Below are 144,179 nucleotides of genomic sequence, written 5' to 3'. Positions count from 1 at the left end.
TTCCATCAGGTTGCAGTCTAGCAGATATGTACCACTTGCAAGGCTTCACACTAACGTCAAATCATCTGCACCTTGCATAAAACTTCTTTCTATCAGTCCAAACAGTCTTGGCATCAAACTCATGTTTCACTACATAAGTCTTGAAACACATCCTAAACTCCTTCATGCTTGGGAACAACCTGCCTACTTCAATGACAGGGTTTTCTTTATCATACACATGCACCAACTCATCATCATGTGCATCATCTACTTCATCTGCAGCTTGTTCCATCAACTGTCCATCTACTTCTTCATCAGCATTAGCAGGCAAACTAGATTCACCCCTCTCCTGCTTATCTCTATCATCGACTGGAATGCCAAAAAGTTTGGCCATCTCAATGTCAGGCATTGGTGCAATGACCAAATCAGTAGGCTCATCTAATTCAACTACATTCCAATCAACAGTTGCTGCAGTTTCAGTTTCAGTTCCAGTCACCTGTCCCTCTTCGGCTATTACTGTAAGTTCAGTACACATGGGAATCAATGGCCTCTGTGTAGCCCAATCATCATCTACCATCTGCGCAGCCAATTGTGATGGCACATATCCAACCTTCGAAAAAATGTTCAGATCAACGAGCTCAGCAAAAAAATTAGCCCGTTTGCTTGTCCAGTCGTTTTGCCGATCGATTTCTTCAACAATCTGTTCACCATCTTCTATTCTCACATACTCTCCTTTCCAATCATCAAACCTCAACAGTGATACTTCTTGCTCTGGACCCCAAACAACATTCTCCCCAATTTTTTCCACCCATTTCTTCACTGCCGTCTCTCCCATGTTCTGTAGAATCAATCTCTGTAAACTCAACCTCCCATTTAACAATTGTGTCTCTCTCAATGTTCTGTATGCTACCATCAACTAATTTTGCCTTTGATGGAAAGAAATTAACTGTCAATTCGAAGGTCTGAGCGGCAGCATCCCCTCTGTCAGTGGCGGACAGTGTGAGCCCGTGAGAAAAAGGGGGAAAAGCAGACGAGGCCACCCCCTAATTGCATGCAAAATTGGATCGGGGAGAGGCGCATAACCTATTCGAAGTTGAATCTGGCGGCTCCATCTCAATATGCCCACGGGCTCCCCTCACAACCTATCGATTCCGCAAGCGAAAATAGAGGAAACGAGCTGAGATCTACAGGTCCGAGAGAGGAACGGGAGGGCGACTAGGTTTTGAATTCACTCACCATTTTCTGAGGACGAAGGCTCCGCCGCCGTTGAGAACGAGGGCTCCGCCGTCGCCACCGAGAATGCAAGATCCGCCGCCACCGGAGAAGAAGGGGGGCAGAGTGGCGGGCCCAGCACGGTCGGGCGGCAGGGCACGGTCAGCTGTTTTGACGAACAATTAAGTTGGACCCACATGTCCTAACATAAACGGGCGGGCTTGGTTGACGACCAATTTAACCACATTTAACAGCCATGTCGTGTGTGGGCTATTTACCTGCTCAAAATTGTCGCACCACAACCATTCCCTCGAACAACGTCACACTCTTGCCAATTCACCTCAAATGTGTCGCACAAGAGCTATTGGCCCAAACATCATAAATAAACGAGGGGCCGGGAGTGAGGCTGGACTGCAGCTGTTCACATGCATGCATGCATGCATGCATAACTTTCTTCTGAAATCAATTAATTTGGAAGCTGGCTACTATTTAATTCGGCTGTGGATTTCTAAAAGCAGCTGTGAAAAATCTACTGTGGAAAAACAGCTATGAAAAATTTGATGTGAATAAGATGTAGGTCATTTGGCAAACCAGCTGATACAGCTTTTTTAGATTTTGGCCCGCGGCAGAATCAGATTTTGGAAAGCACGTCATGGTCTGCTTCTGCTTTTGGTTCAGATTTTGACAACGGATTTCTAGAATCGGATTCTTCTGGGTTCGCCATTAGTTCAGATTCTGCTGCGCGGCAGTGGAATCCGTCGATAAAAACTGAACCAAACAGGGCCATGTGCTCGGGTCAACGTGCTAGCGTGTCTTGTAGAGCTATTTTCCCTTTTTTTTAGATCGTGTGACCAAATTACAAGTCCAGTGTATCTATGATTGAGCTGCGTCTTCGTAGGATAAGGTTGAACTGGCTCGTCGCCAGACTGGATCTGGTCAAGTCAGACATGGGTTTACCCGGGCGGCGACCAATGTTGATTTATTGATTATTTGTGGTGGAACTGGCGCGTGCATGCATTTATGTTGCCGCGGGAAACCAGTGTTGGTTGGAAAACTTGCTTGGCAGGTCAGAGCAGATACATACGCAAGTCGGACTTCGCTGCCCGGATGGATTTAAAGGCGAGAGGGAGATAGGCATCGGCTCCCATCGGTCAGGACATATGTCTGATGTATGCATGAGTTCTCTACCATGCAACATGGATTAGTGTATTTTAAGTGTGTTTCAAATAATTGCTTCCACGTCATCATCTATTATATCTAAATAGGAGACCCCACTACTTGATTTCTCTGCGTTCTCATGCATCCACGTCATCATAATTATTTTTGGCCATTTGATTCATCACGGATGGCTCAGATCTGCAGCTCAAATTGATCCCGATGCTTCACGCGGTTACGCCCCTTGGGTTGACTCCTCCTTCATCGACCCCAGCTAAGCGGAAGCGCGCAGAAGTGAACCGTCGTCCTCGAGTGCAAACGTCCGTGCAGAATGAATCCCTCGCCGTCTCCCATTCCCCATCCCTTTCTCTCCCTAACGACACAAAACCCCATGCGGGGATGGACGCAGAAGAACGCAGCTTCATCTAGGGTTAGCGGCCACCGTCAGGAGTAGAACCGACAGCTACGGCGGCAATGGCGCGGCAAGATTGCAAGGCGATCGATCTAGAGGATGGGTGGAGCCGCAGTTCAGCCGCATCAACAAGCTCATCAACATCCTTGAGGGCGGAGCCGCAGTTCAGCTCCGAGTACTCGAGATTCTCTACAGGCAAGTCGCCTCTCTCCCCCCTCCCTCCGGCCATGCCTAGGCTGGCCCGATTGGATCTGATCTAGGGTTTGCAGACGCCCCCTGTTTGTCTTTTTTTGTGGCGCAACATGACATACAAACAGCACCACGAGCTCTTCATTTTCTTCCTTAAATTTGACAAGCCAAAGAGAGGCCACCCTTCGATTCTATCTTTTGGGCCACCCGCTTTTGTTTATTTAGCAACGGAGGGAGTATCTGATTACCAATTAGGAAAGCCTCTGCTGCTGCTATGATATATGTATGGGGATTATCTGTATGCTATGATCGCCCAAGTTTCAATTAGTTTTTTCGCAGTGCCTTCAAACATCAAAGTTTCCCATCTGGAGGCTGCATTGAGTGGCAGCGATCTGAATGACTCCCAGCCCACGAAGCTGCATGGTTGCTAAGTTTGACATGACTGAATGCCCGATGGTTTCTTTTCTGCATATGTTTTTCTTGATATATTATTGTTGGCGCATAATTTATAGATTTTTTTGATCTTGCGGCAAATACTCAATGTTCGATATGTAGATTATTGGAACGTCTAGGAACTGCTCGATATGACAGCTTACATAAGAAGGTACGTAATGAATTTTTGTAGGATGAACAATTCTTGATGGTTTAAGCAGCGACAGTGTCCAATAACATGTTGTTGGACCAACTATGATTTTGAGGTTTGTGCCAAGATAATATGATTTCTGTTCTCTATCAATTTGTTAGTGATATTATCTCATGAAAACTCTTGCCTATTAGGCCTAATACACAATTTTGTCATTTGTTACACTGTTAAAGGAGAACGAAACTTCTTGCATAAGAATCATTTTTCCATGTGCTATCTTCTGAATACACTACTAAGCGAGTTGAATCTAAGTTTTCCCCTCCTAATTTTGTGGTTGTATCTCTTCTCTCCTATACCCATCTCTCAATTTTTATCCATTCCCTTTTTGTTCCATTTTTATCTGACATTTTTATTTGATAATTTTCACTTCTAGAGAAAAACCTTGAAGCAAGGGTGCATGTATACCTGAGCGTGTATGTTAACCAAGATCTACATATAATCTTTCGAGCTAGCAAAAAATTCATATGTTTCTTTGTTTTATAGAGTTATATCTGATGTTATATTGATATGAAGATGCCAAATTATGAATTTAGTTCGCCATGTTTACCAGACATGAAAAAACTACGGGGTTTGAATTTCAGTTACTAAAAATTACCAGCTGTTAATTTGTGTTTCATCTAACATTTCATGCAAACGTGTTTAGAAAAAGTAATGCTATCCCACAATGTCCCGCAGCAACGCGCGGGGCATCATCTAGTTCATAAGAAAAGGCTCACCACAACATGCAAATATGCATAGGGTAAAAATCACTTCAACATGCAAACATACACTAGAATTTCCATTCTACTATGCTACATATTTTACAACTATACAATAATAAAACAGAATAAATTATATATATTTCAGTTTTAATTCTTTTATTTTACTTCAAATATTCATGTTCCATATAATAAATCACAATGAAATGTATTGCTAAACATTCCGCAATAACGTGCAAGGTATCACCTAGCTAGTTTTTTACAAGAGGCATCCCATGTCCCTCCACCCTTTCCTCCTTCCGCCACTGAGGGCGACCTTTCTTGCCGAGAAGAAAGATTTATTTTTCCATTTTTCCTTTGACACAGAGGGGGGAAAGTTGCCTTATCCGTTACGACATCTGTCTAGGTTTACTAGTCCCTATTGTTGGATTCATATTGGAATGTAGTCTCCAGTGATACCATTATTTTGCAGCATATGACTTATATTTTATTAGTGAAAATCATATTCAAAATATAACCCAAAATGCAATAGGACTATAAACTAAGATGCAGGTAATAATTAAGAAGAAAATAATTTGTTCACTTGATTAAAAAACTGGACAAACTTTTTCTCCAGCAAGAAGAATACTTCCCGTCCATAATGGCAGACTTGCTTGTCTATGGGTCACAATTATCAACTTGTTGACGGACCACATGATACTGGCTTATTAATTAGTTGTGCCTTAATGTGCAACTTGCCGAGGTAGTTAGGTAGTACTCCCCGTCTGAAAATACTTCTCAGAAAAATTGATATATATATATATATATATATATATATATATATATATATATATATATATATATAATATATATATAGTATGTATTTTAGTTCTAGATATATTTATTTTAATTCATTTCTGCAGTAAGTAATTTTGGACGGAGGGAATACTAGTCGTTAATTAATCTGATATCTTTCTTCTGCGGGGATTTTTCTGTATGAATTAAAATGCACATGGAACAAGTGGGCCTCATGATAGCAAAAAGAAAAGAGAAAAACGTGTCAGTTACTCTCCCTTGTCGAGTACTAAGTGTTGACGTTATTTTTGTCATACCCAAAAAGGAAGGGGCTCGCACCCACTATTTCATGTCACGAAACAACATATGTCCTGTTGGAAGTATAAGCACTTCAGCGATTGATTTAATCCCTAACCAAATCATGAGCAAGGCAAATACGGTAAGAGGCTCATTTTTTTTGAAAGGGAAATCCATTAATATCAAGTAGATATCAATTACACCCAGTCTCTGCAACAATAAGATGCCTAAAAACATTCATGATGCACACAACGGACAAAGAAAAAATATATGGAAAAAGATCCCGCCATGGTGATCAATCACCCACAGTAGCAGCACTCTAACCACCACCAAAGCCAGCACCCGGACAATGAATGAGGTTCTTCAAAAGCAATGCCTTCAGAAAGGAAACGAAGCACAAGCGTTGTCGTTGCCCGTTCAAAGATTTTAGATTTTCACCCTGAAGAAAGATCGGATCCCAAAACAATGCCTTCAACAAGGCCACTGCCAAGCACAACCAGTAAAGGACAGACCTTGGGTTTTCACCCTGAAAATTCCGACTCGGTACTCAAAGGAGCACCACTAACAAATAAGTCCTCCAATGCTGCCAACCCCACTTACGGAGGCTACTACTGCAAGTCACTTACCACCAGGCCCACTGGAACTCGTGTCGTGTCTAGACGGGAACATACCCTGCAAGGCAAGTCTGAACAACTGCCTGTAAAGTAAAGTCTTCATCGCATCCAAGACCACGCCTTCGCCACTTGCAAGTCCTTCAATCACGCCATGGTATTCTCCGCATGTGTTGATCTCTTGAAAATCTTGATGCAGACATGTTCCAAGGTGTCAACAAACACAGAGCTTCGCGACACCCTGGTGAAGCTGGTTATGCTGATATTATACGGGTGTGCACGACCGGCCCCTATCCAATTGAGGTGTTCAAAGAGCGCCATATGTGTCAGTCCTTGTTTTCCTTCGAAGGAGAAGTCTGAAACTCGCCGATGGCCAGATTGAAGATCCTAGGTTCTCAATTGCACAAGCTTGTAAGCAACGAGACCGAGCAAGACTGAACAAGCACTACTAGGGAAAAGGCTAGCAGCAGCGCGGGTTTTAGGTGTATCAGTAGCGCGGGGACCGGCGCTATTAATAAGGCGCTACAGCTAACACGTAGCAGTAGCGCGTGCTCACCGGCGCTACTGCTACACAAGTGTAGCAGCAGCATGCTTAATGGAAGCTCGCTACTGCTAATAGCTATAGCGCGCTTCTCCTGTGCGCGCTACTGCTACTACCGTGCTGCTGCTAACTTTTCTCCACTCGCTACTGCTAATTTTAGTAGTTTTTTTGTTTTTTCGGCATATTTGTTTTGTATTTGAACAGGCTTTATAGAAAAATCTTTAGCACATACAAATGTCATCATGATACACATACAAATGTCTGCGAGACCACAAATGTAATCATAGCATATACATATAAATAGTCTCGTCATAATCATCATCCAACACAAAGTGGTATCTTGTCATCATCTCGAAAATAGCGATACATGCAAGTCTCGAATACTTGCAACTACAATGTCATCCATCTAAACAAAGGTATACGTGAGAAGAGCTATCCCTATGACTGAGAGTGGAACTATGCAGTACATGAGGTGGCGGTTACGAGTCCTCTCTCGCGCTAGCGTGAACCTCAAGTAACTAGCTTCTCCTTCTTGTCTGCTTTTGAAGTCTTTATGGCTGGAACCCGAGAACCCATTCACTTGCGCCTGACACTAATGCCTCTCGTTGTACACCCCAGGAACCTTCCCTTTGTACACGACATAGCACTTCCATCTCGCCATCAAGAAACTAGGTACCTGTTAGAGATGCATGTTCATGAAGAGGATGTACAATCATATATATGCAACAAAAAATATTAGAGCAACACCGAAAAAGAAAGGGTTAGCAACTAGATGCAACATACAGTATGCAAATTAATTAACTAGAGGTACGCACGTCATCGTACGCAAACTAACAAAGTAGCGTTACACAAGTTCGGCAGGGACCGTGGACATCACAAAGTTTCATCGCTACAAAAAGTATACAAGTTCAACCGACACATATCATCATCATCGGCATCATAAATCACTAGAAGTTCCATCCTTCCATATCATCGAGGATGGACCCTAGCTTCTTGAACGGCGTGAGGTCTAGACGTTGCATGCCTATGCGAGTTCGAACGTCAGCTCACGATATAGGGCCGTGGTGGAACATCCCCTTCTCATCGACGACTTATTCATGATGATCGTCGCAATGTCGCTTTGGATGCGAAAGAAGTCATGTCTAAATTTATAATCCTCTTCTCCATGATATTCTAGCCACTTGTGGATATGATCATCATTTCTGCTTTTCATGCGAAGCTTTTGGTGATCCGTGTTGAACTAAATCATGAGATGGATGATGTAGAATCCATCCTTCTTGCTTGGTTTTGGGACATGGATCCAGCAGAAGTTAGTTTTATGCGCGAAACTCATCTTCTTGTTCCTTTGTTTCCTGATCTGCATGTGGCCACCTCTAATGTTGAGGCCTTGTAGAGCATCATCTAGAATATTCATTATGTGGGTGTAGTCTTTTTTCTCGTAGTCTCTGGAAGGGTCAAAATACATGGCGTGGGAGACTTACGGGTAAAGAACGATAAGGACGACGCGCCCGTTGCTGCGGGGAAAAGACACCTCAAATTATTTCCCATATGAGAGAGAAGGAACAATTGAAATGTACGAAAGGGTTGTCCGGAACTGACTTACTTTGGATGATAAGGCACGAGGACAATTTCCCGGTCCTTATTCTATACAATGAAGTTTTGGAGGTACTCCCTAGCAGTTTCACACTCAAAGTCGCCGAGACTCAAGAAAGACTCATGCATGTAGTACGGATCCGCCACACAGATTTGCGAGACTTCTTCACTCTTCATGACGGAGCTCATATGTAGCGCAAAAAGGCGGACGATTGTAAAATCGAGCCACCTTGTCAGAAACATCTCAAAGATATGCATGGTCAAACCACAGGAAGAACACCTCCTCGGGCCGTGTGTCGACGTAGCACTTCCCCTCAGGCACACGAGCCACGTATGTCGGATATCCTGGATCCTTTGAGGCTAGTAGGCTTTTCTCAGTCGACAACACATGATCGTGCAGTCTCCTAAGATCCCCTGATAGTGTCTCCAGCGGTTTCGGAGGTAGCATCGGCTCGCCCGTGAGATGGAACATGGCCGCACCTTTCACGGGGACACGCTCTTCAGAACATCGTCTGGCTGCTTTGTGCTCTGGCTTGTTTGGAGGCAGTTATCTTCCCCGATCTCTTCCTCTCCTTTTTCTTGGGCACACCTTCCAGACCCTTCCTTAACCCCTGCCCCAGGGTTCCCGGGCTAAGCACTGTACGACCCCCAGATTGTTGAGCCTGTGTTGAGGCGACATCTTCAGGTGTGTCCTATGAGGAATTCATGAAGAGAGACTTTTTGCAATCCTTTCAATGACCTTCCTGCCCGGGCATATCATCCATATCCTCATTAGCATGCTGATAGCCCGATTCGTCATATGGTTGACTCATCAGATCTATGTCACAGTCATACGTGTTTGTATTGAGAAAACCCATAGGGTCAACCTACGTCTCATCATCCATCTGTTCTACAGGACTGATTACATCAGCCAGTACTATTGCACCCCCTTCATCACGTCGTCCGCCGCTCTCACTCGGCACTACAGGAGCGGGTAATTGCGTAGGCGGGGTGGTGGTCTCCGCACATGCTTGTTGATGTGTGGTTATTGGTGTGATCTCGGCCGGCTCCAGAAGAATAAGATTCTTCGGCCATAGCAGCACCCAACCCTTGCAGTTTCCAATCCGTGGAGGGGTCTCATCGTCCTCTCCCACGGGATATGCCGGAGGAGGCAAATGCTCGTGCCCCGATTTCACACTGGACAAGTTAACCCTAAAGTGTCCAGCGGGGATCGGCTGGTTGTGGAACGTGGGTTGCATGGGGTTCATTATCATCCCCTTTCCCACGTCCACCTTCTGGCCTTTGATCAAGTAGAGTATGGTGCACGGGGTTTCTTCGCCCTGCAAACACATATGTCTGTGGCGTAAAACATCCGAAAGGCAACAAAAATGGAATTATATTTATATATATATATATATATATATATGTGTGTGTGTGTGTGTGTGTGTGTGTGTGTGTGTGTGTGTGTTGGTGCGACATGTAATTACCGTGACGGCGTCGAGCTCAGCCAAAGACTAAGGCCCACCTAGCGTGCCAGAGACTGAGGACGGGCTGCTATGAGCGGGAGCGGCCGCGAGAGGAGGCCCGGTTGCGTGAGAAAGTGATGGTGCGGTGTTGTTGTTGTTCATGGAGTTGCTCCCGTAGAAACTGGGCATCAGGAAATCATGTACCGTCTTGTCTGGATTTTCCTTCGTCTAGTTGATGATAGCTGGAACCAAGTTAGTAGCAAAATCATTTCTGCAGGCAGTTACAACTGCATTGACTGCCTGCTATAGCAACTCATTTTTCTCCTCGACTGTTTTTTCCGCGTCCTCAGCTGCATTTTTCTCGACCGCAAGCTTCACCTTTGCGTCGGTGTTCGCCTGACTAAACTTATTTTTCTGCTTCTTGGCTTCCGGGCCCTCGTTGTAAAACACCTTTCACGTGGCGCTGTCTCCAGCGCTGTGCACACAACCATATTGCGGCCGCTGGCCCAAAGGGAGTCCCTTAAGTTCGTTCAAGGCCCGGTTGAGAGGGGTGTCCCACTTGGGCCTCATCGGAGAAGTAAGGCTTTCGGCTGCAAGCTGGTGATGCTTCTCCAGTAGTCTAATCAATTTCCTCGTGATCTGGTCTGTGTAAAAATTTTCTCCTTGTCCCACTTGTAGCGGGCCCTGATGAAGTCACGCTCCAAGGGGTTGGTGAACCACAGCTTCACGTTCCGCGTCCTCCTTATCCCATATGGGCCTTTTACCGAGGTAGCCACGGCTTCCGAGGCGATGCTTCCCCGTGTTCCTTTGCTGAAGGCTCTTGAATTTCGCAGCCTTAGCCTTGGCTGCCTCGGTAGCGCAAGTGTCCTTGAACTTTTCGAACTCCTCTTCCGTAAGTGTCGGATTTTCCTCCAGAATCTTGGACAGGGGTTCGTCAGCCTCAATAGCTCGTTTCCCCTCCCTTTCCAGGAGGCCAAATCATTGCTAAACATCCCCATGGCGTGATTGTTAATCTTTTTCATCTTCGGATCATCCCACGGTTGTTCTATGTTATCATCCCGGTCGGGGAACTTGAATCTCTTGTGCAACTTCGTTAGGAGCAACTGCGTCAAATGTTCTTTACTCCTTAAGTCATCGTCGTTGATGCTCGCGCATTCCCGTAGGATGCATCCTAATTGGTTCCCATAGCACTTGCGAGGTTCTTCCGGCTCTAATGGCTCAAACTTGCCAGGTGCCATCTTTGTGATCACAAGTCGTCCAATCCCTAGTTTGTTAGGTTTTCGTATCCTCTACTTCTTATGCTTCCTCTTTTCGGTAGCGGCATCGGCGCCGGTACCTTCCACGCCAGTATCTTCCCCGCCGGTACCTTCCCCGCCGGTCTCGGCGCCACCATCGGTGCCGGCACTGTCGGTGTCGATGTCGGCGTCAGTACCATCATCGAGGCCGACCTGCAAACCTTGCTTAGCAGTCAAATAGTCGAGGTACTCTTGTTCACCCTCATAATCCATCTCGTCTGCATCTTGGTCAAAAGGCTCAGTTTCTTCGTTGTTCGACATGTTTCCTATGATTAAGTGTCCTTGTTTATTTCTAAAATTATGAATAAACGAGAAATGACATAAAAAAGAAATCTATGTACCAGCACTCGATATGCCAACTATGTAGCACAAGTCATGCCTTTATTCACGGCAAATTTTGGCATGACCTTTGCTAAAAAAATGACATATCGAGCGCCTAAAATTCACCGGAAAGGAAATGAATCAACCTTCCGGCGTAACATAGGCCACTCGGATCATTTACCAAAATTGAACCAAAAGATCACATGTCCAAATGACATGTTCAAATTCCAAACATGGCATGTCCAAAACATGACATATCCACATATCACATGTCCAGTTCAAATTTGCATATAAATTTAGCCTACCTAAATTTGCTTTAACAAGGGATGTTGATTTGGACAATTTCTAAATTCATAACTAAATAGATAACCTAATTAACGTACTGCCCTAACTAAAACCTAAGTAAATTAACCGAAGAACCCTAGCTAGCAGAGAGAGGGGGGGCTTACAGAGGGTGCAGGGGCGAGGAGGCAGGCCCGACGACGGCCAAGGTTGGGAGGGGAGGAAGCAGAGGAGAGAGGCGAGGGCCTACGGGTCGGGGGCGAGCGCGCCGGGGTCGGGGGCGAGCGCCGGCTCGGGGGCGAGGGCCGGGTCGGGGGCGAGCGCCGGGGCGCAGCGGTGCGACGGGGGAGAGAGTGGGGATTTGGGGGGAAAAGAGGCAGGATGAAGTAGGGAGAGTGAGAATTTTGGGTTAAGTGGACGTAGCAGTAGCACGTTTAGACAAAACGCGCTACTACTACCTTCACTAGCTGTAGCGCGTTTAGACAAAACGCGTTGCTACTACCTTCACTAGCTGTAGCGGTTTAGATAAAACGCGCTGCTACTACCTTCACTAGTTGTAGCGGTTTTATAAGGAAATCGCTACTACTAGTTTGATTGTAGCTGTTTTACAAGGAAATCGCTACTGCCAGTCTTCCTTTTTCTTTTCCTTTATTTTCTCCCACTTTTATATCCCGAGAGCAGTGAACGAAGGGAAGGCGATATATATTGCATCATTTGACGGTTAAATATGTATACAAAATAGGAACATATATATTATATCATTGGACCCATGCATAATAATGGCTAAGTGTGTATACAAAATAGGAACATATATATATATATATTACATCATTTGACCGATAACATACAAAATAGGAACATATATTCCTCAGCGCTGACGTTTTTGTTTTTTAGTCAGCTTCTTTCCCTTCTTGTTCGTCAAAGAATAATTGAGCCCCTCATTATGACTTTGCCTTTTCCATGGAGTATGATTTTTCTTAGGTAATGTAGTATTGATTCTTCTTTTGACGTATACTTCATCATCATCATCATCATCTTCCCTCATTGGGTTGTCGTACTGATCATAGTCTTCCTTGTTGGCGACTCCATCCATTCCAATGATGTTCCTTTTGCCTCTCCTCATGACAACACGACTGGGATTGCATGGGTCGGTTATGAAGAAGCATTGTGTCACGTGCTTAGCGTGTACCCATGGCTCGTTTTTGGCGATAGTGTTCATGGTAGAGCTTTTGGCGTCGGGTATAGTCATGGTAGTGAAAATTCGATTTTCTCTTTCGACATTCTTAGCCCATCTGACATAGAACATCGTCATGTTGTGCAGTCCAGAGTAGTCAAGCTCCCAGATCTCCTCGACCCTTCCATAAAATCGTTCAGTTGCGCCATACTCGCTGCCGATCATGCATTCCATCATCACCCCTGAGTTCTGATCATCACTGTCCATATCTTTGGCCTCCGTGTAGAGCGTGTATCCGTTGATATCATATGCCTGATAGGTTACGAGGTTGGGCAAAGGGGCCATGTGCTAAGGCGTATATGAGCAATCCGTCCTTAGAGCCCTCCTCCGGGGGGTTAGCAATAATATGCTCTTTGAACCAATGCAGGAAAGTGGAGTTGTGCTCTCTTGTAACTTCGGCGTCCGTCCTGCATACCCCCCCCCCCGCCCGGTCACGATACTTCTTTGCGATAATTTCTTTGTGCAGTGCCACAAAAGGATCTACCTCGTCTAGGTGTTGTAGCACTACCAAGTTTGCTCTGTCAAAGTCGTTGCGTCGATCTGAGTATGCCACGTGCAGTTCCCTGCGACCGTTGCAGTGACCTTCTCCTTCGAGCCTCCCATCGTGCTTGTTAACGGGCAAACCAACACTAACACTAGGCGGCTGGTCTGCGCCATATAGAAAATTCTCACATAAAGATATGCACTCTTGTGTCACATAGCCCTGGACGATGCTTCCATCCGTACGGGACATGTTATGAACGAATCCTTTGATGATCCCATTCATCCTCTCAAAAGGCATCATGTTGTGCAGGAATGACGGCCCCAGGTCTATTATGTCATCCATAATATGGATACACAGATGCACCATCACGTCAAAGAACGCGAGCGGGAAGTATATCTCAAGCTCATTCAGTATCACAACGATCTCTTCCTGTAGCCTTCGGAGCTGCTTCACACTGATCGACTTTCGAGAGATGACGTTGAAAAAGTTGCAGAGACCAATAAGCGTGTCATGGACGTGCTTGTCCATTATCCCTCTAAGGGCAACAGGTAGTATCTGCGTCATCATCACATGACAGTCATGGGACTTCATCCCGCTGAACCTTTTCTTGTCCGTGTCTAGATATATGTTTATCTTGCCACAGTAACCGGAATTAACTTTGACTCCGGTAAGGCACTTAAAGAATTGATGGATCTCAGCCTCACTTAAGGTGAAGCAAGATGGGGGGCAATAATCCTCTTTCTTTATTTTCTTGCCCTTCTTCTCCCGTGCCTCTGTCTCCGTCTCTGTCTCGTCTGACATTTTACGGGGCGACATGTGCAGATCTTCCCTGATTTTCAAATCTTGCAAGTCTTTTCTTGCCTTCGGCCCATCCTTGGTCTTATCTGGAATGTTCATCAGTGTTGCGAGCAAGTTCTCAAGGACATTCTTATAGATATGCATTTGATCAAGGCAATGAGGTGTATCGAGTTTGTGCCAGTACTCCAAGTCCCAGAACACAGACCTCGTCTTCCATACCTTCAGTAGCGGCTCCGGCGCCTTTCTCATCGTCTTTCCCGGCGCGGCGCACTCCTTCCAGTTTTTCAACAGCTCATCGATTTCGGCACCGCTCCTCTTACGTGGAGGTCCTCGATGCTCAGCGTGACCATTGAATAGATCTCCACGGTTTCTCCACGGGTCGTCTTGTTCGAGCCATCTTTGATGCCCCATGTACACGATTTTCCCAGACCCACCATCTTTCCTTGACGTTAGCTGCTGAGACGTCGTATCATCCATGCACCGCGTGCATCCGCAATATCCATGGCACACTTGGCCTGCCACATATCGGTAACCGAGATAGTCCTGCACTGTCGTGATCAGCGCGGCTCTCATGTTGAAATACTCGCCTTTGCTGGCGTCCCATGTCTTAGCCGGTGTTTTCCATAACGTGTCTAACTCCTCTTGAAGTAGCCCCAGATACAAATTAATATTATTTCCTGGATGTCTCGGCCCTTGAATAAGCATGCTCATGTGAATGTACTTCGATTTCATGCACAACTAGGGGGGAGGTTGTACATCCATACAAACACGTGCCATGTGATATGGTTGGTTTTCTGGTTGCCAAACGGGTTCATTCCATTGGTACACGCGCCGAGCACGATGTTCCTTGCATCACATTCAAAATATCGATAGAAGCTGTTCAACGCTCTCCACTGGCTTCCATCCGTGACGTGTCTCAGCTTCAGATCATCTCCATCGTCGGGCTTCTTCCTCTCCGCGTGCCAGTGCATTAGCTTTGCTTCCTTGGGACCTACAAAATACCTCTGGAGATGGGGAGTAATCGGTAAGTACCATACCACTTTCTGGGACATTTCTTCCCGGCTTTCTTGTATCGAGAAGCATTGCACACCGGACAGCTTGTTTTTTCCACGTGCTCCTTCCGATAAATTATGCAATCGTTCATGCATGCATGGTATCTAACGTGTGGCAGATCAAGAGGGCACACGATCTTCTTGGCCTCATCAACACTACTAGGACATAGATTACCTGCGGGAAGAACATCCTTTAGGTACTTGAGATGCTCATCGAGGCTAGTGTCGGACCATTTGTTTTTAGCCTTCGTCTTCAGGATTTGGAGCGTGAAACTCAAGCGGGTCACCTCAGGATTGCAACCATCATACAATGGAGTGTTCGAGTCTACCACCAGTTGCTCCAGCTTAGCCTCCTCTCTAGAAGCAGCTCTCTCAGTACTCGTCTCCTTGCGACGCAATGCTTGAACTGTTGGGGAACGTAGTAATTTCAAAATTTTCCTACGCACACGCAAGATCATGGTGATGCATAGCAACAAGAGGGGAGAGTGTTGTCTACGTACCCTCGTAGACCGGAAGTGGAAGCGTTAGCACAACGCGGTTGATGTAGTCGTACGTCTTCACGGCCTGACCGATCAAGCACCAAAACTACAACACCTCCGAGTTCTAGCACACGTTCATCTCGATGACGATCCCCGGACTCTGATCCAGCAGAATGTCGGGGAAGAGTTCCCTCAGCACGATGGCGTGGTGACGATCTTGATGTTCTACCGTCGCAGGGCTTCGCCTAAGCACCGCTACCATATTATCGAGGATTATGGTGGAGGAGGGCACCGCACATGGCTAATAGATCTCAAGGATCAATTGTTGTGTCTTTGTGGTGCCCCCCTGCACCCGTATATAAAGGAGCAAGTGTAATACCCCGAGAATCATGCTACAGTAATCTCCCCCTAATGGTGGCCATGTCATCTTGGTTATTATGCAAATGGCCACTTGTCCAGAATCAAAGTCAAATTCAAATTTGAATTACAAGTGAAATAATTATTTCTTCGAACGGTAAAAATAAAGTGTTCAAAATATTCTATAAATTCCCCTGATCTTTGTCATGTTGAACCAAACATTATTTGACCAACCAATTGGTCCCTAGGGATTTATAAAGTGGTTCAACAACAAATAAAACTAGCCTTTCAAAATAAACAAATATTTATACTTTTCCTCTTGACCTCAAACTTTTGAGGCCTCTTCAATATATTTCCTAATAGTTGTGTACGCCCTTCCACATTTAACCGAATTCATCTGCTAGCTAATGTTAAAAGAAAACAGTAGAGAAAAATAAAAACAGAAAATGAAAATAGAAAATTTCCTAAAACTACTAGGCCACTGGGCCATAAGTGGCCACAATGCCTCCGGCCCAGCCCACCTCCACCTCCACCTCCTCCCCTCCTCTGTACAGGGAGGCAGGAGACGTGCGTGTCGCACATCCATGGTCGCCATGGCCATGGATGGCCTCCACGTCGATCTCCTTGGCTTATAACCGCGCCATAGCGAACCCTAGCCCGCTCTCCTCCGTTCCCCTCTCATTCCCCATCGAGCCGCCTCCTCTTTTGCTCGGCGCGAGCTCGAAAGGTCCCGCAGTGCCCGTGCTAGTAAGACACTGCCTCGCGCCATTGCCGCGGCCGCTGACATCCCCAAGCAGTAGGAAGACGCCCAGGAGCCTCCCCGCCGTCATCTCCTTCGACTATGCTACCGGATCGAGCGGTGCAACTCCCGTGCGCTCGCCATCGCCGTCGTCTTTGTTGGGTACATCGCCGGCATCCGCCGTCGTTGCCCACCGCTCTGGTTCGTCCCCGGCCACACCAACCACGTCCCCGAGTTTGTTGTGAGCTCCTCTCCCGTTATCCCTCTTTTCCTCGACTCAATTCGTGCCGTAGCCGTTGTCCACGAGCTCGTCTTCGCCGCGTCCGCGTGCGCGCCTGCATGCTGCTCTTGCCCCGCTCCCGTGCGCCCCTGGCCGCCCTTTCCCGCACCGGGCGCGCCCCAGGCCGCGCCCTCGCGCGCGTATGTCCGCCCGGGCCGTGCCCTGCTCCCGTAGCTGCTGCTCCTGCTGCCGCTGCTCGCGCTTGCCGCCGCTAGCTCCGGCACCGCCGCCCAGCCGTGCCCCAACTGCCTCTCCCCTGCTGCGCTGGGCCATGCCCCGACCCCACGGCCGCACGCCCACGCGCCGGCCTCGCTGGCCTCACCCGCCTCGCGCGCCCTGCCTCCTCCCACCTGCGCTCCTCCTTGCTGCCGTGGCCGCCGGTGCCCCGGGCCACCGTCGTTGCCTGCGGGGGCAACGAGCGCTGCTTGGTGGTCGTGGCTGGCTTGGGCCACTACCCCATGGGCCCGACCCCAATTAGTTTAGGGGATAACCCCCAATCAGTGCTAATTCCCCCTCCTAATTAATCTATGACATATGGGCCCGAGCGCCCTAAAAATAATAATAAGATTAATTAATTGGTAATTTAATTAATTAACTTAGTTAATTGCCTAATTAACTAACTAATTAGTTAGTAAATTAATTAAACTCTCAATGACAGGGGGGGCCACCCCCTGTTGACAACTGGGTCCCCCTGGCCCACATGTCAGCCTCTGTGTACACTGTTGTGTACACAGGGTTGGGTCCATTTAGCATTTAATATTTAATTTCGAATTAAATTAATTTCAGAAATGAATTAAAACTTTGAAAATTAATATAAAATCATTCGCAAGTCGGATGAAAATACTTTATATATGAAAGTTGCTCAGAACGATGAGAGGAATCCGGATACGCAGCCCGTTCGTCCGCCACGCATCCCTAGCATAGGGAACACGCAACTCTCCCCCCTCCGTTTCATGTGTCACAAAGTGCGAAACACCGGGGATACTTTCCCGGATGTTTCCCCCCTTTGCCGGTATCACCTCATACCGCGTTAGGGCACCCTAGCACCGATACTTGTCATGTCATGCATCGCTATGCATCTGTTTGCTTAAATATTTATTGTTTCTTCCCCCTCTTCTCTCGCTAGACACCGAGACCGACGCCGCTGCTACCCGGTACGACTACGGTGTTGACGACCCCTCTCTCTTGCCAGAGCAACCAGGCAAGCCCCCCCCCCTTGATCACCAGATATCGCCTACTCTCCTCTATACTGCTTGCATTAGAGTAGTGTAGCATGTTACTGCTTTCCGTTAATCCTATCCTGATGCATAGCCTGTCATTGTTGCTACAACTGTTGATACCTTACCTGCAATCCTAAATGCTTAGTATAGGATGCTAGTTTATCATCAGTGGCCATACATTCTTGTCCGTCTGCCATGCTTTACTATCGGGCCGTGATCACTCGGGAGTTGATCACGGGTATATACCTATACTTTATACATGATACATGTGATGACTAAAGTCGGGTTGGCTCGAGGAGTACCCGCGAGTGATTCACGGATTGGGGGCTGAAAGGACCTTTGTCTCGACGGCCCTCTGGGTGGATCTTTGTGGCGGAGCGACAGGGCAGGTTGAGACCACCTAGGAGAGAGGTGGGTCTGGCCCTAGTCGGCGTTCGCGGTGTCTTCAAGATAACACGTTTAACGAGATCTTGGTATTTGATCTGAGTCTGGCTACTGGCCTATACGCACTAACCATCTACACGCGGACAGTTATGGGCACTCGACGGCATGGTATCAGCCGAAGCCTTCGTGACGTCAGCGACTGAGTGGCGCGGGCCGGATTGGACTGGAACGCCTGCTAGGCTAGGTCTGCTTCCGGCCGCGTTCGTGACGTGCAGGTGTGCAAAGGGCAATGGGCCCAGACCCCTGCGCCATAGGATTTAGACCGGCGTGCTGACCTCTCTGTTGTGCCTAGGTAGGGCTGCGACGTGTTGATCTTTCGAGGCCGGGTATGACCCAGAAAAGTGTGTCCGGCCAAATGGGATCGAGCGTGTTGGGTTATGTGGTGCACCCCTGCAGGGAAGTTAATCTATTCGAATAGCCGTGATCTTCGGTAACAGGACGACTTGGAGTTGTACCTTAACCTTATGACAAGTAGAACCGGATACTTAATAAAACACACCCTTCTAAGTGCCAGATACAACCGGTGGTCGCTCTCTCACAGGGCGACGAGGGAAGGATCATCGGTTAGGATTATGCTATGCGATGTTACTTGGTGAACTTACCATCTATTCTCTTCTCCTGCTGCAAGATGGAGGTTACCAGAAGCGTAGTCTTCGAAAGGACTAGCTATCCCCCTCTTATTCCGGCATTCTGCAGTTCAGTCCACATATGATAGCCTTATTCCAGTTGATACCAATGCATACATATATAGTGTAGCTCCTTGCTTGCGAGTACTTTGGATGAGTACTCACGGTTGCTTTTCTTCCCCTTATCCCCTTCCCTATATCCGATTGCTGCAACCAGACGATGGAGCCCAGGAGCCAGATGGCACTGTCGATGACGACTACTACTACTCGGGAGGTGCCTATTACTATGTGCATCCCGCTGACGGTGACCAGGAGTAGTTTAGGAGGATCCCAGGCAGGACGCCTGCGCCTCTTTCGATCTGTATCCCAGTTTGTGCTAGCCTTCTTAAGGCAAACTTGTTTAACTTATGTCTATACTCAGATATTGTTGTTTCCGCTGACTCGTCTATGATCGAGCTCTTGTATTCGAGCCCTCGAGGCCCCTGGCTTGTAATATGATGCTTGTATGACTTATTTTATTTGTAGAGTTGTATTGTGATATCTTCCCGTGAGTCCCTGATCTTAATCGTACACATTTGCGTGTATGATTAGTGTACGATTCAATCGGGGGCGTCACAACAAGGGAGGAGGAGGCCGGCCCTAGGAGGGGGCGCGCCAAGTGTGGAGTCCTACTAGGACTCCCTAGTCCTAGTAGGATTCCACCTCCCATATGGAATAGGAAAAGAGGAAGGGAAAAGGAGAAGGAAGGAAGGGGGCGCCCCCCTTCCCTAGTCCAATTCGGACCAGACCAAGGGGAGGGGTGCGGCCACCCTTGAGGCCATTTTCCTTCTTTCCCGTATGGCCCAATAAGGCCCAATACGTATTCCCGTAACTCTCCGGTATTCCGAAAAATACCCGAATCACTCGGAACCTTTCCGATGTCCGAATATAGTCGTCCAATATATCGATCTTTACGTCTCGACCATTTCGAAAGTCCTCGTCATGTCCCCGATCTCATCCGGGACACCGAACTCCTTCGGTACATCAAAACTCATAAACTCATAATATAACTATCATCGAAACCTTAAGCGTGCGGACCCTACGGGTTCAAGAATAATGTAGACATGACCGAGACACGTCTCCGGTCAATAACCAATAGCGGAACCTGAATGCTCATATTGGCTCCCACATATTCTACGAAAATCTTTATCGGTCAGACCGTATAACAACATACGTTGTTCCCTTTGTCATCGGTATGTTACTTGCCCGAGATTCGATCGTCGGTATCTCAATACCTAGTTCAATCTCGTTACCGGCAAGTCTCTTTACTCGTTCCGTAATACATCATCCTGCAACTAACTCATTAGTTGCAATGCTTGCAAGGCTTAAGTGATGTGCATTACCGAGAGGGCCCAGAGATACCTCTCCGACAACCGGAGTGACAAATCCAAATCTCGAAATACGCCAACCCAACAAGTACCTTTGGAGACACCTGTAGAGCAACTTTATAATCACCCAGTTACATTGTGACGTTTGGTGGCACACAAAGTGTTCCTCCGGTAAACGGGAGTTGCATAATCTCATAGTCATAGTAACATGTATAAGTCATGAAGAAAGCAATAGCAACAAACTAAACGATCAAGTGCTAAGCTAACGGAATGGGTCAAGTCAATCACATCATTCTCCTAATGATGTGATCCCGTTAATCAAATGACAACTCATGTCTATGGTTAGGAAACATAACCATCTTTGATCAACGAGCTAGTGAAGTAGAGGCATACTAGTGACACTCTGTTTGTCTATGTATTCACACATGTATTATGTTTCCGGTTAATACAGTTCTAGCATGAATAATAAACATTTATCATGATATAAGGAAATAAATAATAACTTTATTATTGCCTCTAGGGCATATTTCCTTCAGTCTCCCACTTGCACTAGAGTCAATAATCTAGTTCAAATCGCCATGTGATTTAATACCAATAGTTCACATCATCATGTGATTAACACCCATAGTTCACATCGACATGTGACCAACACCCAAAGGGTTTACTAGAGTCAATAATCTAGTTGACATCGCTATGTGATTAACACCCAAAGGGTACTAAGGTGTGATCATGTTTTGCTTGTGAGAGAAGTTTAGTCAACGGGTCTGCCACATTCAGATCCGTAAGTATTTTGCAAATTTCTATGTCAACAATGCTCTGCACGGAGCTACTCTAGCTAATTTCTCCCACTTTCAATATGTATCCAGATTGAGATTTAGAGTCATCTGGATCAGTGTCAAAATTTGCATCGACGTAACCCTTTACGACGAACCTTTTGTCACCTCCATAATTGAGAAACATATCCTTATTCCACTAAGGATAATTTTGACCAATGTCCAGTGATCTACTCCTAGATCACTATTGTACTCCCTTGCCAAACTCAGGGCAGGGTATACAATAGGTCTGGTACACAGCATGTCATACTTTATAGAACCTATGGCTGAGGCATAGGGAATGACTTTCATTCTCTCTCTATCTTCTGCCGTGGTCGGGCTTTGAGTCTTACTCAATTTCACACCTTGTAACACAGGCAATAACTCTTTCTTTGACTATTCCATTTTGAACTACTTCAAAGACTTGTCAAGGTATGTACTCATTGAAAACTTATCAAGCGTCTTGATCTATCTCTATAGATCTTGATGCTCAATATGTGAGCAGCTTCACCGAGGTCTTTCTTTGAAAAACTCCTTTCAAACACTCCATTATGCTTTGCAGAATAATTCTACATTATTTCCGATCAACAATATGTCATACACATATACTTATCAGAAATGCTGTAGTGCTCCCACTCGCTTTCTTGTAAATACAGGCTTCACCGCAAGTCTGTATAAAACTATATGCTTTGATCAACTTATCAAAGCGTATATTCCAATTCCGAGATGCTTGCACCAGTCCATAGATGGATTGCTAGAGCTTGCATATTTTGTTAGTACCTTTAGGATTGACAAAACCTTCTAGTTGCATCATATACAACTCTTCTTTAATAAATCCATTAAAGAATGCAGTTTTGTTTATCCATTTGCCAGATTTCATAAAATGCGGCAATTGCTAACATGATTCGAATAGACTTAAGCATAGATACGAGTGATAAAATCTCATCGTAGTCAACACCTTGAACTTGTCGAAAACCTTTTTGCGACAATTCTAGCTTTGTAGATAGTAACACTACTATCAGCGTTCGTCTTCCTCTTGAAGATCCATTTAATCTCAATGGCTCGCTGATCATTGGGCAAGTCAATCAAAGTCCATACTTTGTTCTCATACATGGATCTCATCTCAGATTTCATGGCCTCGAGCCATTTCGCGGAATCTGGGCTCATCATCGCTTCCTCATAGTTCGTAGGCTCATCATGGTCAAGTAACATGACCTCCAGAACAGGATTACCGTACCACTCTGGTGCGGATCTCACTCTGGTTTACCTACGAGGTTCAGTAGTAACTTGATCTGAAGTTACATGATCATCATCATTAGCTTCCTCACTAATCGGTGTAGTAGTCACAGGAACAGATTTCTATGATGAACTACTTTCCAATAAGGGAGCAGGTACAGTTACCTCATCAAGTTCTACTTTCCTCCCACTCACTTCTTTCGAGAGGAACTCCTTTTCTAGAAAGGATGCATTCAAAGCAACGAATATATTGCCTTCGGATCTGTGATAGAAGGTGTACCCAACATTTTCTTTTGGGTATCCTATGAAGACGCACTTCTCCGATTTGGGTTAGAGCTTATCAGGTTGAAACTTTTTCACATAAGCATTGCAACCTCAAACTTTAAGAAACGACAGCTTAGGTTTCTTGACAAACCATAGTTCATACGGTGTCGTCTCAAGAGATTTAGATGGTGCCCTATTTAACGTGAATGCAGCTGTCTCTAATGCATAAACCCAAAACGATAGTGGTAGATCGGTAAGAGACATCATAGATCGCACCATATCTAATAACGTATGGTTATGACGTTCGGACACACCATTACACTGTGGTATTCCAGGTGGCGTGAGTAGTGAAACTATTTCACATTTGTTTTTAACTGAAGGCCAAACTCGTAACTCAAATATTTTACTTCTGCGATCATATCGTAGAAACTTTTATTTTTGTTACGATGATTCTCCACTTCACTCTGAAATTCTTTGAACTTTTCAAATGTTTTAGACTTGTGTTTCAGCAAGTAGATATACTCATATCTGCTCAAATCATCTGTGAAGATCAGAAAATAATGATACCTGCCACGAGCCTCAATATTCATCGGACCACATACATCAGTATGTATGATTTCCAGCAAATCTGTTGCTCGCTCCATTGTTCTGGAGAATGGAGTGTTAGTCATCTTGCCCATGAGGCATGGTTCGCAAGCATCAACTGATTCATAATCAAGTGATTCCAAAAGCCCATCAGAATGGATTTTCTTCATGCGCTTTACACCAATATGACCTAAACGGCAGTGCCACAAATAAGTTGCACCATCATTATTAACTTTGCATCTTTTGGTTTCAATATTATGAATATGCGTATCACTACGATCGAGATCCAACGAACCATTTTCATTGGGTGTGTAACCATATAAGGTTTTATTCATGTAAACAGAACAACAATTTATTCTCTTACTTAAATGAATAACCGTATTGCAATAAACATGATCAAATCATATTCATGCTCAACGCAAACACCAAATAACACTTATTTAGGTTCAACACTAATCCCAAAAGTATAGGGAGTGTGCGATCATGATCATATCAATCTTGGAACCATTTCCAACACACATCGTCACTTCACCCTTAACTAGTCTATGTTCATTCTGCAACTCCCATTTCGAGTTACTACTCTTAGCAACTGAACCAGTATAAAATACTGAGGGGTTGCTACGAACACTAGTAAAATACACATCAATAATCTGTATATCAAATATACCTTTGTTCACTTTGCCATCCTTCTTATCCATCAAATACTTGGGGCAGTTCCGCTTCCAGTGACCAGTCCCTTTGCAGTAGAAGCACTTAGTCTCAGGCTTAGGACTAGACTTGGGCTTCTTCACTTGAGCAGCAACTTGCTTGCCGTTCTTCTTGAAGTTCCCCTTCTTCCCTTTGCCCTTTACTTGAAACTAGTGGTCTTGTCCATCATCAACACTTGATATTTTTCTTGATTTCTACCTTCGTCGATTTCAGCATTACGAAGAACTTGGGAATCATTTCCGTTATCCCTTGCATATCATAGTTCATCACGAAGTTCTACTAACTTGGTGATGGTGACTAGAGAATTCTGTCAATCACTATTTTATCTGGAAGATTAACTCCCACTTGATTCAAGCGATTGTAGTACCCAGACAATCTGAGCACATGCTCACTGCTTGAGCTATTCTCCTCCATCTTTTAGCTATAGAACTTGTTGGAGACTTCATATCTCTCAACTCGGGTATTTGCTTGAAATATTAACTTCAACTCCTGGAACATCTCATATGGTCCATGACGTTCAAAACGTCTTTGAAGTCCTGATTCTAAGCCGTTTAAGCATGATGCACTAAACTATCAAGTAGTCATCATATTGAGCTAGCCAAATGTTCATAACATCTGCATCTGCTCCTGCAATAGATTTGTCACCTAGCAGCGCATCAAAGACATAATTCTTTTGTGCAGCAATGAGGATAAACCTCAGATCACAGATCCAATCCGCATCATTGCTACTAACATCTTTCAACTTAGTTTTCTCTAGGAACATATCAAAAATAAAACAGGGGAGCTAAATGCGAGCTATTGATCTACAACATAGATATGCTAATACTACAAGGACTAAGTTCATGATAAATTAAAGTTCAATTAATCATATTAATTAAGAACTCCCACTTAGATAGACATCCCTCTAATCCTCTAAGTGACCGCGTGATCCAAATCAACTAAACCATGCCCGATCATCACGTGAGATGGAGTAGTTTCAATGGTGAACATCACTATGTTGATCATATCTACTATATGATTCACGCTCGACCTTTCGGTCTCCATGTTCCGAGGCCATATCTGTTATATGCTAGGCTCGTCAAGTTTAACCTGAGTATTCCGCGTGTGCAACTGTTTTGCACCCGTTGTATTTGAACGTAGAGCCTGTCACACCCGATCATCATGTGGTGTCTCAGCACAAAGAACTTTCGCAACGGTGCATACTCAGGGAGAACACTTATACTTTGATAATTTAGTGAGGGATCATCTTATAATGCTACCGTCAATCAAAGCAAGATAAGATGCATAAAAGATAAACATCACATGCAATCAATATAAGTGATATGATATAGCCATCATCATCTTGTACTTGTGATCTCCATCTCCGAAGTACTGTCATGATCACCATCGTCACCGGCGTGACACCTTGATCTCCATCGTAGCATCGTTATCGTCTCGCCAATCTTATGCTTCCACGACTATCGCTACCGCTTAGTGATAAAGTAAAGCATTACAGCGCGATTGCATTGCATACAATAAAGCGACAACCATATGGCTCCTGCCAGTTGCCGATAACTCGATTACAAAACATGATCATCTCATACAATAAAATTTAGCATCATGTCTTGACCATATCACATCACAACATGCCCTACAAAAACAAGTTAGACGTCCTCTACTTTGTTGTTGCAAGTTTTATGTGGCTGCTACGGGCTTAGCAAGAACCGTTCTTACCTACGTATCAAAACCACAATGATAGTTTGTCAAGTTGGTGCTGTTTTAACCTTCGCAAGGACCGGGCATAGCCACACTCGGTTCAACTAAAGTTGGAGAAACTGACACCCGCCAGCCACCTGTGTGCAAAGCATGTCGGTAGAACCAGTCTCGTGTAAGCGTACGCGTAATGTCGGTCCGGGCCGCTTCATCCAACAATACCGCTGAACCAAAGTATGACATGCTGGTAAGCAGTATGACTTATATCGCCCACAAGTCACTTGTGTTCTACTCGTGCATAACATCAACGTGTAAAAACCTGGCTCTGATACCACTGTTGGGGAACGTAGTAATTTTAAAATTTTCCTACACAAACGCAAGATCATGGTGATGCATAGCAACGAGAGAGGAGAGTGTTGTCTACGTACCCTCGTAGACCGGAAGCGGAAGCGTTAGCACAACGCGGTTGATGTAGTCGTACATCTTCACGGCCCGACTGATCAAGCACCAAAACTACGCCACCTCCGAGTTCTAGCACACGTTCAGCTCGATGACGATCCCCGAAATCTGATCCAGCAGAATGTCGGGGAAGAGTTCCGTCAGCACGACGGTGTGGTGACGATCTTGATGTTCTACCATCGCAGGGCTTCGCCTAAGCACTGCTACAATATTACCGAGGATTATGGTGAAGGAGGGCACCGCACACGGCTAATAGATCTCAAGGATCAATTGTTGTGTCTTTGGGGTGCCCCCCTGCACCCATATATAAAGGAGCAAGGGAGGAGGAGGCCGGCCGTAGGAGGGGGCGCGCCAAGTGTGGATTCCTACTAGGACTCCCTAGTCCTAGTAGGATTCCACCTCCCATATGGAATAGGAGAAGAGGAAGGGAAAAGGAGAAGGAAGGAAGGGGGCGCCCCCTTCCCTAGTACAATTCGGACTAGACCAAGGGGAGGGGTGCGGCCACCCTTGAGGCCCTTTTCCTTCTTTTCCGTATGACCTAATAAGGCCCAATACGTATTCCCGTAACTCTCTGGTACTCCGAAAAATACCCGAATCACTTGGAACCTTTCCGATGTCCGAATATAGTCGTCCAATATATCGATCTTTACATCTCGACCATTTCGAGACTCCTCGTCATGTCCCCGATCTCATCCGGGACTCCGAACTCCTTCGGTACATCAAAACTCATAAACTCATAATATAACTGTCATCGAAACCTTAAGCAGGCGGACCCTACATGTTCAAGAACAATGTAGACATGACCGAGACACGTCTCCGGTCAATAACCAATAGCGGAACCTGGATGCTCATATTGGCTCCCACATATTCTACGAAGATCTTTATCGGCCAGACCGCATAACAACATACGGTGTTCCTTTGTCATCGGTATGTTACTTGCCCGAGATTCGATCGTCGGTATCTCAATACCTAGTTCAATCTTGTTACCGGCAAGTCTCTTTACTCGTTCCGTAATACATCATCCTGCAACTAACTCATTAGTTGCAATGCTTTCAAGGCTTAAGTGATGTGCATTACCGAGAGGGCCCAGAGATACCTCTCCGACAATCGGAGTGACAAATCCTAATCTCGAAATACGCCAACCCAACAAGTACCTTCGGAGACACCTGTAGAGCAACTTTATAATCACCCAGTTACGTTGTGACGTTTGGTGGCACACAAAGTGTTCCTCCGGTAAACGGGAGTTGCATAATCTCATAGTCATAGGAACATGTATAAGTCATGAAGAAAGCAATAACAACAAACTAAACGATCAAGTGCTAAGCTAACGGAATGGGTCAAGTCAATCACATCATTCTCCTAATGATGTGATCCCGTTAATCAAATGACAACTCATGTCTATGGTTAGGAAACATAACCATCTTTGATCAAGGAGCTAGTGAAGTAGAGGCATACTAGTGACACTTTGTTTGTCTATGTATTCACACATGTATTATGTTTCCGGTTAATACAGTTCTAGCATGAATAATAAACATTTATCATGATATAAGGAAATAAATAATAACTTTATTATTGCCTCTAGGGCATATTTCCTTCATGAACATAAGGGTCCCGCACGATTGAACTTAGTACCGACGAACTCTGCTGCGTGGAGTCCATGTCGTTCTCTCCGCCGCCATGTCCGGCCCCTTCTCCGCCGCCATGTCTGGACCCTTCTCCGCCGCCATGTCCGGCCTCTTCCCCGCCGCCATTATCGATCATCTCTTCGTCTTGCCCCGTGTCATCATTGCCTGCCCCGTCGGCAGCCTCAACATCGTCATCCTCATCTTCAATTATCCACCGAGTATAGCCATCCATGAAACCAGTCATGAGCAAGTGCGCTTCGACACGACCATCATCATGGGGGTCGAGCCAAACTATTCCTTTGCATTTTCGACACGGGCATAAAACCTATGTCCGGTTATTTTCTTTCATGTCCTGCACCGCCGACCGCAACCACCTGTCCACCATCGTTCCACTGACCATCGTCAACTCTGTACGGTAATATAATAAACAAATTGATTATAAAAATGCGTGCATTCATCAAAGTCATACAAAAATTCGGCACGACCTTCCTTAAAAATAGGACATATATAGATCTAGAGTTTGCCCGGAATTCGCCGAAACAGAAATAAATCGACATTTCGGCAAAACATAGGCAACTCAAAAGCACAATTTGGCATCAACTCATGCTACACACACAATTTCCATAAACATATCACACACACATAAACATATTTCCATTTTGCAAAAGCATAAAATTTTAATCACCTATATCGAGATCGAGCACACGGTGGAGATGATGATGTAGGGAGATCAAAAGTGCACAAAGCTCTTCTTGATAAAGATAGATCTAGTTAGGAGGCAAATATGTCACTTAACTAAATACTACATCTACCTAGCTACCTAATTTGGGAGGAGACAACTTCAACTAGTGGAGGGGAAAGGAAAAAGAGAAAGGAGATGCATTAATGGAGGTGGTGTAGTTAGGTAGGAGTAATGAAGAGAGAGAAAGGTAGGTAGAAGAGGGAGAGTAATGGGGGAGAAGTATTGAGGAAGAAGAAGAGTGAGAGTGGGAGAGGTAGGGGAAAGGGAGAGGAGGGGGAGGGGGAGGGTGGGTGGGGAAAAGGTGGTGGGTGCGGGTTAGCAGTAGCACGGGACGTAAACCGCGCTGCTGCTAAGAAAGTAGCAGGAGCGCGCTTTAGGTACAAGCGCTACTGCTAACCAGGACCAAAAGTGTGCCAGATTTGAAAATTAGCAGCAGCGACCTCAGAAAAACCGCGCTACTGCTACAGCTATAGCAGCAGCGCGGCTCGCGGCACCGCGCTGCTGCTAAATGGAGTTGGGTGGGAACTGTCGGTCCATATTTGTAGCAGCACGGGTTACGCCGAGCGCGCTACTGCTAAGCACTTGTCAGTAGCAGGTTTTCCGCACCCGCGCTACTACTAATTAGCAGCAGCGCTCTTTTTTGAGCCGCGCTGCTGCTAAGATTCTGTGTATACTGTTTTCCCTAGTAGTGAAGGGGAAACATCCGACGGCGGGAACACCATGCCCATCCGGAAGTCCAGCCGGCTCAACAACCTCCACCATGCTCAGATCTGGGAAGGCGGCGAGCACCTATTGGGCGAATCTGGGTGATGGTTCGACCACGGGACGAGAAAGTATCATTGGACGACGGTAGCATCTACCACCACACTTCAGATCAAGCCCCGCCAGCATGGTGGTCGGATCTACCCGAGTCAGATCAACCATCCCGTGCATTGCTCCGCATGAGCCGCATGGCTGCAGACGCCTAGGACGAGACATACAGGAGCGCTGCACCACCAGTGCGTTGTCATTCGCCGGGAAGGCTAGCCCGCTGGTGCAGTCCGGGTAGAACATAGAACGAAATATCTAGGAACACAGCACATCCGACTAGCACATGAACGAGTAAATAGAGGATGATCGGATCATACCCTCCAGTCAGCCATGGTCACGTATCGGCGGCAGCGGCGGCTACGGCTTCATCCACGACCTTCTTCTTAGCGGCAGTGTCTTCTACCATGTCATCGGTGTTGGGGAAGTAGTCGAAGACGAGGGTGAAGACGCGAACAAACCGGGCGCAGTCACGCCAAGATGCTTCAAAAAATCTTATCACCCTTAAAAGGACAGGGTTCCCAAGGCCTTCTCTCCCATCCGGTCGTGCACGCGATCAACGGGATGGGATCACTGGAGGCATCAGAAAGCTTGAGACGGTGGATGACGGCCAGAGCTGTGCATGTATGAATAAGTTGGTTGGCTCTCTTGCCGGTCAATGCCTCCTATATATAAGCATCCGGGTAGGAGTCATGGGCCGAGGCCCATGACATAGTCGGTGTGCAACTAGGTAGGCTCATACCCGAGTCGGCACGTAGTCGGGTAGGCTCACGTCCGAGGCGGCACGTGGTCGGTCCAACCAAGTCGGCACCAAGCAGGCCAAACAAAGTCGGCACCAGATAGGCATGCAGTCGAGTCCAACGTCTTAGACAGTGGCGCATCCATTAGTGACTAATAATTAATCCAGTGATTAATTATCCATTCCTGGTATGCAACTATATCACCTACTGTATCACTATGCTCCCTAGGGGAAAATTGGCTGAGAATCAATTGGGGTATGGAATCAGCTGCACACACTGATTTTGACTGGGTAAGCAAATTGTCAGGTTGTCTTGCTGTGTGGGCCTGGTTTGACAGAGTCGTGGCGGTATGGGCCAGCCTGTCGATGCCTTCCATACGGGGAGAGCACGGTTTGATCCCTGGTTCCCTACCCCTTTTCTCCCCCTTTTCCCTCTCGCAAGCGCGCCTGCTCCTCCCGCACATGGTAATGGGCCGGCCCATTTGTTGGTCGTAGTGCCCTGTTTCCTATTTCAATTCTTCGTTTTACTTTCTCATTTATGTTTTAGTTTTTTCTTCTTTAAATTAATTCGTGATGTCTAAAAGAACCAAATTCCAAAAGTAATGAGTTTTTTAAAAATATTGAGTAATCATAAACTGTCTGTGAATTAAAAAAATCAGAAAATCATAAAATGATCATGATTTCAAAAAATTCTTCACATATTACAAAAAAACTCGATTTCAAATAAATGTTCATGATTTTTCTAAAAAAAGATCCAGTATTCAAAACATATTCAGGAATTTCAAAAAATATATAAAATTTTAGAATATGTTCACAAATATTAAAACAGATCCGTAAATAATGAACACAATGATACCCCTTTTCTCTCCTTTTTCTCTCGCAAGCGCGCCTACTCCTCCCGCACGCGGTAATGGGCCAGCCCATTTGTAGGTTGCAACGCCCGTGTTTCCTATTTCATTTTTTGCTTTTTACATTCTCATTTCTGTTTTAGTTTTTTCTTCTTTAAATTAATTCGTGATTTCCAGAAGAACCATATTTCAAAAGGTTGTGAGTTTTGAAAAAAAGTATTGAAAATCATAAACTGTTTGTGAATTCAAAAAACATTCGGAAAATCATAAAATGATCATGATTTCAAAAATTGTTCACTTATTATAAAAAATATCACGATTTCCAATAAATGTTCATTATTTTCAAAAAATATCCAGTATTCAAAACATATTCGAGAATTAAAAAAGTGTCCATAATATTTTAGAATATATACATAAAAATTAAAACAGATCCATAAATAATGAACATAACGAACCGTCACTTACGTACATGTTTTATTAGGGATCTATAGGGGTCACTTTATGATTTTATTTAGTCCCTTGCTTTAAGTAAAAGAAAAGGTCAGCCACAAGAAAAAGGGTAAATAAAAGGTTTCCGTGTCTTGTACAACGCTAAGCCCCCCAAAATTGACACAACTTCCTATGGGTTAATTTTTATAAGCCATATAAAAATGACTAAATTTCTACTTTGCTTTCATACACAGGTACGTTTATTCTGGTACCACATTACTGATTATGATAAACACCGCTACGCTAGGTCAAGGCGAGACACTCATTCATCAGGCAAGGTTAGGCAGGGTCCATCAATGTAGTTTGCTCGGTGATTTTTTTTCGTCGTGACGCTGTAGGAAATTAAGTCGTGATGAGACCATCACATTTTTTGTTTCTAAAATGACTTTTTAAAAGTACCTTATCTCGTCATGACATCACTTAGACATAGTTTATGAAATGTTACTTTAAAAGTCCTTATCTTATCATGGAATTTCATTCAGACTTTTTCTTTATATCTATCACACATGCATGATCTAATAGTTTTTCTCTTGCTGCAACGCATGGGCATATTTGCTAGTTTCTATACAAATCTTTTTAGTTGAAGAGAACATTGTGTCCCTTTTTTCAAAAAGGAGAAAGTTGTGGAGTCCCCTAAAAAAAGGAGAAAGTTGTGGAGAGGTATCTGAAGTTTGTGTTCCGTGAAGTTTGGACGGCGTTGACAAATCGTTTTAGGCAGGGCAGTCGTTTGGACTGAAGCCAAATCTTCCGGCCGCTGCCAAAATTTTAATTGAATTTTTACTGCAGCTTCGCGGTTCCCTAGTTTTAATTGAATTTTTGCCGCACTGCCAACTTTGTGTGGTGTGGCGAACATCCACATTACTGTGTTTGGACTTTCTGATTTCGCTCCAGTACAAGTGAATTGTTCTTGGTCCGTTTCTTCATTCAAAACAGCTATCATCTTCTATTTGTCCTCCCCTGACTAGTTTCTTGTTCATGGTTGCTGCAGGGCTGCAGCAGGAGCTGATCCCCTCACAAGTCAGTTCTCTCCTCACATCTAGCTAAATCATTGTTGCTACCTTTTGACCAGCACTAACTGAAATCTGGGATCTCACTACAGTATATACTTTATAACTGCACTTCAGATTCTTGGGAGATGAATTTGTGTGGGAGCCCAATATGCTCCAACCAAGATGTGGCCTCGTGTGCTTCAAAGAAAATATTTTCAACTCCTCTACCTGCATGAATCATTTGGTGGCGATTGGCGGCGTCGCGATGCTTCTGTTCATGCTCACACTCCAGCTGTTTGTCGAAATTCCAAAGAATAAAGCATCCCCAAGGCAGCTTATCATGCTCACTTCACGGCTACATTTGGCTGCTGTGCTCTTCAGTGGCTGCCTGGGTTTGGTTTATCTTGGGCTAGGAATCTGGGTGCTGGGAAATAACTTCAATCAGGGTGCTTCTGTTTACCTGTCACATTGGTGGCTTGTAACATTATCTCAAGGGTTGAATTTGATCCTTACCAGCTTCGCTTTCAGCATCAGGCCTCGGTTTCTTGGAGCCGCATTTGTTTGATTTTGGTCCGTCTTGCTGATCATCTTCGCAGCATTCATCTCTAGTTCTTCAGTTGTTTATATTGTTGCAGAGAAGACTATCACAATTAAAGCTTGTTTGGATGTTCTGTCCTTACCAGGTGCAATTCTCCTCCTTCTCTATGGCATTCAGCACAGGGTTGTTGAAGAGGGTTATGGAAGAACTGGAAATGGTTTACACGAGCCCCTGAACCAATGTTTTAAATAGCGGGCTATGAGCCTATGACATATAGCGGCAACCCTTAAAAACAGCTATAGCTGGGCTATAGTGGGCTATAGCGAGGCTATAGCGGCAAATTATATATGAAATCATTTAGCGGCAACATGCTCAAACAACTATAACGGAGCTATAGCGGGGCTATAGCCGGCTATTTGAAACTATGCCCTGAACATGGCGGCAGGCAGTGAGGTAGCCGATTCTGAGAGTCGGGTAACTACCTTTGCTAAAGCTGGGTTTTTCAGTGAGATGTCATTTTGGTGGCTGAATCCTTTAATGAATAAGGGGTATGAGAAGCCCCTTGAGGACAACGACGTGCCACTTTTAGGCGCCATGGATCTAGCACAGAACCAGTACTTGATGTTCATGGAGAAGCTGAACAGCAAGAAGAGAAAAAAAATCACCATCAACACAACACCATGGATCTTCTGGACTATTGTTTCTTGTCACAAGCATGCGCTCTTGGTCTCAGGTTTCTTTGCTTTGCTCAAGGTTCTCACCTTATCTACTGGCCCAATACTTCTCAAGGCATTCATCAATTTATCACTTGGGAAAGGGACCTTTAAATATGAAGGGTACGTGCTTGCTGCGATGATGTTTGTCTGCAAATGCTGTGAATCATTGTCTCATAGACAGTGGAATTTCCGCATTCGGAGATTAGGACTGCAGGTGAGGTCATTCCTGTCAACAGCTATTTATAAGAAACAACAGAAGCTATCAAATGCAGAAACAATGAATCACTCTTCTGGGGAAATTATGAACTATGTGAATGTCGATGCCTATCGGATTGGGGAATTCCCATACTGGTTCCATCAAACATGGACAACAAGCGTTCAGCTTTGCATTGCTCTAGCAATTTTATACAAAGCGGTTGGTGCTGCAACGCTTTCATCGTTGGTTGTCATCATTATCACCGTACTCTCCAATGCTCCATTGGCCAAACTGCAACACAAGTTTCAGAGTAAACTTATGGAAACGCAAGATTCAAGATTGAAGGCCATGTCTGAGTCACTAGTTCATATGAAGGTCTTGAAACTTTATGCATGGGAAGCTCACTTCAAGAAAGTCATCAAGGGGTTGAGGGAGGGTTGAGTACAAGTGATTGTCAGCATTCCAGCTTAGGAGGGCATACAACAATTTCCTTTTCTGGTCATCACCCGTTTTGGTTTCGGCAGCGACCTTTCTAACCTGCTATCTTTTGAAAATCCCTCTTGATGCTAGCAATGTCTTCACCTTTGTGGCAACTCTACGTATCGTGCAGGACCCAGTTAGGTCAATACCAGATGTTATTGGAGCTGTGATACAAGCTAAGGTTGCTTTCACTCGGATATCAAAGTTCCTTGATGCACATGAGCTAAACGGACAAATTAGGAAGAAATACTGTGTTGGCATTGACTACCCTATATCGATGAATTTGTGCAGTTTCTCATGGGATGAAAATCCATCAAAACCAACACTAAAGAATATAAATTTGGTGGTCAAAGTTGGAGAAAAGGTTGCAATTTGTGGAGAGGTAGGGTCAGGAAAGTCGACGCTTTTGGCTGCTATACTTGGAGAGGTCCCCAAAACTAAAGGCACAGTATGTTCTCTTACTACCTTCATCTTTTCATGAAGCAGAAAACCACATGGCTGTTAGTTTATGAGGTAATGATGTGCTGGTGTTATCTTTATCGCCCAATTGTGTAATCTTATAAACCTTGCCACTCTATTCCGAAATGTCTTTTCAGAATTTACTGCCTAATAGTTGGGGAGCATAGCATTGTTGTATGCAAGATCATTAAAGTATGTTTAAAAGATACACAGCATGTTGACAACTGTATCGCGTTCGGTTTTCCAAAGTTGATATAAAAATAATGCTTGACAATAGTTGCCACTTTGAAGTATGCCAACTAATTATTATTTTCGTCATAAGAACTTAATATCAAATTATTGATCTTTGCATAAAAAAATTCAGATCCATGTCTTTGGGAAGATAGCATACGTTTCTCAGAATGCATGGATCCAAACAAGGACTGTGCAAGACAATATTCTCTTTGGATCTTCGATGGACAGGCAAAGATACCAAGACACACTCGCGCAGTGCTCATTGGTCAAGGACCTTGAAATGCTGCCATATGAAGATTGTACTCAGATTGGGGAGAGAAGAGCAAATCTTAGTGGTGGTCAGAAACAGCGTGTCCAGCTTGCTCGTGCACTATACCAAAATCCAGACATCTATCTTCTTGATGACCCTTTCAGTGTTGTTGATGCCCATACAGCAACAAGTCTCTTCAATGTAAGGATCATATAAACAGATGCATATGTTTTACTATTTGATTGTGAACTGTTTTCGAGTAAATTACACAGAAACATACCTTTTGAGGTTGATGTATAACAGAAAACCACAACTTCAGTTATTTTTTTCACATAAGGAGTATTTTTAGGCTGATGGTCAGAGGAGTATTTGACACAAACACCTTTGACCACCGCCCCTTTAGTTTCTCTCCCTCGGCCAGGCCCCTGTTTGGCCAGACCAAGCTGTTCTTCCCCAACTCCAGTGAGACACTTTCTAGGTCTACTGCAACCTGTGAACAATTTTTAAATTAATTTTGTCTGTAGCATCATCAACTCTCCTGATCATGTCCCACTGTCCAAATCTTAGAGAAATCCTACCAGGGAGTGTCCAGTTGGCATACGCGCTTTGCTGACACATTGGCATTGGCGGCAGAGGTGCTTAGTTTTGTCAGAGATAGAGAGATAGAGGCGGGCCTGCCCAGAGGAGGAAGACAAGTTGGGAAGGGAGACGCTTCTTGTTATGTGAAAAAATTAACTGGAGTTGTGGTTTGTTGTTTACATCAGTCCCAAAAGGTGTGTTTCTGTGTACTTTATTCACTGTTTTACGAAGCTCTTTTTTAAGAGGGATCTTTTTTTTTGGAAATGGAGGACCGCCGGCCTCTGCATCTGGATGATGCATGCAGCCACTTTATTAATTATTCACACAAGACCTTACAAAGTCATACAACAGTAAGACCGAAGCAACCGTCTAGGCAACAAAAGTGTCGCTACTCCTATCCAAGAGATGAAGGGATGCTGATAGTCTGGCCTAGTACCAAACAGACCTCGCAGCCAAACCTAACATCTAAGACCTGAGGTCCCATCCAGGACGCCTGCCGGGTATGGGTCACCTACTAGTCCGGCGCACCCCTCAACCAGGACGCCTGCCGGGTCTGAGGCCGCCGCAGCCACCTGCCACCAATCCATCTTCAGAGCTGTACTGCTACATCTACGTTGCTCGGTCTAGCTGCCGTCAACGCCACCACGACGCCAGACCGCGTCACCCTCCTGCGCGAGTCCATCTCTGCGCATCGGACGCAGAGTCACCACAGCGCCATGCCGCCGAGACCCGCTGCCATCAATGAGTGAGATGCCGCACCGCTCCACCAGAGAATCCGTCCTCTGATCCTGCATCCAACTGCTGCTCAAAAAACGATGCCCCCATGAGGGAAAACGACGCCCCAAAAGCACCGCCATCGTCCAATCCGGAAACTCCGGATCAAGGTTTTCACCCAGAGCAGCGCAAGCAAGTCGACAGAAGCTGCAAAGGCGATGTCTTCAACAAGATAACAACGCAAAAACGCCGCCATCGCCCGCCATGACCCGAGTCATAGCACGGTTTCACCGGCAGCTCCGTCTCCCCACTGTACGCCGGGACTGGATGCGAGAATCCACAACCATCTAGCCGACCACCTCCGGCGAAGAAGATGGCCACCACCTCCACGCCAAGGGCCGGAGCCCCCGACGTCCTCGTGTCGCGTGCCTAGTCCATAGGTCGCTTGCCGCGCCGGAACAAAGGATGCGCATGACGGCTCGAGGAACCACCATCCAGATCCGAATGGGATCCAGATCAGACACCATAACTGCCGACATGATCTCTTCGTCGCCGCTGTAAGTGCATCTAGTGCCCCTTAGTGATTTTGGTGTATTGAAGACTTATATGTTAATTGACTAATGCATTTGTGAGTGTACACAAGTCTATATGTCTATGAGGAGTTTGATATTTACAGAGAAAGTCGACCCCTAAAAATGAAGTTCTTCGACTGAAGACTTTGACTTTCTGAAGACTTTGAAAGTGAAGAAATTGGTGTGACCTTGAAAACTTGGTATTCATTCGTGGAATATGAAGCGTGAAGACTTTTGTTTTCGTAGTTTCATTTTCTCTTTCTTGAGTCATAGGAAACACCGTACTGTTAAAGGGGGTCGAGGAAATACTAAGGAAAATTTTCCATGTGATGCTTAACTTAAAATTCTACACCTACCAATCCCTTCGAGTGAAGCCATTGGAAATCTCATACAGTACAGTCATATTCTTCAGTGACAGAGACGAAGTTCTTCTGGTCTCTGAGGAATTTGTTCTGACTGAGGAGTTAGGAATTCGCTAGTGCGGATTGCCTACACAGTGAGGAACATGATAGCCCTGAGGAGTTTGCTACTCAAAATTCCGACCATTGCTGTGCTATGCGCCAGCTGTACCAAAATATCTATCCACCTAACGGTCATATCATTGAAGGGAATTTATGTCTTATCATGGCGGGCTGCTCCCTAGGCTATAAATAGTCGCCCCCTACAACCACTAGCTGGTTGGCTACTCCGAGAGAAACTGACACTTGTCATTTGATAGCAACCCATCCTCCGAGGACTTTGAGCGAAAATCATGAAGTGAGGAAAAACCAAAAACCCAAACCCAAACACCTACAAACCCCAAGTGATTGAGCATCACTGAAGAGATTGATCATTCGTGGATCCGAAGCTTGTTACCTTTGAAGACTGTGCTTCTTCCAAACGGTTAGGCGTCATGGTTTAGAGCATCCAAGAGGAATTGTGGATCACCGAGTGACCAAGTTTGTGAAGGTTTGGAAGTCGCCTGAAGACTTACCACAAGTGATTGGGCGATGTCTGTGTGACCTTAGCTCAAGGAGAATACGGTGAGGACTGGGTGTCCTGAGCTGCGTGTTCATGACTGGGTGTCCGGGACTGTGTGTCCTCGAGTTTAAATACTCAGCCGCTCCAACCAGACGTACAACTGAGACAGCAGTTGGAACTGGTCTACCAAATCATTGTCTTCACCAAGCTTATTGGTTCTATTCCCTCAACTCTTTCATTTCCTCATAACTGTGTTGTGTGTTTGTTCATATCTATGTTTGAAGACTTTGACTGAAGACTTTCTCAATTTCCTCAGTTCAATTTCTTCAGTCTGTTTGTCTTCATCCTGTGTTATCCTGTGATTACGCTTTTGAGTACTCTATGCCTATCTTCATTTCATCATGATGACCATGCTTGTATTCTGTCATGTTTACTCTTGAGTACTTATTCCGCTGCTAGTAGTTCTTTGCTAAGGAATTTCCTCACCGACAAATTCCTCAGTGAAGAATTTCATAAAAATAACATATTCACCCCCCTCTTTCAATTTGTATCAGAGCAAGGTACTCCGTTGTTTTGTGTGATTTTGGTTTAACCGCCTGGAGTTTTAGTTATGTCGACCGCAGGTATGATCAAGGTCTCTGCTGGGTGTCCTACCTTCGATGGGACGGACTACCCCTACTGGAAGAATAAGATGCGAATGCATCTTGAAGCAATTGATAACGATCTCTGGTATGTTGTGGAAAATGGTGTTCCCTCAGTCACACCTTCTCTGAATGCTGCTGAAGTGAAGAGATTCAAGCAACTCGACTCTCAAGCGAAGAATACCATATGTGGCCATCTGAACAAAGGACAGTATGGCAGAGTGAGTGCTTTGGAGACAGCAAAGCTTATCTGGGACAGGTTGTCCAAAGTGAATGAAGGAGTCTCAACACAGCGTGACTCTCGAGTTGATGTTCTTCGCAATCTCTTCAATCGCTTCAAAAGACTCGACAATGAAAATGTTCGACAAACCTTCGATCGCCTCACTGACATTTCAAATGAGCTTCAAGCACTTGGTGCCACTGAAATCACCGACCATGAGGTGGTGAAGAAATTGCTGAGATTGCTTGATTCCTCATTTGACACTCTGGCATTGATGATACAAGAACGTGCTGATTACAAGTCACTTGATCCCGCTGATATTCTCGAGAGGCTAAATACTCATGAGTTCCAACTTGCTGAAAAAAGGGATCTCTATGGTTCAAGCTATGGCAGATCATGTGCACTGAAGGCCAAGGCAGTATCTGAGTCCAAAGATGAAGACTCTGGTAGCAGCCTTGGCGATCCTGAAGAACTAAGCCATGATCTGGCTCTGCTCGTGAAGAAGTTCAAAAGTTCTCAAGACGCAGTCGCCTTGGAAGACCCTCAAGGAGCAATGATTCCTCATCCAGTGACTACAAGAGGAGGCTCTGCCACAAATGCAAGAAACCTGGACATTACATTCAAGATTGTCCACAGTGGGAAAAGGAATCAAAGAAGAAGAAATACAAGGATTACTGTTCGGATGATGCGAAGAAAAAGAAGAGATCCACAAAATCTTCATCATCAAAATCCTCAAAGCCTTCATATCACAAGAAGAGAAGCTCCTAGAAGGCTAGGGTATTCATTGGCAAGGAAATGGACTCTGAGGCTGAATTTGAAGAAAATGAGGAAGAGGAGTCATCTGAAGAGTCCGAATCCGGAGTGGCGAGCCTAGCTCTCGCTACTGCATTCGTCAGCAAGTCTATCTTCAACACTGAATAAAATGACCTCACCAACAAGGCTGATGAAGGGGATGATGACTACGCTCCCACCTATTGCTTCATGGCAAAGGGTGCCAAGGTACTCAAATATACCTCATCTGAATCAAGTGAGAATGAATCTAATGAAAACCTTAAGCCCAGCTATTCTAAACTTGCTAAGATTGCTGTAAAACAACAAAGGGCTTTAGAAAAGGTTCAAAATATGCTAGACAAAAGTGATGATATGTTGGGTGAAGAAATGGATCACACTGAAACTTTGACTGGAAATCTTCAGAGACTTCAGTCCAAGCTTGACAATCTTCAAAGTCATCATAACACTCTCTTATCGGATCATGAGAAGCTTTCTTATGAATTTCTTCAAAGAAAGCAAGACCTTGAGAAGCTAAGAGTGAGTTATGAAGATCTTCAGAAGGAGCGTGATTCATTACTTGCTCAACAAATCAGCACTTCTCAGGAAGAATTTGTTCCTCCATGCTTGAAGTGCATTGAACGTGAATCTGCTAATTCTTCACCTGAATGTTCAAATGCTGCTAATGTTTCAAATTCTTCACGTGCCTCTGCTATCACTAATTCCTCATCTGAGGACATTGCTAGTATCATTGATGATGCAGGGTTGAAGGAATTGTACATGACAGGCATGTACAAAAGCCTCAAAGGGCATCAGGCTCTGTGTGATGTGCTTAAAAAGTAGATCCTCAATAGGAACCCTAGGAAAGAGGGTATTGCCTTTGAAAGGAAACTCAATGCTGATGGTACATATTGGAAGCCTGAGCAGTACCCCAAAACTACATGGGTTGCTGCAAAGGGACCTCCAGTTGATCCATCTAACTTATCTGGATTTGCATGTGAATCTCCTCATTCTGATGATGAGTCATTTGACTCCAACTATAAACTGCTCAAAAATCAGAACGGTGAAGTATTTGCTAGATATGTTGGTACTAACTGCAGGAACGGTCCCCCTATGAAGAAAATCTGGGTTCCCAAAAGATGCCTTAAAAATCTTCAGGTGAATGTCATCATGACGCCACCTGTGAAGAATAGGAACCCCAGATCAAATTCTTCATATGGACCAAATTCTTCATATGGATCAAAGTCCTCATATGAACATCATCGTGCTAACCCGTCTATTTCGCAGGGAAGATATAAGGATTATGGATATGTGCATTATTCTGCAAATCATTATGTCCATAAGTCCTCGAAGAATTTCTCTACATACTCTTATGCTTACTCTAACCCCTCTTATGTGAAACGAAATGGACTGGCTTCTATGCCATCCTTCTCATATGGAGCTCGCAGAATGATGAACTCTTTGCCACCCCTTCAGATGTGGGTGGTGAAGAAAAATAACTAATCTCTTCTGCAGGGTCAGGTCTCCAGATGTACGTAATCGTCTGAAGAATTTGCTGGAGACCTGAGTATGCCTGATAGGACGCAGGCTAATCATGAAGAAATGAACTTTCATTTCTCACGTCCTCATATTGCTTTATCTGTTCTTTTTCTTGATGAAATTGATCTGATGAATTGATGTCATATTCTTCACTAATGAAGTATATGAGTTTGTAAGCTGCACTAATTCATCTGCAGGATGATCAACCCAAAGCCCCTGAGTGGGTCCTCGATAGTGGATGTACAAATCACATGACTAGTGACAAGAATCTATTGATGGATGCTCCATTATCTCCGTTGCATCTGAAGCATATCATCTTTGCTGACAAAGGCAAAAGTCAGGTATTGGGTCTAGGTAAGGTCGCGATCACAAAGGATCGACACATGGACAAAGTCATGCTTGTTGAGTCCGTAGGATACAACCTTATGTCTGTCTCAATTGTTTGTGATCTTGATATGGTTGTTGTCTTTGGCAAGTACCGTTGTGTTGTGGTTATGGAAGCTGACAATTCCAAAGTCTTCGAAGGCTTTAGGAGAGGAGACCTGTATATTGTTGATTTCTCTACAGGACCACAACCAGCCGTGTGCTTACTTGCAAAAACTTCAGAAGGCTGGCTCTGGCATCGATGACTTGGTCATGCAGGCATGAGAAAGTTGCACACACTTGCAAAGAAGAAGCATGTCATTGGCATCGAGAATGTCAAATTCCTCAAGGATCACCTATGCGGAGCCTGTGAAGCTGGGAAGATGACCAAGGCCAAGCATCCAGCGAAGACTATCATGACCACTACTCGTCCATTTGAATTGCTTCACATGGATCTCTTCGGTCCTAATCATTATTCTGCTATTTCAAATGAAGCATCTCAATATGGCTTTGTTATTGTTGATGATTACTCTCGTTATACATGGGTACACCTTGTTACTTACAAACATGAAGTGCAGGAAGTCTTCAAACGATTTTCCTCGAGGGCTTCAACCAACTTTGGTGTGAAGATCAAGCACATCAGAAGTGACAATGGCACTGAGTTCAAGAATTCTGGTCTCGATGACTATCTTGATGAACTTGGTATTACTCATGAGTTATCTGCTCCTTACACTCCTCAGCAGAACGGCATCGTGGAGCGCAAGAACATGACTCTTGCTGAGATGGCTCGCACTATGCTTGATGAATACAAAACGCCTCATCATTTCGGGACTGAGGCAATTGATACTGCGTGCCACATCATCAACAGAGTATATCTTCACAAATTCTTCAAGAAGACTGCCTATGAACTCCTCACTTTTGTGTGCACTATGCTTTTGTCTCTATTACAGAGCCCACTAAGGTAGATGAAGCATTTCTGGAGCCTGAGTGGATTCAGGCCATGCAAGAAGAATTGCATCAGTTCGAGCTCAACAATGTCTGGGAACTGGTCAAACATCCAGATCCTCGTAAGCACAATATCATCGGCAAAAAGTGGATCTACCGCAACAAGCAAGATGAAAATGGCCTTGTGGTGAGGAATAAGGCACGGCTTGTAGCTCAAGGCTACACACAGGTTGAAGGAATTGATTTCGATGAAAAATTTGCACCTGTTGCTAGACTTGAGGTTCCTGAGATTGTGATGCAATTCCTGAGGTTGAGATTGAGATTCCTGAGGTTGTGATGCAATTCACTGACACTCCTCTGCCCAAGCCAAAGGATCCATTCTCACGCAAGCAAAAGTTCAAGGCTGATGATTTCTTCGACGAGCATGTATTCTTCGAAGACTACAACACCTATAATTCTGCTCGCATTAGGAAGAGGTGTTTCTTGTCACACCCTAGCTAGTTAATGCATTAGAGCGTTGCATCATGTTTAATTTCCCAGAAAACTGAAATGGGGATGACAGAACCCCCAGCACCCCCTGGAACAACTAGGGTCTACTAAAAACTTTTTCAATGAACCTGAAATGCCCTTCTAAAAAGTCCACCCTTTTTGTTTTGGGTTTAAACCTTTGACAAAAAATGGTGCACACTTTTCTAGGACATCTTAAGGTCATTGGATTAATTCATATAGTATTTGCATTTGGGCATTTAAATGTTATAAAATATTTTAAATGCTCAAGTAATCATAAACTAAAATGTTTACTGTTGGATATATTCTAAGAAGTAGCCATGATTAGTTTCATGATTTTTGGAAATGCCCTTGCATTTTTAATAAAGCCCTGAAGTTACAGAAATAATAGAAAACAGAAAAAAGGAGAGAGAGAAAGGATCCAGCCACTTACCTGGTGCAGCCCACCTGGCAGCCACTGGCCGGCCCAGCACTATGCTGGCCCGTGCCAGTCATCGCCTACCTCAGCCAGTAGGCAGAGGAGGGACACGGTGCACGCGCCCAAGCTCGCCATGCCACCACCTTGCTCGTCTGCTTTGCCTGGTCACCGCCTCGACGCCACTAACACCTCCTCGGTGTCACCCCGGTCTACCCGACCCCTCACACTCCCCCTGCTCTCTCCCTCGCTCCCTCGACACCATGGCCGACACAGCCGCGCCCGCGCCGTCGTGAAGCCCACAGCCACCGCCGTCCACTCGTCGTCTCGCCGTGCCAACAAGCTTCGCCATCGTCCACTGGTTTGCCTCGACCGATCCTCGAGCGCTCGCTCGCCCCGGAGACGCTGCACCGAGCTCGTCCCGATCCGCCATCACCGGAGATCCCCCTCGCTACCTCGACCGCTCCAGCCCCTCCCCGAGCTCGTCGTTCGCTCCCCTACACTCGGAGTGAGGCACTGACCCTTCTCACCATCTTCGTTCTAGCTCTCGTGCACCGTACGCGCCGCCTCGAGTTCGCCCGCATGCACCGCCACCTGACGAGTCTCCGGCCACCTAATGGTCCGACCGTCGTGCCCAGCTTCCTCCCCGCGCCGTGTAGAGCACGTACGTGCCCCGCATGAGCCACCACGACCGTCACAACGACGATCCCGACCTCACCCGAGCTCCGGCGACCGCCAAGGTCGACGCCGACGACGACTCCGGCCACCCCAGGTCCAACCACCTACACCACTCGACGCGGACGAGTGCCCGCGTCACGTAGATGCGCTCCGCCAGCCATTTGGTCACCGGAGGAGGAAACCCGCACCCCTCCGCCGTCCCTAGCCTTGCCGGCGACGAGCCGTTGACCTGGTCCGGCGGGTTTGACCCCGCTTGATCGGGGTTTGACTTCCCCCCTGACTCACTGACGTGTGGGCCCCAGGCCATTAACTAAACTAGGTTAGTATTAGTTTAATGCTAACTAAACTTAGTTAGTTAGTTGACACTGACAGACGGGACCCACAGGTCAGGGTTGACCTGGACCGTCTCAGTTGACCGCTAACGTCACACTGACGCCAAGCTGACGCAGTAAATCCTTTTCTGGATTTACTCTTATATAGGAAATTCCAGAAAATAACCAAAACTTCAAAAAATCATAGAAATTAATCTATAACTCAGATTGAAAAGATTTATATATGAAATTTGATCAAAAAAATTCAATCTTTCCATCTGTAATGGTTTCATGCATGACAAAATAATTTAACCTTGCTGTTTAGGTGAAACAAGCTAATACACTTATAATGCTTAAGAACATAAGCTTCCATTTGAATCTTTGATTCAAATGGACCAATCTTTGATTCAAATGGACCCAAACCAACTTGTTTCACATTGCATTAGGCAGGACACCTCATATTGCAATGTCATAGCATGCATCATGTTGTTGCATATTGCCATGTGATGATTGTGTTCTGTGGTGTCTTTCGTGGTAGGTTCTGCCTCCGAGGATATCTCCGAGTATCCAACTTAAGGGCAGTACCCTAGTACTACTTCATCTGGCAAGCAGCCCCATTGATCATATCGATACAATCCTAGGTTCTCGCTTCTGCTCTCATTTACTGCATTAAGACAACAATGTTTCAAACTTCTATGTGCTGCGGTAGCTGAACCCTTATCCTCTGCATGACCTGTCATTGCCACAGTAACTAGATGAAACCCACTAGCATGTGTAGGAGTTGATTGAGCCATGTATGTGTTTCCTACCTTGCTATGCCTGCTATGCTTAGAGTTGTGTCAGGTCTGGTCCATCTAGGTGATGGGCTAGGGTGAAATGTTTATGTAGGTAATGTGAGGGATGTGTTGAACATGATTTGGTAAAGGTATCGATGAGAGGCCATGTAGGAGTACATGGTGGGTTGTTTCATTGAGGCCGTCCCTAAGAACTGAGATCTGTATGTGTGATTTAAGATTCAGTTACTACCACACATTGGGCCCTGAAATATGACCCCGCTCGACTTACTGACCCCTCCCATCCTCTGTCCAGGAGTTGCAACTAGTTTCCGGTGTTTATATGTTATGTGTTGGTGGCCATGCGTAGCGCTGACCCTAGGGGTGGGCTATGTTGCGGTAGATACACCATGGCCGGGTATGCCGGGCGCCTGTTTGGCGTCTCGGGACCCTGTACACATTGTTTGGGGCCGTTGAGGACACCCCGGCCGGATTTCCTTGCAGATGGAATCCGAATAGGTGATGAACCTGGACTAGAGACTTGAGTGGTTAGTTAGGTCGTGGTCTACACCCACGTCGGTTTTCGCTTGAAGTCTGCCGAGCACATGTCGTGTGCAGACGCTAAGTGGTGAAAACATGTGTGACGAAGTACACCTGAGGGAGTCCTGGATTAGGGGGTGTCCAGATGGCCGGACTATACCTTCAGTCTGACTCCTGGACTATGAAGATACAAGATTGAAGAATTCGTCCCGTGTCTGGAAGGGACTTTCCTTGGCGTGGAAGGCAAGCTTGGCGATACGGATATGTAGATCTCCTACCATTGTAACCGACTTTGTGTAACCCTAACCCTCTTCGGTGTCTATATAAACCGGAGGGTTTTAGTCCGTAGGACAACATACAGAACAACAATCATACCATAGGCTAGCTTCTAGGGTTTAGCCTCTCCGATCTCGTGGTAGATCTACTCTTGTACTACCCATATCATCAATATTAATCAAGCAGGACGTAGGGTTTTACCTCCATCAAGAGGTCCCGAACCTGGGTAAAACTTTGTGTCCCTTGCCTCCTGTTACCATCCGGCCTAGACGCACAGTTCGGGACCCCCTACCCAAGATCCGCCGGTTTTGACACCGACATTGGGCTTTCATTGAGAGTTCCTCTGTGTCATCGCCGTCAGGCTTGATGGCTCCTACTATCATCGATAGTGATGCGGTCCAGGGTGAAACTTGTCTCCCCGAACAGATCTCTGTCTTCGGCGGCTTTACACTGCGGGCTAATTTGCTTGGCCATTTGGAGCAGATCAAAAGCTACGCCCCTGGCCGTCAGGTCAGGTTTGGAAGTTTAAACTACACGGCTGACATCCGCGGGGACTTGATCTTTGAAGGAGTCGAGCCACTGCCGAGCGTGCTGCACTGTCACGACGGGCATGATCTAGCTCTGCCGCCGAACAGTGCCCTGGAGGCCGCACCCGCATCGGCTTCGACCCTTAATTCGGAGCCAACTGCGCCGATCGAGGATGGGTGGTTGGACGCCGCCTTGGGGGCTGCGATCCCAACGACGATTGAGCCGAACACCAGCCCCGCACTCCGCGAGACTCGTGACTCCAAGGAGCCGGACTCCTCCCTGGACTCCGAACCTTCCGCGCCCCTACCGATCGAATCCGATTGGGCGCCGATCACGGGGTTTACCGCCACGGACATCTTTCAGCACTCGCCCTTCGGCGATATTATAAAATCACTAAAGTCTCTCTCTTTGTCAAGAGAGCCCTGCCCGGATCATGGCCAGTAGGATTGGGATACGGAAGACAAAGAAATTCGACGCCCACCCACCACCCACTTTGTAGCCACTGTCGACGATCTAACCGACATGCTCAACTTCGACTCTCAAAACATCGACGATATGGACGACGATGCGGGAGGTGAAGAAGAACCACTGCCCACAGGGCGCTGGACGCCCACCTCATCATATGACGTATACATGGTGGACGCACCAAAAGATGACGACGAGGAGCGGAAGGACGCACCGAAGGCTTGTTCCCTCGAGAAGCATTCAAAGCGGCGACGCAAGCGCCGCCCCAAATCTCGCCTCGACAGAAATAACGATCACACAGACCCAGCGCTGGAGCAGGGCGAACCGCTGCCGTACAACGGCAATCCGGATAATCAAACCGAACAAAAAAAATTCTATCAAGGATAATAGTCCGGACGACATAACGCCGGACAGGCACCCGGAGCAGCAGAATGCCCGTAAAAGGCTTGTTGCCACCGCGAGGAGTCTTAAAAAGTAGAAGCAAAGGCTCAAGGCTGCGCAAGACACACTCCAAATCAGATGGAGTAAAATACTCAACACAGCAGCGAGGTACGGCGACAATCTCCCCTCCAAGAGCTACCCAAAGCGGAAGCTGCTACCTGAATTCGATGAGGAGGCCTCAGACCCCCCACAACCAAATATCAAAGCAGCCACCTGGCCGGATAGACGACCCCTCTGCCAACACAGAGCGGCAAACAACACCACTCACAATACAACACGAGACCCATGCGAGGGCTCGCACCCAAAGGACGGCGCAACAAGATCCATCTATGGACCATGCAAGCGCGCCCCATCATACAATGCAACACAACAAACATCCGAACAATGCGGTACACCCAGCTACAGGGGTGCCGCACACCCCCTATGTTTCACTGATGAGGTGCTGGACCATGAATTTCCAGAGGGATTCAAACTCGTAAACATAGAGACATACGACAGAACAACAGACCCTGGGGTCTGGATTGAGGACTACATCCTTCATATCCATATGGCTCGAGGAGATGATCTCCACGCCATCAAGTACTTACCCCTCAAGCTCAAAGGGCCAGCTCGTCACTGCCTTAAAGGCCTCCCCGAAAGCTCCATTGGAAGTTGGGAAGAGCTCGAAGACGCCTTTCGGGTAAATTTTCAAGGGACTTATGTCCGACCTCCGGATGCGGACGATTTGAGTCATATAACTCAACAGCCCGGAGAGTCAGCCCGACAGCTTTGGCACAAGTTTCATACTAAAAAGAACCAGATTATCGACTGTCTAGATGCCGAGGCCTTGGCAGCTTTCAAGCATAGCATCCGTGATGAATGGCTCGCCAGACACCTCGGCCAAAATAAGCCGAGAACGATGGCCGCATTAACAAAACTCATGACCCGCTTTTGCGCGGGTGAGGACAACTAGCTAGCCAGATGCAGCACCAGCAACCCCAGTACATCTGAAGTTAGAGATGGAAACGGGAAATCATGGCGCAACAGCAATAAAAAACGCCGAAATAAAGAAGACAGCACGAAGGGCACGGAAGTAAACGCCGGATTCAAAAGCTCTCGGCCAGGTCAGCAAAAGCCACCCTCTAAAGGCACCAGGGATGAACTGTCCAGCCTCAACAAAATTCTGGACCAAGTATGTCAGATCCATAGTACCCCTGGTAAACCTGCTAATCATACCCACAGAGAATGTTCGGTCTTCAAGCAGTCCGGCAAGCTCAACGCTGTAGACAAGAGGGAGGATACACCAAGTGAAGAAGAGGACGAGCCTCCCAAGAAAGACACTGGGAAACAAAAGAAATTTCCACCAGAAGTCAAAACAGTAAACGTGTTACACGTGATCAAGGGAAAAAACAACGCGGCACTCCCAGGAAAATATACCCAAGTGCCTTTCACCGCGAAGTCCTGCCACTGGTCGTTTCAACCGATCACTTTCGACCATCGCGATTACTCAGCAAGTATCCGACGCGCAGGATGGGCTGCCTTGGTATTAGACCCAGTAATTGGCGGATATCACTTCACACGAGTCTTGATGGACGGTGGCAGCAATCTAAACCTAATATATCAGGATACAATCCGCGGGATGGGGTTAGACCCAACAAAAATTCGCCATAGCAATACTACCTTTAAAGGAGTAACGCCAGGCCCAGGGGCTCGTTGTATGGGCTCCCTCCTACTACAAGTTATATTCGGCTCCCCGATAACTTCCGTCACGAGCATTTAAGCTTCCACATCGCTCCGTTCCAAAGTTATATTCGCTCGCTTTAATGCAATACCACACTACGCCTCCCTCACACTCAAGATGCCCGGTCCACGTGGCATCATTTCAGTGAACGGAAATATCGAGCGATCTCTACGCGCCGAAGAGAGTGCGGCTGCCTTGGCAGCTGCACACTAAAGGCGCCCGGACTAGCGAAAGCATCCAATAGGTCGTCAAGACCTCAGACACAACTAATCAAGTCCGGCGCCACTATTTATACCGAATAAATGGTCACACCCCTATTTGTCAATACAAGGGGCTCAACGCGCGCAGACAAGTGGTAATTTTTTCTCATCTTAAATTAAAAACTATCTTTTTGCACGACAACTTTTTCACCTAAATTCCTCTCTTTTACAGACGATCATCATGCTACACCCGTCCAGGATACGGCACAACGGAGACACAGGCGCAGACGTGCAGCAGGGACCCGCTCCAAGGATTCTTTTTAGATTAAGACCCTGCATAAACCTTTTTTACTATCTCTTGTTGATACATATCCACCGTTGAGAAGGATGCTGATGTCTTGGCATGTGGCCACGCCAGAACAATGCACCAACCTGGACACAAGGGGCTTCTTACAAAGGCCATTATTTAGGCCCGGTTTATACCACAAAGACCGAATACCTTAGGGAGTGTTCGGCGTCGCGAGTTTGGCCCTATATGCATCAGCTCCGAATCATTGTCATTGGTCAAATGTTGGGTTTTCCCGGCTCCTGTGTTTTGGTGCATTACGTTCCGCTTTACCGGCTAAGGTAGCACCAGGAGAACTACTGCGATTGTGCCCTGGTTCATCCGGATGAGCACCTTAGTAGAGAAAGCCGAAAACTGACTATCATGATATAGCGTGAGACTGGTCAACCACTTGATGACTTGTTGGAATGTTAGAATTCCTCCGCCTTAACGAAGGGCCGTTTTCCGGTAAGGCATGTACGCACCCCGGGATCGGGAGAGTGCGGAGCCACCAGGGGCTATCTAGTAGCCCCACTGTCAAACTCCTATGGCTAAGTGAAAGTGCTAAAGCATTATAGTCCGGTTGCCTTGCTCGCTCCGCTATCACCTCCTTAATAGGACCAAGACGTTGGGTTAAGTGTGAACGTGTGTTTTCTGCGAGAACCTCCGCATTATATGTGTGGGGGTTGAAGCCGACAGCTGCAATCTTTCAGGTTATACACATGTATACATAGATGGCCGCCCAGGAGGCATCATATTACTTTCAGGCAAAATTATAAAAATAGCCTTATAAAAATTTATAAAAGCATTTCGCTTACAATGAGATTACATATCACTCAAACATAATATTTTTTGAGCATTGGGTCTCTATCAAATGAGCACCCTCAAGAACTTCTTCAAAGTAGTGCTCAACAGGCATTCGGCCTGTGGCCGAATCCCGCGCTGCAACAGTAGTAGCATACATCTCCACCCAGTATGCTTTAACACGGGCAAAGGCCATCCGTGAGCCCTCTATGCACGCCGACCTCTTCATCGCATTAATGCGCGGCACCATGTCAAGGAACTGCTGCACCAAGCTGAAATAGCTGTTCGGTTTTGGCCTTTCCGGCCATAGCTAATCCACAACAGACCTCATGTCGAGTCCGGACAACCTATTCAGTTCGGCCCATTTGGCTAATTGGTCAGTCAATGAAAGCAGACGCTCGGGAGAATGGAATTGTGTCCAAAACAGCTGGTCCACTTCACGGTCCGTCTGACCCTAGAAGTACTTGGCCGCATCGGCAGCGCTCGCCGCCAAATCCATATACACATCCTCCGAACTCCACAACCGATCCAGAGGGGCATACCGTGGATCTCCGAACTTCCTACGCAACATAAAGGATTTCCCAGCTACAATATCCCCGGCTTACCGCAGCTCCTCCTTCTTCGCTCTCATAGCAGAGCGGATGTCTTTTCTCGTCACAGCAGCCTTCTCAAGGTCCGATGCCTTTGCTAGGTTTTCCTTTTCAAGAACCCGACAATGGTCGGCGGTGGCTTTTAATTCTATGGCCATCTTGGCCATCTTATCTCGGCTCTCGCCATGCGTGGCCTTCTCGGCTTTCAACTCTTCGGCCGCCTTCAAAGCAGCCGCATTACCAAACCTCGCCTGTTCCTTGGCTCGGGCAAGTTCTGCCCGCAAGGCTTCAACAGTGGCAGCTCCGTCTGCAGTCACAACATATTAAAGATACTGGCATCATGCTGCTCTTACTATATGGCGTTTACTAGATAATGACACTTACCCTGTGCCTCGTCAAGCCTTTTGTTAACAAGCTCGATGTCGGTGTCTGCCGCATCCAACTGCCGTTTTAAATGGGCAAACTCGCTAGTCCGGCTAGCCACAGGAGCTTCCATCACCTGCACATAGAGGCAGTATGGTTATTACCTGGGAATATGATCCTCTGTTCGTCGTCGTTCCTGACGAGAACCAGAGTCTCAGGGGCTACTATCTACACAGGGCACAACTAGCATGTGCAGGACTATCATACATTATTTTACGTACCTCAAAGCCTGTCAGTAGACTCATAAAACCTTCATGCAATCCGCTTTCGGCGGACGAGATTCTCTCCATCACCGTTGTCGGTGTCAAAACCGGCGGATCTCAGGTAGGGGGTCCCGAACTGTGCGTCTAGGCCGAATGGTAACAGGAGGCAAGGGACATGAAGTTTTACCCAGGTTCGGGCCATCTCGATGGAGGTAAAACCCTACGTCCTGCTTGATTAATATTGATGATATGGGTAGTACAAGAGTAGATCTACCACGAGATCGGAGAGGCTAAACCCTAGAAGCTAGCCTATGGTATGATTGTTGTTGTGTATGTTGTCCTATGGACTAAAACCCTCCAGTTTATATAGACACCGGAGAGGGTTAGGGTTACACAAAGTCGGTTACAATGGTAGGAGATCTGCATATCTGTATCGCCAAGCTTGCCTTCCACGCCAAGGAAAGTCCCTTCCGGACATGGGAAGAAGTCTTCAATCTTGTATCTTCATAGTCCAGGAGTCCGGCTGAAGGTATAGTCCGGCCATCCGGACACCCCCTAATCCAGGACTCCCTCAGTAGCCCCTGAACCAGGCTTTAATGACGACGAGTCCGGCGCGCAGATTGTCTTCGGCATTGCAAGGCGGGTTCCTCCTCCAAGTACTTCATAGAAGATTTTGAACACAAAGATAGCGTCCGGCTCTGCAAAATAAGTTTCCACATATTGCCATAGAGAGAATAATATTTACACAAATCTAATCTGCTGACGTATTCCGTAGTGTGACACACCACGGCCAAGCCTTTATCCGAGTCGTTTCACTATCCCACCTTAGCGCGTCATGCGAGGCGGTTTCCTTGGCACGTCTTGTTAAAGCAGAGATTGTGTCCCCTTATTCCGGGATTCTCATCAATACGGGCATGGGTAACCCAACCGCTTCTATGACTCCTACATTATAGGCAAGTCCAAACGGACACGGAGAGGACGCTTGATATTCACCCTCTTTATAAAGGGGACAAGGCTTTTATTTTTCCCTCCTGTGCTCAATCGAATCCTTCCCCCACCTCAAGCTCAAACGCCCGAAGTTCAGGTCAGGTGCTCCGGACCTTCAGTCATGTCCGGATCTAGCCTTCAAGGCTGATGGATGCCTTCCTCCGTCACGGAAGAAGACATCAAAAAGTTGAGGGAGGCCAGATATCTGACCGCCGAGATTTTGCATCGGCTGCCTCCCCGAGGGCAGGCCGTCCCCATCCCTGAACCCAACAAGAATGTCGTGTTCGTCTCCCACTTCCTCCGAGGTCTAGGCCTTGCTCTGGATCCTTTCGTCAGGGGTTTGATGTTTTATTACGGGCTAGACTTCCATGATCTAGCTCCGGACTCCTTTCTTCATATCACGACATTTATTGTTGTGTGCGAGGCCTTCCTCCGGGTTACCCCTCACTTTGGCCTATGGCTCAAGACCTTTGAAGTAAAGCCGAAGATGATCGAGGGGAAACATGCAGTGTGTGGAGATGCCTCAATACGCAAGATGACGGGAGCTCCGTGGCCCAAAGGTTCCATCCCAGAGGTGTCTGAATTGTGGCAACAGGAGTGGTTCTACATCACGGCTCCTAGAAGTGCCAAGTGGGCGGCCGCCCCTGTTTTCCGCTCGGGCCCTCCACCACAACTGATGTCATGGATCAGCAGAGGTCTGAGCTGGGGTCCAGCCAAGGACGTGCCTATACTGCAAAGCCGCATTCGAGATCTCTTCAATGGAGATTTCAGTTTGGTTGTGGTAATACAAGTTATGCTGGTTCGTCAAGTCCAGCCTTGCAAACGCCGGCCTCTTCGCCTGTGGGAGTTCAATCCCGAGGGACCGCGTGTCATTCAAAATTTTCTCGGCCCGACGCACGAGGAGATGTACAAGTCATTCTTCGGACCTCAGGTGGAGTGTCCGGAAATCACCGAGGACATGGGCCTGAGTAGTAACCTCGCCGCTGAACAGGTAAGGCATCTTCCGGCCGAACATACTATCTTTCCCTTGTTACGAAGTTATTTCTGAGAGTTCACTTTTTGACCATGACTGGCTAACAAAGGCGAAGTAGATTCGGTGTTCGGCCCCCCTCCCCGAGGGTTTGGAAAATCCGGTATTGGAAAAGATGCTCCAGACCGCACCTTGCCCGGAGCCCTTGAAGGAAGATACAGTGGAGGATAATACGGGCGGACGTGGGCCCCCAGCGCTGCCCATTCTAACCGAGGGAGCAAGCGTCTCCATGAAGGAAGACGACCATAAGAGGAAAAGGACTACGCCCGGGGATTCAGAAGTCGAAGCTTCCAAACGGGAGAAGTCTCCCACAGAGGGTCCTACCTTGGGGGGCGCTGTTGCAGCACAAAGTCCACGGGGGGATCAATTCTCCCGCGAGTCGTAAGTGACCCGAAATACTTTAATAGTACAGATATGCCATCTTTTTCTTCTGAGAGAATAACCACCACATATATTTTTGCAGTTTGGGCCTTAGCCCCTCTCAAATGAGCTCGTCTTCGGGGGACCTTCTTCCAGAGATGATGGAGAGCGAAACGCCTCCTCCAGACTCCTCCGCTCCGGAAGCAGGCGACCCCGAAGTGTCATCGCGGAGGGCCTCTCCGAGTCCGGTGAGGCCGGAAGATAATCCCATTGACCCCCGAAGCTCCCTGTGTCCGGCTCCCGAAGAGAGCAGGCAAAAGAGTCCGACACCGTCTAGTGTGCGATCGAATGTTCTGAGGGAGTTGGTGGGGCAAGTGGCCATCTCAGATGAACACCGTGTGTTGATGAATACGGTGATGGAGAGAATATCGTCCGCCGAAAGCGGATTGTATGAAGCTTTTATGAGTCTACTGACAGGCTTTGAGGTACGTAAAAGAATGTATGATAGTCCTGCACATGCTAGGTGTGCCCTGTGTAGATAGTAGCCCTTGAGACTCTGGTTGTCGTCGGAAACGACGATGAACAGAGGATCATATTCCCAGGTAATACCAATACTGCCTCTATGTGCAGGTGATGGAAGCTCCGGTGGCTAGCCGGACTAGCGAGTTTGCCCATTTAGAACGGCAGTTGGATGCGGCAGACGCCGACATCGAGCTTGTTAACAAAAGGCTTGACGAGGCACAGGGTAAGTGTCATTATCTAGTAAACGCCACAATAGTAAGAGCAGCATGATGCCAGCATCTTTAATATGTTGTGACTGCAGATGGAGCTGCCACTGTTGAAGCCTTGCGGGCAGAACTTGCCCGAGCCAAGGAACAAGCGAGGTTGGGTAATGCGGCTGCTTTGAAGGCAGCCGAAGAGTTGCAAGCCGAGAAGGCCGCGCATGGCGAAAGCCGAGACAAGATGGCCAAGATGGCCATAGAATTAAAAGCCGCCGCCGACCGTTGCCGGGTTCTTGAAAAGGAAAACCAAGCGAAGGCATCGGACCTTGAGAAGGCTGCTGTGACGAAAAAAGACCTCCGCTCTGCTATGAGGGCAAAGAAGGAGGAGCTGCGGGAAGCCGGGGATATTGTAGCTAGGAAATCCTTTATGTTGCGGAGGAAGTTCGGAGATCCACGGTATGCCCCTCTGGATCGGCTGTGGAGCTCGGAGGATGTGTATATGGATTTGGCGGCGAGGGCTGCCGATGCGGCCAAGTACTTCCAGGGTTAGACGGACCGTGAAGTAGACCAGCTGTTTTGGAGACAATTCCATTCTCCCGAGCGTCCACTTTCATTGACTGACCAATTAGCCGAATGGGCTGAACTAAATAGGTTGTCCGGACTCTCCATGAGGTCTGTTGTGGATCAGCTATGGCCGGAAAGGTCAAAACCGAACAGCTATTTCAGCTTGGTGCAGCAGTTCCTTGAAGTGGTGTCGCGCATTAATGCGATGAAGAGGTCGGCGTGCATAGAGGGTGCACGGATGGCCTTTGCCCGTGTTAAGGCATACTGGGCGGAGATGGATGCTACCAATGTTGCAGCGTGGGATTCGGCTATAGGTCGAAAGGCTGCTGAGCACTACTTTGAAGAAGTTCTTGAGGGTGCCCGTTTAATAGAGACCCAGTGCTCAAAAAATATTATATTTGAGTGATATGTAATATCATTGTAAGCGAAATGCTTTTATAAATTTTTATAAGGCTATTTTTATACTTTTGCCTGAAAGTAATATGATGCCTCCTGGGCGGCCGTTTATGTATACATGTGTATAACCTGAAAGATTGCAGAAGTCTACTTCAACCCCCATGCATATAATGCGGAGTTGCTCGCAAAAACACGCGCTCACACTTAACACAACGTCTTGGTCCTATTAAGGAGGTGATAGCGGAGCAAGCGAGGCAACCGGACTATAATGCTTTAGCACTTTCACTTAGCCATAGGAGTTTGATAGTGGGGCTACTAGATAGCCCCTGGTGGCTCTGCACTCTCCCGATTCCGGGGTGCGTACATGCCTGGCCGGAAAACGGCCCTTCGTTAAGGTGGAGGAATTCTAACATTCCCACAGGTCATCGAGTGGTTGACCAGTCTCACGCTATATCATGACAGTCAGTTTTCGGCTTTCTCTACTGAGGTGCTCGTCCAGATGAACCAGGGCACAATCGTAGTAGTTCTCCTGGTGCTACCTTAGCCGGTAAAGCGGAACGTAAGGCACCAAAACACAGGAGCTTGGCAAACCCAACATTTGACCAAAGACAATGATTCGAAGCTGATGCATATAGGGCCAAACTCACGACCCCGAACACTCCCTAAGGTATTCGGTCTTTGTGGTATAAACCGGGCCTAAATAATGGCCTTTGTAAGAAGCCCCTTGTGTCCAGGTACGTGCATTGTTCTGGCATGGCCACATGCCAAGACGTTAGCATCCTTCTCAATGGTGGATATGTATCAACAAGAGACGGTAAAAAAGGTTTACGCAGGGTCTTAATCTAAAAAGAATCCTTGGAGCGGGTCCCTGCTGCACGTCTGCGCCTGTGTCTCCCTTGTGCCACATCCTGGATGGGTGTAGCACGATGATCGTCTGTAAAAGAGAGGAAGTTAAGTGAAAAAGTTGTCGTGCAAAAAGATAGTTTTTAAAGAAACCATGTATAATTCAAGATGATAAGAAATTGCCACTCGTCTGCGCGTGTTGAGCCCCTTGTATTGACAAATAGGGGTGTGACTATTTATTTGGTATAAGTAGCAGCGCCGGACTCGATTAGTTGTATCTGAGGTCTTGACGACCTATTGGATGCTTTCGCTTGTCCGGGCGCCTTTAGTGTGCGGCTGCCAAGGCAGCCTCACTCTCTTCGGCGCGCATAGATCGCTTGATATTTCCGTGCACTGTGATGATGCCACGTGGACCGGGCATCTTGAGTGTGAGGGAGGCATAGTGTGGTATTGCGTTAAAGCGAGCGAAAGCTTCGCGTCCGAGCAGTGCTTGATAGCCACTTTGAAACGGAGCGATGTGGAAAGTTAAATGCTCGCGATGGAAGTTATCGGGGGAGCCGAATATAACTTGTAGTTGGAGGGAGCCCGTACAACGAGCCCCTGGGCCTGGTGTTACTCCTTTAAAGGTAGTATTGCTATGGCGAATTTGTGTTGGGTCTAACCCCATCCCGCGGATTGTATCCTAATATATTAGGTTTAGGCTACTACCACCGTCCATCAAGACTCTTGTGAAGTGATATCCGCCAATTACTGGGTCTAATACCAGGGCAGCCCATCCTGCGTGTCGGATACTTGCTGAGTAATTGCGATGGTTGAAAGTGATCAGTTGAGATGACCACTGGCAGGACTTCGTGGTGACAGGCACTTGGGTATATTTTCCTGGGAGTGCCGCGTTGTTTTTTCCCTTGATTACGTGTAACACGTTTACTGTTTTGACTTCTGGTAGAAATTTCTTTTGTTCCCCAGTGTCTTGATTGGGGGACTCGTCCTCGTCTTCACTTGGTCTATCCCCCCCCTTGTGTACAGCGTTGAGCTTGCCGGACTGCTTGAAGACCCAACATTCTCTGTGGGTATGATTAGCAGGTTTACTAGGGGTACTATGAATCTGACATACTTGGTCTAGAATTTTGTTGAGGCTAGACAATTCATCCCTGGTGCCTTTAGGGGGCGGCTTTTGACCTGGCCGAGAGCTTTTGAATCCGGCATTTACTGTCGTAGCCTTCGTGCTGTCTTCTTTATTCCGGCGTTTGTTATTGTTGTTGCGCTGTGACTTCCCGTTTCCATCTCTAACTTCAGATGTACTGGGGTCGCTGGTGCTGTATTTGGCTAGCCAGCTGTCCTCACCCGCGCAAAAGCAGGTCATGAGGTTTGTTAATGCGGCCATCGTTCTCGGCTTATTTTGGCCGAGGTGTCTGGCGAGCCATTCGTCACGGACGCTATGCTTGAAAGCTGCCAAGGCTTCGGCGTCCGGACAGTCGACAATCTGGTTCTTTTTAGTAAGAAACCTGTTCCAAAGCTTTCGGGCTGACTCTCTGGGCTGTTGAGTTATATGACTCAAATCGTCCGCATCCGGAGGTTGGACATAAGTCCCTTGAAAATTTGCCCGAAAGGCGTCTTCGAGCTCTTCCCAACTTCCAACGGAGCTTTCGGGGAGGCCTTTGAGCCAGTGACGACCTGGCCCTTTGAGCTTGAGGGGTAGGTACTTGATGGCGTGGAGGTCATCTTCTCGAGCCATATGGATATGAAGGATGTAGTCCTCAATCCAGACCCCAGGGTCTGTTGTTCCGTCGTATGCCTCTATGTTTACGGGCTTGAATCCCTCTGGAAATTCGTGGTCCAGCACCTCATCGGTGAAACATAGGGGGTGTGCGGCACCCCTGTAGCTGGGTGTACCGCGTTGTTCGGATGTTTGTTGTGTTGCATTGTATGATGGGGCACGCTTGCGTGGTCCATAGATGGATCTTGTTGCGTCGTCCTTTGGGTGCGAGACCTCGCATGGGTTGCGTATTGTATTGTGAGCGGCGTTGTATGCCTCTCTGTGTTGGTAGAGGGGTCGTCTATCCGACCAGGTGGCTGCTTTGATATTTGGTTGTGGGGGTTCAGAGGCCTCCTCATCGAATTCGGGTAGCAGCTTCCGCTTTGGGTAGCTTTTGGAGGGGCGATTGTCGCCGTACCTTGCTGTATTGTTGAGTATTTTACTCCATCTGATTTGGAGTGTGTCTTGCGCGGCCTTGAGCCTTTGCTTCTGCTTTTTCAGACTCCTCGCGGTGGCAACAAGCCTTTTACGGGCAGTCTGCTGCTCCGGGTGTCTGTCCGGCGTTATGTCGTCCGGACCATTATCCTTGATAGGATTTGTTTGTTCGGATTCATTATCCGGATTGCCATTGTCCGGCAGCGGTTCGCCCTGCTCCAGCGCTGGGTCTTTGTGATCGCTATTTCTGTCGAGCCGGGATTTGGGGCGGCGCTTGCGTCGCCGCTTTGACTGCTTTTCGAGGGAACAAGCCTTCGGTGCGTCCTTCCGCTCCTCGTCGTCATCTTTTGGTTCGTCCACCATGTATACATCATATGACGAGGTGGCGTTCCAAGGCCCAATAGGCGCTGGTTCTTCATCGTCTCCTTCATCGGCGTCCATACCGTCGATGTCTTCGGAGTCGAAGTCGAGCATGTCGGTTAAATCGTCGACAGTGGCTACAAAGTGGGTGGTGGGTGGGCTTTGAATTTCTTCATCGTCCGCATCCTCATCTCGCTGACCGTAGTCCGGCCAGGGCTCTCCTGATAAAGAGAGAGACTTTAGTGATTTTATAATATCACCAAAGGGCGAGTGCTGAAAGATGTCCGCGGCAGTAAACTCCATGATCGGCGCCCGGTCGGATTCGACCGGCAGAGGCGCGAATGGTTCGGAGTCCGGCTCCTTGGAATCATGAGTCTCGCGAGTGCGGGGCTGGTGTTCGGCTCGATCGCCGTTAGGATCGCAGCCCCCGAGGCGGCGTCCAACCACCCATCCTCGATCGGCGCAGTTGGCTCTGAATTAAGGGTCGAAGCTGATGCGGGTGCAGCCTTCAGGGCACTGTTGGGCGGCAGAGCTAGATCATGCTCGAAGTGGCAGTGCGTCGCGCTCGGTAGTGGCTCGAATCCATCGAAGATCAAGTCCCCACGGATGTCAGCCGTGTAGTTTAAACTTCCAAATCTGACCTGGCGGCCAGGGGCATAGCTTTCGATCTGCTCCAGATGGCCAAGTGAATTGGCCCGCAGTGCGAAGCCGCCGAAGACAGAGATCTGTCCGGGGAGACAAGTTTCACCCTGGACTGCATCATTATCGATGATTGTAGGAGCCATCAAGCCTGACGGCGACGGCACAGAGGAACTCTCAATGAAAGCACCAATGTCAGTGTCAAAACCAGCGGATCTCGGGTAGGGGGTCCCGAACTGTGCGTCTAGGCCGGATGGTAACAGGAGGCAAGGGACTCGAAGTTTTACCCAGGTTCGGGCCCTCTCGAGGGAGGTAAAACCCTACGTCCTGCTTGATTAATATTGATGATATGGGTAGTACAAGAGTAGATCTACCACGAGATTGGAGAGGCTAAACCCTAGAAGCTAGCCTATGGTATGATTGTTGTTGTGTATGTTGTCCTACGGACTAAAACCCTCCGGTTTAAATAGACACCAAAGAGGGTTAGGGTTACACAAAGTCGGTTACAATGGTAGGAGATCTGCATATCCGTATTGCCAAGCTTGCCTTCCACGCCAAGGAAAGTCCCTTCCGGACACGGGACAAAGTCTTCAATATTGTATCTTCATAGTCCAGGAGTCTGGCTGAAGGTATAGTCCGGCCATCCAGACACCCCCTAATCGAGGACTCCCTCAACTGTATTCATCAGCATACGGTGTTCATCTGAGATGGCGCTCGCCCCACCAACTACCTCAGAACATCCGATTGCACACTAGACGATGCCGGACTCTTTTGTTTGCTCTCTTCGGGAGCCGGACACTGGGAGCTTCGGGGGTCAATGGGATTATCTTCTGGCCTCACCGGACTCGGAGAGGCCCTCCGCGACGACACTTCGGAGTCGCCCGCTTCTGGAGCGGAGGAGTCCGAAGGAGGCGTTTCGCTCTCCATCATCTCTGGAAGAAGATCCCCCGAAGACGAGCTCATTTGAGAGGGGCTAAGGCCCGAACTGCAAAGATATATGCGGTGGTTATTTTCTCAGAAGAAAAGAATGGCACACCTGTACTATTAAAGTATTTCGGGTCACTTACGACTCGCTAGAGAATTGATCCCCCTGCGGACTTTGTGCGGCAAAAGCACCCCCAAGGTAGGACCCTCTGTGGGAGACTTCTTCTCCCGTTTGGAAGCTTCGGCTTCCGAATCCCCGGGCACAGTCCTTTTCCTCCTCCTGTCGTCTTCCTTCATGGAGACGCTCGCTCCCTCGGTTAGAATGGGCAGCGTTGGGGGTCCGCGTCCGCCCGTATTATCCTCCACAGTATCTTCCTTCAAGGGCTCCGGGTAAGGTGCGACCTGGAGCATCTTTTCCAATACTGGATTGTCCAAACCCTCAGGGAGGGGGGCCGAACACCGAATCAACTTCGCCTTTGTTAGCCAGTCCTGGTCAAAAAGCAGACTCTCAGAAATAACTTCGTAACAAATGAGAGATAGTATGTTCGGCCGGAAGATTCCTTACCTGTTCGGTGACGCGGTTACTGCTCAGGCCCACGTCCTCGGTGATTTCCGGACACTCTACCTGAGGTCCGAAGAATGACTTGTACATCTCCTCGTGCGTCAGGCCGAGGAAATTTTGAATGGCACGTGGTCCCTCGGGATTGAACTCCCACAAGCAAAGGGGCCGACATTTGCAAGGCTGGACTTGACGAACCAGCATAACTTGTATTACCGCAACCAAACTAAAATCTCCATTGAAGAGATCTCGAATGCGGCTTTGCAGTATAGGCACGTCCTTGGATGGACCCCAGCTCAAACCTCTGCTGATCCATGACATCAGTTGTGGGGGAGGGCCCAAGCGGAAAACAGGGGCGGCCGCCCACTTGGCACTTCTAGGAGCCGTGATGTAGAACCACTCCTGTTGCCACAATTCAGACACCTCTGGAATGGAACCTTTGGGCCATGGAGCTCCCGTCATCTTGCATATTGAGGCACCTCTGCACACTGCATGTTGCCCCTCGATCATCTTCAGCTTTACTTCAAAGGTCTTGAGCCACAGGACGAAGTGAGGGGTAACCCGGAGGAAGGCCTCACACATGACAATAAATGTTGTGATATGAAGAAAGGAGTCGAGAGCTAGATCATGGAAATCTAGCCCGTAATAAAACATCAATCCCCTGACGAAAGGATCCAGAGGAAGGCCTAGACCTCGGAGGAAGTGGGAGACGAACATGACGTTCTCATTGGTTTCAGGGGAGGGGACGGCCTTCCCTCGGGCAGGCAGCCGATGCGAAACCTCGGCGGTCAGATATCTTGCCTCCCTCAACTTTTTGATGTCTTCTTCCGTGATGGAGGAAGGCATCCATCGGCCTTGAAGGCTAGATCCGGACATGATTGAAGGTTCGGAGCACCTGACCTGAACTTTGGGTGTTTGAGCTTGAGGTGGGGGAAGGATTCTATTGAGCACGGGAGGGAAAAAATAAAAGCCTTGTCCCTTTATAAAGAGGGTGAATATCAAGCGTCCTCTCCGTGGCCGTTTGGACTTGCCTATAGTCTAGGAGTCCTACAAGCGGTTGGGTTACCCACGCCCATATTGATGAGAATCTCGGAATAAGGGGACACGATCTCTGCTTTGACGAGATGTGCCAAGGAAACCGTCTCGCATGACACGCTGAGGTGGGACAATAAAACGATTCTAATAAAGGTTTGGCCGTGGTGCGATGTCACACTACGGAATACGTCAGCAGATTAGATTTGTGTAAATATTATTCTCTCTATGGCAATATATGGAAACTTATTTTGCAGAGCCGGACACTATTCTTTGTGTTCAAAATCTTCTATGAAGTACTTGGAGGAGGAACCCGCCTTGCAATGCCGAAGACAATCTGTGCGCCGGACTCATCATCATTGAAGCCTGGTTCAGGGGCTACTTAGGGAGTCCTGGATTAGGGGGTGTCCGAATGGCCGGACTATACCTTCAGCCGGACTCCTGGACTATGAAGATAGAAGATTGAAGACTTCGTCCCGTGACCGGAAGGGACTTTCCTTGGCGTGGAAGGCAAGCTTGGCGATACGGATATGTAGATCTCCTACCATTGTAACCGACTTTGTGTAACCCTAACCCTCTCCGGTGTCTATATAAACCAGAGGGTTTTAGTCCGTAGGACAACATACGGAACAACAAACATACCATAGGCTAGCTTCTAGGGTTTAGCCTCTCCGATCTCGTGGTAGATCTACTCTTGTACTACCCATATCATCAATATTAATCAAGCAGGACGTAGGGTTTTACCTCCATCAAGAGGGCCCAAACCTGGGTAAAACTTTGTGTCCCTTGCCTCCTGTTACCATCCGGCCTAGACGCACAGTTCGGGACCCCCTACCCGAGATCCGCCGGTTTTGACACCGACAACACCCCTGCAGGGTATAAAACTATTCGAATAGCCGTGTCCGCGGTAAAGGACTACTTGTTTGCCTATATAGTTCATAGACAAGTTAATGGTTACTACTAAAAGACTCAAGATAAGTGTGAGTACCGAGGATGGCCCTCTCGTAGTATGACGAGGGAGGATCCCCGATGGAGTATTGTGTTGGTTAATAGTGGACTCGTGTGCGAAAACTATTTTACTAGTGGTGTCTCGTAGGATAGCTTAGCCAACAGTCAAAGCTGGCTTGCTGCATTAACTCCACCACCTTCTTGAGAATGAGCATGTATAGTAGGATCTGTTGTAAGACTTGTTGAGTACCTTTGTACTCATGTTGCTTAATTACTATTTTTAGATGACAACACCGCCCCCTCCGATGGGTTTTATGTAGACCTCGACGTCGATGGGTAACTTGCCACCCAGGTGGTGATTCTGGCCATAGAGAGCCCTTTGTAGATAGACAGGCTTCGATGAGCCTTCTTTCTTTCTAGTGTCTGTACTCAGACTATTTGCTTCCGCATGTGCTTGTATGCTTGTATGACTTGAGTGTCGGGTCATGTGACCCCTACCTGTATGAACATGTTATGTATGGCTCTCCGGAGCCTTTAATAAAGTACTTGAGTTGTAGAGTTTTGTTGTGATGCCATGTTGTATTTACACATATCGAGCATATTGTGTGTATGATTGAAATGCTTGGTATGTGTGGGATCCGACAATCTAGTTGTTTATCCTTGGCAGCTCTCTTATGGGGAAATGTAGTCTAGTGCTCCTTGAGCCATAGTAGTCCGCTATAGCTCGGTTCACCGGAGTCCTGCTAGCCCAGCACTACTGCTTAGGACACTTGACTGGCCGTCATGTGTTTCACTTTGTTCCTATGTCTGTCCCTTTGGGGAAATGTCATGTGGTGACATCCAGAGTCTTGCCTAGCCTGCTACAGCCCGGGTTCCCCGTAGTCCTGTTAGCCCAGTGCTACAACCCGGATTCACTCGCTGATGACCGACATGCTCGATGTGATTCATGTATGCATGTCCCCATAGGTTAGTACCGCTTTGGGTTCACGACTAGCCATGTCGGCCCGGGTTCTTTGTCATATGGATGCTAGCGACACTATCATATACGTGAGCCAAAAGGCGCAAACGGTCCCGGGCCTTGGTAAGGTGGCACCCGTGGGGATACCGTGCGTGAGGCCGCAAAGTGATATGAGGTGTTACTGGCTAGATCGATGTGACTTGGAATCAGGGTCCTGACAGCGTTGGCATCAGAGCCGGACAGCCTGTAGGTTCGTTGAGCCAAACTGGTCGATGCCAAGTCTAGAAATGCTTTAGTTATATGTAGGGGAATTGATTGTGGGAGGGAACGTAAGGCTCTTTTACTCCTTTACCTTATGCCCTCTGATCTGAGTCATTCTCTTCTCATTCTATGTGGGTTAAGGACTAGGCTCTCTTCTCTCTATCAGATTCACGTGTTACTAATCCGTAGTAGCTTATAGGATTGTTGTTACAAGCCTCAGTGCAGTTTCTACTACTTTTAGTATGTTGTCAGTTGAACCAGAACCTTGATATGATGTTGTTGAGTGGTTTTGCAAACTATTGTGGATGTCTCAAATCTTTTCCTGAGCATTTACAGCCGTTATGCTGTCCGATTTCTCCTAGACAGTTCTAATGCCTTTGCATTATTCTGTGCTTTTAGATGGCCAACTGTTCCCAGAACCAAGTGGTTCGTCTGACCCGGTGCCTCGATGTACCCGGTCACACGGCCATGTTGGTTCGAGTGATGGTCGAGTCAGGCTATCGATGGTATTCGAAATATACCGTCGAGGAGCAGTTCCGAGATTTCAATAGAGCCAGTACCTTTGTACCGTCAGGATATATCCCTCTTATCCTGGAGCCACTGAACCCCTTCACTGTTCCTATGGACTTGGGGTCACTATTGAGATGTCTGTGCAGGATGCAGCTTACTCAGTGATGACTATCATTCGAGCTAGGACTGCCTTGCTTCAGAACATCGATTTCCGCTACATGCCAGCCTCACTCCCTGGAGCACAGGGGTACTGAGGGAGTCCTGGATTAGGGGGTGTTCGGATAGCCGGACTATACCTTCAGTCGGACTCCTGGACTATGAAGATACAAGATTGAAGACTTTGTCCCGTGTCCGGAAGGGACTTTCCTTGGCGTGGAAGGCAAGCTTGGCGATACGGATATGTAGATCTCCTACCATTATAACCGACTCTATGTAACCGTAACCCTCTCCGGTGTCAATATAAACCGGAGGGTTTTAGTCCATAGGAGACAATAATCATACCATAGGCTAGCTTCTAGGGTTTAGCCTCTCCGATCTCGTGGTAGATCTACTCTTGTACTACCCATATCATCAATATTAATCAAGCAGGACGTAGGGTTTTACCTCCATCAAGAGGGCCCGAACCTGGGTAAAACTTCATCTCCCTTGCCTCATGTTACCATCCGGCCTAGACGCACAGTTCGGGACCCCCTAGTCGAGATCCACCGGTTTTGACACCGACATTAGTGCTTTCATTGAGAGTTCCTCTGTGTCGTCGCCATCAGGAAGGATGCCTCGCCCCGTCTTTAAAGACGGCACCGTTGCTAAGGGAGCTTTGGCTGTCGGCCAAACCCTCCGGCTAGGTGGTTTTCTTATGACTGCCTGTTTGGCTTCTACGCCGACGATGACCTCTCGAGCCATCGAAAACAATCTTCATGTCAGCTCAGAACTCGCCGAGCAGTTAGATCTAATGGAGCTCTCCTTCATAAACGAGCTCTTGGATTGCATCGCCGCCCTGGGAGTCGCTACGGATTACGACCAGATTGGGCCTAAACCCGATCTAAGAGAGATTAACTCTCCCCAAGTCACCCATCACGTTGCCGTGGTAGAGGGACAGTGCAGCGACCCTTCATCTATCTTAAGGACTAGCTACGTCCGGATTCCCGATCCCTCCAAGCCGGATACCCGTGGAGGGGAGGATATCACTCAAGACCTGAACTTAGAGTCAGGCGACGGGCTGGATTCATTGGACAACATCCAGGAATCCAAATTTTCGAGTTCGTAAATTCCTCGGCCTCTGAGCCTCAGATTGGGTGAAACTTCGGATTTAATTACACCCACCCACCCGAACATAAGCGATCTATCCCAAATCAGGCAAGAGCCCGAAGAAACAGTACATCATTACTGTGCCAGATTCCTCCTGGTTAGGAACAGGATAAGGGACTGCCGCGAGGAAGACGCAATCTCAATCTTCTGCAATAATTGCACGGACAAGGGAATCCTCAACGCCATAAGTCACCGTGATATTACACGCTTCGCTGACTTGGCGTCCATTGTACGAAAGTATTGTGCGATGGAAAGCGCCTGGAAAACCGAAATAAAATTTTGGGACGATCCAGCCCTGAATACAAACCCAGTCCGAAATAAAAGGGTGCATCATCGCCAGACACCCGGGTCAAACACCAAAAAGCAAAAACCCTCTACAGGGCATGGAACCGTACTAGAAGGATGGCTCAATGGACCCTGTAAAATTCACAGTACAGAGGACGCCACACCAACTCACAACCTTAGAGCCTGTTGGATACTCCGGCATGTGGCTAAAATTGGCGAAGATCTCCTAATTCCTGAGGCCACAGAAAGCCACCCCAGAGACACCAATACGGTATTAACAGTCTTCGAGACTTTCGCATCAAATAATATGCGAAAAAGGACACTCCGCAGCCTTGCCAAAGTCTACCAAGTAGCAACAATAAAACCATGGAGTGACACGGCTATTACCTTTAACGCTAGTGATGAACCTAAATTCCGAACAGCCCGAGAATGAGCCGCATTGGTCCTCAGTCCAATAGTGGACGGCTTTCGTCTTACCAAGGTACTCATGGACGGCGGCAGCAGATTGAACCTCATTTATGAGGAAACCCTTCAAAAATGGAAATAGACTGGAACCGCATTGAGCGAAGCAGCACAACCTTTAGAGGAATAATCCCCAGTCGGGAAGCGCGCTGTATAAGAAAAATCACGCTAGATGTGGTGTTCGGCACGCTGGATAATTACAGGTCCAAAGAGGTCACGTTCCATGTGGCTCCGTTCAGCAGCGGTCATCACGCTCTGATAGGGCGGGAAGCGTTTACAATCTTGCAAGCAATACCCCATTACGGGTACATGAAGCTCAAGATGCTCGGGCCTAACGGGATCATCACTCTCGCTAGTGATCCCGACATAGCACTCCGCGCCGGAAACAAGACAGCCGCACTGGCCCTCGAGGCACTATCCGAAGCCCTAGCGGCTGAGGAACTGACTGCACTGTGCTCCACGGTGAATAGGGACGATGTGGTACTCGACAAAAGATCCAAGTCCACCTCCTTTAAACCGGCAGACGAAATAGTCAAATTCCAGGTCCATCCAATGGACCCTAATAAAACAGCTTCCATCGGGGCACAGTTAAACCCTAATGTAGACACCGCACTGCGAGAGTTCCACCAAGAGAACTGGGACATTTTCGCCTGGCACCCTTAAGACATGCTAGGAATCCCACGCAGGCTGGCCAAGCACAGCTTAAATATCCTAAAAGGATTCAAACCTGTCAAACAAGCTCTTCGGCGTTTTTCCGAACCTAAGAGACAGGCCATGGGAGAGGAGCTAGCAAAGCTATTGGAGGTCGGATTCATCAGAGATATAAAACATCCGGACTGGCTAGCAAACCTGGTGATGGTACCAAAGAAGGACAAATCCTGGCGCCTGTGCGTTGATTTTAAAGACCTTAACAAGGCTTGCCCAAAGGATCCCTTCCCCCACCCCCGCATCGATCAAATTATCGACGCTACCGCACGACACGATTCGTTGTGTTTCCTCGATGCATATTCCGGCTACCATCAAATCAAGATGGCAGAATTAGACCAAGCCGCAACGACATTTATCACACCATACGACCCATTCTGCTTCAACATAATGCCCTTCGGGCTCAAAAACGTCGACACAACATATCAGCGCTTGATTCAGACATGTCTGGCAAACCAGATCGGCAAAACAGTGGAGGAATATGTAGATGATGTGGTCGTCAAAACAAGACATGTCGAATCTCTAGTAGACGACTTGAGGCTCACATTTGATAACCTCCGAACATACGACATCAAGCTCAACCCGGAAAAATGCGTTTTCGGTGTTCCAGCCGGAAAGCTCTTGGGCTTCATTGTATCCGGTAGAGGAATTGAAGCAAATCCAGCCAAGATCCGAGCTCTGCCGCAACTGGATATCCCAAAGGACCTCAAACAAATACAAAAGTTAACCGGATGTGTGGCGGCTCTAAGCCGCTTTATCTCCCGCTTGGGAGAAAAGGCCCTACCCCTTTACCGCCTCCTTCGGCGCACCGAACACTTCGAATCGACGGATGCAGCCACGGCCGGACTCGATGAAATAAAAGCCATATTGGCAACAAACCCAGTCTTGGCCGGGCCAAACATTGGCGAACCAATGCTATTGTACATTGCAGCAACACATCAGGTTGTAAGCGCAGTGCTCGTCGTCGAACGAGAAACGGACGGACACAAATTCCCCCTTCAAAAGCCGGTCTATTATGTGTCCACTGTCCTCACTCCTGCAAATCATGGTACCCGCATTATCAAAAGATTGCGTACGCGGTATTCATGGCATCCCAGAAGCTACGATACTACTTTCAAGAGTGTTCAATAACAGTAGCCTCGGAAGTACCACTTAACGATATTATAAACAACCGTGACGCAACGAGCCGGATTGCAAAATGGGCCATTGAGCTCCTCCCGTTCGACATAACTTATAAGCCACGGCGAGCCATCAAGTTGCAAGTTTTGGCCAACTTCGTCGCAGAATGGACGGAGGCCGAACTCCCAAAAGAGTACGGCACATATTCAAATTGGATCATGCATTTCGACGGCTCCAAGATGTTGGCCGGACTAGGGGCTGGCATCGTTTTGACGTCCCCCACGGGAGACACAGTTCAATACGTACTCCAGATTATGTACACAGACTCCAACAATGCAGCCGAATATGAGGCCCTTTTACATGGTCTCCGGATGGCAGTATCCATGGGCATTCAACGCCTAGAGGTGCGCGGGGACTCGAACCTCGCAATATCCCAAATAAGTGGAGACTTCGATGCCAAGGATCCAAAAATGGCAGCTTAGCGCAACGCCGTCCTAAAAGTGTCAGCTCGGTTCGAAGGGCTTGAATTTCACCATATAGCCCGGGAAAATAATCAGGCGGCAGATGTCCTGGCACGCATCGGCGCAAAACACGATGTAGTCCCCCCCCCCCAACATCTTCTTGGAAAGGCTGTTCAAGCCATCCGTAGTATGGGAAGGGGAGCCGAACAATAACAGCCCGGACACAACCTCACTGCCCGACACCGAACATTCTGACACAATCGGAGGCTCTGCCAATGAAATAACACCTTCGGCCCACGTAATAATGGTCGTCATCGCCCCGTGGACAGAACCATTCCTCGCCTACTTTACAAGGCAAGAACTCCCCGAGGACCAAAATGAGGCACGCTGCATAGTGCGGCGATCAAAAGCCTACAAAGTCCATGAGGGAGAGCTTTATAAGAAAAGCACTACCGGAGTCCTTCAAAGGTGCATCTCCGAAGAGGAAGGGCGGAACCTCCTGGCTGAAATTCATGCCGGACTCGGCGGTCATCACACTGCAGCTCGGTCCCTTGTAAGCAAGGCCTTCCGTACAGGCTTTTATTGGCCGACGGCCCGGGCAGACGCCCAGGACTTAGTCCAACGATGCGTCGGTTGCCAGCTCTTTGCAAACCAAAGCCATATGCCACCCACCACCCTCCAAACTATCCCCATCACTTGACCCTTCGCGGTCTGGGGGCTTGACATGGTTGACCCCTTAAAGGCGGAACCCACAAGCAAAAATACTTACTGGTCATGGTGGATAAGTTCACCAAATGGATAGAAGCCAAGCCTGTTAAGATGGCCGAATTCGGACCGGTGATAGACTTTATATCCGGGGTTGTACACCATTACGGCGTCCCCCACAGCAGTATCACTGATAACGACACGAACTTTACGGCCGACGAGGTAAAACTCTGGTGCAAAAACATGGGCATCAAGCTCGATTATGCTTCCGTCTATCACCCACAAACTAACGGCCAGGTCGAACGTGCAAATGGTCTTATCATGCGCGGCATCAAACCCAGATTAGTGCGGTCCCTCAAGGAATCTAACACGCACTGGGTAGAGGAGCTCGACTCCGTACTCTGGGGGCTGCGGACCATGCCGAATCGCACCACCGGATACACACCATTCTTTATGGTGTACGGCGCAGAGGCAGTTTTGCCTTGCGACATAATTCATGACTCACCTCGAGTGCGCATGTACGAAAAAAGAGAAGCCGAGCTCGATCGGTAGGACAGTTTGGACGCATTGGAGGAGGAGCGTGACGTGGCAAAAGCCCGTTCCGCATTCTATCAACAGCAGGCTCGAAGATACCAAAGCAAAGAAGTATGGGCCAAAAATTACAATGTTGGCAAATTAGTTCTACGCCTGCCGGACAAGAAAAAGGACAAACTCAAGCCCAAGTGGGAAGGTCCCTTCATAATTGACCAAGTCCTGACTGGTGGAGCGTACCGCCTGCGAGATGCATCGGATAACCGACTCGAGCCGAACCCATGGAATGCAGCCCGTCTCCGAAGATTCTATGCCTAGCGCTGGACTCTGTGTTCATCTCCTTCCTCTGTCCATTTTTTATATACTGTCTGTCTTACATTTCTCTCCTTCTCCCCTTCCTTTCTCTTATAGCCTTTAAAGGCTCATCAAATGACGTGCTATTTGCACTCATTAAACCTGGGGGCTTCTTTTTAACAGAAGCTTATTTATACAGGCTTCATGCCCAACACATGTGTTACAATTCCGCATGTACCTTTTATTTCACCATTATATGCATCGATATGACTTAATTTTTGGCCAAGCTGGGTTGCCTGGCTCCTGTGCTTACCCCTACGTTCCCGAATATTCGGTTAGGCGGTAAAGGGAGCACCTCTATGATTGTTACTACCGGATCAGCCGGATGTGTACCTCAGACTGGGTGAAGCCGAAAGCTAGCGTTCTTAAGGGAATATTCGGTCGGTGACCTAAAAGATGATCCTTTCACTTATTTATTTATGCGCCCCCAGATGCTTTTTCCCGCGTCTTTTTCGCAGAATGGGCATGCACTTTAGGGCATGCCTCCCAGGGAAAGGAACCCCTAAAGGAACTATTCTCCCTGGAAGATGTTTCTTACTAACCATGTAATATAACATAACTAGTCAGGCACTTGTATGTTCACGCACTAATGACCCCTACGTCTGGTCTCCATGCATTCCCCGGTTCTTATATAACCGCATGGGAATTTGGACAAACTCCGGACCGTCAGGTCCCGAGGCTGAAGTGAAAAGGTCGGCCATGACAAACGATCTACAATCCGGCTAGAAGGATTATAAATGTCAATTAAATTACATACTCATTCTGACTGATTGTATTCCTCTTCAATACCATCTAACAGGCTGTCTAATTTACAATCCTGCTAGGAATACTTTGCGGCCAATTCTACTTGGCCGTATACTAAGGGAATCCCCAGGAAGGCCTCCCCAGGCGTTTTTTTGCGCCGGCGCCAAAAAAACGGCCCAGTCGCGCCCCCAGGAGCCCGATTTTCGCCGGCCTGGGCCGAAAACAGTGCCGGCGACCCAGGCCGAACCCGGCGCGCTGGGGGGCGCCGGGGCGAACTGTTTTGGCAGGAAAAAGTCGCGGGCCAGCCACGTGAGGGACACGGCGGCTCGTCTTCCCCCAACTGCCTCGGTTCCCGCGGGGAATCAATGGCAAGGCTGACGCCGGTCAGCCTTGCCATTGATTCCTCACGGGCGGCGCATCACGGGACGGCGAGCCGATGCCTCCCCTCCCTCGCATGCGTACACACGGGCGCGGAGCGGCTATAAAAGCCGGCGGTCTCTCAGTCGCCTGTGCCCACACCAGACTCGCCCCTCACCGCCGCCCAGCCCCTCTCTCTCCATCTCCGTCTTCCTCTCCCGAGCGCCACCGGCAGCCCCTCTCTCACCCTCTCTACCACCGCCGAGCCCGTCGCCATGGCAGAGCGCTTCCCAGAGACGAGGCGGCGGCAAACGGCTTCGTCCGCCGTTCGCTCCGCGAACAGCAATCCTGGCTCCTGTTCCAGGCGAACATCCCGGCGCCACCGGACATGCGCGCCGGGCCGATAGGGTGGCAGCTCAGCGATGGGGGAGTGCCCGTTCCCCTGTTACTCGACGCCGTGGCGAAGCCCAGGTACTTCGCCGAGGGGGTCGAGGTCGCGCGCGCCTACCTGACCGACACCGAGCGCTCCCTCCCCCAGTACGCCGCCGGCAATCACGCGACTTGGGCGGCGTACTTCTAGCGCCGCCAGCAGCAGTTCCTGGCCTCCACCAACGGCGCGCCGGTGGTCGGCGGCGTGAAGAACAGCAAGGGGCGCCACCTGTGGTGGGGCGTCCCCGGCCGCATGCTAGATGGCGTGCTCGCGTACCTCGACGGCGGCAACAACCCGCCGTTGACCTATCCTGCGACGGGGGCCGCCCCGTCGCAACACCGACGCGCATGGGCGCCAAGGAGGTTCACCTCCTCCTCGTCTTCCTCCTCTCGCTCATCTTCCCACTACTCCGGTTCTCCGGCGCTTCTCGGCGTCAAGGCCGAGCCCGCGGCGGAGACGCCAATCGGTCGGCGCACTCGCAGCGTCGGCATCGTCATCAACGAGGGCGGCCGGCGTGCCTCCTCCTCGTCGGCTCCTCCACGCTTCGTCAAGCCAAAGATGGAGCCGGGGCTGGCGCCGGTGAAGACGGAGCCGAGGCTGGTGCCGGTGAAGGCGGAGTTCGACGACGAGGACGCGGCCCTAGAATGGGCGCGCCAGGACTCCATTGCAATGGAGAAGGCACGCCGGGAGAAGGAGAAGGGGCGCCAGCGCGCCGCCCTGCGCCACTTCGAGGAGCGCCGACGCGGCCACGATAACTACGGGGTCGACGTCTTATGCGACAGCGACGACGACGACGACGCGCTGCTACCAGTCCGCCATGGCGACGCCGGGTAGGGGTCCAGCAGGGGCTCCCGCGTCAAGGAGGAGAAGGCCGATGACGACGATGGCGGCGATGGCGGCGACGACTTCAGCCCCTTTCTTTTTTAGAATAGGTTAATGTAATGAAAATGTGCGAATTTCACCGAAATTTGCCATGTTTGGCCGAAATTTAACTAGTTTTTATCATAACTTCGCCGAACGGTCCTTCTTTTTTTATTTTAATACGCGCCTGGGGGCGGCCCTGGGGGCCGGTGGCTGGGGACTGACTCGCCCCCAGGGCCATTTTTTGCGCCGGCTCACCCCCAGGCGGCGCTTTTAGATGCCCCCTGGGGGGCCAACGGCTGGAGATGCTCTAAGCTTACAGGGATCTCCTTCCCATCGGGCCCCATAGGACCGACCTCGGCCATGTTGTTGGGGTCAGCCTTTGTGTACCGCGTATTTACCATGGCCCAGGCCTCCCTAGCGCCTTGACGGCAGGCCGATATCTTCCACAGTCGGAAGCGCCGCCGTGCTCCCTTTAGCTTCTCCGCAAGCTCTCCAAGATCTTCGGGCATGGAGATGGATGGCCACAAGGCCTGGACGACGCCTTGCATCGCCTGCCGAACTCGCTCGAGCAGTTGCGAGAGCTCGGGAAGAAGGTCACCCATAGAACCAGGCATCTCCTCTGCAGGACGACCTGTTAGCACACCTACAGACATTACTCTGTTAGTCGACTTCCCCGCCAAACTTTTTTTCAAAGGTTCGTTCAAGCACTTACTAAATATGCCGCGCCGAAGCCGCTGATTCTCCTTAACGGAGTCTGACAGCTGGGCACGAACATCTTTCAGGTCGACGCCCAGCTTGGTGTTGGCATCTTGGAGATCGTTCTTCTCCCGCCTCACCTTTGTCAGCACCTTCTCACCAGCCTTCAGCTGGCGTAGGAGTTGTTGCCTTTCCGGATTCAATCCGGCGCCATCTGCAATTTCATTTGTCAGATTCACACCCATGCCGTGCTTCGCAAAATACTTATCTTTCGAAGCGTATATTACCAGAGGGGGTCTCCTTGGGCTCCCCTGCCGCGGCTAGTGCGACCTCAAGTTGGGCTTTGCACTCGTCCAGCTCCTGGGACAACAGGGAATTCTTTTCTGTAAGAACCTGCATAACAAATGATCCTTAAATCAGTTATTCTAACTGTTTCAAGTCTCGGGGGCTACTGGTATATATATAGATATATATATATATAATTACCAAAATTTTCTTACCCGTATGTCTTTTACATATTGCTCTGTGGCTCTGGCTAGACCATTTTGAGCGGCACGGAGGTACGCATCTGCCTCTTGGGAGAAACAAGCGTCGCGAAGAATTGTCCGGCGACGCCTGTGGTTCATGGCACTCTCCACCTCAGAGTCGGTGGCAGACAACTGTCCACATCCTCCGTCGGAGGAGCGTCCGGTGCGCGCCTTGTGTTCGCCTCCGCCTCCGGACCAGGCTTTGGAGCCTGGCTGGTGGAGGCGCGATTGGCAGCCTCTCCGGATATAGTCCGGCGAGGTCTCTTTGTCCTGAAGATAGCACGAGTGTTAATATGCCTTGAAGGTATAACACCTGGGATAAGGGGGCGCGCCATACCTTTGCGCTGACGTCTCGGTCCAGACTGCACCTCTTTTCTGCCCACGGGGCCCTGCGGCCCCCCGTTGGCTTGTCGCCGCAGGTTCGGCCTCCCGTCTCAAAAACCTCCCCTGCAAAGCTCGGTTGTAATCAGGAAACTGAAAACACGAGAGGGCGGACCCCTATTCGGGGTACTGGGACTTCGATCTCAATTACATGGGAGGCCGGGATTAGCCCTGGGTAATCGGTCGTAATGGCCACCAAGGCGTTGTCCTTGCTCAATTCATGGAACACTCCATCAATCAGCTCCACAGATAAGTCCGGATCCTCTTGAGAGGCCGGGTCGAGGGACCGTCCTGGGTCCTCGGGTTGTGGAGGAGGGGTGTTTATTTCTTGAACAGACTGGCGCAGTTCCTGCGTTGAAGTCGTTAGACTGAATATTTAACAATGGGAATATAAAATGGATGGGCAAGTAAATGTGACCGCTTACCCAGCTTGGGGGATTGTACATAGAAAATCCACCCTGTGGGTCGACGCAGAGAAATTCCTCCTCTTCTCCCTTGTACGAAGCGGACAATGTCTTTGTTAGAGCCGCAGCCGAATCCGGCCCCTTACGGCCGTAGCGGGTGGCGTCGTCCTCCCCGTTGAAGTCCCACATGGGGTGACCTCTATACTGTAGCGGCTGCACCCCTCGCATGATGCATGCGGCCATGACCCCGATCATGGTCAGTCCGGAATGAGCTAACAATCTTATCTGGCCCATCAGGTAAAGAACGTCATTGTCACTTTCCCTCTGAGGGCTCCGTGGACGCCAACTTAGGCGCTTCTTTAGTGGAGCACTGTCGAACTCAGGGAGGCCGATCCGGACAGGATCCGGCAGCGGGACGTCCTCTATGTAAAACCATTTCGAAGGCCAATCCTCGGACGCCTTCTTTGGGGTTCCAGATAGATATCCGGTCCCGGCGATGCGCCACACTTCGGCTCCGCCCACTTGATATATTGACCCCTTCTGAGAACGGGGCACAAGGCAGAATAGATCTTTCCATAGCCCGAAATGAGCCTCAACACCCAAAAACAGCTCGTAGAGGGCTACGAAGCCCGCGATATGCAATACGGAGGCAGGCGTAAGATTGTGTAGCTGGAGGCCATAGAACTCCAGGAGCCCCCGGAGAAACGGATGGATTGGAAATCTGAGCCCTCTTATTAAATAAGGGACAAGGCATACCCTCTCTCCTTTGGAGGGATTAGAGGCACTCTCCGCTTGCTCTCCGCCATTATAGATGGCAAGACCGGCTCGAACCAGGACCATATAGGCTGGCGGGAGAAATCCCTTGGTCTGGAGCATCACTAGCTCGCTATGCGGTCTGGAGCATCTCTCCCAATATCCAGGCTGAGGGCTGGAAGGGCGAAAGGAGGAGTTGCGACGGCTGGCCATGGTGGAATGGACCTTGGTCGGATGCGCTCTGATGAACACTCGCGAAGGGGAGAAGATGTGGTTTGAATCTAAATCCTCGTCCCCTTAAATGGGCGGCTCATTTACGTGGCTAGGGGTGTGGATGTAAAAACACTCAGACTTTTCATATTCGTTTGACACGTGGGAGATGGCCATTATTGGGCGTAGAAGCCAAGGAGCGCAACATTTACAAGAAACCGGACTTTATTCCACAGGTACACGGAATTTGGAGGAGAACCCGCCTTGCAATGTCGAAGACAATCTGCGCGCCGGACTCATCGTCATTGAAGCCTGGTTCGGGGGCTACTGAGGGAGTCCTGGATTAGGGGGTGTTCGAATAGCCGGACTATACCTTCAGCCGGACTCCTGGACTATGAAGATACAAGATTGAAGACTTCGTCCCGTGTCCGGAAGGGACTTTCCTTGGCGTGGAAGGCAAGCTTGGCGATACGGATATGTAGATCTCCTACAATTGTAACCGACTCTATGTAACCCTAACCCTCTCCGGTGTCTATATAAACCGGAGGGTTTTAGTCCGTAGGAGACAATAATCATACCATAGGCTAGCTTCTAGGGTTTAGCCTCTCCGATCTCATGGTAGATCTACTCTTGTACTACCCATATCATCAATATTAATCAAGCAGGACGTTGGGTTTTACCTCCATCAAGAGGGCCCGAACCTGGGTAAAACTTCGTGTCCCTTGCCTCCTGTTACCATCCGGCCTAGACGCACAGTTCGGGACCCCCTACCCGAGATCCGCCGGTTTTGACACCGACAGGTACTATTAGGCTTTGTACTATGACTCTACACATGGGGAGTCACTACTCCGCACCACTGCCGAGATGCTTGAGGATAAGGACCACGAAAATCGGGCCTTGCATATGGAGCTTTTCAACTCTCGTGCTGATCACTAGGCCACTTTGACTCGGTTTGCACCTGCTGTACAGGCAGGATACATGGACCTGAGGGACCTGTACCCTGTGCGGTCTGGGTTGCCAGATTGTATGGAGTGGCGTGATGTAGGAGGCATCACCCCTCCTCGTGGTCCCCGTCTTCCACCGTCTGTGGGACCAAGGCCACATCCAAGTCCCTATGGTCCGCAGGCTCTGCAGGACCGTCTGTTCCCAGATGATCATGTTCCACTTCCAGGCTTTGGTGGTGACTTTTATGAGGATTACTACGGAGCCGTCTGAGCTAGTAGTAGTTTCACCAGTACTGTAATAGTTGTATTCTCCACAGTCCTGCGTGACCCGTGGGATACGACTTGGTGTGTACCATGCTCTGGAGGTGTAGAAAAATAATGTATAGGAGCTTGGAATGTCTCCGATGAGATGTAATGTCTTTCACCGTAGTTGTACTCTAGTCTGGGCTTGTACTAAACTATGTACGGTATGTATGACCAATGGTATATATATGGCAGTTTCTATATTACCATGTCGTGCAATGAACATCTCTGCATTCCATGTTATCCATTACATTCTGCACTTCCTTGCCAAGTTTGAGCCATCCTTGTCTAAACCGTTGTCTTGATTTTTCCTAGGATGGTCAACACCCGCAGCAACCCTGCTGCCCCAGAGCAGGGGGAAGCCAGTGCAGCTAGGGGTGAAAACCTTCCCCACCCGCCTTCTCTGGCCGAAGTTATGCTGGAGGCAGAAAGAAACAAGCGTGAGACTAATCGCTTGCTGGAGCGGATTGAGAAGAACACTGCACGTCAACAGCGAAACGACTTGGTGTCAATCAATGACTTTATCAAGTTGTACCCACCAAAGTTTAATCATTCTGTCGAGCCCCTCGACGCAGATGACTGGCTTCGCGGCATCACCCACAAGCTACGTTCTGCCAACATAGCCGAAGCTGATAAGGTTACTTATGCTGCCTATCACCTCGAAGGCCCTGCTAGCCTTTGGTGGGAAAACTTTGAGGCTATGCGCCCGGTCGGCCAAATCACTACTTGGGATGAATTCAGTGAGGCTTTCCGTGAGCATCACATCTCGGAAGGTCTCAAAGATCGTAAGAGGGAAGAGTTTTGCAATTTCACCCAAGGCAGACGGACTGTGGATGCTTATAGTCATGAGTTTGGAAATCTGGCACATTATGCTCCTGAAGAGGTATCCACCGACGCTAAGAAGCAGGCAAGGTTCCGCAAGGGACTTAGCCCCGATCTTCGTCGCGATCTTTGTCTGCATGAGTGCACATCCTTCCAGAAGTTGGTCAATAAAGCCATCAGTGCTGAGACAGGCCCGACTGACTATGACGCTTCATGCAAGCACTCTCGTGATTTTGGTTATTCATCTGGCTCTGGATCTCAGAAGCGCTGGGTGTGGATTCCAAGCACAGCGCTGCCACCCAGGTTCATTCCGAGGCCATCCTTTGAGGCGCCTCGCCCCAATCAGTAGTTTACACTGCCCAAGACCTATGGTGGCCCCGCTGCTAATGCTGCTCCACGCCCCAATGTTGTGACATGTTTCAAGTGTGGAGAGTCGGGTCACTACAGTCAAGAGTGTCCCCAGAACAACAACCCCAACCAGTTTGGAAAGTCCGTTGGCCGTGGTAAGCCAGCGGGAAAGACCTTCTATGCCAAGCCAGCCACCACTGCACGTGGCCATGTCAACTATGTCTCAGCTGAGGAGGCTCATGATGATCCTAACGTCGTCCTTGGTACACTCCTTGTTAATTGCCATCCGGCATCTGTTCTTTTTGATACTGGAGCATCTCATTCATTCATATCTGAGAGCTATGCTCGATTGCATAACACGACATTCTGTGACATGCCCACTACCATGGAATTCAAACCCCTGGCTCTAGATGGCAAACCTCCAGAGTAAGCCATGGGAATGAAATTCTTGTCGATAGACTTGTCTTCCTTGCATCCTTAATAGCTCTCAAGTCCTCGGACATAAACATCATCTTGGGTATGGACTGGATGTCAGCCCACTATGCTAGGATTGATTGCTCTACTAGAACTGTTCAACTTACTCACCCATCGGGCAAGACAATCAATGTCTTAACTCGAGTGGCCAAGCGCCAGCTTTACTCCCTAAATGCCAACCCCTTTCCAGACCTTGAAGATATTTCGGTAGTCCGACACTTCCCGGATGTCTTTCCAGAAGAACTGCCAGGTGTTCCACCTGACAGGGATGTCGAGTTTGTGATAGACCTTGTTCCAGGAACCGTCCCAATTTCTAGAAGACCCTATAAGATGGCACCCTTAGAACTAGCCGAGCTTAAGAACCAACTCGATGAGTCCTTGAAAAAGGGTTTCATCCATCCTAGTTCCTCTCCTTGGGCTTGCCCCGTCCTCTTCGTCAAGAAGAAGGATGGAACGGATCGGATGGTTGTAGATTACCGACCTGTCAACTTGGTCACTATCAAGAACAAGTATCCGCTTCCCAGGATCAATGATCTGTATGATCAGCTCGCTGGATCCTCAGCCTTTTCCAAGATGGATTTGAGGTTGGGCTACCATCAAATCAAAATCAAAAACGGGGACATTCCCAAAACGGCCTTTGTTACTCGCTATGGCCAATACGAGTACACTGTCATGTCCTTTGGTTTAACCAATGCCCCAGCCACTTTCTCTCGGTTAATGAACTCGGTCTTCATGGAGTATTTAGATAAATTCGTCGTGGTATACCTCGATGATATACTCATATACTCCAAGAATGGGGCGGAACATGCCGAACATCTAAGGCTGGTATTGACGAAACTTCGAGAGCATCGCCTTTATGCCAAATGCTCCAAGTGAGAATTTTGGTTGCCAGAAGTGACCTATCTAGGCCATGTAATCTCTGGTAAGGGTATTGCTATCAATCCCGAGCGAGTTCAAGCCATCCTTAATTGGACTCCACCTGAAACGGTCAAGCAAGTTCGGAGCTTCCTTGGCTTAGCGAGTTATTCTCGCCGCTTCGTCGAGAATTTCTCCAAGGTTGCAAACCTCTAACTGAACTCCTCAAGAAAGATAAAAAGTTCGAGTGGACCCCACAGAGCGAGTTCAGCTTTCAGGAACTGAAAAGACGCCTGACAACTGCTCCCGTACTAGTACCACCAGATTTCTCCAAGGACTTTATTATGTATTGCGACTCCTCGCGACAAGGACTAGGTTGCATACTCATGCAAGATCATCAGGTAATTGCCTATGCTTCATGGCAATTACACACCCATGAGGAAAACTATCCCACACATGATCTAGAGCTTGCAGCTGTAGTCCATGCACTTAAAACATGGCGACGTTACCTTCTGGTAATCGTTGCGAGATCTTTACCGATCACCAAAGTTTGAAATATATCTTCACCCAACCGGATTTAAATCTCAGGCAAAGAAGTTGGGTCGAGTTGATCTCGGATTATGACTTAGGAATAACTTACACCCCGGGCAAAGCCAATGTCATGGCTGATGCGCTAGGTCGTAAATCTTATTGTAACAACCTGATGTTACATCAAAGTCAACCACTTCTCCATGAGGAATTTCGCAAGCTTAACCTTCACATTGTTCCTCGAGGATTCCTATCCACCCTGGTGGCGAAGCCTAACCTTACGGATCAAATCATAGCTGCCCATAAGCGTGATAAGGGCATATCTCGGATCAAGGAAAACATCGCTAGCGGAGTTGCTAAATGTTTTTCCATGGATGAGCGAGGTGGTGTCTTCTTCGAGAACCGCTTGGTAGTTCCCATGAAACAACATCTACGTCAGTTGATTCTTAAGGAAGCTCATGAATCCCCTCTCACCATTCATCCCAGTAGTACTAAAATGTATCAAGACATACACCAGAGGTTTTGGTGGACTAGGATGAAGAGAGAAATTGCTCAATACATTGCTAGTTGCGACGTCCGTCGTCGTGTTAAAGCAGAGCATCAACGGCCTGCTGGTACCCTTCAACCTTTGGCTATTCCTGAGTGGAAATGGGATAAAATCAGTATGGATTTCATTACTGGGTTTCCCAGGACCAAGAGAGGGAATAATGCTATCTTCGTCGTGATCGATTGTCTTTCCGAAGTAGCCCATTTCCTACCTGTTCGTGAGAGTATCACCGCTAGCCAGCTAGCTGACTTATACATCTCCCGAATAGTGTCTCTTCATGGTGTCCCATTGGAAATTAACTCAGACCGTGGGAGTCTCTTCACCTCTCGATTTTGGGAAAGTTTCCAAAATGCTATGGGAACTCGTCTCTCTTTTAGCACCGCCTTCCACCCCCAATCAAGTGGTTTGGTAGAGCGAGTAAATCAAATTCTAGAAGATATGCTTTGAGCTTCTGTCATCTCATTCGGAATGGATTGGGAGAAATGCCTTCCATTCGTGGAGTTTGCTTATAACAATAGTTATCAAGCTAGCTTGGGCAAAGCTCCTTTCAAAGTTCTCTATGGACGAAAATGTCGAACACCTCTTAACTGGTCAGAAACCGGGGAAAGACAACTCTTTGGCCCGGATATGATTCAGGAAGTAGAAGAGCAGGTTTGCATTATTCGTGAGAAATTGAAAACAGCCCAATCTCGTCAAAAGAGCCAATATGACCGAAAACATAAGCTCATGACTTATGATGTCGGCGAAAAGGCTTACCTTCGGGTTACTCCGTTAAAGGGAACCCATCGTTTCGGTATCAAATGCCAATTGGCTCCTCGTTACATTGGACCCTTTCGCATTCTTGCCAAACAAGGAGAAGTTGCCTACCAATTGGAACTACCTCCGCATCTTTCCAGAGTTCACGATGTCTTCCACATTTCTCAACTCAGGTGTTGCTGCGTGGATCCTATCCGTGGAGTGGACCACGAAATGCTTGATCTCCAAGATAATCTCACTGATCGGGAATATCCCATTCGTATCCTTGATCAAGCCGAGTGTACCACTCGACTCCATAACATCAAGTTTCTCAAGGTTTAATAGTCACACCACTCTGAAAAAGAAGCCACTTGGGAAAGGGAGGATCGTCTTCGACTCGAGTACCCCACCTTCTTCCCAACGGATCCTAAATCTCGGGATGAGATTCTTTTGAGTGGGGGTGAGTTGTCACACCCTAGCTAGTTCATGCATTAGAGCGTTGCATCATGTTTAATTTCCTAGAAAACTGAAATGGGGATGACAGAAGCCCCAGCACCCCCCTGGAACAACTAGGGTTTACTAAAAACTTTTTCAATGAACCTGAAATGCCCTTCTAAAAAGTCCATCCTTTTTGTTTTGGGTTAAAACCTTTGACAAAAATGGTGCACACTTTTCTAGGACATCTTAAGGTCATTGGATTAATTCATATAGTATTTGCATTTGGGCATTTAAATGCTATAAAATATTTTAAATGCTCAAGTAATCATAAACTAAAATATTTACGGTTGGATATATTCTAAGAAGTAGCCATGATTAGTTTCATGATTTTTGGAAATTCCCTGGCATTTTTAATAAAGCCCTGAAGTTACAGAAATAATAGAAAACAGAAAAAAGGAGAGAGAAAGGATCCAGCCACTTACCTGGCACAGCCCACCTAGCAGCCACTGGCCGGCCCAGCACTATGCTGGCCCGCGCCAGTCATCGCCTACCTCTGCCAGTAGGCAGAGGAGGGACACGGCGCACGCGCCCGAGCTCGCCACGCCACCACCCTACTCGTCTACTTCGCCTGGTCACCGCCTCGACGCCGCTAACACCTCCTCGGTGTCACCCCGGTCTACCCAACACCTCACACTCCCCCTGCTCTCTCCCTCGCTCCCTTGACGCCATGGCCGATGCAGCCGCGCCCGCGCCATCGTGAAGCCCGTAGCCACCGCCGTCCACTCGTTGCCTCGCCGTGCCAACAAGCTTCGCCGTCGTCCACTGCTTCGCCTCGACCGATCCCCGAGCGCTCGCACGCCCCGGAGACACTGCACTGAGCTCGTCCCGATCCGCCATCGCCGGAGATCCCCCTCGCTACCTCGACCGTTCCAGCCCCTCCCCAAGCTCGCCGTTCGCTCCCCTGCACTCGCAGTGAGCCACTGACCCTTCTCCCCCTCTCCGTTCTAGCTCTCGTGCATCGTACGCTCCGCCTCGAGTTCGCCCGCACGCACTGCCGCCTGTGCTCGCCGCTGACGAGTCTCCGGCCATCTAATGGTCCGGCCGTCGTGCCCAGCTTCCTCCCCGCGCCGCGTAGAGCACGTACTTGCCCCGCATGAGCCACCATGACCGTCACAACGACGATCCCGACCTCACCCGAGCTCCGGCGACCGCCAAGGTCGATGCCGGCGATGACTCCGGCCACCCCAGGTCCAACCACCTACACCACTCGACGCGGACGAGTGCCCGCGTCACGTAGATGCCCTCCGCCGGCCATTTGGTCACCGGAGGAGGAAACCCGCACCCCTCCGCCGTCCCTGGTCTTGCCGGCGACGAGCCATTGACCTGGGCCGGCGGGTTTGACCCCGCTTGATTGGGGTTTGACTTCCCCCCTGACTCACTGACGTGTGGGCCCCAGGCCACTAACTAAACTAGGTTAGTATTAGTTTACCGCTAACTAAACTTAGTTAGTTAGTTGACACTGACAGACGGGACCCACAGGTCAGGGTTGACCTGGACCGTCTCAGTTGACCGTTGGCGTCACACTGACGCCAGGCTGACGCAGTAAATCCTTTTCTGGATGTATTCTTATATAGGAAATTCCAGAAAATAACCAAAACTTCAAAAAATCATAGAAATTAATCTATAACTCAGATTGAAAAGATTTATATATGAAATTTGATCAGAAAAAATCAATCTTTCCATCTGTAATGGTTTCATGCATGACAAAACACTTTAACCTTTATGTTTAGGTGAAACAAGCTAATACACTTATAATGCTTAAGAACATAAGCTTCCATTTGAATCTTTGATTCAAATGGACCCAAACCAACTTGTTTCACATTGCATTAGGCAGGACACCTCATATTGCCATGTCATAGCATGCATCATGTTGTTGCATATTGCCATGTGATGATTGTGTTCTGTGGTGCCTTTCGTGGTAGGTTCTGCCTCCGAGGATATCTCCGAGTATCCAACTGAAGGGCAGTACCCTACTACTACTTCATCAGGCAAGCAGCCCCATTGATCATATCGATACAATCCTATGTTCTCGCTTCTGCTCTCATTTACTGCATTAAGACAACAACATTTCAAACTGTTGTATGCTGCGGTAGCTGAACCCTTATCCTCTGCATGACCTGTCATTGCCACAGTAACTAGATGAAACCCACTAGCATGTGTAGGAGTTGATTGAGCCATGTATGTGTTTCCTACCTTGCTATGCCTGCTATGCTTAGAGTTGTGTCAGGTCTGATCCATCTGGATGATGGGCTAGGGTGAAATGTTTATGTCGGTAATGTGAGGGATGTGTTGAACATGATTTGATAAAGGTATCGATGAGAGGCCATGTAGGAGTACATGGTGGGTTGTTTCATTGAGGCCGTCCCTAAGAACTAAGATCTGTATGTGTGATTTAAGATTCAGTTACTACCACACATTGGGCCCTGAAATATGACCCCACTCGACTTACTGACCCCTCTTGTCCTTTGTCCAGGAGTTGCAACTAGTTTCTGGTGTTTATAGGTTATGTGTTGGCGGTCGTGCGTAGCGCTGACCCTAGGGGGTGGGCTATGATGCGGTAGATATACCATGGTCGGCTATGTCGGGCGCCCGTTTGGCGTCTCGGGACCCTGTACACATCGTTTGGGGCCGTTGAGGACATCTCGGCCGGATTTCCTCGCGGATGGAACCCGAATAGGCGATAAACCTGGACTAGAGACTTGTGTGGTTAGTCAGGTCATGGTCTACACCCACGTCGGTTTTCTCTTGAAGTCTGCCGAGCACGTGTCATGTGCAGACACTAAGTGGTGGAAACATGCGTGACGAAGTACACCCCTGCAAGGTATAAAACTATTCGAATAGCCGCGTCTGTGGTAAAGGACTACTTGGTTGCCTATACAGTTCATAGACAAGTTAATGCTTACTACTAAAAGACTCAAGATAAGTGTGAGTACCGAGGATGGACCCCTCGTAGGATGACGAGGGAGGATCCCCGGTAGAGTATTGTGTTGGTGATTAGTGGACTCATGTGCGAAAACTATTTTACTAGTGGTGTCTCATAGGATAGCTTAGCCAAGAGTCAAAGTTGGCTTGCTGCATTAAGTCCACCACCTTCTTGAGAATGAGCATGTATAGTAGGATCTGTTGTAAGACTTGCTGAGTACCTTTGTACTCATGTTGCTTAATTACTGTTTTCAGACGACAACACCACCCCCTCCGATGGGTTTTATGTAGACATCGACGTCGATGAGTAACTTGCCACCCATGTGGTGATTCTGGCCATGGAGGTCCCTTTTTAGATAGACAGGCTTCGACAAGCCTTCTTTCTTTCTAGTGTCTGTACTTAGACTATTTGCTTCCGCATGTGCTTGTATGCTTGTATGCTTGTATGACTTGAGTGTCGGGTCATGTGACCCCTACCTATATGAACATGTTATGTATGGCTCTCCGGAGCCTTTAAATAAAGTACTTGAGTTGTAGAGTTTTGTTGTGATGCCATGTTGTATTTACACATATCGAGCATATTGTGTGTATGATTGAAATGCTTGGTATGTGTGGGATCCGACAATCTAGTTGTTTATCCTTGGCAGCCTCTCTTCTGGGCAAATGTAGTCTAGTGCTCCTTGAGCCATAGTAGTCCGCTACAGCCCGGTTCACCGGAGTCCTGCTAGCCCAGCACTACTCCTCAGGACACTTGACTAGCCGGCATGTGTTTCACTTCGTTCCTATGTCTGTCCCTTCGGGGAAATGTCATGCGGTGACATCCGGAGTCCTGCCTAGCCTCCTACAGCCCGGGTTCCCCGGAGTCCTGTTAGCCCAGTGCTACAGCCCGGATTCACTCGCTGATGACCGACATGCTCGATGTGATTCATGTATGCCTGTCCCCATAGGTTAGTACCGCTTCGGGTTCACGACTAGCCATGTCGGCCCGGGTTCTCTGTCATATGGATGCTAGCGACACTATCATATACGTGAGCCAAAAGGCGCAAACGGTCCCGGGCCTTGGTAAGGCGACACCCATGGGGATACCGTGCGTGAGGCCGCAAAGTGATATGAGGTGTTACCAGTTAGATCGGTGTGACTTGGAATCGGGGTCCTGACATTTCTGGACTGCTATTCAAGCCAATTTCTATTCCTCGGTGTTGTTCAACAAAGAGAAAATCTTCTACCATGAGCATATTCCTCACGTAGATATGGAATCTCTGACGTGCTTCGCACCAGTCCTCAGTGTTCTTCACGACGCTGGACTGCTAAACTTTTGCTCTTACATCTGCGATTGGAATGAAGAACTGATTCTTCAATTCTATGCAACGCTGCACATCACAGGAGATTCTGAAGATGTGAATTCATGGGTGTTGGACTGGATGTCTGAAAACACTCACTACACTACACCAGCCTCTGAATTGTTTCGTGCCTTACCACTCAGTCCTCCCCTTGAAGAAGCTCGTTGCATCTACAATGAACCTGAGCTTACAAATCATTACATGCAGGTGCTGATGAAACCTTTGAAGCCAGGTCAAGCACCAAGAACCGAATTCCTCGTGAAGGAACTGCTTTACGTGCCTAGAACTTTCTATCGTATTCTTATGAGGACAATCAGTCCTATCAAAGGCCACGACTCATCTGATGTGGAAATTGTTGGCATCATGAAGAATCTGGTATTTAACATCGTTCATGGCATTCCTGTCAATTATCACGATTTCTTCATGAGGACTCTGGCAAATGTTGCACTGTCTCCGTTTGAGCTGAAGCCTTATGCTCCATGGATTATGAGATTCCTCAGGACAAGGTCTTCACCAACTACAAAGCTGATTTCCAGAATCACCTCAGCTACTTGCCCCCAATTGAAGTCCTCAAGCAGACCTATTCCTCAGTTGATGGAAAAGGGCAAGGCACCAGCTGTAATAGATGAAGGCATTCGTCCATTGGATGGTCAATTTCGCAAAGCTGCTTCTTATTCCACCACACATGACTCTTCCAATGCACCCAAGTCCACTCCTCAAACACTACTCCGTGCGTGATGACTGACCGTGAACTTCTGCTTAGTCTTCACCAGAAGGTGGATCAAAATCATAAATGGGTTAAGCGTTGGTTTGGTTCATTTCTTCACAACATGACTGCTACACACAATGCAGTGAAGAAAAACCATTACTACCTCCATCAAGTCTTCGGTCGCACCTGGGCAATCCTGTCACATCTATATGGTGAAGAAAATGGGTCTCAATGAAGATTTCGACTGGTCTGCACCTCCACCGAAGAAATTCAAGAAGGTCAAGGTTCCTTCTCTGGTGGCCAGCTCATTTTCTTCATCGCGCGACACTGATGAAAATGATGACTTGGACGACACTGCGGCAGGCCCTACTACAACAAACGACCCCAACAACGCCGGCGCTCCTTCATCAACTTGATATTCTTCAGGGGCGTTAGTCCTCATATTCGATCCTTTTGGTCATTTGATGACAAAGGGGGAGAATTTTGATTTAGTCTTCAAGCGGGTCTTTCTATATGGGCGTTTTTCTCAAGTTACAACTCTCGTTCTTCTGAGAATTTATTGGATCGAGTTGTAAACTTAAACCCGATGATTCTCTGATACTTTTGATACATTTTTCTGCATGCTTATCCCTCGTTAATATTATTGCACGCATGCTGAATTACATCAGTCACCATATTTCATCATGCATTTCAAATTCTTCACTGTTATATGTCAAATGCGTGTATGAATTACAAGATATAGGGGGAGATCTCCATGATTCAACTCTTCAAGTGTGCATTGCTTCAAAAGCAAATTCCTCACTATGCACATCTTCAGGGGGAGTTCTTCTATATCTTGCAATCAAATTCCTCAATATCAGTATTTACACTTCATATGTTTATCCCCGTTGAAAACTTAACCTATATTGTCATCAATCACCAAAAAAGGGGAGATTGTAAGTGCATCTAGTGCCCCTTAGTGATTTTGGTGTATTGAAGACTTATAGGTTAAGGGACTAATGCATTTGTGAGTGTACACAGGTCTATAAGTCTATGAGGAGTTCGATATTTACAGAGAAAGTCGACCCCTAAAAATGAAGTTCTTCGACTGAAGACTTTGAATCTCTGAAGACTTTCTGAAGACTTTGAAAGTGAAGAAATTGGTGTGACCTTGAAGACTTGGTATTCATTCGTGGAACATGAAGCGTCAAGACTTTTGTTTTCGTAGTTTCATTTTCTCTTTCTTAAGTCATAGGAAACACCGTACTGTTAAAGGGGGTCGAGGAAATACTAAGGAAAAATTTCCATGTGATGCTCAACTCAAAATCCTACACCTATCAATCCCTTCGAGTGAAGCCATTGGAAATCTCATAGAGTCCACTCATATTCTTCAGTGACAGAGACGAAGTACTTCTGGTCTCTGAGGAATTTGTTCTGACTGAGGAGTTAGGAATTCGCCAGTGCGGATTGCCTATACAGTGAGGAACATGATAGCCCTGAGGAGTTTGCTACTCAAAATTCTGACCGTTGCTGTACTATGCGCTAGCTGTCCCAAAATATCTATCCACCTAACGGTCATATCATTGAAGGGCATTTATGTCTTATCATGTCGGGCTGCTCCCTAGGCTATAAATAGCCGCCCCCTACAACCACTAGCTGGTTGGCTGCTCCGAGAGAAACTGACACTTATCATTTGAGAGCAACACATCCTCCGAGGACTTTGAGCGAAAATCATCAAGTGAGGAAAAACTAAAAACCCAAACACCTACAAACCCCAAGTGATTGAGCATCACTGAAGAGATTGATCCTGTGTGGATCCGACGCTTGTTACCTTTGAAGACTGTGCTTCTTCCAGATGGTTAGGCGTCATGGTCTAGAGCATCCAAGAGGAATTGTGGATCGCCGAGTGACCAAGTTTGTGAAGGTTTGGAAGTCGCCTGAAGACTTACCACGAGTGATTGGGCGAGGTATGTGTGACCTTAGCTCAAGGAGAATACAGTGAGGACTGGGTGTCCTGAGCTGCGTGTTCAGGACTCGGTGTCCGGGACTGTGTTTCCTCGAGTTTAAATACGCAGCTGCTCCAACCAGACGTACAACTGAGACAGCAGTTGGAACTGGTCTACCAAATCATTGTATTCACCAAGCTTACTGGTTCTATTTCCTCAACTCTTTCATTTCCTCATAATTGTGTTGTGTGTTTGTTCATATCTGTGTTTGAAGACTTTGACTGAAGACTTTCTCAATTTACCCAGTTCAATTTCTTCAGTCCGTTTGTCTTCATCCTGTGTTATCCTGTGATTACGCTTTCAGTACTCTGTGCCTGTCTTCATTTTATCATGATGACCATGCTTGTATTCTGTCATGTTTATTCTTGAGTACTTACTCTGCTGCTAGTAGTTCTTTGCTAAGGAATTTCCTCACCGGCAAATTCCTCAGTGAAGAATTTCATAAAAATAGCCTATTCACCCCCCCCCTCCAGTCGATATAACGCTCTTTCAGCCGCCACCAGCACGACAACCCTGGTCGCCACCGGCCTGCGCCATCGCCCTTGGATCGGCCGGAGTGGGTCGCCGCCACCCAGATCCGATCGCCGGCCGAGGAAGATTACCGTCGCCGCCCTGCGGCCCGCGGGCTTAGCCTGCGATGCCCTCGGCGGCGGCGGCGGGAGGAGAGGAAGGCTAGGCAGGGAGGAGAGGGGGGCGGCGGGGAGACCCCAGTGCGGCGCGGCGCCGCCGCACGGGGGGGAGGAGGTCACGGGGTGGAGTTGGCTCTTACGAAGCTCTTTGTTTTGTGACAGGAATATGTTATGAGTGCCCTATCAGACAAGACTGTTATTTTGGTGACCCACCAAGTGGATTTCCTACTTATATTTGACTCCATTTTGGTACCGCTCTCCACCTCAAAAAGTCAAAAGTATCCATATGAAGATTTGTGCCTCGATGATTTATCTTTGTCTCTACCGAGCTTTAGTTATTTCTTGATGGCATCTAAAACTAGTGATGGTTTTTTGGCAGTTAATGTCTGATGGAGAGGTTATTTGGTCTGCACCCTATCAAGATCTATTGACAGATTGTGAAGAATTTAAAGACCTTGTAAGTGCCCATAAAGCTAGTATCGGTGTTTCAGATCTTAATAACGACAGCACCCCTCACAGAGCTAAGGGAATATCAATAAAGGAAACTAATGGTATTCATGGAAACAGACATACAGAGTCTGTGAAGCCATCACCAGCAGATCAACTGATCAAGAAAGAGGAAAGAGAAACAGGGGATGCAGGTGTTATGCCTTATATGCATTACCTGCGCCAGAGCAAAGGCTTGATGTATGCCTCCTTTTGTGTTATTTCTCACATAATTTTCATAGCCGGGCAAATATCACAGAATTCATGGATGGCTGCTAATATCCAAAATCCTCATGCTAGTACACTGAAGTTAATTTCTGTATACATTGTTATGGGAGTTTGCACAATGTTCTTCTTGCTATGAAGATCTTTATCAGTTGTTGTTCTTGGGATCCAGACATCAAGATCCTTATTTTCCCAGCTACTCAATTCACTGTTCTGCGCACCAATGTCCTTTTTTGTTTCCACTCCTATAGGAAGAGTTCTTAGCCGGGTAAGAATTCTTTTTAAAAAATGGCAAATACAACAAATTTTTACATGTGGAGATTTTCTGATGATGGATTAACTTATTCTGTTTTCTCTTCAAGTGCAGGTCTCTTTGGATTTGAACATCATTGACCCTGATGTTCCATTTGCCCTCATGTTTACACTTGGTGCCAGCTTAAATGCACTTAACAATCTAGGGGTATTGGCTGTAGTTTCATGGGAAGTTCTGCTTGTATCCATGCCAATGATAGTTTTGGCAACTAGGTTGCAGGTGATTGGTGTGACATCTTTTCTCTATGGCTAAGCCCTTTTTCTCGGGTTATTTGATTTCATTCACCAATTGATGTGCTGCCCTGCTGCTATTTTCGTCTGAGGTCTGAACTGAGCCTGATGTTCTACATTCAAAGTTCCCATTAACTAAAGCATGTTATGTTGGTCATGCAGAGGTACTATCTAGCCTCAGCTAAGGAGTTGATGCGGATCAATGGTACTACCAAGTCTGCCCTAGCAAATCACTTAAGTGAATCAATTTCAGGGGCTATAACAATAAGGGCCTTTGAGCAAGAAGATCGCTTCCTTGCTAAATATTTGGTCCTTGTTGACAAGAATGCTGGTCCATATTTCTACAATGTTGCTGCAACTGAATGGTTGATTCAACGCCTGGAAATAATGAGCGCTACAGTTCTTTCTTTTACTACCTTTGTCATGGCTCTTCTTCCGCAAGGAACTTTTAGCCCTGGTATGTAAATACATGACGACCATGTTGCTTCAAATATTGGAAATTTTTGACTAGCCAGCTCGTTCTATGGCCATCGACAATTGCGTCGGATTTTTGATAAATGTTAGATGCATTGCCAGGAAAATGCTGCTAACTTTTCATAGCCTCTTGATACTGAGTTATGAAAAGCTTTTGTTATGAAAATGTACTTCATACTCCCTCCACTTGTAAGTAGATAACTTCTTTGACATGATATGGGTCTCCTAAAACTTATTTGCCCATTTCTTTTGATATGCACATGAAAGTAATATTATGAAAATTTAAATCACAAAAAATCTAATGATGGTATTTTCACCTTCCCAGTGCAAATACATTTTAATAGTAGTAGTCAAATTAGAAAAGCTTGACCGAACACTTGCCAGGATGTCTTGTATTTTCGAAGTGAGGTAGTAGTGATTATTTTCGCAAGAAAAATATATCCGACGCGTTCTGCTGGGCAGGATTATCTGATGAATATGAAACAACGTACATTTTCTCAATCTACCACTTATCCTGATGATTTTATGGATAGATTTTTATCTTTTATGAAATGTATGTGCTAGAGTCAAATAACTATATGTATTTGATACTACTCAGTACATGAATAAATTAACATTACAAACAATATAATAAATCCCTTGTTTTCATACTTACACAGGTTTTGTGGGAATGGCATTGTCCTATGGTCTTTCCCTAAATGTGTCATTTGTTTTCTCTATTCAAAACCAATGCAACCTTGCAAATCAAATAATCTCGGTGGAACGAGCGAACCAGTACATGGAGATACAAAGTGAAGCAGCAGAAGTTCTTGAAGAAAAACGACCCGCACCATATTGGCCCAAAGATGGCAATGTGGAGCTTAGGAATTCGAAGGTAATCAAATATAAATATTTACATGTACAATTTATAAGGTAACTTTTTATTAACACTTAAACAAATGTATGTGATTGATTTTATTTCGACAGATTAGGTATAGGAAAGATGCTCCCCTTGTACTACATGGAATCATTTGCAAGTTTAAACGTGGAGATAAAATTGGAATAGTTGGTCGAACCGGAAGTGGCAAGACAACGTTAATTGGTGCACTGTTTTGACTTGTTGAACCTGCTGAAGGGAGAATAATTATAGACTCTGTGGACATCAGTACGATAGGCTTACATGACCTGTGTTTATGTTTGGGTATTATTCCACAAGATCCAACACTTTTTCAGGGTACAGTAAGACACAACCTGGATCCTCTCGGGCAATTCGCAGATCAACAAATATGGGAGGCAAAATGTGCACAGCTACCTATGTTACTCTTTCTTGTCTTACCTAGTGATCAGATCACCAAATAATATTATGACGAAAAGGTGTTACAGCAAAAGAACCTGGTGTATTGTTTAATCATGAGGCAATCCTCTTCAGTACCATGGCAATTCAGCTCAGTTAATATGAAAATATACCTAACTATTTCAGAAAGTTCAGCGCGTCATCAAAATGGGGCGAATAAACTAAATTAGGGATCTCAAATGACAAGTTTCCTTTTTCATTAAAAAAGAACTAGATTGCCTAGGACGAACTAGACAACTTTTCATTGATAGAAGAAATAGGCACCCTAATTCGAGTTAAGAACAAGTTGAACATGGATGACGTTCTGGTAGGAGAGTAAGTTGACACCTACCACCAACTTTGATAGGCTTAAGGCCCCTCTTTCTCAATTTATGGCATAGGTACATTTCAAAAGGAATCACTAAAGTGGTTCCTCCATTTGTTATTGTGCATTTGTGCTGCAGGTTCTTGACAAATGTCAACTGCTTGAAGCTGTCCAGGAGAAGGAGCAGGGATTGGATTCACATGGTAGGAACCTTCACTTCATTTATACTTGTTTCTGGAGTTCATTTTCAGAAACTAATAAATTGGGAAAACGGAAAACTCTGTTCTAGTCATTTCGGGAATTCAAAATAAATGGGAAAATACATGTGCCACTAAATATGTCAAACTGTTGGTGCCCCTAAGCACATTAGCTATATCCTTTTTCTACCACGATGCTGGGAATTATATTGTTCGTAGTACTGATCAAGAACTTGTCATACTAGTTGTGGAAGGCGGATCAAACTGGAGAATGGGCCAAAGGCAACTCTTCTCTCTGGGACGTGCACTTTTGAGAAGATGTCGTATCTTAGTTCTTGATGAGGCCACAGCCTCTATAGACAATGCCACAGATGTTGTCCTTCAGAAAACGATCTGGACGGAATTCAAACATTGCACTGTTATTACAATTGCACACCGTATACCAACTGTTATGGACTGTGATATGGTACTTGCAATTGGTGACGGTACGTTTACCTTCCGGCAACTTATGAAAAAAATATTGATTCTTTTGTAGTTATCAACCCATCATCTTATTGACCAGCAACAGTTAATATGGAATTTATGAATTATACTTGAAACCAAATGCATGGTGGCTTTCCCGTACTAATGAGCATTTCCAGGGAGAGTAGTGGAGTATGACAGACATACAAAGCTCATGGAAACTGAAGGATCTCTCTTTCGCGAGCTGGTCACACTAGTAGAAAAGGGGGCAAAGGTCCAGGCCGGGTCAACCCATTAGTCTCGGTTCAGTCCAGAATCGGGACCAATGGGGGCATTGGACCCGGTTTGTGAGCCTAGGGGGCCGGCCGGGCCACATGGGCCATTGGTCCCGGTACGTCTGGACCTTTTGGTCCTGGTTGGTGGGACGAACCGGGACCAATGGGCCTCGCTCCTGGCCCACCACCATTGGTCCCGGTTGGTGGCTTGAACCGGAACCAAAGGCTCCCCTTTAGTCCCGGTTCATGCCACCAACCGGGACCAATGAGGTGCCTATATATACCCCCTCGCGTAAGAGCAGAGCACACTACTCTGTTTTTTTCTGGCCGAGGGGGAGAGGGCTTGGTGGTGCTCTAGCTCACCTCCTATGCACACAAGGTGTTCGATGGAATGCCCGAGCCACACTACATAAGCTTTCTCCTCTCCAAGCTCGACCTCCAAGCTCCATTTTCCTTAATATTTGTCTAGGTTTAGCGGTCCGTCACGCCCCATCCCCGTCTTCACCGCCGTCGATCACCCGTGTCGAGCTCATCGCCGGCACCACCGTGGTGAGCCTCTTGTTCTTATCTTCTTTCTGAAAGGAAAAAATATTCTTACTTGTATGTTTACATAGATACTTGTATTATTTTCTTACTTTTATTATTGCATCTTATATAGTGCGATGGTTTTGGTATCCGCCCCCGTCGGCCCTCGTCCTGTCTATGATTCGGATGTGGTATATATATTATCTTTATAACTATTGGTTCATTTATTGTTTATGAAAATTATGCCGACCAACGTGACATAGATTTTATTTATGTAGGATGTATGTGAATCGGAAATTCCAACCGACCCTATTATCGAGAGGTTAAATTTAGTTGAAGAAGAAAACAATTTGTTGAAGGAAAAAATAAAAAAAATTGAGGAGGAGAAGATGATATTGGAGTTGCATGTTGCGGATGTCGTCGATGATCACAAGATCAAGATGGATGCAATGCGCTTGAGATTAGAAAGATTAGAAAATATGTCATTCATACTGAGGCTTGGTATCACCATGTCGTTGGATCAATTGTTACCTTGGTTGTGATTATGATCGCATTTGTTTTCGCATTGAAATGTTTTACATAGTTTCAATGTATGGTTTAATTAATTAGATGCTCTGGAGAGCTATATGTTGTTAGATGAGAACTATGTATGTACTTTGGTTTTAATGTGATGATGAATTTCTATTAATTTGGACACTTAATTATATATAATGCACGCAGATGAACCGGCAATGGATGTACGGTGACAGACACACCTCCGAGTACATTAAGGGCGTGCATGAGTTTCTCGATGCGGCTGAGGCAAACAAGCAGAATGGTTTTATGTGTTGTCCATGCACTAAATGTGGGAATACGAGGTCTTACTCTAACCGGAAAATCCTTCACTCCCACCTGCTTTACAAGGGTTTCATGCCACACTATAATGTTTGGACGAGGCACGGAGAAATAGGGGTTATGATGGAAGACGGCGAAGAAGAAGAGTACGATGACAACTATGTGCCCCCTGAATACGGTGATGCTGCAACGGGGGGAGCTGGTGAAGATCAAGAGGAACCAGACGATGTGCCCAATGATACTGCAACGGGTGAAGCTGCTGAAGATCAAGAGGAACCAGACGATGTGCCCAATGATGATGATCTCCGCCAGGTCATTGTCGATGCAAGGACGCAATGCGAAAGTCAAAAGGAGAAGCTGAAGTTCGATCGCATGTTAGAGGATCACAAAAAAGGGTTGTACCCCAATTGCGAAGATGGCAACACAAAGCTCGGTACCGTACTGGAATTGCTGCAGTGGAAGGCAGAGAATGCTGTGGCTGACAAAGGATTTGAGAAGCTACTGAAAATATTGAAGAAGAAGCTTCCAAAGGATAAGAATTGCCCGACAGTACATACGCAGCAAAGAAGGTCATATGCCCTCTAGGATTGGAGGTGGAGAAGATACATGCATGCCCTAATGACTGCATCCTCTACCGCGGTGCATACAAGGATCTGAACGCATGCCCGGTATGCGGTGCATTGCGGTATAAGATTAGACGAGATGACCCTGGTGATGTTGACGGTGAACCCCCCAGGAAGAGGGTTCCTGCGAAGGTGATGTGGTATGCTCCTATAATACCACGGTTGAAACGTCTGTTCAGAAACGAAGAGCATGCCAAGTTGATGCGATGGCACAGTGAGGACCGGAAGAAAGACGGGAAGTTGAGAACACCCGCTGACAGGTCGCACTGGAGAAAAATCGAGAGAAAGTACTGGGATGAGTTTGCAAAGGACCCAAGAAACGTATGGTTTGCTTTAAGCACGGATGGCATTAATCCTTTCAGGGAGCAGAGCAGCAATCACAACACCTGGCCCGTGGCCCTATCTATGTATAACCTTCCTCCTTGGATGTGCATGAAGCGGAAGTTCATTATGATGCCAGTTCTCATCCAAGGCCCTAAGCAACCTGGCAACGACATTGATGTGTACCTAAGGCCATTAGTTAAAGAACTTTTACAGCTGTGGAATGGAAACGGTGTACGTACATGGGATGAGCACAGATAGGAGGAATTTAACCTAAAGGCGTTGCTGTTCGTGACCATCAACGATTGGCCCGCTCTCAGTAACCTTTCAGGACAGACAAACAAAGGATACCACATATGCACGCACTATTTAGATGGCACTAAAAGTATATACCTGGACAAATGCAGGAAGAATGTGTACCTGGGCCATCGTCGATTTCTTCCGACCAACCATCAATGTCGAAAGAAAGGCAGGCATTTCAAAGGCGAGGCAAATCACCGGAAGAATCCCGCCATGCGTACCGGTGATCACGTACTTGCTATGGTCAAGGATTTACACGTAATCTTTGAGAAGGGTCCCGGCGGACTAGCTGTTCCGACTGACGCTGAGGGACACGCACCCATGTGGAAGAAGAAATCTATATTTTGGGACCTACCCTACTTGAAAGACCTAGAGGTCCGCTCTTCAATCGACGTGATGCACGTGACGAAGAACCTTTGCGTGAACCTGCTAGGCTTCTTGGGCGTGTATGGGAAGACAAAAGATACACCTGAGGCACGGGAGGACCTGCAACGTTTGCATGAAAAAGACGGTAATGCCTCCGAAGCAGTATAAAGGTCCTGCCAGCTACGCTCTTATGAAAGAAGAGAAAGAAATCTTTTTTGAATGCCTGCTCAGTATGAAGGTCAGACTGGCTTCCCGTCGAATATAAAGGGAATAATAAATATGCCAGAGAAAAAGTTTCAGAACCTTAAGTCTCATGACTGCCACGTGATTATGACGCAACTGCTTCCGGTTGCATTGAGGGGGCTTCTACCGGAAAATATCTGATTAGCCATTGTGAAGCTATGTGCATTCCTCAATGCAATCTCTCAGAAGGTGATCGATCCAGAAATCGTACCAAGGCTAAGGAGTGATGTGGCGCAATGTCTTGTCAGTTTTGAGCTAGTGTTCCCACCATCCTTCTTCAATATCATGACGCACGTCCTAGTTTATCTAGTCGATGAGATTGTCATCCTGGGGCCCGTATTTCTACACAATATGTTCCCCTTTGAGAGGTTCATGGGAGTCCTAAAGAAATATGTCCGTAACCGCGCTAGGCCAGAAGGAAGCATCTCCATGGGTCGTCAAATAGAGGATGTTATCGGGTTTTGTGTTGACTTCATTCCTGGCCTTAAGAAGATAGGTCTCCCTAAATCGCGGTATGAGGGGAGACTGACTGGAAAAGGCACTCTTGGAAGTGACTCAATAATATGCATGGACGGATATTCTTGGTCTCAAGAACACTACACAGTTCTACAGAACTCTATCTTGGTGACCCCGTATGTCGATGAACACAAGAACAGTCTGCGCTCCAAACACCCAGAGCAGTGCGACGACTGGATTACATGTGAACACATCAGGACTTTCAGCAGTTGGTTGGAAACACGTCTCAGAGATGACAACACTGTTTGTGATGAGCTGCACTTGTTGTCCAGGGGACCATCTTTGACTGTATTGACTTACAAAGGATACGAGATAAATGGGAATACATTTTACACGATCTCCCAAGATCAAAAGAGCACCAACCAAAATAGTGGTGTCCGCTTTGATGCAGCAACCGAGAGCAGAAACGACACATATTATGGTTACATAGTGGACATATGGGAACTTGACTACGGACATGATTTTAAGGTCCCTTTGTTTAAGTGCAAATGGGTCAATCTGTCAGGAGGCGGGGTACAGGTAGACCCACAATACGGAATGACAACAGTGGATCTGAAAAATCTTGGGTACACTGACGAACCGTTCGTCCTAGCCAATGATGTGGCACAGGTTATCTATGTGAAGGACATGTCTACCAAACCGAGAAAAAGAAAAGATAAGGAAGCGAATACATCATACGATGAGCCAAAGCCCCACATAGTTCTTTCAGGAAAAAGGGACATCCTGGGAGTGGAGGGCAAGACAGACATGTCTGAAGATTATGAAAAGTTTCATGAAATTCCTCCCTTCAATGTCAAGGCTGACCCAAGCATCCTGATAAACGATGAATATTATCCATGGTTATGGCGCAATAAGAAAATGACACAAGCGAAGAAAAAGTGAAGACTTTCTCCCGCAACTATTATGATGATACCATGCCAACTTTGTAACACACGAGTATGCTATGCCAACTTTTTCAGAGTTCATTTGAAAACTATGAATTTAGGTCGAATTTTCTTTATAGGTGCATCTATGTTCATTTTTTAGTAAAGTTAATCACAAACTTGTGATTCACACAAATTTCAAAGAATTCAGATTTTAACTATTCAAATTTGAAAACTAATGGCACTAAAGAAAAGTTTATAATTTTTCTAAAACTAATGGCACTAACAGAAAGTTTATAATTTTGCTGACCTAAAAGCAAAAAGAATTTAAAAATAAAGCAAAAAACAAAAGAAAATAAATAATACAAAAAACAAAACAAAAAAAATGGAAAACAAATTAAAATAGCAACAATAAGTATTTTGTTGTAGGTAGAAACAAAATAAAATAAATAAAGCAACAAAGAAAACTAAAAAATTAAAAAAGTGTTTTCAAATTTGAAAACTAATGGCACTAACAGAAAGTTTATAATTTTTCTAAAACTAAAAGCAAAAAGAATTAAAAAATAAAGCAAAAAACAAAAAAAATGCAGAAAACAAAACAAAAAACTGGAAAAAAATAGGCACTAAAAGCAAAAAAAAACTAAAAAAGTGTTTTCAAATTTGAAAACTAATGACACTAACAGAAAGTTTATAATTTTTGTGAATAAAAGAAAAAAGAGATCACTAAAAAACTATAAGTATTTAGTTCTAAGTAGAAATGAAAAAATAAATAGCAAAAAAGAAAAAAAATGCCTATAATATTTGTTATGACTAACTAAAATTATCTAATTGAGTATAATGATAAAACACAGTAATATTAAATAGCAGGAAAAAGAATGACTCAAAAATCAAGGAGTATTGGTCATACACATCGAACACAGATATGTAGAAGAGATTGTCGGTTCCGTTTGGAATCTGAAGAAAAGACACCGCCACCTGCAAAACTGAATATCAATTGCTACCAGGTTTTTAACCAACATAAATTCCTGAATCACTGAAGCTGTGCAGAGTAAACCCCTGAAGATTTCCTTGCTCCAGTAAACAGATATAATGGGCGAAATGGGAGGGACTTCAAATCTGCAACCCTGCTGACTGTACAGATTACTAATGCTAAATGGGAGCTCATAATATTAATTAGCAAGGTAATAGTGGTTGACCAAACTGATATGTATGCACCTTAGGCCCATTGCATCTCTGCCTCTGCTTGTGATATGACTTGAGCATATTTGTTTGCTGACAATGTTATGTGTAGAACGAGAGAGAGAGAGAGGGTGAGAGAGAGACAGAGAGAGAGACAGACAGAGACGTACCAGGTTGTGTCGCGCGCGCGCGTGTGTTGGTGCCTCGTGCAGACAGGGACCAACACCTCCTCATCTATGTACGTCAGTCACATGTGCTGGGCTAAGTGGAGATGGGCCAGGCCTACATCGGTTCAAAACTTCAATGGGTTGGTAGATATCCATCTTTCACATGCCAAGTGGCAGTCCTTTGTTCCCATTCCCTTCGTCAAGCAATCTGATGCCTAGAGCTGACATGAGTAAGGTTGGTGATCTTAGTATTGAGTTTCTCCTTAATGAAGAAGTGATCTATATTCACATGTTTTGTCCTATCATGTTGAACTGAGTTATGGGCAATGCTTATGAATGACTGATTGTCATACCACACTCTCAAGGTTCCCTTCCTCAGAAGTTTCAACTCTTAGTAGGTTCTTCACCCAGAGCATCTCACTCAACCCTTGAGACAATGCTCTATACATAGCTTCTGTTGTTGATCTAGACACAACTGTCTGTTTTCTTGCTTCTTCATGGCATCAAATTTTCTCTCACAGGCACACAATAGCTTGAAGTTGATCTTACGCCATCTTGAAATTGGCCCAATCAGGGTCACTATAGTCATTCACCTCAAGATGTCTACTCTTTGCAAACCCCAACTCTTTACCTGGAGTGCCCTTTAAATATCTCAGGATTTTGTGCACTCATGCCGATGTCACTCAAGACATTTAAGGTGTATTTACATTGGCACAAAGACATTTAGTGTCTGCACAAGAGAGTAGTAGGAAACAAAGAGCGAGGCATGGCATTCGCCGGTCATCCGGTTAGTTAACTGGACAACTGGCTATGCCCGGACGAATTTGCTCTTTGTACCAATGGACGTCTGACTTGCAGCTCGGCCGGCTGGCTATGCCTAGACGAAAAACACTCCCTGGCCAACTTGTCCGACCACTTTGTCCAGCTAGAGATAAACCTACTAGAGTCATTTCCAACATTACCCAGTCTTCCGGCTAGCAGCCCAGACAATCGACCATTCAGTGTGTGTGTGTGCACGCGCGCGCACGTGTGTGGGTGGGGAGGGGGGATTTTGCTATGGTAAATGTGGGACTTGGTAAACTTTTTGTGTATCATTCGAGAGGAATGGTGTATAGAAGATCTACTGATAAAAATATCCTGAAGCCCTTTTGATCCCCTCTTAAAAGTGCGGGATCCGTATAACTGAAGACATAACAGAAAAAGCAATGGTTCTTGTCGTCATTGCACCAATCTTGAGTGATAACCATTTTGGTGGCTTGATGATCCACACATATAATTTTCACGGGGACTAAAATTTGTGTATATACTTAGCAAACAAAATTAGTTCCCTATATCTATATTGTCATCAACATCAAAATATGATTAAGAGCATGATTGCACTTTTAAGCCTAGGAGAGCAAATGGTTACATGATTTAGATGGGCTCCACCTTAATGTGTGCACAATGGATCTTGACGTAAAACAAGATGCACATATTTACAGTGATACTTGAGAGAATTTACTCCCCCTATAGATCATATAACCACATAATGCATGCATTTGAACTATTTTTGTAGTTATGATAGCCATCACAAATGCATTGGGTATCATGGTTTGGTTGAGAGCTATACTTGTAATGAAAATTTATGAACCATCGCATGAAATAGCATCGCATCACATATAATTAATAATATGTCTCACAACCACATCCATGTAAGGCAGCATGCATAACACGTAGTCTCATACACCTTACAATAAGAAAAAAAATCAGGTTCACATGCCACAAAGAACCAACCAAGGAAGAACCAAAAAAGGCATGTGACTTCTCCCGACTTTACGGGAGAATATCATATGGAAACCAACATTTGATGGAAACCGGTGAAAACCACGAGAAGAGGATATTTCGAAGTTTCAAAAAAATCTGAAAAAAAATACGGGATGTTAAGAGGATCATGTTTTATTGCCACAAAAAAATTTAAGTTGAAACACATTACGAGATGTGAGTTATGAAAAAGACAAAATCAGCATTAAATAGTGCCAAACAGTAATGTCACTATTCACGGCTCAATTTGTCTTTTTTATATCTCACATCTCGTAATGTGTTTAAACTTGAAATTTTGCGTGGCAATAAAACATCACCCTCTTAACATCCTGTATTTTCTTCAGATTTTTTTTAAACTTTAAAATATGGTTTCCACGAAGTTTTTATTGAATATTGGTTTCCGTATGATATTCTCCCGTGACTTTACCAATACGAATACCGGTGAAGCACCCTAAGATACCACTTCTCCCCGTTTGGCATAAAGTACCAAAAAGGTTGAAGGGAACTACACGAAATCAAAGGAAATCACTTGTTGTTGTGGTCATCGAGGGCATCATCACCAAGCTTGTCGGAGTCACCCGAGCGAAGAAGTCTGCATAGTTGGGCCTAGTCAGGAACCCAAAGTTAGGAACCAAGGGATCCCGAGGAGGAATCTCATCCCCACCCCATTCATGTGATTGCCGCCAGGAGAATGGACACACGCCTTGAGCTGATTCACCTTTATGATATGTCGAGTCTCCAAGTTGACTTTGCGAGTTGCATTGAATGTGCAATCTTCTGTGACGGCCTTCTGGGTCCTTTCTTTTTTTGTCTCTTGGAGATGCCCATAGGCTGCTGGAATATTGGGAAGCAAAGAAATGAGAGAAAGTGTATCATGATGAATAGACCAGCCTAGAAAGTTTGTAAAGAATCTTCAAATTAAGATGATCTTACTCAAAATATTCTCGAAATTAACCAGTTCTTGGGTACAACAAAATTTGTAGACATGCTGGTCATTTGCCCCGGCCGCCCCCCCCCCCCCCCCCCTCTCTCCTCCACCTCGTCGTCCCCGGAGATGTGCGCCCGCTAAACCCGGGCACCGCCGGTCATGGGGGCGGCGGGGATCTAGGCTGCAGCCCCGCGGTCTGGAGGGATCGGCGGCGTGAGATCTCCCTTCGATCTTCGTCTTTCCCGGCGGTTCGGCGCTGCTCTGGCGGCTTCGTGGGAGGGCGGATCAGGATGGATGGACCGACTGGACACCAAATAGGAAAATTTTCTCCTGGGTGGGCGATATTCCCGGTAACCACGGTTATCGAGAAATACTGAACAAATTTCGGAAGAAATTTACAATTGAATTTTGAATTCAAACAATTTAAAATTAGATATAATAACATCTTGAACTGATGCCATTCACAAAAGGGGTAGTAGCTTAGTGGTACCTAAACTACATGCGCGAGTTCTGTTTAGGTCGTGAGTTCGATTCTTTTCGCCGTCATTTTTTCACGTTTTTTACTGCCTATATTCTGAGAAATAACAAAAAGAACAAAAGATGGAGCAGAAGTATTAGAACTTGAGCGTTCAAAGTCAAATTATTTAAAACAATTGGTATTTTTTGCTCGGGATAGGTATTTCTCGTGGGGCGCCGAGAAACGCGGTAACCGCCCGGTATCCGTTTTTCTCGGGCGGTACCCAAAACCATGGGGTCGACAGATGGACCGACTGGCAAGGATGGTGCAAATCTTTCTCCAGAAGATGGGTCCGCGGTTTGATGATGATTGCGGCGTCTAAAACGTGTGCATGTGATGTACGCTTTAGGTCTGTTGCAGCGACTGTGGGTTCCGATACGTTATATGAATGGATCGGCGATGATACATGTGTTGAATAATAAATAAAGATGGTGGTATGCATCAAATGATGCAGAGGCCGGGGGTTTTAACCTCCTTTTCGAAAAAAAAAATTATGCTGGTCATTTGCATTGTATAGCTGTGTATTCCCTGGGTTGAATGGGCTTGGGAGGTATGCATGGACCTGATCGAACACGACACACGTGGGGCGAAGAATAAGTGGATCCGGTAAGATCCTCTAAATTATCAGCACAGATTACAAGATCTCGATCAGATTCGTATTTTTTATGCATATGATAGCACATAATAGCATTGCGACACTGCACACCTGGGCCTGAAGTCGATGAAGTTTGCATGGGTGCGAGTACCGGAGCATGATTCAGCATGCATGGATGTGAGGACGCACCCACGTGGGGCCAGAAATTAATCGATTCGCTATGATCCTCCAAATTATCAGCACTACGCAAGCCTGGCCGCTCCGTAGAATACAATATCTCGATTCCCCTCAAAAAAAAAGAATACAATATCTCGATCAGATTTACATTTTTTAAAGGAAAAATAAACAAACTAAAATGCATGGTAGAGTTTCATCGCCGCACCAACCGGCTTGCAGCTTCCTCCACCAGATAAATAAGGCCCCTCATTTGCAAGCACACACAATCGGCCAGTAGCATACATTGTAACATCAATCAAGTAGCTAGCCATGAACTCAAAGCTTTGCATCTCCTCCTCCCATCGACCATGGCATGGGTTCCACATCCATGACAGTGCGACCGAGAGAGTAGCGCCACCAAGAGTTCACCTCATCAAGAAGATGTCCCATCCAAAAGTAAGCATCGATGAGTTCATATCCACACTCCCCCAGAGAAAAGGGTGGTCGTAACCACTCATCCAGTACAAGAATTTCTGGTTCAGAGGCCTGCCGCTGGAGCAGATCCTGCTGGCCCAGGACGCCTTCGAACCCCGCGCCGACGACATATCCTCGCCACGCAGCCCAAGTGCGGCACGACTTGGCTCAAGGCCCTTGCCTCCACCATCGTCAACCGCTCTCGCTACAGCTTCGACGACCACCCCCTCCTCAGTAACCACCCTCAGCGCGTCGTGCCATTCATCGAGATCCCTGGTGTTGGCGGCGGCGGCGCGGATCATCATGCACACATCGAGACGCTTTCTTCCCCGAGGCTTCTCGCCACACACATGCCGATGTCGCTGCTCCCACTGGACATGAGCTACCGAGTCGTGTACATGTGCCGGGATCCCAAGGATGCCCTGGTCTCAAGGTTGCACTTCGAGAACAAAATCAGAGCATCTCCAACAGCCGCGCTGAGCGCCGTGCGCAAAAAACATGTTTATCGTGCGCGCTGCGGCTGGTTTTGCGCGCCCGCCTGCGCTGGCTCCAGCAGCCGCGCTATAATGCAGCGCGCGCGCTCCGTTCCAGCAGAGCGCAAAAATACAGCGCGCGCGACTCGCCGGGCATTTTGCATATATGATATTTTGGACAAAAATGAACATGTGAAATTTGACACAAACAAGTTGATGAATAAAAGTTCATGCCCACAAGTTCAAAATCATGCCCACAAGTTCATCCAACCAAGTTCAAATGCGACGCCAGCGCTTCCCGCGCTAGGGTTTCCGGCGGCGGCGGGGGGGGGGGGGGGGGGGGTCGCGGCTGTACAGCGGGGTGAGCGGGGCGCCGGTGTGCGCGTCCATGGGTGGGTGGCAGGGCGCCGGCGCCGGCGCGCGCGGGGCATAGGATGAGGAGAGGAGAGAGTGCGGCGCGAGCGCTCGAGTGTGCCGCGCGCTGTAGCTGGCGCTCGAAATACGCCGCGCGGGTAAGTGTTTTCAACCGCGCGCCCAACCCGTTATAGCGCGCGCGCCGTTTTTGCGCGCCCGCTGGAGCTACCCGCCGCGTTGCGCGCGCGCTAAAACGGCCTAATTTGCGGCCCGGCGCTAGTTTAGCGCGGCTGTTGGAGATGCTCTCACCGAGGGTTCCAACCTGTCGATGGAGAGTGCTTTCAGCATGTTCTCCAAGGGCTTCTCGTCTTACGGCCCCTTCTGGGACCACTGCCTCGAGTACTGGAAGGAGAGCCTAGCCAGGCCTAACAATGTTCTCTTTCTGAAGCATGAAGAGATCAAGTCGGATCCGGTGCATGTCGTGCGGAGGCTAGCAATATTTCTCGGCGTCCCGCTGTCTCGAGAGGAGGAGAGCTCTGGTGTTGCCCAAGAGGTGGTCAGGTTGTGCAGCTTTGAGATGCTTACTAGCCTAGAAATTAACCAGGTGGGTGGCATTGATCGTGGAAACAAATGTTATGTAGGTAATTCTATGTTTTTTAGAAAAGGAAAAGTTGGAGACTGGAGGAACCACATGAGCCAGGAAATGGGGGAAAAGTTAGATCGCATCGTCCGAGAGAAGCTCCATGGGTCAGGGCTCGCGTTTTGAGTCACGTTGATTTTGTTACGTTACAACCGGTTTCCTACTTATGCTCGTAAAGAGCCATGTTGCATTCTGTTTCAGTCTTGGAAATGAAGACAGATTTGACGTTAACATCATGTTCTCCCCAATCTTGGCTATTCACTTGTTTTGATGCTAGCTATTTCAACGTTGCAACATTGAATCGACTATTTGAACTGACGCTGTCAAATCAAACACAAAACTCACATATTATATTTGAAGAAAGCACAGTGGTTACGCTCAAATGCGCGGACAACAACCTTTATTGTTTATATTATGCACTTACGAATAAATTGTCATCTCATGTGTATAGCAAGACTTTGGAAAAGCATGCATTTGTGTATTTGTTTCTCATGTATATAGTGAATAAATTGCCATATCATGTGTATAGTACAGAACACATTTTTATCACCAAGAAAAAACGCATACGCTATTTGCGGACGCTACACGTCAATCGGTTGATCGGTGCTCAAGATCAGTCGGCTGGCAAGCCATTCGATCGGATCCTGCAGCAAACAGACCCCCCCCCCCCCCCCCCCCCCCCACCCCCCGCCACAAAAAAAAACTGCATGTGCCTGTCTACGTCGGTGGAGGTCACCACAATTCGTTATCTCAGTTCTGGCATATATAGCGGCATAGGCATAGGGTGCTCTTATTTGGTTTGACAACAGAACGTCGTCACCATTCTATGCACGATTCTACACCCACAAATTTATGAAAGTCATTTTTTTTAGAAAAGGAGGATGACCCCCGGCCTTTGCATCTGGGCGATGCATACAGCCACTTTATTAATTATTCTCACAAGACCTTACAAAGCAATACCACAATAAGTCTAAAGTCATCGTCTAAGCAACAAACTGTCACTACACCTATCTAGTTGATGAAGGGGCGCAGAGAGCCTGGGCCTAATACCAAACAGACATCGCAGCCAAACCTAACATCTAACACATGAGGATCCATCCAGGACGCCTGCCGGGCATGGGTCTCGCCGGTCCGGCATGCTTTCAGAGGCCGCCGCTGCCAACTGCCACCGCTGCCAACTGCCACCGCTCCATCTTCAGAACTGTACTGATGCATCAACCTTGCTCGGTCTAGCTATCGTCGACGCCACCACGGCGCCCAACAGCACCTCCTTCCTGCGCGCAAACAGCTGTGCACGTCGCGGTTGCCACTGATACACCGCAGCACCATGCTGCCAAGTACCACCAGCCACCATGCTCCACCTCCTGCCTCTGACTTCCAGCGCTGCTCCACTAATGATACTCCCAAGAGAGAAACGACGCCGCAGTGCCGCCATCGTCCGATATGGAACACCAGATCCTAGGGTTTCCCCCAGAGCAGCACGAGTGGGTTGACAGTAGTTACACGACGATACCTCCATCAAGGTAACGGCGTAGAACGCCGCCATCGCCTGCCAACAGCTCGGTTTTCACCGGCAACCATGTCTCGCCAACTCGCAGCCGGGACTAGATGATGGATCTCGAGATCCGATCACCAAGCCTCTGGCCGGCCATCTCTGACGAGGAAGATGACCACCACCATTGGCCAGCGAGACGATGCGAGATGAAGTAGGGCGCTGCCAGCGTGCGTCCTGGCCAGCACCACCGGCGCTCGGCCCGTCCCGGACCACGCCTAATGGCCGAGGGCAATGGAAAGCGCTGCCATGACGAGGACGCAGACCGGAAGCCCAGACCTGGCCCACCCGCGCACCGCCACGTGGCCACCACCAAGCGCCGTTCAGGGACAGCCTCACCGCCGTGAGGGACGCCGCCCCACGGGCAGCAGGCGCCAGCCACCGGCGAAACACCGCCGCGCGCCACCGGCCGCCGCGAGATCTGCACGAGAACGACGAGGACGCCCCGCCACCACCTTCCCTGGGGACCACGCGGGCTTCGCCGGTGTCCCGTCAGGCGGCGGCGAAGCGGGGGAGGAGCGGGGAGGGGCGGCTGGCGACGCGGTTAGGGTTGGAGCGGGGAGGAGCGGCCCTTAACGATCACAATCTATGAACGTCCTACCGATTTTACACTCTCGAGTGGTTATTATTTTTCTTACATCGGTCTAAGCAATTACAATCCCAAAGCTGGTCAAAACTGGCTAGCCCTTATGTTCCAACAAGGAAACTTCATGGGTGTGCGCTAGAGTTAGCACGGATTAGCCGTTCAATTCTTCATGCCTCACTGTCGGATCGACTCCCACTCGGTCGTCTCTCGGCCCCACCACTAGAAACATACACCAATGTTTCTCAACAATAGACCAATTTGGGTACCACCATGGTAGCCATGGTAGGCCAATGAAAAGCACGCCAGCGCCACGGACTTGTAGCACCAGCGTCTCATCTTGCAGTAGAGAAGGCACGCTGGCACCGACCTTGCAGCACTAGAGGGCCGGCCTTGCAGAACATGCACATGTTTTGCAATGTCGGAAGCACATTGGCAACCTGCTTTGCGGCATAGAGCGCCCAGGTTGCAGTGTCGTGGAGAGCAATGGTCGGCCATGCAACACCGACCCATCTTGTAGCATCAAACCCTTGCCTGCAGCACCGACACTCGGCCTTGTAACAAAAGTGGATGGTGTTTCACATGTTGTTTTCAACTTGCAGTAACAGTGGTTTGCTTGCAGTAGTCGGCGGCATTTGTGGATGAAAAGGGCTGAGAGAGCGGCACAACCAGATTAGTTGTTGGCAATGAGGTAGAAAGAGCAAGAGAGAAGAGAGGAGGGGTCAACTAAGAAAGAAGAGCAAATGGAGAGAATTGTCTCTGAGGATAAGGTTAAGGGACCACGGTGGAGAGCGCGACACATGAGACCACAACACGTGTGGCGAGCGCGCGAGGCAGCTAGACGAGAGAGAGAAGCACTGAACTGTCAATCAATTATGCCGTGAGAGTACATATACATATACAGGCACCCCCTCCCCTTGTCTCTCGTAATAGAAGGCACGCAGGCCGAAGAGGAGGGGAAGGTGCGATCCTAAAGACCAGGAGAGTTACAACAGTAATACAAATATACAGATAAGGTACAGTGCATGTCACGCTAACACCCCCCCCCCCCCCCCCAAGTCGGGACTCCTCCTGGGTGGACGTTCTCCTCCTGGGTGGACGTTCAGACTGGACCGAAACTCTTCAAACACGCCAGTAGACGATCCTTTAGTGAATACATCAGCAAACTGTGAACCGGATGGAACATGCAGCACACGGGTCTCTCCCAAGGCGACGCGGTCCCGGACGAAGTGAAGATCGATCTCGACGTGTTTGGTGCGTTGATGCTGGACCGGGTTGGTTGAGAGGTATGTCACGCTAATGTTGTCACAGTAGACAATCGTGGCACGAGAAGGAGGCCGACGGAGCTCATGCAGCAGCTGACGCAACCACGTAGTCTTAGCAACACAGTTGGCAACCGCGCGGTACTCAGCCTCCGCGCTGGACCGGGACACCGTAGACTGGCTTTTGGACGACCAGGAGATCAAGTTCGGGCCGAGGAAGACGCAAAAACCGGACGTGGATTTCCTGGTGTCGGGGCAGCCGGCCCAGTCGGCATCGGAATAAGTGATGAGGTCATGCGAGGAAGACTGATAGAACTGGAGGCCGAAGTGAGAGGTGCCCTTGAGGTACCGGAGAATCCGTTCGACAAGCTGGAAGTGAGAAGACCGTGGTGCATGCATGAAGAGGCAGGCCTGCTGCACCGCATAAGAGATGTTCGGTCGGGTGAGGGTGAGGTACTGTAGGGCTCTGGCAAGACTCCGGTACAAGGTCGGATTAGAGAGGGGTGTACCATCCGATGCTGAGACCTTGGACTTTGTGTCCATGGTAGTGGAGATGGGGTTACAGTTCAACATGCTAGCGCGCTCCAAGATCTCAAGAACATATTGCTGCTGCAAGAGAAACAGGCCTGAGGAGGAGCGAGTGACGTTGACGCCAAGGAAGTGATGAATGTCACCGAGGTCGGACATAGCGAACTCGGTTTTGAGAGAGGAGATGAGAGAGTGCAACGTAGAGGTGGTGTTGGCAGTAAGTATGATGTCATCGACGTATAAAAGAAGATAGGCTACCGAAGGACCATGGTGGTAGGTGAAGAGAGAGGTGTCACACTTGGAAGCGAGAAAGCCCAAAGAGAGAAGAAACGACTTGAACCGCGGGAACCAGGTGCGAGGAGCCTGTTTGAGACCATACAAGGATATCTAGAGACGGCAAACATGCGTGGGGTGAGAGGGATCGACAAAGCTGAAAGGTTGCGCACAGTACACTGTCTCACCGAGATCACCGTGTAAAAAGGCGTTCTTCATGTCGAGTTAGTGAATGGGCCATGCTTGACGGTGGTGAGACTGAGGACGATGCGAATAGTGGCCAGCTTGACAACCGGGCTGAAAGTCTCGGTGTAGTCAATGCTCTCCCGTTGAGTGAAACCACGGAGGACCCAACGTGCCTTGTAGCGCGCCAAAGAGCCGTCGAGGTTGAATTTGTATCGAAAGATCCACTTCCCGGTGACCATGTTGACACCTGCAGGTCGAGGAACCAAACTCCAAGTTTTGTTCTTTAGCAAAGCATTAAATTCATCAAGCATAGCAGCGTGCTAGTGTTGGTCCTTAAGGGCAAATTTGTAAGAGGAAGGGAGGGGAGAGATGTGGTGGTAAGGACGTGGTGAGGGGAAAAAGTTTACGTGGTTGGGAAAATACATGCTTGGAACGAGTGGTCATTTTATGGGAGTTAATGGGAGAGGTGGAACTGGTACGATAGGGCGACGTGGCGGTGAGGGAGTGTTGGACGCGGAAGGCGATGGAGATTCGGTGGGGCTGGAGTCCGAGGTAGTTGGGTCAGTGGCGGTAGGTGAGGCGCGCGATCCTAGCAAATCAGGGGCGGGCGATCTGAGGGAAGTAGGAGGGACCGGGCTAGGCGGGTGGGGGGATGACGCATGGGTCGCATCAGGAGGAGCGGACGACGCGGTCGGGGGAGTGGGGGGACAAGGCGACGCGTGGGGTGTGGGGATTCGGGGGTTGGGTGATGCACGAAGCGAGGCCGGTCGTGCGGGCGGGGGGAAGCTGGCGTGGTGGGAATCCCGGAGGAGATTGCGTGCAGGTGGGCGCCAGAAGTGGGATCGGGTGCGGGAGGGGAGGGTGTGACCGGTGGTGTGGGAGGCGTGTATGGAAACGTAGATTCGTCGAAAATGACGTGTCGCGAGACGATGACTTTGCGAGTTTGGAGATCGAAGGCAGCAATAACCCTTATGTTCCAAGGGATAACCGAGGAACACGCATCGAGTGGAGCGAGGGGCCAATTTGTGAGGTGCGGTGGCATATAGGTTTGGGAAATAGAGGCAACCAAAGACGCGGAGATGATCGTAGAGAGGTTAAACGCCGGTGAGAAGAAAGAATGGTGTGTGTGGTGTGGTGGTGGTGGAGGGGCGCCGGTTGAGTAAGTGAGTGGCCGTGTGAAGAGCCTCAACCCAAAAGGGTGGAGGAAGGTTGGCATGAAGAAGAAGTGTGCGGACGACGTCGTTGGTGGTACGGATCATACGTTCGGCCTTACCATTTTGTGGTGAGGTATGGGGGCAGGAGAGTCGATAGATAATGCCATTGTTGGAAAACAAGGTGCGAAGAGAGGTGTTGATAAATTCGCCGCCATTGTCGCATTGCATGCATTTGATGAGAGTGTGAAATTGGGTGTATATATAAGTGAAAAAGCGTTGGAGGGTGGTGAGGTGTCATCTTTGTGACGAAGAGGAAACGACCATGAATAGTGAGAAAAGTCATCCAACACAATGAGATAGTATTGAAAACCAGAAAAACATATTACCGGAGAAGTCCATAGATCACAATGAATAACTTGAAATGGCTCAATTGTACAATTATTGGAAGATGAAAATGCTAAGCGAGGTTGTCTCCCTAGTTCACAAGAAGTACAAGGAGAGCGAGAAACATTATTACAATCTGGTAGGAAATTGCTAGAAAGAAAATCTAGGGAAGCCTTGCCCGCGTGGCCAAGGCATTGATGCCACAGATCGCCGGTAGTGGTGAGGAAGGCATGCTTGTCTAAGGAGGTCGCGCCATAGAAAGGGTACATCAGGATGGGACTACTGGACGTCATGAGCGGAGTCTTGGTTGGAAGAGCCTTCACAGAAAAACCACGGGGATTAAACTCAACGGAAACATCATTGTTAGTGGATAATTTGCGAACAGAGATAAGATCTTTCACAATGTTTGGACAGACTACAACATCTTTGAGAGAGAGATTGGTGGGAGGGAGAGTTGTGGAGCCCGTGCCAATAATAGGAAGCCGATCACAATTGCCAACAATAATGCTAGATGAAAAATGCTTTTGGAAAGGACGAAACAAGGAGAGATTACCAGGATTACCGGTGACGTGCGTAGCCGCGCCGGAGTCGAGGATCCAGTCGGCACCGTTGGAGGGGAAGCCGTGCTGGCTGTAGGCATGGCTGAAAAGGGCGGCATGATCCCACGAGGGCGCAGGGTGCGGGTAGAACGACGAAGCAGCAGACGATGTAGTGGATGACGAGGGGCCCGAGAGCATCAGTGGCTACGCCTGGGAGTGGACGTCGGGCCGAGGGCCGAGCACGCAGGCGGCGTTGGGAGGGATCCATCCAAGACAAGGCGGAGGGAGGGCCATGTCGTAGGGGGCAAAGTAGCCTGTCCAGGGCGTGGGTGGTGTTGAAGAAGACCCGCGGCCGCCAGAGTCCGGGCGTCCGCGCCCGCGGCCACCAGTGCGACCACGACCACGACCGCGATCACCGCCACTGTTGCCGCAAGAGCCGCCTGCGCCACGTCCGCTGTTGTCATCGTTGCCGCGGTCCCCGCCGTTGCCGTTACCGCGGTCACCGCGGTCAGGCGCGGAGCTGGAGCCGCCAGAGATGGTGAGGGCGGCAGAGCCAGCCTCGGCTGCACGGAGGTTGATGGTGTACTCGGCGAGCTCCAGATGGGAACGAGTGACGTTGAAGGGCGGCAGCGGCACCTGATCGCCCAGGAGGGTGCGGACCATGTCGAACCGGTTGTCCAGACCGTGGAGGAGTGATACGTCTCCAACGTATCTATAATTTTTGATTGCTCCATGCTATATTATCTACTGTTTTGAATGTTTATGGGCTTTATTATACACTTTTATATCATTTTTGGGACTAACCTATTAACCCAGAGCCCAGTGTCAGTTTCTGTTTTTACCTTGTTTTAGGGTTTCGAAGAAAAGGAAAATCAAACGGAGTCCAATTGACTGAAACTTCACGGAACTCATTTTTGGAAGGAAATAAGCCCAGAAGACTTGAAGTGCACGTAAGGGAAGCTTCAAGGAGGCCACGAGGTAGGGGGCGCGCCCTCCACCCTTGTGGGCCCCTCGTGGCTCCCCTGACGTATCTCTTTCACCCATATATACCCACGTACCCTAAAACTATCGGGGAGCATAATAGATCGGGAGTTCCGCCGCCAGAAGCCTCTGTAGCCACCGAAAACCAATCTAGACCCGTTCCGGCACCCTACTGGAGGGGGCAATCCCTCTCCGGTGGCCATCTTCATCATCCTGGTGCTCTTCGTAACGATGAGGGAGTAGTTCTTCCTCGGGGCTGAGGGTATGTACCAGTAGCTATGTGTTTGATCTCTCTCTCTCGTGTTCTTGAGGTGGTACGATCTTGATGTATCACGAGCTTTGCTATTATAGTTGGATCTTATGATGTTTCTTCCCCCCTCTACTCTCTTGTAATGGATTGAGTTTCCCCTTTGAAGTTATCTTATCGGATTGAGTCTTTAAAGATTTGAGAACACTTGATGTATGTCTTGCCATGCGTATCTGTGGTGATAATGGGATATCACGTGATTCACTTGATGTATGTTTTGGTGATCAACTTGCGGGTTCCGCCCATGAACCTATGCATAGGGGTTGGCACACGTTTTCGTTGTGATTCTCCGGTAGAAAATTTGGGGCACTCTTTGAGGTTCTATGTGTTAGTTGAATAGATGAATCTGAGATTGTGTTATGCATATTGTATAATCATGCCCACGAATACTTGAGGTGATATTGGAGTATCTAGGTGACATTAGGGTTTTGATTGATTTGTGTCTTAAGGTGTTATTCTAGTACGAACTCTAGGGCTGTTTGTGACACCTATAGGAATAGCCTAATGGATTGATTGGAAAGAATAACCTTCAGGTGGTTTCGTACCCTACCATAATCTCTTCGTTCGTTCTCTGCTATTAGTGACTTTGGAGTGACTCTTTGTTGCATGTTGAGGGATAGTTATATGTTCCAACTATGTTATTATTGTTGAGAGGACTTGCACTAGTGAAAGTATGAACCCTAGGCCTTGTTTCCTATCATTGCAATACCGTTTATGCTCACTTTTACCTTTAGTTACCTTGCTGTTTTTATATTTTCAGATTACAAAAAACTATTATCTTCTATCCAGATTGCACTTGTATCACCATCTATTCGCCGAACTAGTGCACCTATACAATTTACCATTGTATTGGGTGTGTTGGGGACACAAGAGACTCTTTGTTATTTGGTTGCAGGGTTGCTTGAGAGAGACCATCTTCATCCTACGCCTCCTACGGATTGATAAACCTTAGGTCATCCACTTGAGGGAAATTTGCTACTGTCCTATAAACCTCTACACTTGGAGGCCCAACAACGTCTACAAGAAGAAGGTTATGTAGTAGCCATCAAGGAGCTGCATGGTGAGGTCTTGGTCCTTCATCGGATTGCCGGTGTCAGCGAGGCCGTCCGCGAGGCCCTTCAGGCGGTGGGCGCAGTCGGCGACAGGGAGGTCGCCCTCCTTCAGGTTGCGGAACTGACGGGTGAGGTGGAGGTACTGGGCGCCCTGGTTGGCGAGGAAGTAATCACGGATGCGCGTCCAGGCCATGTAGGCGTCGACGGTGCCGTCCATAATGAGATCGGTGAGGGAGTGGGAGAGGGTGAAGAAGATCCATAGGAGGAGGCGCTGGTCGATGGCCAGCCAGTCAGCGTCGGCGTTGGGAGGAGGTGGCCAAGCGATGTGGTCCTGAACATGATACTGGAGGAGAACGAGGTTGAAAAACATGCGCCACTTGGTGTAATTGTTCTCGGCACGATCAAGCTTGAACTTGATGTGGTTTGAGATGTGATCTTGGTGGATATTGAGGGGTGCGGTGGTGGGAGGCAGGGGTGGAGGAGGCAGCAGCTCGGTGCTAATGGCAGAGGAGGCAGCGGGAGAGGTGGAGGTTAGGAGGGAGGAGGCACTAGTAGAAAAAGGGCCATTTGTCCAGGTTCGTAAGGGCCTTCTGTCCCGGTTTTGGAACCGGTACTAAAAGGTCGTTACTAATGCCCTTGGCCTTTAGTCCCGGTTCTTACACGAACCGGGACAGATGGGTCTCCACGTGGCCGCTGCGGCTAGCCCAGGCAGGGGGGCCTTTGGTCCCGGTTGGTGACACCAACCGGGACCAAAAGGCATCCATGCGTCAGCAGCTGGCTGGAGCTGAGGTTTTTTTTTTGAAAGGGGCTGGATTAGGGGTTTTGGGGGTTAATTTAGGTTGTTATTAGCTAGCTAATAGAGAGAAGAGTCCTCTATCTTATATCTCCGTGCTTGGTTTACCAATGCTACTGCTATGCCTAACATGGCTTAGATTGAAGTGAAGGCAACATGTGGTGCATGTCGAAAGTAATACTGATCCTAACTTGAACAAGTTTGGATTGTACTACTTTCGACATGCACCACATGCATGTTGCCTTCACTTCAATCCAATCCATGTTCATTTCACCCGCTGATATATAATAACTCTTCATGCTCGCATCATGCATCATCATATATAATAACAAGTCCTACTAATCATCATCATACAACTTCTACTCATTATTAATAACAAGTCATACGATCATCATCCTCATAGTCATCGAACCAACCCTACTTAATTGTTCTTAGCACATGATCATCAGTATTAGGTAGGACCTAAATACTCTCTTTAAGGTAAAATAGCATAAAACAATATAGACCCTGACTCTCCATTATGGAGAATGAAGATCATCCTATCTCCAATTCTTGCGCTTCGCTTCCTTTTGCTTCCAAGAACCTCCTTACGACTGTCCATACATTTTTTCCATCCTTTGATTAGCATGTCTCCACTTCTTTGAGAAATTCGGTATGGACAATTGAGATTCATAGGATGACCTGGATATATGTTCAAAACACGAAGGTTGCCATTCTGATACATCAAATGAGGCACACAATCCGTCGGGATTCTCTGTTGAAAAACATAGTAATAACTTCATAGTTAGCAATGATGTACTAGTTTTAGATGAAAGAAATATGCCCTAGAGGCAAAAATAAAGTTATTATTTATTTCCTTATATCATGATAAATGTTTATTATTCATGCTAGAATTGTATTAACCGGAAACATGATACATGTGTGAATACATAGACAAACAGAATGTCACTAGTATGCCTCTACTTGACTAGCTCGTTGATCAAAGATGGTTATGATTCCTGACCATAGACAAAGAGTTGTCATTTGATTAACAGGTTCACATCATTAGGAGAATGATGATTGACTGGACCCATTTCGTTAGCTTAGCACTTGATCATTTAGTTTGTTGCTATTGCTTTCTTCATGACTTATACATGTTCCTATGACTATGAGATTATGCAACTCCCGTTTACCGGAGGAACACTTTGTGTGCTACCAAACGTCACAACGTAACTGGGTGATTATAAAGGTGCTCTACAGGTGTCTCCGAAGGTACTTGCTGGGTTAGCGTATTTCGAGATTAGTATTTGTCACTCCGATTGTCGGAGAGGTATCTCTGGGCCCACTCGGTAATACACATCACTTAAGCCTTGCAAGAATTGCAACTAATGAGTTGGTTGCGGGATGATGTGTTAAGGAACGAGAAAGAGACTTGCCGGTAACGAGATTGAACTAGGTATTGAGATACCGACGATTGAATCTCGGGCAAGTAACATACCGATGACAAAGGGAACAACATATGTTGTTATGCGCTCCGACCGATAAAGATATTCATAGAATATGTAGGAGCCAATATGGGCATCCAGGTTCCACTATTGGTTATTGACCAGAGAGGTGTCTCGGTCATGTCTACATAGTTCTCGAACCCATAGGGTCCGCACGCTTAACGTTCGTTGACGATATAGTACTATATGAGTTATGTATGTTGGTGACCGAATGTTGTTCGGAGTCCAGGATGAGATCACGGACATGATGAGGAACTCCTGAATGGTCCGGAGATAAAGTTTGATATATGGGATAATAGTGTTTGGTCACCGGAAGGGTTTCGGAATTCACCAGAAAGGGTTCCGGATGTTTCCCGAAATGTTTGGGTACGAGAACACTTTATTTGGGCCAAAGGGGAAAGCCCACAAGGTTTTTGGAAAGTGCAAAAGGAAGTTTTGCGGAGTCCAGGGGCCATACGCCAGGATCCCTGGCATCTGGGTCCAAACGCCGGGAACCCTGGCGTCTGGCCCTGGAGTTCGAGAAGGACTCTTGCCTTTCGGGTGAAACCGACTTTCTGGAGGCTTTTACTCCAAGTTTCGACCCCAAGGCTCAACATATAAATAGAGGGGTAGGGCTAGCACCCAAGACATCAAGAAACACCAAGCCATGTGCCGGCAACCCCGTCCCCTCTATTTTATCCTCCGTCATAGTTTTCGTAGTGCTTAGGCGAAGCCCTGCGGAGATTGTTCTTCACCAACACTGTCACCACATCGTCGTGCTACCGGAACTTATCTACTACTTCACCCCTCTTGCTGGATCGAGAAGGCAAGGACATCACCGAGCCGAACGTGTGTAGAACTCGGAGGTGCTGTGCTTTCGGTACCTGGATCGATTGGATCGTGAAGACGTATGACTACATCAACCGCGTTGATATAACGCTTCCGTGAATGGTCTACGAGGGTACGTAGAAACACTCTCCCCTCTCGTTGGTATGAATCACCATGATCCTGTGTGTGCGTAGGAATTTTTTTGAAATTACTACGTTCCCCAACATTAGAAGTATGCAAAAGATGCACGGATGTCGTAATAGAAAAAATCTTACCAGGGTATCTCCATGGTAGTTACCGTAGTTCAACACATGCACTAGTGGCATGTATTGACCATAATGTTGAGGAGTTTGATTGTAGATATTGTAATTCTCAATATCAGTACAAAATCCGACCAGATGATTTTTCTCCTGATAAGTTAATTCGGAGCCATCGGTATAGTGGGTTTTGTCTACCATCTTCCGCACATTCTTTGAAGAATGAAAATAAGCTGTCAATGGAAATAAGCTGTCAACTATTTTGAAATAAACAATATAAATTAGTTAATAACTATGTTTGAGAAACTCACATAGCGGTAGAACTAGAAGCGTATCAACAAGGACCCAAATGTCCATATTGTCTTGGTCGATGTCAGGATCACCAAGATCCATGGAGATAAGCATACCCTCATGAAAACCATACATCTTGCAAAGTGCTTCTCAATTTTTGCAACCAAAATGGGTTACGCTCTCAGAATTATACAGATTTACTTCAAAATCCACATCATGATAAGTCCTTAGGTGAATTTTCTTTGTTTCATAATTTTCATGGTCTTCAAAATCCATCCTCTCCAAGACATAGCGTCTTGCATGGCATGGGATAAGCTACTCGAATTGTAAAAGATGAAAATTACACGTTGAAATAGTTGAAGTCAAGCTTAATTACGAAAAAAACACTTGTCGTCATTGTGTACCATTTCAACATTGAAGGTCTCCTCGAGCTTAATGCTGAAGCGTCGATCATCGTCCAGGTGAGGCCTGTCGCACATACCTCGATCGTCGTGGCACCAGCTGCACTCCCCCTGGACACTTTCGTCGTCTGATGACGACATTTCCTACGTTCATAATTCAAAGATTAAACTTGTACAATTAAATATATGTACTACAAAAACTAAATTAGATCACTATTATTCATCACGGGCTGACTATCGGTCTGTCGAGTCTTTTCTTGAAAACTCTCAGCTCATGTGGTGTATATATTTGACTCTCGGTGATGGTCGCTCCTCCCTTCGTCCCCGAGTGCATTACACCAAAACGTCTAGCACACGGGAACGAAGGAGAAGCGACCCCCACGACAACAGTCGGGATTCTTCGTCCTCTCATATATATATGGTGGAACTCTCCCTCACTGATTCCTCTCTGACATTTGCGACCGTCGGTGATGGTAGCTCCTCCTTTCGTTCTCGAGTGCATTACACCAAATTGTCTAGCACACGGAAACGAAGGAGAAGCTACCCACACGACAACAGTCGGGATTCTTCATCCTCTCATATATGGTGGAGACTCGATAGACTTAAAGTCAACCCGAAATATCGTTTAATTATCTTTCTAAAAAAGAATTTGGCTGGTCTCACCTCGAGGTCGGAGGGGGTCGGTGACGGGGACAGCGGCGGGGATGATGGTGGGGGGCTCCTAGATTTCTGCGAAAACAAAGACCCTATAAGCTATCAACTAACCATATGCATACGCCTTGCATAGTGCTCTCCAATTTTAGCATTCAAAGTAGGAGTAGTTTTTCAATTTGAGCATTCAATAAGCAAAATCAAATCGCAAAATAAAGTAGTATTCAAATTAGGATGCATTCAATTATAAGCAAAACTACATCATCTCTTGCGTCCGTACATCGTCGAATATTATCACTAATACACCTCGAATACTATCATACATATAACATCGCTAGTACAGCTAGAACCATAGTGCCCGACGGGTATCGGCACGGGCGGTGGACACCCAAAGAGAAGGAACCATCACAGGATCATAACTCCAGTGAGATCCGTGAAGAACCTGCCAGGTATTGTCGAACCTGCCCTCCAACGCAACCATGTAGCGACGGACGTGCTCGTCCTGCTCGCTGACACGGTGACGTACCACCTCCATGGTGTCCGGAAGCCTCGGCACCGTCACTGGCCCACACAACCGCCACCAAACAAGGTTCGGGTCAACGACGGGATGGATCCTCACCAACCTACGCCCCCCAGAAGGTAGCACCTCCCAATACCAGCCCGGCGGAGCCCAGTCCCGGACATGGCCCCTCTGATCAAGCCGGCCGCCTCTGCCGAGTCGACGACGAGGATGCAGGATAGGCATCATCGATGTCGATGCGGGAATAATTGTTTTAACTAAAAAAAACTAGTTCTATTAATTTTCTCGCTAAAAATAAACTACTTCTATAGTAAAATTGTGACGCCCCCGATTTAATCGTACACTAACCATACACGCAAATGTGTACGATCAAGATCAGGGACTCACGGGAAGATATCACAACACAACTCTAAAACATAAATAAGTCATACAAGCATCATAATACAAGCCAGCGGCCTCGAGGGCTCGAATACAAGTGCTCGATCATAGACGAGTCAGCGGAAGCAACAATATCTGAGTACAGACATAAGTTAAACAAGTTGTCATAAGATGGCTAGCACAAACTGGGATACAGATCGAAAGAGGCGCAAGCCTCCTGCCTGGGATCCTCCTAAACTACTCCTGGTCGTCGTCAGCAGCCTGCACGTAGTAGTAGGCTCCTCCAGTGTAGTAGTCGTCGTCGACGGTGGCGTCTGGCTCCTGGGCTCCGGCATCTGGTTGCGACAACCAGGTAGAAGGGAAAGGGGGAAAAGAGGGAGAAAAGCAACTATGAGTACTCATCCAAAGTACTCGCAAGCAAGGAGCTACACTACATATGCATGGGTATATGTGTAAGGAGGCCATATCAGTGGACTGAACTGCAGAATGCCAGAATAAGAGGGGGATAGCTAATCCTGTCGAAGACTACGCTTCTGGCAGCCTCCGCCTTACAACATGTAGAAGAGGGTAGATTGAAGTCCTCCAAGTAGCATCTCCAAATAGCATCTCCAAATAGCATCTCCAAGTAGCATCTCCAGTCGCATCGCATAGCATAATCCTACCCGGCGATCCTCTCCTCGTCGCCCTGTAGAAAAGCGATCACCGGGTTGTCTGTGGAACTTGGAAGGGTGTGTTTTATTAAGTATCCGGTTCTAGTTGTCATAAGGTCAAGGTACAACTCCAAGTCGTCCTGTTACCGAAGATCACGGCTATTCGAATAGATTAACTTCCCTGCAGGGGTGCACCACATAACCCAACACGCTCGACCCATTTGGCTGGACACACTTTCCTGGGTCATGCCCGGCCTCGGAAGATCAACACGTCGCAGCCCCACCTAGGCACAACAGAGAGGTCAGCACGCCAGTCTAAATCCTATGCGCGCAGGGGTCTGGGCCCATCGCCCATTGCACACCTGCACGTTGCGTACGCGGCCGGTGAGCAGACCTAGCAACCTCCATTACAAAGGAAGTTGCGTTAACGCAGTCCAACCCGGCGCGCGCCACTCAGTCGCTGACGTCAAGAAGGCTTCGGCTGATACCACGACGCCGGGATACCCATAACTACTCCCGCGTAGATGGTTAGTGCGTATAGACCAAATGGCCAGACTCAGATCAAATACCAAGATCTCGTTAAGCGTGTTAAGTATCCGCGAACGCCGAACAGGGCCAGGCCCACCTGTCTCCTAGGTGGTCTCAACCTGTCCTGTCGCTCCGCCACAAAGTAACAGTCGGGGGCCGTCGGGAACCCAGGCCCACCTCTACCGGGATGGAGCCACCTGCCCCTTCAGCCCCCTTCTCCGAACAGTATCACAGTTAATGTAACAGTGTAAAGTATATAGTAGATGCCCGTGATCACCTCCCGAAGTGATCACAGCCCAGTAGTATAGCATGGCAGACGGACAAGAGTGTAGGGCCACTGATGGAACACTAGCATCCTATACTAAGCATTTAGGATTGCGGGTAAGGTATCAATGACTGTAGCAGCAATGACAGGCTATGCATCAGAATAGGATTAACTGAAAGCAGTAACATGCTACACTACTCTAATGCAAGCAGTATAGAGAAGAGTAGGCGATATCTGGTGATCAAAGGGGGGGCTTGCCTGGTTGCTCTGGCAAGAGAGAGGGGTCGTCGGTGACGTAGTCGACCACAGGGGCATCAGCATCGGTCTCGGAGTCTACCGGAAAGGAGTAACGGAGGGGGAACACAATAAATAACGGAGCAATCAAATGTAACACAAAGCAAGACGCGGCAATACGTTGTGCTAGGGGTGACCTAACGTAGGGATGGGCGATACCGGTGAAGGGGGAAACATCCGGGAAAATATCCCCGGTGTTTCGTGTTTTCGGGCAGAGGAGCCGGAGGGGGAAAGTTGCGAGTTTGATATGTTAGGGGTGCGTGGCGGACGAACGGACTGCGTATCCGGATTCGTCACGTCGTTTTGGGCAACTTTCATGTTGAAAATAATTTAATCCAAGTTACGGATTAAAAGTTATGATTTTCTAAAGATTTTATGAATTTCTTGAATTTAATTAATTATTTAAATTAATTCGAAAAATGGATTAATGACATCAGCATGAGGTCATGCTGACGTCAGCAGTCAACAGAGTTGACTGGTCAACCTGACATGTGGGTCCTGCATGCCATAGGCTAAGACTAACTAATCAAGTTTAGTTAGTCTAACTAAATGATTAGGTTAATCTAAACAAGATTAATTAAATTAATTAATTAAGTAAACAATTAATTAAATAATTCAATTATTATTAATTTTATTTTATATATTATTTTTCTTATGTTTTTTTTAAACATTCTAGGGAGTGGGGTGTGGGACCCCACATGTCATTGGCCTAAGTGCCTTAGCGGGCGCACGGTTACGGGCGCCGGGTGGGTCGGGCGACGAGCGCCAGCCCGACGAGGCGCCGCGGGGCAGCGGGCGTGCGGCCTGGCTCCGACGACCGGAGCAGGGCGGCGCGGTTGGCTGAGAGGATCGCCGCAGTGGACGGCTGACGTAGCGGGAGTGGGATGAGGCGTCGGACGAACGATGGCGCCCCGGGCGGACGCGGCCAGGAGCCGCAGGGCAGAGACGGCGGTGGGAGTCGACAGCAGGGGCGACGGGCGTCGTGGCTACGGCTGGATGGCGCGGGTCGCGCGCGCGGGGGCGCACGGGAGCGCGTGGGCGCGCGCTGGGTCGAGCGGGGGCGAACGGGGTGCGGGCACGGTGACGTGCAACAGAGAGGGGAGAAGAGGAGAGGGAGGCCGTGGCCTCACCGGCGTTGCAGAGAAGAGGGTCGGTGAGGCTCGGTGGAGCCTTTGGGGAGGAGGACGGGGATGACGGCGACGTAGAGGAGGAGGTCCGGCGAGGAGGAGTCGAAGAGGAGGACGGCAGGGCCGCTCCGCGAGGCAGCTCCGACGATGGCGGGGTCCAGCGGCGTCGAGGTCGTGCCGGGGCTCGGGGAAGACGGGCGCGATGCCGGAGGGTGAGGAAGAAGGCCGGGAGGGGGCGGCGAGGACGAGGCGTTCGGCGAGGACGAGGCGTTCGGGGCCGGGCGGCACCGGTGAGGTGGCGTCGCGGGGGAGGACGGAGGCGGGGCGGGGCGGCAACGGGCGGCGGAGCGGGGCGCGCTGGGGTCGCGCAGGGCGAGCGATGGGTGGATCCCTGATCCAGATCGGGGGGAAGTGGGAGGACGAGGGGATAGGGCTAGGGTTTGGTGTGGATCGGGGGTTAAGGGGAGTGGGGTGAGGCCGGATGGGCCAGGTGGGCCGGCCTGGTCCAGGTGGGTCGGTGGGCCGTGGGAGGGGAGGTTCCCTTTTTTATTTTGTTGTTGTTAGTGTTAATTTTTGTTTTTATCTTCTTTTCCTTATTTATCTTTTCTGTTTTAATTCTTTTAAAATATTCAGGCACTTTCTAAAAATATGTTTTCTTTACTATAATTACCCTTGTAATATTCGGCACCCACCGAACATTTTTGTTTCAACTTTTGAAAGCTTTTATTGTTTGACATGTTTAGAATTTAAATTTTGAAACAGTTTCGAATCATTGTGAAGTTAGCAACAGTAACCGAGGTGACGTGGCATGATTAGCGTGGGATTACTGTAGCATGATTACCCGGGCGTTACAAATCTCCTCCACTACAAGAAATCTCGTCCCGAGATTTAAGAGGGGAGTAAGGGGGAAAGTTCTGGCTACGAAATTTTAACGGGTGTCCTCGATCTTGGTTGCTCTTCTCGAAGAGGTCGATCCATTGTGTTGTTGTCTTCATTTCTCTGCTTCAGGTCATGATGATGAAGTCGGCATCCTTTCTTCGGGAACTCCATCGTACTTACGTAAAATGATAATGGGTAACTCGAAAGATCGGAACTCTGCACTGTTGCTTATCTGGTAGATAACATTAGGGAAGGTGGCGAAAGTAACTCTCGAATTGAAGCTTAAGAAAGTATCGAGAGCAAAGTAAGGAGGTGCCATAAGACGTTTCAAGCAGCCAGGCAATCGTTCAATGCCTCGTCAGAAGGTGAGAGGGGTTTCAGGGCAACGAGAATAAGTACGGTGTCTGATAACAGAATTGATGATCTCCCGGAAACTGGCTCGTGAATTATGTACGAGTCCCCGCGGGAGGAATAACTTTGGGAACAGGGGTGTACAGGAGAGTCAGATTTCGATCCTGTGGAACTGTGGGTTATGGGGCCACCATGTGGTTGAAAGTAGGAAGGGGGCCGACATTTTGCACGGTCATGATAGTAAGGCGTGTCAAAGGGTAGCCTGTCAGATATGTCGGCAACAACATCGATACCAAGGGCGAGGGACGAAGAGAACCATTTCCTGCTCGTTGAACGAGGCGGACCAATAGGCAAAGTTCTCGTCCATCGGTGGCTACCGGAATGTCATCAAAATAGTAACAGGGTTACACCAGACAGGAAGGTACACCGAGGTGTTTACCTAAGCAGGGGATTACCACTGCTCGGTTAAGTGGTTTACAAGAAATTTTGAACAAAACAACGGGAAGGAAGATGTGCTTAAAACACGTATATCAGGGGTATATCCTTCCCCAGGACAAGCAGAGCAAGATATCCATGACAGGATATTATGTAGAAAACTCTTTAGGTAGGGGAGAGAATTTTCATGACATTGCCCATACAACGGTGTTTGGGTAATTGAGCAAGAAACATTTAGCATTGGGCTTCAAATGGTCTTGTTGAAAATCGGAGTACCATAGACATGCTTCGAGATAGCATTGACATGGTCATCAGGTGAAGATCAGACTTTGGAAACACGAAGGATTCATCAGGAATAACTTGTAGATTAAGTCTTACAGTTTCCTCATGGAAGAATGGATAACCTTGTTGGAAAGGAATCTATAACAACATGGCCTCCGGCCAGGTGTGCTAGGCACGACAGCACCTTACCGGGTCACATAAATACCATTCTTATAACTCTTGGAAATATGTTCCAACCATCATATCTGACCGAGATTCAGATCCGATTGGTGTCAGGATACCTCAGACTTAGGATATCTGAGAAGAAAAGATGTAACGCAAGTTGACGAGATGACATTGTAAGATTCTCGGGGAAATGAACTATGTAGTGATTTCCGTTATCAGGAGTCCATCATTAACCCAAGGAGAGGACAAGGAGGTGTCTGGTGAACTCAACGGCAATTCACCGAGATTCCCAAAAGATGGATGTCCACAATTAAGTGAACAAGGAGATAACATTGGTCAGATCAAATGATATAAGGAAATATGCTCGAGGAAAACATACACAATTAAACATTGGTTGAAAGGTGCGCCCGAAATATGGGTTGGGTTGCACGACCAATGTCAGAATGGTGATTCAATAGTCAATAGCCTAAGAATGTACTTCCGACCATTAACTTCAAAAAAAATTAGGGTTGCTAGAAGGAAAGAATCCAAACAACACCGTTCACTTGTTGGAATTAACACGGGGACCAAGAAAGAATGGTGATGGTGAGAAGTATTTCTATGTCAAGAATTCTCAAGAGGTGGAACAAATCTCAGAACATTCTTGACATAAAGGATGGTAATACTCCAAGGTAAAGAAGAACAATTGTTGGATAGCAAGGAACTCAAGGTATAACACCAAACATGAACAAGCTTGTGTTGGTGGGAGGGCAATAAAGTGGTCGACGATAATACAATTCATCAAGGGCAAGGATGGTATTTCTCATCATGAATTCAATTGATATCCTGGATGAGCTCAGAATGTTGATGATCACGACACCTTTGTCGCGAGAGTTCATGAAGATGTAATCGATCGGTGACGACATCAAGTCAAGTAATGATGAAGTGAAAGGTTATTGGAACCAAAGGTACGACACAAACTCGAAACCAAGCTTGTTGTTCAAGGCGAATTGATATGACGATTAGGATCGACGTAAGGTTAGTTCATCGTCGAAAATTGGTGCTCTGAGAATAAGGACCAGGTAGCACAGTTAGAATCGTCACGACAATGATATAGCCAAACAGGCTAGGAATGGCGTGATCGGGTACAAACTCGTACTTATAGAAGCTTACTGAAGAGTTGTTGAACCGTAGAGCGGACTCGGTTCAGTTATCGGTGTCTTTGAGTGTTCAATAACTCAGAGCCCGCGAAAAATTGGAATCAGTGGGAAGGTAGCACTTGATGAAGAACTCATAAAAAGTTATGCAGTTCCATGATAATCACGAGATACCAGGGGGTAATACTCGACACAAGATCAAAGTAAAGGTTGGTCTGGTGTATTGATCCATAGAAGACAATTGTTTTAACTTGTCCGAGAAATGAGATCAAAGAAGAACAATCATGGTCGGAACCACGATTGCAAAAGGCCAGATCCTAGATATAAGATGAACTTATACCAAAGGAATAATTCATTTAAGAGAAGCTTTAAATGACAAGATCTACATCGTGTCCATGGGCATGAACACAAGTTCAAGGTCGACTCCCACTTCTCCAATGCATAACCTTTCATTCACTTCTCACGTTCGATGAAGTTGCAGTGTTGAAATTTTATCTGGTGAAGCACCGGAAGAGTATGACTCGTGAAAACTTTCGGGTTCACACGGTTTAGAGAAGGCATATGTTCAACCCATAGGGGCTTCTTAGAAACATATACCACAAGTTTCAAGAGTAAATAACACAAGCCCGAAAGCAGAGCATGGTTGGCCAAGCAGAGGATACAACTTAACAAAGGCATTATGTATCAGGGGAAGAACTCATAAAGTGATCAAATGTGAAGGACACTGTCGGATAACAATCCAACAAAGGACTTGATGGTCCACAAAGGATCTGTTACGAGTATCGGTACTCAACTAGAGGAAGAAGAATGCAAGGAGATCAGATTATAGAAACAACTGACTAACTCAATTGTCAAATGCAAAGGAATTATGATTTCCAAATCAAGGGATCAGAAGCAATGCTCTGATTAGGGATGGATAAGTTGAATAGCCTTAGGGTACAATCAACGACAATTGGATTGGTCGAGAACCAATTCCAGTTAAAAGAATGGAAGCTCAGCCGGAAAGGTAATTTATAAGGATCAATGATGATTGCGTGTATTCGCAGCATATTGAGTCAACAGACTCAAAATGATAATGACAAGGAATGTCAATAAGATTTCTATACTTATGGGATTAATCATAATGAAAGCAAACAAGAAATTTCAGAGCAATAGGTTGCTGAGGATTTTCGGAATATCGGGTGGTATTTCGAAGACTTTTGTGTAACACATGAACAACTGGGGGATGAGCGGATACTCGATAAGTGCGAGAATTAACCGTAGGGGTATTCAAGTGACAAAGAACAGCAAGGCAGTAAGCTCAAGGGATTATTGAAACAACGACGAGTTTTTCAGGGTATCTTGTAATAACAAGACCACTGGGGATGAATGTAAGAATAACAAATGCAAGTAGTTATCCATAAGGGTTTGCGGTGGAAGGTGAATTGCAAACGCGATGAACACAAGTTCTCGGGTTAACAGTGGAGAGTATCTTCAGGGTCTTCTGGTGCAGCAGACGATCATTAGTAATAAGGGGCTCTCCGGGTGAAAGTGATAACGAGATCCTAATGTTAGATTTAGTAAACTTCATTTAACCCGAATAGAGGAGAGATCAGAGTCCCAGAGTAAAGGTCGAGGAGTAAAAGATCCTAGTACCACCCAATGGCGACGTGGGCCCATGGGCCGCACAGCCATGTTAGTAAAAGTTTTGTAAAGTCTAGACTCGACTTCGGCCAAGGAGTTGGAAGGGGGATTCCTACAGGCAGTCGGCTCTGATACCAACTTGTGACGCCCCCGATTTAATCGTACACTAATCATGCACGCAAATGTGTACGATCAAGATCAGGGACTCACGGGAAGATATCACAACACAACTCTAAAACATAAATAAGTCATACAAGCATCATAATACAAGCCAGGGGCCTCGAGGGCTCGAATACAAGTGCTCGATCATAGACGAGTCAGCGGAAGCAACAATATCTGAGTACAGACATAAGTTAAACAAGTTGCCATAAGATGGCTAGCACAAACTGGGATACAGATCGAAAGAGGCGCAAGCCTCCTGCCTGGGATCCTCCTAAACTACTCCTGGTCGTCGTCAGCAGCCTGCACGTAGTAGTAGGCTCCTCCAGTGTAGTAGTAGTCGTCGACGGTGGCGTCTGGCTCCTGGGCTCCGGCATCTGGTTGCGACAACCAGGTAGAAGGGAAAGGGGGGAAAGAGGGAGAAAAGCAACCGTGAGTACTCATCCAGAGTACTCGCAAGCAAGGAGCTACACTACATATGCATGGGTATATGTGTAAGGAGGCCATATCAGTGGACTGAACTGCAGAATGCCAGAATAAGAGGGGGATAGCTAATCCTGTCGAAGACTACGCTTCTGGCAGCCTCCGCCTTACAGCATGTAGAAGAGGGTAGATTGAAGTCCTCCAAGTAGCATCTCCAAATAGCATCTCCAAATAGCATCTCCAAGTAGCATCTCCAGTCGCATCGCATAGCATAATCCTACCCGGCGATCCTCTCCTCGTCGCCCTGTAGAAAAGCGATCACCGGGTTGTCTGTGGAACTTGGAAGGGTGTGTTTTATTAAGTATCCGGTTCTAGTTGTCATAAGGTCAAGGTACAACTCCAAGTCGTCCTGTTACCGAAGATCACGGCTATTCGAATAGATTAACTTCCCTGCAGGGGTGCACCACATAACCCAACACGCTCGATCCCATTTGGCCGGACACACTTCCTGGGTCATGCCCGGCCTCGGAAGATCAACACGTCGCAGCCCCACCTAGGCACAACAGAGAGGTCAGCACGCCGGTCTAAACCTAAGCGCACAGGGGTCTGGGCCCATCGCCCATTGCACACCTGCACATTGCGTACGCGGCCGGTGAGCAGACCTAGCAACCTCCATTACAAAGGAAGTTGCGTTAACGCAGTCCAACCCGGCGCGCGCCACTCAGTCGCTGACGTCAAGAAGGCTTCGGCTGATACCACGACGCCGGGATACCCATAACTACTCCCGCGTAGATGGTTAGTGCGTATAGACCAAATGGCCAGACTCAGATCAAATACCAAGATCTCGTTAAGCGTGTTAAGTATCCGCGAACGCCGAACAGGGCCAGGCCCACCTGTCTCCTAGGTGGTCTCAACCTGTCCTGTCGCTCCGCCACAAAGTAACAGTCGGGGGCCGTCGGGAACCCGGGCCCACCTCTACCGGGATGGAGCCACCTGCCCCTTCAGCCCCCTTCTCCGAACAGTATCACAGTTAATGTAACAGTGTAAAGTATATAGTAGATGCCCGTGATCACCTCCCGAAGTGATCACAGACCAGTAGTATAGCATGGCAGACGGACAAGAGTGTAGGGCCACTGATGGAACACTAGCATCCTATACTAAGCATTTAGGATTGCGGGTAAGGTATCAATGACTGTAGCAGCAATGACATGCTATGCATCAGAATAGGATTAACTGAAAGCAGTAACATGCTACACTACTCTAATGCAAGCAGTATAGAGAAGAGTAGGCGATATCTGGTGATCAAAGGGGGGGCTTGCCTGGTTGCTCTGGCAAGAGAGAGGGGTCGTCGGTGACGTAGTCGACCACAGGGGCATCAGCATCGGTCTCGGAGTCTACCGGAAAGGAGTAACGAAGGGGGAACACAATAAATAACAGAGCAATCAAATGTAACACAAATCAAGACGCGGCAATACGTTGTGCTAGGGGTGACCTAACGTAGGGATGGGCGATACCGGTGAAGGGGGAAACATCCGGGAAAATATCCCCGGTGTTTCGTGTTTTCGGGCAGAGGAGACAGAGGGGGAAAGTTGCGAGTTTGATATGTTAGGGGTGCGTGGCGGACGAACGGACTGCGTATCCGGATTCGTCACGTCGTTTTGGGCAACTTTCATGTTGAAAATAATTTAATCCAAGTTACGGATTAAAAGTTATGATTTTCTAAAGATTTTATGAATTTCTTGAATTTAATTAATTATTTAAATTAATTCGAAAAATGGATTAATGACATCAGCATGAGGTCATGCTGATGTCAGCAGTCAACAGAGTTGACTGGTCAACCTGACATGTGGGTCCTGCATGCCATAGGCTAAGACTAACTAATCAAGTTTAGTTAGTCTAACTAAATGATTAGGTTAATCTAAACAAGATTAATTAAATTAATTAATTAAGTAAACAATTAATTAAATAATTCAATTATTATTAATTTTATTTTATATATTATTTTTCTTATGTTTTTTTTAAACATTCTAGGGCGTGGAGTGTGGGACCCCACATGTCATTGGCCTAAGTGCCTTAGCGGGCGCACGGTTACGCGCGCCGGGTGGGTCGGGCGACGAGCGCCAGCCCGACGAGGCGCCGCGGGGCAGCGGGCGTGCGGCCTGGCTCCGACGACCGGAGCAGGGCGGCACGGTTGGCTGAGAGGATCGCCGCAGTGGACGGCTGACGTAGCGGGAGTGGGATGAGGCGTCGGACGACGACGGCGCCCCGGGCGGACGCGGCCAGGAGCCGCAGGGCAGAGACGGCGGTGGGAGTCGGCAGCAGGGGCGACGGGCGTCGTGGCTACGGCTGGATGGCGCGGGTCGCGCACGCGGGGGCGCACGGGAGCGCGTGGGCGCGCGCTGGGTCGAGCGGGGGCGAACGGGGTGCGGGCACGGTGACGTGCAACAGAGAGGGGAGAAGAGGAGAGGGAGGCCGTGGCCTCACCGGCGTTGCAGAGAAGAGGGTCGGTGAGGCTCGGTGGAGCCTTTGGGGAGGAGGACGGGGATGGCGGCGACGTAGAGGAGGAGGTCCGGCGAGGAGGAGTCGAAGAGGAGGACGGCAGGGCCGCTCCGCGAGGCAGCTCCGACGATGGCGGGGTCCAGCGGCGTCGAGGTCGTGCCGGGGCTCGGGGAAGACGGGCGCGATGCCGGAGGGTGAGGAAGAAGGCCGGGAGGGGGCGGCGAGGACGAGGCGTTCGGCGAGGACGAGGCGTTCGGGGCCGGGCGGCACCGGTGAGGTGGCGTCGCGGGGGAGGACGGAGGCGGGGCGGGGCGGCAACAGGCGGCGGAGCGGGGCGCGCTGGGGTCGCGCAGGGCGAGCGATGGGTGGATCCCTGATCCAGATCGGGGGGAAGTGGGAGAACGAGGGGATAGGGCTAGGGTTTGGTGTGGATCGGGGGTTAAGGGGAGTGGGGTGAGGCCGGATGGGTCAGGTGGGCCGGCCTGGTCCAGGTGGGTCGGTGGGCCGTGGGAGGGGAGGTTCCCTTTATATTTTGTTGTTGTTAGTGTTAATTTTTGTTTTTATCTTCTTTTCCTTATTTATCTTTTCTGTTTTAATTCTTTTAAAATATTCAGGCACTTTCTAAAAATATGTTTTCTTTACTATAATTACCCTTGTAATATTCGGCACCCACCGAACATTTTTGTTTCAACTTTTGAAAGCTTTTATTGTTTGACATGTTTAGAATTTAAATTTTGAAACAGTTTCGAATCATTGTGAGGTTAGCAACAGTAACCGAGGTGACGTGGCATGATTAGCGTGGGATTACTGTAGCATGATTACCCGGGTGTTACAAAAATAAACTAATTTTATTAAATCAACCAGTTCAACTACTAATTAAGCACTTACTAAAAATAAACTACTTCTATATATAGTAAAATAAAGTAGTTTTATTAAATCAACTAGTTCAACTACTAAGCACTTACTATAAGTAAAATAAAATAGTACTTACTAAAAATAAACTATTTCTATATATAGTAAAATAAAGTAGTTTTATTGAATCAACTAGTTCAACTAAAAATAAACTAACCTTAAATGCGCTAACAGTATAACTAATAACCTAAAATGCACTAAAGCAACTAACCTTAAATGTAACTTTTGCAACAAAATTTTTCCTCTCCTCTTCTAACCATAAACATTGAACAAAAATAAAACTACATAGCCTAAAAATGTTATGAACAAAAAACTATGAACAAAAAACTATGAACAAAAAAACTATGAACACATACACATACATCCATCCATATACATGCATATCCATCCATACATACATACATCCATATACATACATACATACATACATACAAAAAACAGGGGCGGCGGCGCGGCGCAGGGGGGCGCGGCGCAGGGGGGCGGCGGCAGCCACGGTAGCACACGGATCGGGATGGGAAGGGGCTCACTGGGGACTCGAGGCAGGACAGCGACGAGGACGGCGGGCTCGTGGGGGAGGGGTTACGTGCGCGACGAGGGCTCTGAGAGGAGCGGCTCGGGGGCGGTGACGGCGACGGCGACGGCGAGGACGACATCGACGACGGGTCAGGGGCGCGGCAACGGCGTCGGGGCAGGGGCTCGGGGTGGCGACGGCGACGACGACGAGGAACGGCCTGGCGGCGTCGGGGGGAATGGGCGCAGTTGGCGAAATTTTCACAAGTGCTACCTTATATAGCAAAACCAATGGTACTGATTCGTGGCACCAACCGGTACCATTGCCCACCTATGGTCTCGGTTCGTGCCACCAACCGGGTTTAAAGGTCTCTTTTTGGCAGCCCAAAGAGCGGGAAACAGAGGCTTGTGGTCCCTGTTGGTGGCATGAACCGGGACCATAGGTGGGTGAAAGATCGTGGATGTCGCCTAGAGGGGGGATGAATAGGCGATTTAAAATAATTATGGTTTATGCTTGAACAAATGCGGAATAAACCTAGCGGTTAATTTGACAAGCACCAAACCTACAATAACTAGGCTCACCTATGTGCACCAACAACTTACACTAAGCAAGATAAACAACTATGTGATAGCAAGATATATGACAAGGAACAATATGGCTATCACAAAGTAAAGTGCATAAGTAAAGGGCTCGAGTAAGAGATAAATGAGTCACGCGGAGACGATGATGTATCCCGAAGTTCACACCCTTGCGGATGCTAATCTCCGTTTGGAGAGGTGTGGAGGCATAATGCACCCCAAGAAGCTACTAGGGCCACCGTTATCTCCTCACGGCCTCGCACAATGCAAGATGTTGTGATTCCACTAAGGGACCCTTGAGGGCGGTCACCGAACCCGTACAAATGGCAACCCTTGGGGGGCGGTATCGAACCCGTACACTTTGGCAACCCTTGGGGCGGTCACCGGTACCCGTCAAATTTCTCGGGGCGATCTCCACAACCTAATTGGAGACCCCGACGCTTGCTCGGAGCTTTACACCATAATGATTGAGCTCCGAACACCACCAACCGTCTAGGGCACCCAAGCACCCAAGAGGAACAAGCTCAAGGGTACCAAGCACCCAAGAGTAATAAGCTTCTCAACTTGTAACTTCCACGTATCACCGTGGAGAACTCAAATCGATGCACCAAATGCAATGGCAAGGGCACACAGAGTGCCCAAGTCCTTCTCTCTTAAATCCCACCGAAGCAACTAATGCTAGGGAGGAAAATGAGAGGAAGAACAAGAAGGAGAACACCAAGAACTCCAAGATCTAGATCCAAGGGGTTTCCCTCACATAGAGGAGAAAGTGATTGGTGGAAATGTGGATCTAGATCTCCTCTCTCTTTTCCCTCAAAAACTAGCAAGAATCCATGGAGGGATTGAGAGTTAGCAAGCTCGAAGAAGGTCAATAATGGGGGAAGAACACGAACTCAAAGGATAAGGTTCATTGGGGAAGAAGACCCCCTTTTAAAGGTGGGGAAAAATCCAACCGTTATGCTCACAGCCTGCATAGAGCGGTACTACCGCTCGTCCGCACAATACTACCGCTAGGGGTAGCGGTACTACTGCTTGCGAGTGGTACTAAAAAATTACATCCGTGCCTACCACCGCTAGACTTATGACAAGTTTTTGGTCCGGAGAGGAAGTAGCCACGGAAGTAGCCGCGGTAGTACCGCTCCAAGCGGTAGTACCGCTCCCATGGGCGGTAGTACCGCTGCAGCCTTTTTAAGGACACCAAAACTAACACAACTTCTGCAAACGGACTCCGAATTCAACGAAACCAAGTTTGTTGGAAAGATAGAGACAAGGGCTAACACAATTTTGATAGAAATAACAATAATAAGGAAATTAGAAAAGGCCCATAATAAAATGGTGAGAACCCTTCCTCGAAAAAGACCGGTAAAACCCCCAACACCGAAAACGCAATAGAAGAAGCATGAGAACTCCATTTTCGATGAACTTGAGCTTGTCATCAAGATGATCATAAGCTCTAAGACTCACAAAGAGAACCAAACAAGAACCAAGAAAGATGATGCAAAGATGCAATGGTTTGAGCTCTCTGTGAACGATACTATAAAGCAACTCATCAAGAGCCCCCTTGATAGTATGGTAATCGATCCTATAACCCGGTCTCCCAACTACCACCATAAGACCGGTAAAATAGAAAACCTATCAAGGACAAACCTTTGCCTTGCACAAAGTCCACTTGAGCTAGATGTAGACGATCTTAACTTCCTCATGTTGGAACACCTTTCTTGATTGCGTTGGCTTGGTGAAGACTAGTAGATTGCTCCCCCATACTCCAGTATGGATGAGCCACTCTTCGGTACATCTTCACAAGTCCATTGTCACCACAATGGACGGCAAGCTTCAAGCATTTGATCTCTTTATGATCCATCACTTAAACTTGCACATGGCAACCTAACCCCACAAAGAACTCTCACGAAAATCATGGGTTAGCAAACAAAGTGTAATGGACAATGCTTACCATACCATGGCACTACTAGGGAAAACCCTAGCAGTAGCGCTGGTTTTGTGCTCACTAGTAGCGTGGGTAGGCGCGCTACTAATAAGGCGCTACAGCTATTGCTTAGCAGTAACACGTGCCCGCACGCGCTACTGCTAGGACAAATAGCTGTAGCGTTTGTTCACTCCCACGCTACTGCTAATGTAACTACTGGCAGTGTGTTTTCTCTCCATTGCTACTAGTATTCTTTTTTTATTTTTTATTTTTAGTGTATTTATGTGCCATCGTACAAATATTGGTACAATACCAATTATGAGGCTTACATCATTATGTCCATAACAGTGTGTCAAATGAAGGTGGATTAGGTTCAAGTGGAGGCAATATGTGGTGCATGTCAAAAGTATACTACTAATCCAAACTTGATCAGTTTGGGCTAGTAGTACTTTCGATGTGCACCACATGTTGCCTCCACTTGAATCTAATCCGCCAGCACAAGCTATTTAATCATCATCATAGTCATTACCACCAACCGTATTTATTTAATCACCACTAACACTAGCTAATAATAATCATCATAGTCATTACCACCAAAACTAGCTATTTTATCATCATAGTAATAGTGTAGCACATCATCATCCTCAAACTCATTTCTAGCTAGCTAATCACTCCTGCTGCTCTCTCTTAGGTAAAATAACATAAAACATGTGTAGCTCTCCTCCTTGATCAAGTTGGAGCATGCAGATGAACCCGTCTCCTAATCGTGGGTAGCGCATCTGTTTGCTGCCCCCTAGTACTTCTCTGCGCTTCTCCATCACACATTTGGTCCAGTCTTGCACTATTAAGCATCTGTCGCTAATCTTGAATGCACTAAAGTAATCTGTAGGATATCTTGGCCGTAAGCTAATAATACTCATGGTACCTTTAGTCTCGATCCCATAAGGCACAACATTCATCGGGAGTCAACATCGTATTGTAACATACTTACCAATGAAGTTTAGCTTCAAAAATAATGTATGGAAAAGATGCACTGAGGACAAATAGTAAAAATCTTACCATCCTTCCTAAATAGATGTCACCGTAGTTCATTACGAACACTATTGATCGCACGTTTTCAGTACTAACATTTCTAAATGCAGGAAGAAAATTTGTCTTGACAGTATCAAGATCCTAAAGCCATGAAACATAATGACTTAGCTCCCGCAATTTAGTTTAGCCTCGGGACAGTAGTAGGTCCTGTCTACCAAGCGTTGGACATGTTTGCTTGCACCGAAATAAGCTGACAATACAAATTAGTTGTCAACTATTTTTAAATAAACAATATCAAAGCCATAAATATGGTTGAGAAACTTACATAATGGTATGATTGGAGGGGTCTGCACATCAACCCAGATGTCGGTATTACCTTCAATATCATCTTTCGGACGAATATCAAAGGTGATAACCATATCAGGCTCAAATGCATAAGTCTTGGATAGTGCTCACCATGTTTTGCATCCAAAATAGGTGTAGTCGTCTGAATTGTATAATTTTGCGTGGAAAATATAACCATGCTCGGTCTTCAAGTAAACTTTCTTTTCCTCCATAGTACGACTAAAACCTATCTTATCCAATACAAAACTCTTGCATGGCACGGGATACGCTAGTAGAATAGTAAAAAAAGACTTGTCATGCTTAATGTCATGCTTAAATTATAAGTTGAAGCAAATGAAGCAAATGTCATGCTTAATTACAAAAAAAGACTTGTCGTTGTGACTTACTGTATCCACTTCGAAGTTCTCGTCCAGCTTGATGCTGAAGCGCCTATCATCATCTAGGAAGATTCCGTCGCACAGGCCGCGCTCATCTTCGCAGTATTTGCAAATACCGGAATCCTTTTCATCGTCAGACATTTCCTATGTTCATAGTTAAAACATTAATTGAAAATCAATCGAAGACAACTACGAGGATACTCAACACACAAATCCGGGGCACTCAATATTTCCTACATCTTCTGGCACAAGTCATGCCAAAATTCACGGAAAAATCCGGCATGACCTTTGCTAAAATAGGAAATATCGAGCGCCTGAAATTTGCCGGAACAGAAATGAATCAACACTCCGGCAAAACATAGGCCACTCCGAGGTGTAACCTGCAAACATGACCGACCACTTGGGCAAGCACATATCCTATTTGAGCAACACAAGATATACACTTCAAAATATCTTATAGGACTCAAATTAGCAAGCATTCAATAAGCAAAAGTAAATCATCTCATGCATCCATACATCGTCGAATATTATCACTAATACATCCCGAATAGTGTCATACATATAACGTCACTAATATAACTAAAACCCTAGCACACGACGGGTATCGGCGCGGGCGGTGGACACCCACAGAGAAGGAACCATCACGAGATCATAGCTCCAGTGAGATCCCTGGAGAACCTGCCAGGTATTGGAGAACCTGTGCTCCAACGCAAACAAGTAGCAACGGACGTGCGCGTCCTCCTCACTGACACGGTGACGCACCACCTCCACGGGGTCCTCGAGCCTCTGGACCGTCACTGGCCCACGCGACCGCCACCAAAGAAGGTTCGGGTCAACGACAGGCTGGCTCCTCACCAACCTGCGCCCCCGGTAGGTAGCGCCTCCCAGTACCACCCCGGCGGAGCCCAGTCCCAGACATGGCCCATCTGGTCAAGCAGGTGTCGTCCTCCGCCGACTCGACAACGAGGATGCGGGATAGGCATCGTCCACGTCGATGCGGGAAAAATTGCTTTAACTAAAAAATAGCAACAAGTTCTTACTAACTAGTTCTATTAATTCAACTAGTTCTTATTAAAAATAAACTTACTATAAATAAAAATAAACTAGTACCTCATTAGTACCTAGTTCTTACTAACTAATTAGTACCTAGAAACTACTACCCTAATTACCATCTAATTTGATGAAGCTAGGGGTGGAAAGTGGTAGCGGATATTCCAATTATCCAACTATAAAGTGAAATAAGTGGTCAAATTTTACTCGTTTTATGATTCATATTAGAAATTTGATTCGTTTCCACCCTTACATGAACCCTAACTCATTTGAGCCGCATCCGCATCCGATTTGTTTCCACCCTTACATGAACCCTAACTCATTTGAGCCGCATCCGCATCCAATTCATTTCCACCCTTACATGAACCCTAACTAATTTGGTGCAACTAAAATATAAAGAAACCCTAGGCAGAGGTAGGGGAGAGGGAGGAGCAGGCGTGCTCACCTCGGGTGCCTACGACGAGGGAGGGGCAGGCAGCGTCGAGGTCGGGGTCGGGGCTCGGGCACGCGGCGGATGGCGGCGTCGAGGTCGGGGTCGGGGGCGGCGTCCGGGGCGGCGTTGAGGTCGGGGGCGGGGGCGGCATTGAATCTGGGGTCGGGGGCGGCGTAGAGGGTGTGCGGAGAGCACGCGGCGGCCGACGGGCGACAGCCGCGGTGAGAGTGGAGAGCTGGATTTGGGGGAAGTGGTCGTGAGGAAGGACGAACCCCGTGGTTAAGTCAGAAGTAGCAGTAGCGCGTTCCAGAAAGCACGCTACTGCTACGTTAGCTACAGCGCATTCTGGGATACACGCTACTGCTACTCTTTTCTCTTTTTCCCCCTTTTTCATTTAGTTTTCTTCACATTTTATTTTTTTCCTTTCACCTTATTCTATTTATTTCATTTTCAATTACCTTTCTATGTGCTTTCCATTTAATTTTATATCCTTTAGCAGTAGCGAGTTTAGATTAAAACGCGCTGCTACAAAGAAAGTAGCGGTAGCGCGGTCCGATATAGGTCGCTACTACTATGTGTAACCTATCGGCTAAGCCGTGGGAATTTTAGTAGTAACGTGTTTAGAACAAGACGCGCTACTGCTAAAACTTTATCTACAGCGCGGTTTGCACAGGCGCGCTACTGCTACTTAGCACCAGCGTGCTTCTTTGACCCGCGCTACTGCTAAAGTTCTGTGTATAAGGTTTTCCCTAGTAGTGTGGGATCACTTGATCGCTCAGTACATCTTGTACGCTTTGTGTGTTGATCAACTTGATTCACTCTTGACTTAATCTTGATCAACCTTGAATCTTTCCAATTCTCTTCATTTGGATGATGTCTTGAAGGTAGACATGAATGATCACACATTATTCTTCTTCTTCAAGGCATGCTTGCAATAAGCTCAACACTCACATGGCCAATCTTTGGATAATTCCTTGAATAGCACCTTGGTCGACACAGACTCTCCTTGAAACCAACACATGTACTCCAAGAAAAGCCTATGGACAAAACCTTCAAATATAACTCAAGGCAACCATTAGTCCATAGAGATTGTCGTCAATTACCAAAACCAAACATGGGGGCACCGCATGTTCTTTCAGTGGGCATTGGTACCGGTTGGTGCCACGAACCGGTATGAATGCCCGCCTATGGTCCCGGTTGGTGGCACGATCTGGGACCATAGGCCTTGTGCTGGCATGGTGCGGTGGGAAGTTTAGTCCCACCTCGCTAGTTGAGAGGGGCTCGGGGTGGTTTATAAGCTTTGCTGCCGCCACCCTCTCGAGCTCCTCTCTATTGCAGGCTTAATTACGGGCCTAATCTCTACTTTGCCATGCATGTTGGGCATATTGGGCCTTCTGCGGGCCTGAATCCTGGCCCATTGTAGGATTTTTAGTCGTATTCAGGCCGTGGAGGTCCAGTAGGTGGCATTTTTTTCAATTTTTTTCTTTTTATTTTTTTATTTCTACTTAAAACTAAATATTTATAGTTTTTTAGTGATTTCTTTTTGCTTTTAGGTCACAAAAATTATAAACTTTCTGTTAGTGCCATTAGTTTTAAAATTTGAATTTTTTTAAATGTATGTGAATCACTAGTTTTATGAATAAATTTACTATAAAAATAGATTTTTGAGTGATTCTTTTTCCTAATATTTAATATTACTGTGTTTTATAAATTCTTTTTGCTATTAATGTGTTGAACAAAAAATACTTGGTTAATATAAGTTGCATAAATTTTATATAATTTTAGTTTCAAAAATACTAGAGGTTTATAAAAGCTTTTTAGTTGATTCCTTTTGCTATTATAGTTTTATAAAATCTTTTTAGTTGATTCTTTTTGCTATTGAAGAATATTATAGTTTTATTTTAGTTCATCATAACAGAATATTTTAATTGATTTAGTTTTTTAGTTGATCATAACAAATATTATAGTTTTATGCATTTTATTATTTTTCATGCATTTACTGCTTTTTTGAGCTATAAGACCCGGAAATTGAAAAGGATTTCAAATGAACTCCGATAAGGTTGCAAATTGGCATGGTATCATCATTTCACACGGAAACTCGTCTGTTACAACATGCATTTCATTTCTTCACATGTAACTGCAGTGATATTCTAGATCAAAGGCATCATCATAATAGTTGTAGAGAGAAAGTCTTCACTTTTTCTTCGCTTGTGTCGTTTGCTTATTGCGCCGTAACCATGGATAATCTTCATCATTTATTAGGATGCCTAGGTCAGCCTTGACTTTGAATGGAGGAATTCCAGGAAACTTTTCATAATCTTCAGACATGTCTGTCTTGCCCTCCACTCCCACGATGTACCTTTTTCCTAAAAGAACTATGTGGCGCTTTAGCTCATCGTATGATGTATTCGCTTCCTTATCTTTTCTTTTTCTCAGTTTGGTAGACATGTCCTTCACATAGATAACCTATGTCACATCATTGGGTAGGACGAACGGTCTATCAGTGTACCCAAGATTGTTCAGATCCACTGTTGTCATTCTGTACTGTGGGTCTACCTGTACCCCGCCTCCTGATAGATTGACCCATTTGCACTTAAACAAAGGGACCTTAAAATCATGTCCGTAGTCAAGTTCCCATATGTCCACTATGTAACCATAATATGTGTCATTTCCCCTCTCGGTTGCTGCATCAAAGCGGACACCGTGTTTTGGTTGGTGCTCTTTTGATCTTGCGTGATCATGTAAAATGTATTCCCATTTATCTCGTATCCTTTGTAAGTCAATACAGTCGAAGATGGTCCCCTAGACAACGAGTACAGCTCATCACAAACAGTGTTGTCACCTCTGAGACGTGTTTTCAACCAACTGCTGAAAGTCCTGATGTGTTCACATGTAATCCAGTCGTCGCACTACTCCGGGTGTTTGGAGTGCAGATTGTTCCTGTGTTCATCGACATACGGGGTCACCAAGGTAGAGTTCTGTAGAACTGTGTAGTGTGCTTGAGACCAAGAATATCCGTTCCTGCATATAATTCAATCCCCTCCAAGCATGCCTTTTCCAATCAGTCTCCCCTCATACCACGATTTAGGGAGACCTATCTTCTTAAGGCCAGGAATGAAGTCAACACAAAACCAATGACATCCTCTGTTTGATGGCCCATGGAGATGCTTCCTTCTGGCCTAGCGCAGTTACAGACATATTTCTTTAGGACTCCCATGAACCTCTCAAAGGGGTACATATTGTGTAGAAATACGGGGCCCAGAATGACAATCTCGTCAACTAGATGAACTAGGACATGCGTCATGATATTGAAGAAGGATGGTGGGAACACCAGCTCGAAACTGACAAGACATTGCGCCACATCACTCCTTAGCCTTGGTATGATTTCTGGATCGATCACCTTCTGAGAGATTGCATTGAGGAATGCACATAGCTTCACAATGGCTAATCGGACGTTTTCCGGTAGAAGCCCCCTCAATGCAATCGGAAGCAGTTGCATCATAATCACGTGGCAGTCATGAGACTTTAGGTTCTAGAACTTTTTCTCTGGCATATTTATTATTTTCTTTATATTCGACAAGAAGCCAGTCGGGACCTTCATACTAAGCAGGCATTCAAAGAAGATTTCCTTCTCTTCTTTGGTAAGAGCATAGCTGGCAGGACCTTCATACTGCTTTGGAGGCATGCCGTCTTTTTCGTGCAAACATTGCAGGTCCTCCCGTGCCTCAGTTGTATCTTTTGTCTTCCCATACACGCCCAAGAAGCCTAGCAGGTTCACGCAAAGGTTCTTCGTCACGTGCATCACGTCGATCGAAGAGCGGACCTCTAAGTCTTTCCAGTAGGGTAGGTCCCAAAATATAGTTTCTTCTTCCACATGGGTGTGTGTCCCTCAGCGTCATTCGGAACAGCTAGTCCGCCGAGACCCTTTCCAAAGATTACGTGTAAATCATTGACCATAGCAAGTACGTGATCACCGGTACGCATGGCGGGCTTCTTCCGGTGATCTGCCTCGCCTTTGAAATGCTTGCCTTTCTTTCGACATTGATGGTTGGTCGGAAGAAATCGCGATGGTCCAGGTACACGTTCTTCCTGGATTTGTCCAGCTATATACTTTCGGTGTCAGCTAAACAGTGTGTGCATGCATGGTATCCCTTGTTTGTCTGTCCTGAAAGGTTACTGAGAGCGGGCCAATCGTTGATGGTTACAAACAGCAACACATGCAGGTTAAATTCCTCCTGTCTGTGCTCATCCCACGCACGTACACCGTTTCCATTGCATAGCTGTAAAAGTTCTTCAACTAATGGCCTTAGGTACACATCAATGTCGTTGCCGGGTTGCTTAAGGCCTTGGATGAGAATTGGTATCATAATGTACTTCCGCTTCATGCACATCCAAGGAGGAAGGTTATACATACATAGAGTCACGGGCCAGGTGTTGTGATTACTGCTCTGCTCCCCGAAAGGATTAATGTCATCCGCGCTTAAAGCAAACCATATGTTCCTTGGGTCACCTGCAAACTCAGCCCAGTACTTTCTCTCGATTTTTCTCCACTGCAACCCGTCAGCGGGTGCTCTCAACTTCCCGTCATTCTTACGGCCCTCACTGTGCCATCGCATCAACTTGGCATGCTCTTTGTTTCTGAACAGTCATTTCAACCGTGGTATTATAGGAGCATACCACATCACCTTCGCAGGAACCCTCTTCCTGCGGGGCTCGCTGTCAACATCACCAGGGTCATCTCATCTGATCTTATACCGCAATGCACCGCATACCGGGCATGCGTTCACATCCTTGTGCGCACCGCGGTAGAGGATGTAGTCATTAGGGCATGGATGTATCTTCTGCACCTCCAATCCTAGAGGGCATACGACCTTCTTTGCTGCATACGTACTGTCGGACAATTCGTTATCCTTTGGAAGCTTCTTCTTCAATATTTTCAGTAGCTTCTCAAATCCTTTGTCAGGCACATCATTCTCTACCTTCCACTGCAGCAATTCCAGTATGGTACCGAGCTTTGTATTGTCACCTTCACAATTGGGGTACAACCCTTTTTTGTGATCCTCTGACATGCGATCGAACTTCAGCTTCTCCTTTTGACTTTCGCATTGCGTCTTTGCATCGACAATGACCCAGCGAAGATCATCATCATCGGGCACATCGTCTGGTTCCTCTTGATCTTCAGCAGCTTCCCCCGTTGCAGCATCATCGGGCACATCGTCTGGTTCCTTTTGATCTTCAGCAGCTCCCCCCGTTGCAGCATCACCGTATTCAGGGGGCACATAGTTGTCATCGTCCTCTTCTTCTTCGCCGTCTTCCATCATAACCCTTATTTCTCCGTGCCTCGTCCAAACATTATAGTGTGGCATGAAACCCTTGTAAAGCAGGTGGGTGTGCAGGATTTTCCGGTTAGAGTAAGACATCGTATTCACACATTTAGGGCATGGACAACACATAAAACCATTATGCTTGTTTGCCTCGGCCACTTCGAGAAATTCATGCACGCCCTTAATGTACTCGGAGGTGTGTCTGTCACC

The 144,179-nt window shown here is 47.4% G+C and overlaps 1 pseudogene; it reads left to right on the top strand.

Annotated features, from left to right (window-relative positions):
* The first annotated feature begins 32,668 nt into the window (after window positions 1-32,668).
* Window positions 32,669-106,410, top strand: LOC123072870 (ABC transporter C family member 10-like; annotated as a pseudogene).
* The last annotated feature ends 37,769 nt before the right edge of the window (window positions 106,411-144,179 follow it).

Source organism: Triticum aestivum, chromosome 1A (assembly GCF_018294505.1).
Source record: "Triticum aestivum cultivar Chinese Spring chromosome 1A, IWGSC CS RefSeq v2.1, whole genome shotgun sequence".
Lineage (NCBI taxonomy): Eukaryota > Viridiplantae > Streptophyta > Magnoliopsida > Poales > Poaceae > Triticum > Triticum aestivum.
Note: the sequence above shows the minus strand (reverse complement) of the source record. Positions and strands in the feature narration are given on the sequence as shown.